This window comes from Aethalodelphis obliquidens, unplaced genomic scaffold, assembly GCF_003676395.1.
Source record: "Aethalodelphis obliquidens isolate GAN/ISIS:26980383/991018 unplaced genomic scaffold, ASM367639v1 scaffold2, whole genome shotgun sequence".
Classification (NCBI taxonomy): domain Eukaryota; kingdom Metazoa; phylum Chordata; class Mammalia; order Artiodactyla; family Delphinidae; genus Aethalodelphis; species Aethalodelphis obliquidens.
In genome coordinates this window covers 56,672,612-56,816,790 of record NW_020837946.1, presented here as the reverse complement: position 1 = coordinate 56,816,790, position 144,179 = coordinate 56,672,612, and the positions used below count along the sequence as shown (strand labels likewise).

The window sequence follows — 144,179 nt, the reverse complement described above, 5'->3', positions numbered from 1 at the left end:
AGTAGAATTCTTCCCAAAGAGGGATTGGGGGCCCATAGCCACCCCAACTGTTCAGCCTTCAGCCCTCATCTACCTCCCCCTGCAGAACCTCTCACCCTGAAAAACACATCCGGAATCACAGCTGCCTTGGAATCCCAGCTCTATCGCCCACAAGCCACGAGGACGTAACATATCCTCGTCTCTGCTTTCTGTTTGTCCACCTGCAACAGGACAGGGCGTTGTGATGACTGCCTGACCTGAGGTGGGCTCAGCAAATGGCAGCCATGTGACCTGCTCATGTTCACACAATGAGCAAGCAGTAAAGGCCAGATTGAGCCCCAGGCCCACGATGTCAGAGTCCACTGGCAGCTCCAGCTAGAACATAGAGAAAGGGCTCAGGGCCCAAAGGCAAGCCAGTTTAGGAACAAATCTGGAATGCTAACAAGAAAGAACAAACACTGGCAAAGCATAAATTTGGCAAAGGAGAGCACTGGCCCCAGCCAACACTTACACAGACTGTTGAAATTCCCCAGCATTGAACTCAACTGTCTACAGGGGAATCAGTTCAGTGTAGACAAGGCTGATGGGAAAACAAATGTGGCAAACACATCTGACTGGTGAAGCAATGTTTAACCTGCCTTGAAAGACTGTATAAAAAATATATGATGTCTGAAATTTCACTTGTTTTGGAATTTTTAAATCAGTTTACAGATGTAATATAAATTTAAATATTTTGTAATAAATGTTAAAACACTTATGAGACAAACGTATTAGAAGCTTCGAGTCAGTCTGTCAGTCATTTTTCTATCAATGCCTCATCATCAACTCTAAGTTTAATTTTAAAAATAAGAAAATTACACCTTTCCACCCACTACAGCAGCTAACCGTTCACGTTCAGCCACTAAGAGCAGACCGGGTGGCAGATCTGTGGTGTCCCTTTATCCACGTTCCACTCTATCGGAGCAAGCACTCACCATCCTTTCCACCCCGGCCTCTGCCACCGCAGAGAGATCGGTGGGACCCGAAATGCCCTGTTAGTTGCCACTGCCAAAGCGGGCAGAGCAGCTGGGTCAGACTGACACCGGCTGGGGGAGCCAGTGCTGATTCAGGGGTGGCATAAGGCTCCCCAGTTTGGGCTCAGTGACAGGGAAGGTGATAAAGAGGCACACCTGCAGGTTATTACTCTGAACTGCAAAACTTGAACAGCAAGATGAGAAGGAAACCAAGATAGGCCAGTTCTTAAGCAAGGAAACTGAGTCTAGCAACAGGCTTCCCTGTGAAGATTCCTCAAGACTTATTAACCATCTCTGAATCCACACTACTTCTTAAGGTACAATTTCATACGGTTTCATTATAAGAAATAACATTGTCCTAATTTCTCTTTTTCTTTACTAGGAAAAACTATCAAATGGTGGCTCGTTTCTTCATTTGAATGGGGCCATGAATGAGGTTTCAGAACAGGCATAACATGAGACTCAGATTAATGTATAAGAAGGTAACTGGTTTAGATAATGCTATCTTTCAAACTACGCACAGAACCTCTCAAGATATATTCAAATAACTGGGGTCCCTTTTCCTTCCCCCCAAAATGCACTTTGGTCATTGTGGTAGACAAAATAGTGGTCTATCACTACCAAAAGAGACCTTTGTCTTATTCCCTAGAACCTGTAAATATATCCTTTACATAGCAAAAAGGACTTTGCAGGGGTGACTGAGTTGAGAACTTTGAGATGGGGAAACTGTCCTGGACTATCCAGGAAGGAGGAAGGGTCCAGGAGGCTAGGAATGCAGGGGCCTCTGGGAGCTGAAATGGATTCTTCCCTAGAGCTTTCATAAGCAACACTGCCCTGCCAACACCTTGATTTCAGCCCAAGGAAACCTCTTTCAGACTTCAGACCTCTCGAATTTGTGAAATTGTAAGCCACTTAATTAGTGATAATTTGTTACAGCAGCAATAGAAAACTAATACATTCATGTATTACCTTCCTTCCCACCCTACACCCCATCTCTCCTCCATATATACACTGTAGCCTGCTCTGGCTGAAGCATCAATTCTTCCAGGAAGTCTTCCTTCCTGACCCACACTCCACCCCCTAAAAGAGGTGAGGTGCCTCTCTCAGTTCTGACCTCCCCTCAGAACATCTGTCACACTGTATTATAATTGACTGTTAATTTGTTCACCTCCCCCACCAGACACAGAACTTCTGTAGGGTATTCCCTGCTCTCGGCACAGGGTCTGGGACAGCACAGACCCTCAAAAAAATATTTCTTAAATGAATAACTTCTATTTCAAAGGTTTTGAGCTGTTCATCTTCTCCTGAAAACAAACTATACCCATTTTCACCTGAGATAGTGAACATCTATGGAACAAATGAACAAGGGGAAAAAAAGTGCTATTGAATCACAGTACTTTCATCCATGAACTGTATCAGAGAAAAGTAATATTGTGCTAACCAGCCCACTGGCCATTTTAGGCTCCCCTTTTTTCCCCAAAACCAGATTATCAGCTTTCCTCTAGGCAGTCCTCTCTACAACATTTCGACCACTGCTACTGGGTTTAATACAGATTTGCCAAATGTTAACTTTGCTCAAATAACTTTGTTTTAGGTTATTCTGTATACAGCAATAGTGCCAGGAAAGGCAATCTGTATCATTTAAGGAACTTGAAATTTTTATCTATATTCATAAAAGAAAAAAGTTACAAAAGCGATGCAGCTATTTTTCTGAAGGAAGTGGGGAAAATGCCTCATTGAGGGATATAAAATTCTGAAGGGAACAGAAGCAAGATTTTACAAGACTATTTGAGATAATGTCAAGTACAAGAACAAAAGAACATAAACTAAGGCTCAGAAAGGGTCAGACCCTCAAGGAATTTAAGCAGAATTTCTTTAGACATAGAGAAGGAAGTTTACAGAGGAAAAAGCAGAGGGTTGAAATGGGGGAAAGGCTGTTGTAAATATAGTTGAAGCTGTTAGACCAAAATTGTTCCCTGAGTTATACTCAAATCATAGATCATGGCTTCTAATTCCTCAGAACAGAGCAACTTGAGTTGAATAATGGGCTCTCTCTGGGTTGTGTCACTTTTATCTTCTTCTTAACTTCCTTTAAATCAGTCCTTTAATTTAGCCACTTGGCAGGGCCTTAGGATACGTAATCCAGGTAACCCTGCTCTCCAAGGTTACCAGACAGAGCCTTGGTCTCACAGACGAGAAAACCAAGACGTGGAGATTAAACTGTTTGCTATAGGATGGGTAGTGAGTCCCTGAGGGGGAAGACTAGAATTCAGAGCTATTAGACACAAAGGTGCTGCTTATTGAATTAAACCCTGGGTTTGTGATCTTCTTTTCCATCTCAGAAATGAGGCTGTCATGATGAAATTCCCATAGACTCCAGGGACCACTGTTATTATTTACCTACTGCATGCAAAACCCTTTATTACAAAAGATGCCAATTATTGTCTGTGCCATTTACTTGATAACACAGTCTTGTTAAATGAGTGGTATGGTCAATAGTATGATTTATTCAAAGGGGAAAGAAATCACTCCCGGAAGGAAGTGGACTTGAGCTAGCAGCAGGAGGATGGGAAGCAGTGGAAGTTGGCTAGGTACAGAGAACGAAAGGAGAGTGGAAGAGGGTCCTGAGATGCACAGTGGGGTTGGGACACCACGTGTCCTCAGCAGAGGTCTTATGTAAGAGAGATGTCAACAACCTCCTGGTACAGGGCAGGTCAGGACTGGAAGCTGGCTCAGGGGATAGTTAGTGCCAGACCAGACCAGGTCCAAGTGATCAGTTCTTTGAAGGGGCTGCTCAGATCAACAAACCCCACTTAGGGCAAGTGAGTGAGTGTCAGAGAAAGTCATGGTAACATGTCAGTAATATGGATGGAGGTCGTTGAAGTCAGAACAAGCAATCAGCTGGTTTTTCCCGTCCTTCTACTCTGTGAAATGAAGAGACTGGTACTAATATTTTTAATACACATTGAAAACAAAAATGAAATAATGTGTTGTTCTATTAAATTTGCACAAAATGTTTTTAAATGTTTAATGTTTACTGTAAGAGTGCTATAAAACAGACATTGTTATATTCACTGATGGGGACATAAATTGGACAAACTTTCTGCAAACAACTGTAATTAATTCACTTACTTAACAATTATTGATGAGGCATGTCCATGCTCACCAGGCACACGCCTTTAAAACATCTCGTCTTTTTTTCACCCTCCTTTTCCCCAGAGCTCTCTTGGTGCCCACTGGCTTCCCAGAGCATCTCATCACAATATACCCTCAAGAACAACAGTAAATATTTTCCCATATAACCTGAACCCTAACCACAAGTCAAATATTTCATCTGATACTCACCTAGAAAGAGTGATCTAGTCCAACTCTGAAGCAAAACTGTGTTGTCTAATTACATACTATACAAAATGTAGTGGAATTTGTGGGCACTTTGATGGTGATTTTGACCATGCTGAATATTCCCCTGAATCATTGATGTTAGACTCTGACCTTGTCCCTAAGATACTCCTCTGACTCAAGCTCAACCACCTGATGCAGAAAAGCTAAGGTTCGCAATCTATTCATGTGTTTCCTATGCAGAGATATTTGCATTGTAAAAGAGGACATTCAGAGAAGCAATAGTTTATCCATAAGGAATAACTGTTGTAGGTGTGATACTTATTGGGGAGAGGCCTTTTAGCCAGCCTCCTACTGGTACAATAGGCCTTGAATTCCATCTCCTTTGGTTTTATTAAAAGAACTGCACTGGTCCAAAAAAGTGGTTCAGTCTTGGATGCCCTTATATACATTGCAAATGCTTTGGGAACACTGTTATCAGTGCATTTCTCAATGAATCAAATCAACACTTACTGAGCATCTAATAGAAAACTAGCTATATAAGAACTTTCATATATATTATCTCGTTTAATCCTCACAATCACTTTTGTGAGGTAGGTTTTATAGTTATTTTTATAAATGAGGAAAGTGAGGCTCAAATAACATTGAGTTGTATGGTTAGTAAAGCAAAGATCTGAACTCAAGTCTGACTGACCACTGAGCTGATTGCAATGGGACAGTGCTTCTAAATGACCTGCCTATAGACATATGATACCACTTACATACAACCTTTTGATTGGGGCAGGAAAGTTTCCAAGTTCCTTGTATCATCCTTGTAGTATAGATTGCCTAAGAACTCCCTACATCTCTGAGTCACTTAGCAATCTGAAAAGCACTTTTAGCTATATTATCTCAATTGACTATCAAAACTTCATGAGGCTGCAGGGCAAATATTATCACTCTCAGTTTTATAAATAAACTGATGACCAGAGAGGGTTAGAACAGACTAAGGTCACAGGGTTGGGAAAAGGTAGACATTTTGTAGCTGGGAATGGTGGGAAATTGACTCTGGAACACCCTGCAACACCACATGGTCCAGGCTTAGACTTTCCATCAATGTCACAAAGCAGCTACCTGTAGAAGAGCCGTCAGCACGGGGTCTACCTACAGCAGCAAAAACAGGAGGCCAAGGTCTGACTTGAGGAGCCTATGTATTTCTCCTTAGGAAACTATTTCTGGCTCATGCTGAACAGATTAGAACATTCCAAACTCATACCAGGACTTAAGTCAGAATCCAAAATCTTTCTTTGCAATTTCCATAATATTTTTCTCCTTTCTAAAATTGCTCACTTAAAGATCTGCCCATTCCTACCCGTTTCTCGGTTAGTTTCCAAAGCACAAAAATTACATCAGGCAAAAATTTATGTGTTTGTTCTCCAAACTACAACAAGCTTGCCTCCCTACCCAGTTTCAGATTCCTCCAGTATATCTGTGCTTGTAAAGGCTTTATTCATGGTTAAGGAGAGATTAGATAGCATTTGGCTAGAGATCCAAGAACATACAAATTTCAACTTACCCAAGGGGACCCCAAGACAGAAAACACACAAGGTGAAATAGCAAGAGTGAAACAAGATACCCCTTTCTTATTAGCCAGATGTGAATATCTTAGATGAATCCTATTTCCCATACACTGGGGTGGACCACAGGGAAATCCCACTGACCCTTATTCTATATTTATGTTCCAGGAGTAATAGCGACAACCTTGGATTTCATCCCTGAAAATTTTCCCTCTGTCGACCTGCCAACACATACCAAACCGTATCTTCAGAGGCCACAAAAACTGACATTCAACATATAAGGGGAACAAAATGGGGTTAACACAGAGCTACCACGATGCTCGGTCCAGGCCTCTCTACCCTGCCTGCCGCTTCAGACAATGTACAACTTAACAAAGCTACCAACAGAGTCAGCAGAGAGCAGAGAAAACTTTTACCACAAGATAGGAATGAGCCTCTATAATGGCAGATCCCCCTAATGAAATGGAAGGTCTTAGGGGTTAAATGCGTGAGTGAGGCCCACAAACCCTCCAGCACCTCGGGGCTGGATATGCCAGTCCAAGATTTAAACAGATAGAAAGCACCTCTTCTGTCCTTGAGAGGACAGATAAACATAATAAAAAGGAATGTGATGCCCGCTTTTTAAATTTCTCTTTTCAGTCACTTGTCGGCCATCTATTTCCTAAATGTTACAGGGACTTAATGCTACAATAATTCAATATGCAGGAAGATGCAGTCAGCCCTGAATACCCAAGATCCAATCATTGAAGCATATGCCACTGAGATTTTTAGTTACTGGTTTGAATGTTCTTTTGTGGCCACTCTTCTAGGGAGAAGAGTTGAAACTTTTCCAACCCCTATCTCGTTAATTCCATGCATTAAAGATTGAAATGCACACAAATTTCTTTTCCAAAGAAACATGTTATACCAAGGATGATTAGTACATTAAAATCTGGAAGCACACACGCTGGAGCCTGAGATACTTAAATGATCCTTTTTAAAAAGTATGCACTAACGTTTTCCCTGTTGCCCTTATATCTCATGGAATCACAACGCTAGAAAGCAGACCCAGGGAACTGAGTGTATTTCTTAGCTTACTTTGAATAGGACTCATTTTGAATGACTCTTATTGGAATCTCAGACTTACAGAAGGCACCCTGAAGTCACAAACAGGTTGCTCACAAGTGTGTTTTCCTTGATTTGCACAAGGGTTTCACATTTTAAAAAATGTGTTGCCAACATTCAAAGATCAGGACATTTCTCAGAAGAAAAGTGGGATCCTTGGCTTTCCTTTTAAAACCAGAAGCTCTGGCCGTGCTGTGCAGTGTTCCCACGTGGCCAAAATCAGCCAGAGTGGGAGGAGGGCTGCTCCCCGCAGACAGGCAGGGGACTCCAGCCCCGCCCCAACGCCTGCCCCCACCACCCGGCCCTACCCCTCCCAGCCCTTGGAGGCATTTTAGTTTGTGACCCCTGCTCCCAAGCAATGGTTCTCAAACCTGAGGGTTTTATCAGAATCACCTGGAAAGGACCCTTCACCCTCCCCCGCTACCTTCATCCCAAATACATATGGAGAACTACTGCCTCAGATAGCACCCAGTCCATCAGTGAAACAGAAAAAATGTGTTACTTCTATTTACCTAAAGATATGTTTATGTTCTACTCTTACCACTGAGGCAAAAACAGATTCTACTACAAAGTGTGTCTGACAATCAAAACCTTCCATCAATCTGCCTAATACATTCAAACAACCAACCAATACAGACAAGGGGGGAAAAAAATCTTTCAAGATACTTCATTTTACCCTGATAAAACTGGTAAAATGTCTTAGTCAAAATAATCAAAGTGGTTAACTATCATCCGGGATCAAGTCTGACTCCTGGAGTTTTATCCCATGCTTTGCAACATGGTTGGGAAAACCTCTAAAAAGTGGGGTTGGGGGTGGGAAGCGGGTTCCTAGCCAAAGCAATCAGTTCTATGAATCCACTTACAAGAGCTGAGATCCTCATGTCTTAAAACAACCACCTTTGCAACAAATTCAGAAACAGTCCAAGTCCCCAAGCCCAGTGCAGACTAACGCTGCCCCGGGTGTGGACCACAGACCGGCAACACCAGCATCATCTGAGAGCTTGTTTGAAATGGAAACTCTCAAGTCCCATCCCTGACCTATTGAATCAGACACTCTTGGGGCAAGACCCAATGAGCTGTAGTTTAACAAGCCCTCCAGGTGATCCTGATGTGTGCTAACATTTGAGAATCATGGGTAAGAGTCTTCTAGAGAGCCAAAAACATCCAGATTCCTGGGCCCCACTCCCAAGTGCATTTCTAGCAAATTCCAACGCAAAACTGCTGCTATGAGTAGCACTGCTCTAGACTCGTGGGTCTCAGCCCTGACTGCACAGTGGAATCATCTGAAAAGAAGAAAAAGGGAGAAAGAGATTATTTCCCAGGCCCCACTCCAGACCGCCTGAAGCAGGAATCTCTAGGGATAAGGTCAAGACCCTGGTCTTTTTTAAAAGCCCACCAGGTAATTCTAATATGCAGTCAAGTTGAGAGCCCCTGCTCTCAACCCAGCTGATCTCCACAGCCAATTTTAGCTCCCCTATCACATCGATATACTCACGTGTCCTCTCTCTGGAAATGTTCTGAGTCTACTTCTGTCTCAAGAGATAGCCATGACCAATGATCTCAGCTGTAGGAGTAAGCCTTTCAAAGAGCAGCCTCTCATCAGTTTGGTAGAAACTGTCCCCAGCAGACATTTTCTGACCCATGCTTGGGTTCGTATTTGAAGATGGTGTTATTTGGGGTTAACTGCTAAGGGACAATGTCAGCAAATTGTTCCTGCCAGTAGGTGGAACCCAGAGCCGTGAAAGTCAGACATCCTCCAAATAACACATTCCATGGCTAAAACTAAATGTTTTGGCTGAGGACAAGACACACAGATGTTCTAATATTCTCAATACCAATGCAGTTTCCTTCCAAGCAGCTTCAACAACTCCAAAAGAGATTTGTTTAACCCATTAACTAAAGTCAGGGAAGGTATCAATATGGCGGCAGGGGTCAGAGGACAGTGTACGCAGCCTTAAAACCTCCTTGAGGCTCGGGTTAAGGCAGGAGCTGCTGGAGGAGATGATCCCGGACTGTACAAAACCACTTTAGGGACTTTACAAAAGCTATGATGAGTAGAAATGTAGGTAGATGCCAATGTCTGCCTAAAACGTTTCTTAAAAGATTTCTAAGGAAAATTCCATAGGCCCAGTGGATCAAAGTATCCTCAGACTTGAGTTTTTCCTGAAGAAGTGTGTACTAGTGACAGCTCATCAAACGAGGGGAAGGATTAAGATGGAAACAAAATGCATATTCATGTGTAATAACTGGGTAAAAAGACACTGTAGGAGAAAATATTGATAAACAAATATTTTCCTAGAGAAAGTGGTATGTATATTTTAGCTTCATAAAAATACACTTGAAGGGAGGGGGGCACTTTTTTTTTTTTTCCATTTTGGCTTTATTAGAACAAGAAGAGACTTTGTATCTCTCATCAAAAGACACCCAGGCCCTTTTGTCATGTCTGAGAAACTATTGATTCCTCTATTAAATTGTGCTACATGGAAAAATCTTGACAAGAGCAATATCATTTATTAGACTAACAAATATGTTAGTTGAACCAGCTTTGGAGACTTCGAAAATCCATTATACAACTGCAGCTCTTTTTCAGAGACCAGGATGTATTACAGAGACCAACTCTCAGGACACAGTATGACTAATTTACTTGCACGTTCCAAGAGACCATTGTTTCTTAGAAAGAGTAGAAGAATTATAACCTTCAACTTTGGGGGAAATCACCGACAGCTGATGTGTCTATACTGACTATGTCAAGAAGCTGGTTCTAAATTACCTAATATTTCCATTCTCAGCATTTTCTGACACTAAAAGTTTTATAATGGGAAAAAACAAGAGGAGAAACTACAAAGCATATAACTGACAGGTAATCTAAGCTACTTTTTGAGGAAAATAAGCGATTAATATGTGTAGTTTCATCAAACCTCCACCTGCCCGTTCATACCTCATCTAAACCACTCCTCACCCTGTTTCTGTTCCTTCTCTTCTGTGGAAGATGAGACTGTGGGGCCTTTATAAGACTTCAAATAATACACTCTACTCCTGGCCATATGCATTGTCCTCCATGGCAAGCAAGATATGCCAAACTCAGAGAATCATAGCTCTAGAAGATGCTTCAAAGTTCACCTTGTCCAACCACTTCCCTTTGCAGGAATGAGACCCAGAAGGAAAGAGACTCAGTAAGACACAATAAATCGACGGCATAGCCAGCCCCCAGGACATGTGCTTCCCATCTGTTTGCCACACAGCCTCCCTTCGTCTATTACAAATATAGTAAAAAAAAAAAAAAAATCAGGTTCTAACTCAACTTGCTTCACTGAGGCCAACCTGGAACACTCACCTGGAGACCTTCTTGATACTATCAAGAAACTAAACTGATCACTCCTTAGGATCAAGGTAAGTGGTCAGTGCCTAGATCCTGTGCAGAGAATCAAATGCACATCCTTCCGAATGCACCCCCAGCTCCGCTGAACCGTGTGCTGAGATTGGTGGGGTCTTTGAGGGTGCTGACTCCTGAAGGGAGAAGGGGAAGTTTCTGGGGCTGCCTGGTATCTCCCAAGCACAAGATGGCTGACTTGACTTTCTGCCAGTCCTTTCCAGGCTCTGGCAGAAGTGCTCAGGACAACAGGAGGATTCTGTGATAAGTCCCCAGTGAACCCAGAAGGAGGAGGCAAATTCCGTTGCCTTCATCTATATCCAGACAAGAAGCTCAGAGCCGAGCAGACCCGGCAGTCGTAGCAGCATCCTCGGTCAGCATCTGCTCTGCGTGGCGCAGGAGGACACAGGACAGCAGCTGGAGCGAGGCGGGCAAAGAGGGCAGAGGAGGCAGGGAGGGGGATGAGGAAATAAGAGAATGTAAGTGAAAAAGAAGGGGGAACAGATGAGGAAAAGGGTTGAGTTCTGAAAAGGAATTGGGGAAGAGCCTTCTCATGCTCACCCAGATCCTGTTCTCCTTGCCTTCCGGGACCTTCTGAGCCCATGGAGGGATGACCCTTCCCAGCCTGTGGGTGGGTCCAAGTGACCAGTCCACTCCAGAGTGGGTGGATGTGACATGGGGTGGGGTGTTTCATTCCAGCATGAGCCCCTTAGGGGCTCCATACCCAGCCTAGGGGAGAGCGGCCACCCTTGCTGCTGTGGGCAGCGCCCAGGACAGAAGAAGCCTGGAATGCTGAGCCAACACATGGAAGACATTTGTCCTGGAGTGACACCCAGATTTACAGAAATAAACTTGGCGGAATCAAGCCACTGAAAATTAGAGGTGGTTTATTTCTGCAGTATAACCTAGCCTATCCTCATTAAATTATAGATCAAGAGTAGGAAGTAGAAGAAAGAAGAGAGAAAGAAGAGAATCAAAGGTCAGAGGGGAAGAGAGTGGGAGAAAAAGGAAAGAGGGAATGTGGGGGCCAAATGCAATGGCCTCTCGTGTAAATTGCCTTCATCCCTGTTCGACGAGTTCTAGGAGCACAGGAAGGACACAGGCAAATGTGCCCAGGAACAACCCCCAAGGGAGAAGTCACTGCTCATGGATGCCACGTTTACCACCATGATGTGTTTGTGGTCATCTCCTTGCTGAGTCATGCTTCATGTAATGCACATGTGTTTGTTTATTAAATATCATATTACTAAATGCTGGACATTGTAGTAAGCAAGAGGGATATGGAAGAGACCGAGACAGACATGGTCCCTGGCCCCATGGAGCTTGTAAACTATTATTTCCTTCCCTTTAAACTCTTCAGGGAACTCCATGCCAATATTCCACCTGGAAGAGGACAAGAATGATTGCAAACTTCAGCCACCAGGCAGTGATGAGTTTGAGGAAAGAGCTCCAGAGGATGCACTGGCTGGTTCTTCCAGGAACCTGCTGTGGTGGGACCATGGTACGGAACCTGGAAGCTCTGAGGGTTTCTTCATCTCTGACATAATGAAGGTGGACCTAATGCCACTTTCAACTCTAATAATAGTGGTAATAATAACAGCACCGATAATAGCAGCTAACATTTATTGAATATGTACTACATGCCAGGCACAAAGCTTGGATTATTGCATTTAATCTTCACATCAACCCCGTAAAGTAGGCATTGCCATACCCATTTTGCAGATGACTAAACTGAGGCTCAAAAAGGTGAAAAAACTTGGCCAAGATCACAGAACTCGTAAGTGGTGGAGCTGTAATCTGGAGGGAATTCCTACTGAGTTCTGAGCACACACCCTTAACCACTCTGCCAAAAACTACTACCATAAAGTGTGTCTATTACTGTGGTTAAAGGAAAATTAAACACTGAGACAAAGCAGATGTGTTCTTTTACACTCTCTTGAGATGCTAATACTCCACCCACCCCTACCCCAGAAAACAGTCCTAGAGAGATAAAGTGCCTACTGGAAACGAAGTTTAACCATCGTTTTCCATCTCTTCTGAGAAATGAAGGGCTTTTGTTCTGGCTGTATATGGTTCTTGCTCTGTGTTGATCTGGTCTGTGTTGATTTAGTCCACAGAAAGGATAATATGATTCTTCCCTCTAGACATCACCCCATCTTTCTCGGCTCCTATGACTCTTGGGACAACCTCCTGTCCCTCCTTGCCCACACCTGACCAGCTAGGTCATTGGCCATCCCTGCACCACACCCATTTGCAGCCTGGGTCCCTGCACTCTTCAGGGCCAGACATATTTTCACCCGAAACACCTCTGCCCATCACTCTATTTCAGCCAGTGCTGGTTACTTGTGTAACCTGTCTGTCCTAAAAACGAATAAGAACGTAAACCAACAAACAATTTCAGACATTCTTCTCTAGGCTTGTAATGGAACTGCAGGCTAGCTATTCAGTGAATCTTGGGATCTGACTTTTTAATTAAAAAATGGTTTCAAAAAGCACTTGAGTAGAAATTCTAAGTAACTGCCTGCCAACTCCAACTACTGTGACTAAGAACCCAACAACAAGGAGAATTGTATGCAGAGGAAACAAGACTTTGACTGCAGCCTTAGAGGAGAAAGACACTTTAAAACATGTAGCCTGGAGGGTGGGCTGCATGTGGTACAGTACAGCTGGTCAACTTTATCCTAACCAAGAGAGCCCTTTCTGTTGGAGGGTGCATACACAGCCTCAGGCCCATTCTGTTTGTCTGCACATTGTATGTGGTGCAATGTCTAAAAAAAAAAAAGGGTTAATCTGCTATCAGTATTTTTTAAACAGAAGGTTTCACACAGAATCCAGATTTCAGACTAGTCTTGACATCAGAAGATCTGGCAAAACTCTGAGCCTACATCCCCTCAGGGCTAAAATGGGACAGGGCCTGAGCTCTCTGACTCACCACAGTCCCCACCATTCCCTGATGCCTCACACCCTGGCCTGTTTGTCTGTTTAAGTTATCTCCCTGGATCCTGCAAGGCCCTTGAGTCAGCACACTGATTCCTCATTGCTCGCTGACTGGGGAGCAAAGGAGATTATGGACAGGTTGTACCTGGGTGTACATGTACCCCATGTCCTTTTAAACCCCTGATCCGGTCACTCATGTCTCCTATAACTTGCTCTCCACTGAGCATTGCTACATTGGCCCTAACAGAATAAGGCTCACCCAAAACATGGGTCTGAGCCTAGCGTCCCATTCCCAAATGATATTGCTGGTTATCTACATGGGGCCCTCACTTCTGAGTTCTACATGCAAATCTATAGGGACGTAAAGCAAATTAGTGGTTAGCAAATTACTGGGGCTGGGATCAAGAATGGGGATTAACTGCAAGTGGACATGGGGGAGTCTTTCGGGAAGGATGAATATGTTCTAAAACTGGATATTGGTGATGGCTGTACTACCCTGTAAATGCACTAAAAATCATTGAATAGTATATTAAAAACAGGTGAATTTTATGGTATATTCATTATACCTCAATAAAGCTATTTCTTTAAAAAAGAATCATTATGGCTGCTTCATGGAGAATAAACTAGAGGAGGACAGGGGTGAAATCAGGGGTCCCACTTTAAAGGCTTATATAATTGTCCAGGAGAAAGTCGACAGGGACTTGGACCATGATGGTAGCAGTGGAGGTGGGTGGGGCATGGTCAGACACTGGATGTGTCTGCAAGCAGAGCAGAAAGAATTGGCCAGTGTGAGAGAAAGAAAAAGCAAGGTGACACCAAGGTGTTTCTTGGGAGAATGGAGCTGTCGTTTACCGAACTGGGGGAGACTGTGGGAGAAGAAGGTAAGGAAGGGTGTGGGAAACATAAGGAGTTCTGTTTTAGACACGTCAAGCTCGAGATACCTGCTAAGCAAGGAAGCTGAGAAACTGAGTAGGATGGAATATATAAGCTCAGGGGAGAAGCTGCTCGAGTGAAATTAGAATAACCAGTGGAATTCCTTTGAACCAAGCTACTGAACCAAGGTTTAACAAAATGCCTCAGCATTTTTACTATGCAAGCTGCTGGCGAGATGCAATGGGCAAAACTGCATGTCTGCCGTGTGCGTACACCCCCACCCACATATACAAACATATATATGTATATATAATATATGCACATATTTATTTTTGCTTATTTTCACATATATCAAAGTATATGTGTACTATTAGAAGTTAGGCAGTCACTTTTGGGGTAAAGAGTCCTGGATTAGGGGCCGAAGGAGAAGTGTAGGTAGCAGGCAAAAAAAGGATATAACCCATTTCATATGCACTACCTTCACAAAGAAATAACATCCAATGACAGTGTCATGGTAGGAGGGGAGAAAACATCGTATGGTTGTTAACCATTCCCAAATTAATACATAACTAAATCTCCAACTGAAACTCTGAAAAAATAAAATAAAATAAAAAGGCAGGCAGGCAACAGTAAGATATTTGGCTGCTGTTTTTTTTCCCCTGGCATCATAAAACTGTAAAATCTTAGACATGTAAGGGACGTTGGACTGAATTTAATCCAAGGCTGACTTACCCAGATGAGATACAAAGCCCCAAAAAGATGAATCAACTTGTCCACAAGCATGTACTTAATTTCTTTACAAGCACTGCATGAAAAGTAGCTGTCTACCTCTGTCTTTCAGAAGGAAATAATAAATCAGTTTTGTACATTCTGAAACTTTTCACAAGAAGATAGCTGTTGTGGCATCAAAAACTTTTCCCATGATTGGGGTTTATCAAAAAATAAAAGAATTCAGTGGAAAGCAGTTTAGCTATATAAGTCAAAATATTATATGCACATATCTTTGAACCCAAAGATTCTACTTCTAGAAATTTAGGTAACAGATATTTTGAAGTCTACAAATATTGTTCCTCGATTTTTCTTCTATTGCTTCTACTAATAAAAAAATAAGAGTACTATTATTACTATAAATTGAAAGTAAATGATATATCAGGTGTTTTTAATTAAACACTTGATAGCTCTATCATCAGGTATATCATACAATTAAGGTATATCATACAATGCAAATACCATACAATCACAAAAATACAATGTGGTGCTATATTTACCAATATGAAAAAAAATCTCAGACACGCTGAATTTAAAGGAAAACAGACTGAAGAACAAATGATTGAGGTTTTTAAATTTTAAAAGAAAATTTTTTTAAGAACCTAATATATAGTATATTCCCATTTGAGAATGTAGAAAAGAACGAGGGGGGAGGGCACTGGAGGAGGGCAGCAAGCAATAAAGATGTAGAAGAATGTTCACCAAAATGTTAACCATGGTTACCAATGAACGTTAGGAATTGAGATGAGGTATGGTTTTTGGTTTTTTTCTTAGGATTTTTCTGTATTCTTTGAATTTTTCTTACCGTGAGAATGCATAATTTTTCTAACCAGAAAAACTTTAAAGCTAATTTCATTTTGAAATGTAATAAGTAAGTCTCTTTTTCCCCATCCCTTTTCAATAAGGAGCAAATAAATGCAAGCGGGGTGTTGACTCACTCAGGAAGGCCTTCCGGGTGCTAGAGTAGGGAATCCGCGGGCGCCGGGCTGCCAAACGGACAGCAAGAGCCAAGAGCCGGGCACAGGGTTAAGGGTGGAGAGCCGGCAGGTGGAGCAAGGGCCAGGCAACTACAGTTTTTCCCCTGGTACCAGAGGAGTCTGTCCCAGAAGCTGGAAAACTTGGCTGCCAACTTGGTCGGCGCGGTGCTGGAGGGCGAGGAGAGCACCGTGCGCGTGCACGTAGGCGGCAGGGCGGGAATCGGCCTCAAGCTCCACCCACAGCACAGCCCCAGCGCATTAAAGAATCAACGAAGCCCCAATAGCACCTGCGCGTTAGCTGCGCTGGAGCAAGGCCTCAGCTCCAAAGCTCGAGGCCCACGGGAGTGCCTGCTCCCTCGTAAGGAAATAGAAGCACGTTTTTCACTGTTGGTTGGTTTCTAATCTGTTCATTTCCTCTCGTGATGGTAAAGGATTCATAAAGGACAACCAGTCCTTGATCCCTGCCTTCTGAATACCGATCCCCAAGCCAACTCAGAGAGCATCCAGCGTCTCCTCTGGTCAAGGACCAGGCGACGTTTCCTATTTTAAAGAAACATTGCCAAGTTGATCAGATGACCTACTTTGGATCACAGATGTCACAAAACCTGTCCCACCTGGGCAGCCAGGCCCTTGAATGGCCTCTGAAAAAGTCCTGTACTCCTTTCCTCCTGGAGCCCCCTCTTCTCCTCCCTCCCCACCAGCCTAGTGAGAAAAGTGAGCATTTTCTTTTTTATTGCACTGAGACCACTAATGCTTTGTGGTGTAAGTCCCTCCCTCTCTTTGACCACCTGCCCCCACCCAAGCAGAGAAATAGTAGGTTCTTCCTTTTGGGTTTTGTCATTGAAGGCCTTCTGGTGCCACCGATGTGCCTTTGAGGAAAAAAGTATAATGAACACCAAAAGGGTTGACAGGCCCAGCCTAGAGATGAAGCTTCACCAAATCATACCTTATGCACAATCAAAAATGGGTGTTATTTTCAGGCTCCACCTGCCCAGGAGGAAAGCAAAGCCCTGAGCCACTTTCTGTTGCTGCAAGTTTGAGAAGGGCCCCAGCTGTGATGAAGAGCTCAAGCCCACACTGGTCCCATGAGGCTTCCTCCATAAGTGAGCTTTTATGCCCAGGCTTACAGGAGCCCTGTGTCTGGGCCGCTGATTCCTGAGAATGGTGGCTACTAACAGGGAGGGCTGTAACCATCCCTGAAAAACATTTCAAACTGTGTTACAAGCTAACCCTGCCAGAGAGAGGGCTCCTACTTGGCTTTCTACATGGTTCTTAAGTCTCTTCAAAGCACTCAATTAAAAAATGCTGCTTCTATAAAACTCAGAGCAGACTCTTATTGAGCAAACAGCTACCATGTGATTAGAAACACAGGAACTATTCTGAGGAAGGGATGCTTGGTGCTATTAATTTCTTCCTTTGTGTTCCAAGTATGGTTCCCAGAAAATGGGTCAAGGGAATAGTTTGTGTTCTTGCTTTTATTTTCAAAAATACAACTATAAGATACATACACATTCACTGTAGAAAATGTTTTTATATGCAGAAAATTACAGAGAAAATAATCAGATTTATTTATAATCCCAGCATTCAGAAATAACAACCCTTTTGATGTTTTGTGATGTATTTTGGTACCACATTTTTTCTATTTTGTGAAAACATAATTGAGATCATATTCTAAATAAAACTTTGAAATCTGTTTTTTTTTTTTTTTTGGCTTACCATTGGTTAGCAATCATTTCACATGTTATTTCAAAAATCCTTATAATTTTAGTGGCTGTGTAGTATTCAATCATATAGGTATGACACCATTGGCTAACAAATTCCCAATAGGTAATTCTGAGAGAAACATCTTGAAACTCTCTTTTTGCATTTCAGATTATCCTTTGAAGATAGCATTCTAGCAGTGGTATTGCCTGTGAAGGGTAAATTCTGTAGTTAACTAAAGGACAACCTAACAGCCGTCTTAAAGTTATATCATGTCCTTCCATTATGTTTTACCTTTAAATATACATTACCAAATATTAATATATTAGCAAGGAAATTACTTTTTATAGCTTTTAACTCTTAGAAGCCCTTTCTGTGTTACAGAATTGATTTTTTTAAAGAATCCTAATCCTAAAAAAAGAAAATACTTCAAAATGTTAACTGTTTGTCTTTAGGAAATGGAACTTGAGTTTAATTTTTTCCTGCTTTTCCTTTTACAGCAATTTGCCAAATTTTCTATAATGTGCATAATGCCACTTTTACAGTGTTTCATAAAACAATATAAAAGTTTTTAAAAGAATATGTGCTCTTCTCTTTTACATTTCTAGAACAAGCCACTATATATTATAAGCATTTTTAACTCATCCTCCTGCTTATTAAAGCCCACAGTTGAGAAAAATGTTTGAGTTCCAGATTTTCACTTTTTCCAGAAAATGCTTTGTGAATAACTTAATTGGACTAAAGCAAAGGAAAATGTATTTATAAAAACTGTAAATTACATTTATAAAAAATGTGATTATATCTTTAGTTCCACCTATATGATTTGAGTGAATTTAAGGCTACTGTCTTTGTCAGTTCGGGCTGTTATAACAGAATACCATAGAATGGGTGGCTTATAAACAACAGAAATTTATTTCTCACCATTTTGGAGGCCAGAAGTCTGAGATCAGAGAGCTAGCATGGTCGAGTTCTGGTGAGAGCCCTCTTCCAGGCTGCAGACTGCTGACTTCTCACCATGTCATCACACAGTGGTGAGCAGAGAGAGGAAGCAAGCTCTCTTGTGAGGTTTACAAGGGCATTAATCCCATTCATAACGGCTCCACCCTCATGACCATATCTAATCCTAATCCTTCATACCATCCCATTGAAGGGGTAGGGTTTCAACATACAAATTTGTGGGGGGACAAATATTCAGTCCATAACAGCTACTAGACTACAAAGCTCACCTTTCCCCAAGATACAGCTAGGTGTGTGGGCGCACACGTGCACACACTCACACACACACACACACACACACACACACAGGCTCTTTTAACACTCAGTCTATTTGATACCACCTCCCCTGATATAGGAATATAGAAGCAATAACAGAATTATGTCAGATAAATGGGCAGGTTCTAATCCCCTGATCCAAAGCAAGGACTATGTATATACAATTTCTCTCTTCTTATCACAACCATAATTTTTAATTCTTCTTTTTCCACTTTTGTTTTTAAATGCTTAGACAGCAGAAAAGTTTGGTTCCTTTTTCACAGAAAAATATAGGTCTGACATAGGTTGTAAAGTGGGAAATGATGGGTTAATTTTAAAATAATCTTTGACTAGTTCGCATCATGTAAGTTTTACACCAGAATCATGCCACCCAAGGAGGAGGACATAACTTGGTTGCCAAGGGAACACTTCCTGATTTGAAAAGATGAAATTAAACAATGTATGAAGAATGTATTAAAATATTTATTGTTATTATTAATGATAGTAAATTACAAAAGATAGCATCATGGGATTTTATGAAGCCTCATACACATAAAGTTTGGAAATGGGTTGACTCAGGTAAGAGGCTTCTCTTGGCAGGAAAAAGGAAAACTAGAAAGTAAGAAAATTCTGTGGAAGAAATAGATGTTTGTATTAAAAGAGCCGGAGAAAAAGCAATTAGAACAGGACATATATAGAGGAAACTGCATGTATTATGTTATTATCATTAATATTTTTCCCTGAAAGGCTAAAATATTGCAAAAGGCTTTTGATGCCTGAAGTTGCAGGGAAAAAAATATACTTATTTCTAAAGCTTCAAAGAAAGAAGGATTTTGAGAACAAGTATAGCTATAAAAAATTTTGGCCCTACAAATGAAATCAGATATACTAGTTTTCCTATTTAGTCTCAGTAAGGAAAACCAGACTTAAATACAGTTTGTAACACTTGAGGCTTAGTACATAATGTTCTTAAATGTGTACCTGGGCATTTATATTTCTTTATATCTTGTTCTATATTTTATTCCATTTTTTCTACTTATAATTAGATGCATTATTTTTGTATGACATTATTTTTAATGACATGAGTTTCTAGAGAAAAAGTTTAATTGACCTGGGTTCTAACATGATTTTCTTTTATGCATGATTAGTAAAAGCCTAGGTTAAAAAAAAAATAGTCTATAATTAAAAGCATAGTTTCGCCTGGTGGAAACTACCCAAATCTCAGGCATGGGGCCAAGAGAAGATATTCACTAAAGGGTTATAATGACAAATGCAAATCTAGCAATTAAAAGCAAACTCACATTAGCTTAAATACTTCATGCCACAGTTAATGCTTACTTCTGCCTCTGTTGCCATGGAGATGAAGAGCAGCTAGCAGGCTATGTATCTGTGGTACCCAGCTAACTATGGCTGCATATCAGAATCACCTGGGGAACTTCTAAAAGTACAGATTCTTCTAGCTCCACATCCCCCTCCCTTGAAATTCTGATTCAGTATATAGATCAACTACTCTGTGCATATTCAACTCCTTTATTTCTTAAAGATTGGTTTTCTCCAAATTATTTTCCAGCTCATAGTGCCTTCAATTAAAAAAAAAAGTATGAAAGATTTAGTCTCTGGCATTTTATAAAACTCCTACAGGTATAGTTTCCCAGATGTTTGAACTGATTCAAATTTTTTCTAAAAAATTTGAGTTTTGATGAGGTTTGGTATAATAGATCCTGTGTCAGCATATTCCCAGAAAAATACTGCTGCTTCACCCGTTTCTGGTTCAACCTTTAAGCACTGAATATCAATGATTACAAGGATTCCCTGAGCAATTTATAATATTAAGGAAATTTGATTGCTTATTAATTGACTTGTTTTTCTGGCCATCTGACCAAAACAGAAGGGTCTATAAAGACATTTTTCATTCTTTCCAATTCTTGCCCTCATTTCAAACAAATAAAATGAAGTCCCAGGAGCATATGTATAAGTGTGCCAATCTAAGGGGAAAGTGGGGAAAGGGACAAAGGGGAGTAGACTGCCCTCTGGAAAGGCAGATCAGTAATCCTGATCTTGTACCAGACATCCCTGTTTTACCATACTGGGAAAATGGAATTTTCCCATGAATGCTTCAGACTGAACCTGCAAATACGAGAGAGGTAAATGCCAGCTGGAGTCTGAATATTTTATCCAGCAGAATAGAGCACATTGAGAGTTTATAACTTGTATTGCAGGCTTAAGAACTCATTGCTATTGTTGATTTGTCTACTGGGCTAAGTAAATAAGTAGCCAGCCCCTCAGAGACTAAAGGTGTTAGCATCACACAAAGACCCATCGAGCACAGTTAAATAAAATATTTTATGGAGTTAGAATGAATCTAACTCCATAAAATTTTGTACCCACAGAGGTGCCACAACCACCTATCTGAATGACTACAAATTAGATTTTTTAAGGCACATCTATCTCAAGTCTACTCAAGGCATCAAGCCTGGCAGAAAAGATGGTGCCCTGTTCTTTCGGTAGAAAATGCCTCAATTGCACTGAACAGCCCTAGAGGAAAAACAACAAGACAGGAAGTGAGTTCATCCAGGATAGTGTCCTAATGGGTGGTTTTCTCCTCTTCTTCCCCTAATCCATCCCCCCTTCAACTTGGTTGGCGCGTCAGGGGCACTTGGAGAGGTGCCACAGCCAGAAGAGTGGTATCTGGAGAGCTCTCTTCACACCTCACATTATCATCAATGCTCCTTTCACAAGATTCCCCTCTCATAAGGCTAAATGTCTCTTGACTCCTATTGAACCCTGGGTAAGCCGCCTTCCTGCAGCATGCCCATCTATGTAAAACTCTGCAAAGAGGATATAAGCAGTATAAAATCTTGATAGAACAAAATAAAATGTGCACCAATGTGCATCTGATAGATGTAGCAATTGATTTGTGGATTAGGTTTTTATTTTCAGCCCATTGAAAAGAAATAATGTATGGAGGCAATCTAGCACTAAGCATTTTAAAAAATCTATTTGAGATCATTTCAGCAGAAGCTCTGGCAGTTTGTCATAAGAGGGGAGGAGAGCAAAGGATAATTGTCTCCAGTCTAGTAAAACACAGAAGAACTGCCATCACACTTGAGTGAGCTTATAGCCAGCCGGTCCCAGGGCCTCCAGAAGATAGAGCAGTTAATGTTCCCTTTTATTTCAGAGGTTATGTCACTTGTATCACAGATTTATACCATGATACAGCAATTCCATCCAAACAGATGGATAATGATGTCAAAGGCAGAAACCCTGTTTTTATTGAGTTTTGCAAAGATTGCTCAGATAGCTGCTTCAATTGAAAAGCCCCAGCAGTACTTCAGCTCTTAATCTTTGTAATCTCAGTGGTATTAAATTTCATCATTTTTGTTTGAAGGAGGAAAATTCTGCAGTAATGGCTTCCTAATAGGAAACACAGAGGCTGCAAAGCTGGGGGCTCTCGATGCGGCTGCTCCATAAGCACTGCTGATTTATAGGGCTGTTTATGACAGAAAGGAAAATTATCTTCTGCAGGTATAAATCAGGTAAAGAGTAGGAAATTGAACTTAGATATCATCTTGTCAGATGCTTAATGTTCTTCCTCCTGTCACTTTGGATAGGCCCAATTTGTAGAATACTGCAGAGGTAAAAGAAGACAATTAACAGTGACAGGGTAGTAATAGATGAAGCTATAAAACCAACATGCTGGTGCTGGGCGCTATGTATGATTTTAAGATGAAGTGGTGCCAAAAGTATATATTAGCTCAAACCAACCATTTCCTGTGTTCAGCAATACCCAGTGTGGCACCTGTTTGTCACTTTCATTGAGATCTACATACTACAGTTTACATATTAATGAACCCATAACATCTCACCTTTCCTGAAAGTCAAAGGAGTTCCACTGCGGTTTGTTTATTGTTTACTTACCAAAAACACAGGTATTATTGCTTAAGGAGCAAATAAAGGAGGTTTTTCATTACAGTGATCACATTTCTGGCCAACACCCAGAGGAAAGATGGGGGCCTGAGCTATCCAGTCCTTAGGAGCCAAGGAAAGTGCAAAGAGGTCAGTCCCCAGTTTGGGGAAGGGCCACCAACATGGTCCCCAAGCCTTATCTAGGCAAGCACTCCAGAGTCATTTCCAGAAAGCAGAAGCAGAGTTTACATGACAGTCTCTGTACCATAAAGGTTGGGAAGGTTAGAGTCCAGTTAGGTGGAAGAAGCTAGCTGACCTTGGGGCTGGGGTCACTGGAGGCAATTATCTCAAGAGGCTATAAACAACATTACGCGGAAATGAACTCAAGGAGGATGGTTGTTTTAGGAGCTCTGTCAAAGCCAAGCTAAGGAAGGCTCTGGCTGTCAGGGATCGAGGGCTTCTTGTCACGGATGCCGTTTGGTTTTGTTTTCCATTTTTCGTTTTATCAAAGCCTCACAGAACATTTGGTGTGACAGGGAGATTCTATTTAGAGAGGGCGAGGCACAGCGCCCCAGGGATCCTCTGTCTCCAGATTAAGTTTCCACAGCTGGTAGAAGAGATTCAGTTACGTGTTGGAACCCAGTCAATGAACTGGCAGGTCCCAGGCAAAGAACATCAGCATTAGAAGAATCTACACCCGCTCTAGTACGTTGTAATTGGTGATAATAATATTCAAGAGAAAAATGAGTTGCCTGTGCAACAAGACAATAAGCGCCCCAAAGAGGTGGAAGTACAGGATTCCAGAGAAAACCACAGACAAGAGGAAGCTCTAAACCACAGTTGCCTAAAGGAGACATTTCTAGGGAACTGTTGGCAAGTGTTGCAACGTACAGGGAGGAACATTTCCAGAAAAGGACTGAAGCCTGGGTCTCAGCATAACCTCTTCCAAAACTCCAAGGCTCTGGGTCTCCTGCCCAAAGAGCCTGCCTGTTAGGTGCTCTACAGGAATCTGAAAGATGTCACGCAGCTTATAGTCAAAGGATTAAATTTGAACCAGTCAAATATTGGAACCTATGTTTTTCAGGAGATAATATTCTGCTGCTTGGATCTTCAATCATTCCTCCCTGGTAAACAAAGATTAAGAACAAATATCAATGTATTTGACATGTGGTTTTAAATCTATATATTTCTCATTTTGTAACTGCTTTCCTACCAAACTTGTCATTCATCTGGTATGTGAACATTTTGATTCAGTTCCTGATATCGGTGAACAGGGTAGGCAGCGTCACAGTGAAAACTGGGCCAGGCCAGGTTAGCACAGGCACAAATGAGGGGAACTGGACAGGTGAGGTGCCCCCACTCAGTGCTGGTGAGAACTGCAGACAGCTTTGGGACAAAGGCCAGGAGTTGGATGAAGGAGGTGAGAACAAGAAACACAAGAGGGACCAGGCAGTTCCCCAGGGCTGGTCTTTGTGGTTTGGCTCATGAAGGACAGGAGACAAGAGTGAGTGGTGACATGGAGAGCAGAAGAACCCTCTGATGGCCAGCAGGAAGGTATAGTGTCCCTTCTGGGCTGAGGACAGACATTTTAGGGACATATTCCATTGTGGTATTTAAGGAAAAATGAGAGAGTGCATCGTACCGCCTTCTCCCTCACTCCATCACTCCTGTTCTTTGCCATCTACCATTCCTAAGGCAAGAAGCATGAGCCGTTCCACCTAAACTAGGTAGGCAGCCTGGTTACATGTGTGCATTATTTAATGTATGAAGTTATCCTACCCATTGCAAATTTTAAAGTTAGCAAACGCAGTTCCTGATCCTCTTTGTACAATGTACTGAAACGGCCTCAATTTAGCCTACTTCAGGAAAATCCACTGGAGGTCCAGGAAGAAAAGCCCAAATTACAGTGCATCCAAATCGAATTCTGACTAGTTCACAAAAGTACCATTGCCTGAAATGATGCTCAAACTGAATAATCATATCACACTCCACCCTGCAAATGTCATTTTTAAAAGAAAGGCAAATATTCATCTATGATAAAGATGTAATTAAGGATATCAGTCAGTGTATTTTACCCAATATCCTCTTCATGAGACATCTTTTAGGTCCCAGCACAAAGAATAGCTGTGTGGGGAAATTGGTTTTGCTTTTTCTTATAGATATCATGAATTACATAGCTTATCAAATTTTTTCTCTTCTCACTAGCAGCAGGAAAGCTCAAAGTCAGATTGGAAATACTAAATATTGTCTCTAGGAAGTATTTAGGTATTTGTAATAAGCACTTTGGAATTAGCCTCATTCCTGGTTCCATTTTATTTCCAACAATTTCTCTTTCTCACAGAGAGTAACTTTTAAAATTTACTTCTAATGTATGTTACCTGGATATATTTAGGTACCAAAGAAGCTACCTTAAATCCTTTATGGAACAAGATGGCAGAACAGGGAGAGAGAGAGGCTAATAAAGAAAGAAATAGTATGGATAGAGGAAGTGACATCTCCTTCCTGGAGGGTTCTATAAACAAGACAATCTTCATGACCCCAGTGGCTTTGGCCAGACAAACTAGAGCCAGGCTAATAGGTCAATGCTGTTCAGGTCACGTACCAGCAACTCTTACTCTGTTCCTAGTGGTTCAGCAGTTTCTAGTTATTGATTTCCCAAATGACAAGATCAGTTGTGGGACCTGTTCTCATTCACAAAACTGTCCATGGAAACAGGCAAAGCCACATGACCAGAAATAACAAAGAGCTAACATTGGTGGACAAAAAGGTAGGGAGTTGATGCTAAGGGATGAAAATTGGAAAAGACTGAAAATTGTTTTCAAAAACTGTCATCATCAAATGAACAGTACTTGTAGATGCTTCATTGCTGATAACAATCACAAGAACACTGGGATTAGATAATTGGGAAAATATCAGGGTGATTATAACTTTGAGGGAAGTTATCTTATTATTTGTGCTCTTTGATATATGACATAATATAATTATAGGCAGGGGCTACACTTCACCAAAATCATCAACTGGTTTAGTCAAGTTAGTCACTCATCAATCAGAACACATTTATTGAGCATTTGTATATGCCAGACTGTGTTAGGAAATAAGGACATAAGATGGATAAATGAATGAGATATTATCCCTACCTTCAGGGCCCTTACATTCTAGCAGGAAACAGACACATTAATAAGGACAATATACTGTCTCTACAGAGTATAAATCAAGTGCGAGAAAAGCACGATAGAGGAGTGGGTTCATTCTATCCTAGGCTTCGGGGAAGGGAGAATCAGAGAAAGCTTCACAGAGGAGTTGAAATTAACTTGGACCTTAGAAATAAGGAGTCCTCAAGCATCAAACCAAGAAGGAGAAGATCAGGGAGAGGGATGAGCTGGAGCAGAGGCCTAGAGGCATCCAGGACCCAGAGGGTTCAAGGATAGCCTGGCGTTTGGGGTGACTGAAGCTTAAGTAGGGATTGGGAAGCACTTTACATGCCTGTGCCATGTGTGTGATTTGGCCTTTATCCTGTGCATGGTGAGGAGGCACTGGAGAATCTTAAGCAGAGAAATGACATAATTAGAATTAAAATTTTTAAAGATAACTGATAGTGATACAGGGAATGAATAGTTGGAAATAAAATGTTATGGGATCAGATGTCGTTTATGACCATCTCAGTTCCAGGAATACGAAATTTGGAGTTATTAGAATGTGGGTATACGCTATAGCTAAAACCATGGGGATGATTGAGTTCACCAGTAAAAAAAGTATAAAGGAGCAAGAAAAGGGCCAACAGCAATGTCGACCACTAATGGTGGGTGGGGCAGAGGAAGGCCGGCCATTGAAGGGGACTGAGAAAGGAGGCCAGAACTAGCAGTGATCTTGAATAAGGAAAGTGAATTTGCCGAAGGACCAGTTGGGGGTGGAGTGCCTAGTGTCAACAGTGCCTAGTGGAGTGGGGCAGTAGAGAAAGGCCATTGGGCTGGACATTAGCTGAACATCTGTGACTTTTGAAAGGGTAGTTGCAGTAAATGCTGGAGATAGAAGCCAGACTCTGGAGTTAAAGTGGAGGCATCAGGAATAGACTTTTCTTTTTCAGCTACTTGGCTGGGAAGAGGAAGGAATGAGGTAAGTGTAAGAGAGGTGGGATGCAGGAAAGATTCTTTGGGGATGTCAAAAGCCTGAGTCTCTGGGCTAATAGGAAACTGCTAGTGAAGAAGAGATGCTGGAGGGGAAGAGAGAGTGAGGAGAGAATTGGAAAGAGAAAAACAGGTGATAGGAAGTCTTCAGATGGAGGCTGGGAGATGTAATCAGATGAAAGGATCAGCTCTGGAAATCCATCAGGTCACCGGGGGAAAAAAGACCAGTCTAGCAAGTTACTTGACACAGCATGCCTGCATTTTAAAATGTTTCAGCCTGTTCTGTTGGACTTTTGAAGACAAAGCCATGGTGACCTATTTAGAAGCCAGCCAATAGAAATAGTGGCTTAAGATACTGTGGTTTTTTTGTATTTTTCTTGTGGGTTTTTTTTTGCGGTACGTGGGCCTCTCACAGTTGCGGCCTCTCCCGTTGCGGAGCACAGGCTCCGGACGCACAGGCTCAGCGACGATGGCTCACAGGCCCAGCTGCTCCGCGGCATGTGGGATCTTCCCGGACCGGGGCACGAACCCGTGTTCCCTGCATCAGCAGGCGGACTCTCAACCACTGCGCCACCAGGGAAGCTCAGCACATTGTTTTTTAATACTAATGAATACCTAAATAAAATATCCCATGAATGAATACTTGCTATTTGTGGGGTGGAAAAATAAAGGCTTGCCAACAATGAAACAGAAAGGATATTGGGGCTCCCAGACACACACTCCCAGATCTCATGCCTTTGGATCCTAACCAACACAGGTATTATGTCCTCTGTGTTTATGGACAAAGGACTCAAGCTGGAACTAGAAACAATTCCAAGTTGTTCCCATCTCCATCCAATATGGCACCTCCTCTTGGAACAAAATGACCACCTGAACCATAAAAAGTGCAGACAAGCACTTTTATACAACTTGATATTGTGAATACTTCTGTCCATAATTATTCACAATGCAGGGGACCTAGGACAACGGCTATCCTCAGTTGTAATTCACAGTTCCAAAACAGGCATCTGGTATGATACTAAATGAAGTAAGTCAGAGAAAGAAAAATATCATATGATATTGCTTATATGCGGAATCTAAAAAAATGATACAAATGAACTTATTTACAAAACAGACTCGCAAACTTAGAGAATGAATTTATGGTTACCGGGGGGAAGGAGGGATAGATTGGGAGTCTGGGATTGACAGGTATGCACTGCTATATTTAAAATAGATAACCAACAAGGACTTACTGTATAGCACAGGGAACTCTGCTCAATATTCTGTAATAACCTAAATGGGAAAAGAATTTGAAAAAGAATTAAAAAATAAAAAACAAAAACAAAAGAGGCAGCTGGTCTTTTTCCAAAAACTGTTTGCTACTTTTTAATCTTATCACTGACACCTACTATGAAATAGCATAAATCCCACATAGTTCTTCTTCTGGTTTGCAAATGTTCTTTTGGCTTCTTAAGATTATTTGGCTTCTCTATGGTTAACAGTTTGAGTTAAATTAAAAGCTAATGGAATCAGGAATCAATTCCCAATTTATCTTATGATGGAATAAATACTTTAATAGGCTCAGTTTTTACCAAGAATGTGATAACAACTTTTAAAATTAAGTATAAGAATTTAGGAAATAAAAGGACTCTTTCCTGGCTATAAGGCACAAAGCTATGTTTAAAAATATATTAAGCCGGGGCTTCCCTGGTGGCGCAGTGGTTGAGAGTCCGCCTGCTGATGCAGGGGAGATGGGTTCGTGACCCAGTCCGGGAAGATCCCACATGCTGCAGAGCAGCTAGGCCCGTGAGCCATGGCCAAAATATATTAAGCTGATTCTTGGAAAGCCAGGGTTGACTACATATAGTCTACCCATAAGCAAAGAGGTACATTTATTTGACTACACCGTTTCCTTATGCAACTATAAGAACAAAATCTCTATGTCTTGTGTATTTTTAGGTAAACCAACATGTACGATACACAACAGTGCTATGTGACTGGGGAAAGTGTGTTAAGAGATTGCAGAGACCTGGCTGCCTGACTCCAAATACAGCATTTGAACTGCGATTTGAAGGGTTGGTAGGATTTCAATAAGACAAGAATTGAAGGAAGAAATGCCAGGAAGAATGGCAGAGGCAACACCAACAACAGAAAATTGAAATGTGTATGTTTTTAGTAATCCCACCAAAAAGTGTTCTTCTCTCATCTGCTAAACTCTAAAATAATGGAAATGAAACAGTCCATACTCTCAAAGTTCTCACGGGACATGGAAAGAGCAGCATCAGCAACCCCACAATAGTGTGTCCGTGTTTTCTGCCTTTAGGACACTTTGAGCAACCAGAGGAGAGAAGCTGGAGTTTTAGCTCAGTTAGAGGTTTGCATGTTGAGAGAGTAGGAAAAGGGCCATCCCAGCAGAAGGAGCAGCACATGCAAAGACACACAGACCATTCTTCCTGTTGTTTCTTTTTCTAATTATGTAAGTATGAGAAGAAGAATAATAACATCTAACTCTTTACACTCAACTATTTGTCAGGTACAGGTATTGAAACCTCATTGAATCTTTAGATATCCTTCGGATGAAGGTACTATCTCCATTTAACAGATGAGGAAATTGAGATACAGGGGGTTAAGTAACTTGCCCAAGGTCACAGAGCCAGAAGGGAGGATTTCAACGCAGGGTGTCTGGCTCCAGAGCCCACATCCTCAACTGCAGTGTCACCACAGATAGCCCATGTGGTGAGGTCAAGGAAATGTGGGAGATTTACTCTTACCAATTCTATAGTCGGAACAGCTATATTTTTCAAGCCCTAAAAGTTATCCAGCAGGCAGCCAGTTTCAAACATGCATTGAGCCCTCAGAACATTCTACTTGAGACACTTCCACCTGTGTCCCTGGGGCTCTTATAGTTTAGGCTGGAAATTGTGATGGACTGCTATCATGTTTTCTGCTCCAAACCTCCCTTGTCTTGAGAACTTGTCTCCCCACCCCCTTTCTTTTCAACCATGTGATCCCAGTGGGGGCTGCCATGATCTTACATGAGACGTTTAGCTACCACTGATGGATCTAGAGGTGTGCCTATCTGGTCTTGACTGAACTAAAACTGAGAAGTGGGAGTTGGCCAATCTAGTGCCCAGAGCCGTGAGATACAAGACTTGGCATTATCGGCCATGTGTTCTCAGCCACGTGATCTACGGCGGTTGAGGGCAAAACCAACAGGCAGAAAGAAATACAGCTGAGAGTTTGAGAGAGCAGGAATTCTGAGGGCATTTGAATGTCCAGATCCTATTTTCCCTAAGGTCTAGCCACGTATCCCCCCGACCTGAATTTAGGTCATATAAGATAAAACTGTACCCGTCCAAAACACTCACCTCTTTCTTAAACCAGCTGGAATTCTGCCACTTGCAATCAAAAAGGTCCTGAATAACGCAAGCATAAAGAATTAATTTCCATAAAAATACTCAGAAACTCTTTATAAACAACCTGCAAGCAAGGGCTGCTGTATCACTATGTAAAATATCATTGACATATACATAGTGGAAAAAGTTTGACCAAGGGACACTTTCTTAAAGGTAGAGATTGGCAACAGATAACTTAGTTCATGCCGTCAAGTGATTCAGCTTCACCCACACTTATCGAGACCATCCCTCTTCTCTGACGCCAGAAATTTTAGGGCTAGGGGATCCTATGTGCTTTAAAACATGGCACCTCCCAACAGTTTCCCGAGTACACAAAGAATCTGGAAGAGATGCATTTCTAAGTCAAATGGTACACAAGTTATGACTCCACAGTAAAGCAACTGATTTTTAAATAAATATACCAGAGTCTAAAGCCCAAATGTGTGCTTTTTCATTTAAAGCCATCAACCTAGGACCACACACTTGGTCTCTGAGGCTGCCATGTCTCAAAGCAGCATTGGAACTCCATTTGGGGGATGGCCTTCACAGCTTACTACCTATGCTCTAAATATTCTTTTTTTTTTTTTTACTTACTTATTTATTTATTTTTGGCTGTGTTGGGTCTTCGTTGCTGCACGCAGGCTTTCTCTAGTTGCGGCGAGCAGGGGCTATTCTTTGTTGTGATGTGCAGGCTTCTCATTGCAGTGGCTTCTCTTGTTGCAGAGCACGGGCTCTAGGGCGCACGGGCTTCAGTAGTTGTGGCGCACGGCTTAGTTGCTCCACGGCATGTGGGATCTTCCCGGACCAGGGCTCGAACCTGTGTCTCCTACATTGGCAGGCGGATTCTTAACCACTGTGCCACCAGGGAAGTCCCTCTAAATATTCTTAATGGTACCAAATATTTATCATTGGAGGCAGGTCTAGTCCTTTGGAATGAGCCAAAATATTTGGAGCCAAGGTTATTGATTAAGGTGAGTAATCCAGCTTAGAAAACTACTTGGCATCAGAAATAACACTTGAATATAAATATGGAGATAGATTTTTTCATTCATTATTGACAAACTGCTTCTGACAAGTGATTTTGCTCAGTTATATACTGTTATAATTTTATAATATAGTTTAACTGCAAAATAAAATTTTTAAATCTTACTTTTATGGTTTATCTAATCAGATTCATAAATGAGAAGGAAAAATCTCCTCCCCCTAAGCCCAAGATCTGACAAGAGATGTGTCACCAAAAGTGTTTGGATGTATTCTGCAAACTTGTTTTAAAAAGAAGATTACTTTGGATTTTACAGAATCTTCCATTCCAACCTCAACAATACTGAATTATCTGGACTATCATCAAGCCCAAGGGGGACATTTATTACCTTGGGGCATGAGAAGGGACAATTCTTCACTCTAAATTCTTCCCTCTAAATGTGATCATTTTCTCTTTGAAAAATATAGCAGTTAAGATATATTTTTTTCATATTTTGCCTTTTAAAAAGTTTCCTTCCTCTATAAGTTATTCTTTTGCCTACCCTATGAGGCCACTGAGTCTACTGAGAACTCCCCTAATGGTCCGGGAGACAAAGATCCTGGAGGATTGTCTTCATACTTCCAAAATCTTCCTTTTTTTATATATTCTCTGTGTTATAGATCACAAGGGTTACAAAGCAATCTCTCACATTTCCCAGAAAATAAATACATCTGATTTGGAAATTCTTACATCAGCAAGATTCTATATTATTCGTACCAGTTATTTCTTAAACAAATAAATAAAACCCCGGAAAATCTTTTTAAAACATCATTTCAAACAATACAAATAGAAATGTGACATGCATGGCATGGCTGTCCATTTTACTTGCACTGTTTTACTGTTTCATATTCTGAGCAAACAGAGAGGCTATTTTCCCCCAAGGGTTCAGGAGGGCATACGATTTCATTTCTTCAGAAAATTGTTTCTCAAGATTTCAATCTTCTTCGCTGGAGATGACAAAACATAATATCAGAAACACTTAGGCTTTTTATCTACTATATTTTCAAAGAATAAATAAAAGCTCAGTATATGGTTAATTCAGGTAGATTCAAACTTAGGAATAAATCACATACATATTGCAAAATAGCTTTATAATGTAAGAACATTTTAATTTTAAAATGTTTAAGAGAAGCTCAATAGAAAAACTAAGCCCTTTAAAAATATTTTGCATTGTCACTCTTATTTTACTCAGGTAGCATTCTATTTTCTAAATCTTGGGGTTAATGAGATAAGAAATAAAAAATTAAATTGGATTTTTAGAAAAAGAGATTCAAATGGGCAGCATTCAGCTAAAGCTTCTTTTTCCTTTTTCTTTTTCTAATAGTGGTGAGCACTATTTTGGTTTTCAACCTCATTACACTTCTATTCATAGAGCATGGTATAAAAACTTTAAGCCTCAAATGTTTTAAATAAAACAAATCATGCATCAATGAAAAGAAGACCATAATGGCTTTTTTTTTGTAGCTTGCCTAGTGCAGTTCGCAACTGGTCTCACAGCATTAGCTAAAGAATTCCCATTAGTATTAATATGCTCTTAAGTTCTAACTGTCCTATCATTTAAGCAATAATTTGAGGATCAATTCAATTTCATGGGAATTTCACTACGCCAGGCCAGCCCTGTGGCTTTGTGCACAGAGAAATTTAGTTGTTGAGACACTGAAGTTTTCACAGTCTTTTGTGGAATAATTGAACACATACACACCCAACAGACACATGTCATTAAACTAACATCTTGGATGAAACCAGTTATCAAATAAAGGTAGCTTCTGTGGTATGGATGCCCATCAGCTCCACACCTTTCTTCCCCTGGATCCTAGCTTGTCTGCAGACACCATAGAGAATAGGTCATCCAGGAGAATATCAGGGTTGGTCCCTGAAGAGATTTAAGAGACACTTAAGGAATACTTGAGTCCCTATTCTGTCCTGTTGCTGTCTTGGCTTAAGGCATTGCCTCTAGAAGGTCTCTGATAAGACAACAATTTCTGATCTGGGAGAGTTAACAGGAACTCATTAGCAGGGTTCCCTACATGTAGCAAGAATATATGCTTGCTCATTGAATTGAAATAGCACCCATGAGATCACGTCCATGTAATCTGCCCAATCAGTAACGAGCAAAAGCATTGCAGGACAGAGCAAGTCCTGAGTGCTGTGTGGGGGGCAGAGAAGAGAGCAGAAAATAAAACACCCACCTGAAAATACAGAATTCTTATGTAACTGAAAAAGGTTTAGAAAGAGGCTTCATTGTATACTGAACAAACTATATTCTTGACACAAAAATTATTTTTACTGTTTGTGGGAAAGTTCAGAGAAGTCACCACTATAAGCTTAGGCAGCATTTTATATCTCATTCACTCTAAGTAGAAGAGGTTGAGGAATAAGAACATTGCACCAAGAATGATAGGTTGTGAGACTTCTGAACTTTGACACTAATAAACCCACAAAAACTTCAGCAAGTCTCCTAGCTGATCTTGGAACTTCCTCCTGTTACGTTCTTTATAGATAATCCTGCTCCAACCTTAGTTTAGTTTCCTAGGACAAACCCTGAATATGATCAGTTATAAGAGTCATGCAACATGCATTAAGAAAATGAAATACAAGCTCTTCTACTATAAGATATATATGTGTTTCAAATGATACTTGCATTCTGCAAAATCACAGGATTTATAGGGAAAAAAAAGTAGTAAACCACTCAAAACTTAAGCAACTTTATAATGAAAACGCCAACACAGAGAATAATAAACCTAATAAAAATATTTTCAGGTTTTTTAAAAAAGTCGTTAACTTACTAATTTAAAAGACTACTGCAAACACAGGAATTTTTACCTTTTTTGTTGTTGTTATTGTACGCGGGCCTCTCACTGTTGTGGCCTCTCCCGTTGCGGAGCACAGGCTCCGGACGCGCAGGCTCAGTGGCCATGGCTCACGGGCCCAGCCGCTCCGCGGCATGTGGGATCTTCCCAGATCAGGGAACGAACTCGTGTCCCCTGCATCGGCAGGCAGATTCTCAACCACTGCGCCACCAGGGAAGCCCTAATTTTTACTTTTAAAAAAAGATGTATATTTCACCACAATAAAAAGAGAGAGAGAGAGGGAGAGGGAGAGAAGACAGCTTGATGGAAGGGATGAAATGAAAGATAGAGGCTACTGATTTGAGAAGACAAGTTCCAAATACCCAAAGATCAGAGAGAACCACACACTCAGCACTTCTAAGACAAAGCACATGGCCACACTGTTCACAGGTTGGTCTTCTCTTTAACTTAGTTTGGCTGTAGCTTCTATATTCTGTGTTCTTCTAGCTTGCTGCATTCAGCTGCTGTTGTTTGCTGATGCAAAACATTAATGATCTGAGGAAAATCATGTAAGACCAACATGACTTCTGAGTTATACTGGCCTCATTCTCCTAATTACCAGTTGCATAAGAGCTAATTCCTGTTACAGAAACATGCTACAGACTCCCCTGGAAAAGCTGTCATCCAAGTGTTGACATGGTATTTTCTGAGAACATAGAAGACATCTGAGAATCCTATGCATTACTTCTTTATCCATCTAGAGGCAGAAGCCTGAACCAAATAACCTCCAAGCCCCATCTAGCTCTTCCATTTTAGGAATATTCAATTTTGGAGGCACAAGAGCAATTTAATTTTTTTTATGATACATAAACGACAATAACAGTAGATGAAATAGATGTGGATGACAATAAATGTAGATACTAATTGGTAGGAGACCATTGCCCAATACCTTACGTGGAAGAGGAATTTTTCATAGTGTAATGATTTTGAAATTCCAACGTAACAAGGGAGCTTAGTCAAATGAGAGGACAGTTAATCAAGTCAGCCATCAGGGGTACCCATGCTTTGGGGAAACAAGTGTCCAAGGTCTATCAGGGTTTTAGATCCAGGAAGGATCACTTTGTTTATAGCCCTTTGAAGACACACGTGGAAATCAAAATTTCCACTCTTTGAGATTATTCAACTAATGCATGACCAACAGTCTATACTCTAATCTGTTGCTTTTCACCAAAAGGATTTATCCAGGCCTCTTTTTCTTTTTTTTTTTTTAAGTCTTAATTTCAGAGTTTTATTGTATTGCACTAAAGGAATAGCAGGACGGTTATACAATGTTCTCTCTCATTCAGTTTTGAAAATCTAAAGTACTTGCAAACTCTTAAGAATATCTTTACCACCAGATTAGAACGCTAAGTATAATAACCAATTTCTTAATAAGTGATGTCTTACAAATCAAAACACATTTAAAATAGCTTTCAATGCATTCTTCACAAGTAAGTCAGCATATATTTTTGTATCATGTTCACTTATGCTCAAGAATTAAAGCAAGTATATTACTCTGGTGGAAATACGGGAAATCTCTCATTCATGCAATATACAGGGATAATATTTCAAGTCAAAGGGAAAAAAATCCCACTCATTTTTTTAATGCATCCATATATAATCACCTACATGATAGACGAGGAAACCCATGAAGTTTCTACAGGTCAGATATATATTTTCAATTCATCAGAAGCACCTGATATCTACAGCTAATTTTTAATTAAATGGCATTTCAATAAAACCAAAATGAGCCCTACAACTTCTATAAACAAAAGCTTCCAATGGACTAAGGACAGTCAGTAATTAATGCAGTCATTCAAGGGATTATGGCTGTTCCTTAAGGAGTGCAAGTTCAAACCTGTCAACACCAGAGGTATCATTTCATATTAATTTATACGTCATTCCATTTAAATTCTTTATCCGAGTATAACATATGAAAACAGTCTTTCCACAAGCAAAAAATGTGGAAACATTTAAAAAATAAGGAGACATTTTTTAAAGTAACTGATCAGATTCCATAGGCTACTTTTGGAAACAGGATCTTGCTGGATAGAATCCCTTCATTTGGTGGCTTTTTGTATGCACTTAACCAGACCAGTTCTTCTGAGTGTTGTTCTAAGAGCTCACCAAAACATAGATCATGCCATATAGGTAGTAAAAAAATGCTAGAAGATGAAAAGCTAATTTGCACCATCCTTCTTTCTGACAATATGCTAGAATATCTGCATTCATGATGGTTGTAGGGTCATAGAGTCCTGGTCCACTCATCACTGGTCTACTCATATACCTCCAAATATGATATGCCAAGAGGGGCATATTGAGACCCAGTGTAACCACTCTGCTGCACAAAGAAACATGACACAGAAGAAAGCGTGGATGAGGTACTCTGGAAGGACAAGAGGATTCAGGGTATTACACTGGTCTATAGGATTCCTGTAATCAGTCTTCAGCTCATCAAATGCTATAATATGCCAAATGGTGGAGAAGATGAGTGCAGCGGTGAGCAGCAGCGCCAGCATGTAGCAGAAGGTCGCGAACTTGAACGCCATGGCCGGGGCAGGCCTCTTTTCTTTAGGCTCTTCTCGAAGCTAAGCAGCTCACCCTTTTAATCTGCTTATTCAGCACAAAATATGAAACACAAAATAAAAGCAGTGCTTGACTTTCCATAACTGCCTTTTGTTTTAACTTGTTGGCCCCCTTTTGCCCTATTTGAATAGTAGTGTATCTCCTTCACATTCCAGTCTTAATGAGGTTATTTACCTTGCATACCCAATGAGATTATACCTTATATAATAAATTCTCTTTTCTGAGATATATCTGAGAGGGCAGCCTATTTAACTATTAAAAGGATTAACCTTTTAACTGAGAATGATCTTAAGGCTGGACACAATTTTCATGCTGAGCTTTCAATTACTTAAAGATGTCACCACTGCATACAGAGGTGTTTACATTTACATATACTAGTAGATCAGCCTTAAAAATAGCCCCTCGTTAACTTTGCACAATGGCTGGTAAAGAAAGCTCATTTGTTGCTATGTGTGTATTGCTCTTGCTCATGTGTGTTAATGAAATACATGTGAGCTAAAAATGCAAACTGGGAAGTAAATATCTTTTTTTTTTTTGCGGTACACGGGCCTCTCACCGTTGTGGCCTCTCCCGTTGCGGAGCACAGGCTCCAGATGTGCAGGCTCAGCGGCCATGGCTCACGGGCCCAGTCGCTCCACGGCATGTGGGATGTTCCCGGACCGGGGCACGAACCCATGTCCCCTGCATCGGCAGGTGGACTCTCAACCACTGCACCACTAGGGAAGCCCAAGAACATCATTTTTAATGCATTAGTATTGTTATCAATTATACATGCTAACAAAACACATGGAGGGACAATCCATATGGACCCTTCAAATTTCCTTTTAGCCAATAATTGTTCTTTTCTTCCTCACCCAACTTTTACCATAAGTGATAACATTAATTGCCTTAATTCTTTTCATATTGTCATTCCAGGTGGGGAACAATAGAATTGGCCAGAAGTCTATAAACAGAAAGGGCGTGAGGAAAAGCAAACGGCTTGGGTAATCCACCATTTGGACAATAAGTTTGGCTTTACTTCATCGATTGGGGGATGGGGATGGAGATGAGGGGGGAGGCAGTTGGTGGTTGGGGGTTAGGAAAAATAGGAAAAGAAACAGAGTTACTTACTTAGCTTATCTAGATCATTGCATTCAGGTAATAGTAAAAAGAATTTTCATAAATCTATTTTCCTCCAAAATCCACTTGACTTTTGCATTATGGCACATCTCACTCTCAGATCCTCATAAACATTATAACTTAATCTGATTGATTAAATGTTGTACTGACCTAAAAAGGAACTGTTTATAGTAATGTCCAAGGCACTGGGAGAGCAGCTCTCTTAAGTCAAAACAATTTGGTCTCTATTCTTAGGAAAGGAATAATTGAAAGGAGAATCTCCCCTTGAACATAAACCACCTTGTCCATCTCCCCTGCAAAAGTCCCAGAAAAATCTAGTCTATTTACTAATGTTCTGGGGCTCATGGATTATTTCCGGAGAATTCAAATATTTGTTGATAACCTACCAACTGCTGTGTACTGGGAGTACAGCAGGGAACAAAACTTTCAGAAATTTCTGGCAACATGGATTACTTTCTACAGGGGGAAAGGGTGCAATAAACAAAGATGCAAAATATATGCACGTTAGATGGTGATAATATTGCTATTGAATATTAGTGATAATAGAGAAGTTTTAGACAATTTTAACAGAGGAAAAAAGCAGGAAAGGGAATGGAGGGATATTTTAAGGAAGGTGTTGTCAGGTTAGGTAAGGCAAGTTGATATTTGAGTAAAGACCTGGGGATGGGGGATCCAGCTAAGCAAAAATGTTTAAGGCAGAGGGGCAATTAAGAGAAAAGGCTCTGAGGCAGGAGTATGGCTGGCATGTTAGAGGAAGGCCAAGGAGGCCAGTGAGGGCAAAGAGAGATGGGATAATAAGAACAGGAACATCAAGCAGGGGGTGAGGGTGGATAGTGTAGGACTTTATAAGACATTGCAATGTCTTGGGCTTTTACTCTAAATAATATGGAGAACTGTGAATCTAAACTATGGACTTAAATGTCTGTCAACAGATGAATGGAAAAAGAAGATGTGATATATACACAATGGAATGTTATCCAAGCATAAAAAAGAAGAAATCCTGCCCTTTACAACAACATGAATGGACTCTGAGGGCATTGTGCTAAGTGAAATAAGCCAGAGAAAGACAAATACTATATGATATCACTTGTATGTGGAGTCTTAAAAAGATGAACTCAGAGGAATAGAGAGTAGAGTGGTTGTTACCAGGGATTGGGGGGTGGTGGGAGAAATGGGGAGATATTGGTCAAAGGTTACAAACTTCCAGTTATAAGCTTAACAATTTGGGGGATCTAATACACAGCATGGTGGTTGTAGCTAATAATACTGTATCATATACTAGAACATTGCTAAGAGAGTAGATCTTAACTTTCTCACCACAAAGAGAAATGGTAACCATGTGATAGGATGGAGGGGTAGCCAATACTATGGTGGTAACCATTTTACAATTTATAATTATATAAAATCAACACGTTGTACATCTTAAACTTACACAATGTTATGTGTCAATTATATCTCAATTAACCTGGAAAAACCCCCAACAACAACAAGAAGAACAACAAAAATGAGAAACTATGGGAAGGTTTTTGAGTAGAGGAGTCATCAGACCCTGTGAACAGGCTTACTTTGGCTGCTCCTGGGAATGGATTGTGAAGCAAGTGGATGAGTGCCTGTTACAATAACCCAGAGGAGAGATGAGAGGGCCTGCGGTCTGAAAGAAGAACAGACACAGAGCTCAGGTCTGAACAGCAAGGAGTGAGATTAGAGACTGCTCACAGAGACAGCCAACATCTAGGTTACAAATGAATTTATTTTATAAATTCTAATTCATAAAATTTATGCACTGTGAAATCAATCCATCAGTGAGAACACAACTTAGTGGCCTCCAGGGTTAAAATTTGTTATAAAATACATTGTGTGTACATTCTTTACAGTCACTACACATCTGCATTAGAAGTTGAGTCAAATGTTCGAGGAACGACAGAAGGACCTGTGGAGTCTAGGGGATCTGTGGAGCACAGCATGAAAACTAGAACTCCCCAGTCTGCTAGGAAACATGCCATGTCCTGTGAAAACTGACAGAGGTGGCCTCAGAACACTCTTGGAAGGCATCAGGAGAGGCGGGGGCTGTTGAAGTGACTGGAAGCAATGGGACATCCCAGTTCCTCATCACTTTTCTGGGAGGGCCTGAGTCTCACAGCCCTGAACTACTTCCTTACTTGCCTTCCCAAACATCTGGCGATAATGTTTGACAGCAACATGTGTTAGTAGAAGTTTGTGTAGAACGCATGTTCTTTGTGAATAGAGCCATCACAATGCATGAATTACACATAAGAATCAAGAGTCATGAAAACTACATGCAAAAGCCATAAAGGACTAGGAGAAAGGTTGATACCAACCCCAAATTCAATAGAAGAACATGCAAAGTACTGGGGATGCAGGTGCTGGGTGAGCACAGGATGATCACAGAGGAAGGATAGGAGAGGAAGGAAGGGGAGAGGGGCCAGACAAGGCAGCTGACTAGTGTGAGGACCTTTGTGGGGCCAGTGCCTGTAACCAAAGGTTAAGTGGAGAAAGGCAGCTGGTCATCAATGCCTAGACCTCTAGGTAAAGCCCAAGGGCACGGGAGCTGTGGACAGCAGCAGTCCGTACCCTTCCCTCCCTGGCTTCAGATGAAGACTTAGATGCACAAAGAAATCCAAAATCAAGGTTTCTTCATTTCATTCAAAAATCTTAAATTTCAGAGAAGATAAGCACCTATATCAGGGGCACAGTGTCCTGCTAGAAACAATTCCAATTCAACAAACACGCATGGAGAATGTACTGTTTGCCAAGAACTGTTCTAAGTGGAGAGTTGAAGGTACATAAGAGACAATTAGTCCCTCAGTGAAAGTGCAATCCAGGAAGAAATCTGCATCCTTTGTATAAACCAAACCAGCATCTGACATGTACTCAGAAAAGCATTTTGATAGACAAGAAATATTAGATATTTTTCAGTACTTTCAGTAAAAATCTCATTGGAAAGACAAATTTTTTAATGGCACAGAATCAAAGAATTCAGATGTTGGTTTTAGAAATTCACTTAGTACCAAGAATAGAAAGGTAATTTATGTACTGAGCAACTTATAATCACCTTTTCTGCTGTTGTCACAAATCAAGTCAACTCTGTATGGTAGCACAGAAGAGACACAGCTAACAGTGAAAGCGGAAAGGATGCGCACTGCTCCTTACTAAGTAGAGGAGGAGCCAGCAAGCAGTACCATATTCTTTTTTAGCTTCTAAAATAATAGTAATATCTCCAATACTGTTTCACAAAATCTGGGCAACCCAAGGAGTGAGTGTCTTACCAAAGGGACTCTTCAAGATTTCCTTCAGAATATTACTATGGAACATTTTTACAGGATATTTTAATCACTTTAAAGTATATAAAGTAAAGAGAGTATTGCTGGTAAAAAGTCAACTTGAACAAATGGATAAGACTGGAGGTGGTGTGATACAGTGAAACATTTATGGATCAACCTAGGTTCAAATACTGCCCTTCCCACTTACCAGCTGTGTGACCTTACATGCGTGATTGAATTTCCTGGAACTTCAGTTTCCTTACCTAAAGAACAGAGATAAATAATTTTCTATTTCAAAGAATTCTTCTAATGACACTGTGTATATGTCTTACAGCAGGTTGGGTATAAAGTATTTAGTCAACTATGGTTTCCCCAGTAGGAAACCAGCATGTCAGGGGGGCCTCCAGGTACACTAGCCTACATAAATAGACATTTAAAATAACTACCCATAAAGTAAATATTTCTACAAAGTCCTAAATGTATTCTAAATTTACCTATCTAATTTTCTAAATCATGAAATTCATTCTCATCTCTATCACAAATTGCCACAAATTCTCAGTTTGGGAAGCTTGGGTCAGATTTTGCTATGATTGCTATCATATGACAATCCCAGAGCAATCTGCACTAAGATGCATTACTGCATACTGTACTGTGATTATTTCTAAATGTTTATGAGATGCAGATTTAGGAAATTATTTAACTCTCGTCTCGACAACTTGTGAGATTTCCAAAGAAATATATTAAGGGAAGATCAAAGATTATGGTGCTATATTGCATAAAACGAAGCAACTGCTTATTAGAAGACAAAAACCTTTGATTCATTCCTCTTAATTAAAGGAATTAATGAGCTATGTATGCCTATGTGCAAAGAAAGGAAGGTGGAGAAAGTATGTAAATGAACAGGGGCTTTCATAAAAATCTACAGGCTGAGAGTATTTTATTTAAGCTGCTGGAAGAAAAAAATTATCTGAGTTTCTCAGATTCCTTCCTAAGTTTTAAATCCATATTTTTCATAAAGCATTCATTTCTATTCTTTATTCCAAAGTAACAGAGGTCTCTATATTTTTATTTTTTCATTTATTCATTCATTCATTCATGCCTGCATTGGATCTTCGTTCCTGCGCACAGGCTTTTTCTAGTTGCGGCGAGCAGGGGCTACTCTTCTTTGTGGTGTGCGGGCTTCTCATTGCAGTGGCTTCTCTTGCTGTGGAGCACGGGCTCTAGGTGTGCGAGCTTCACTAGTTGTGGCTCGCAGGCTCTCAAGCGTAGGCTCAGTAGTTGTGGCGCACGGGCTTAGTTGTTCAACGGCATGTGGGATCTTCCTGGACCAGGGCTTGAACCTGTGTCCCCTGCATTGGCAGGCAGATTCTTAACCACTGCACCACCAGGGGAGTCCCTCTATATTTTTACTGCCCAGATAAAGTCGTTTTTTTCTCTGCCTTTTGAAGTTGAACTCTTTCCCAAGACTTTGCATATACGAAAATGTTCTGAATTTGGAAATAACTGAACTATTAATTTGAATTTAGAAATCTTTCTGTAACACAGTGATTTGTTGTAGCTCATTATTCTAGATTTTTAATTTTTTACTTTAAAAATTAGACTTGCTAAAAAGTAATGCACATTCTTGATATTCAAAGTACAGGGGGAAAAGGTGAAAAAACAAAGTAACACGTATACTACAACCCAATTATAATTAGTTAAAATTTCTTATATTTTTATAACATTTGTTATATTATTATATTTTTATAAACTCTTCTCTCTCATATATCCATATATTTGTAGATAGATCTATAGTTATATATAGATTTATCTCCACATCCTTGTATATGAGACCAGACTATATATACCATGTAACCTCATATCCACTTTTCTCTTAATATTAAATATTCAGCATTTTCTCACATTATTAAAAATACTTCAAAAATATTTAAATGCATTATTTAAATACCCACTTCTGAGCATTTTGATCATCTATGTTTTCATTATCATAAATAATTCTGTGATGAACTTCATTTTACAATGCAACAGGTTTAGACCTACAAGGCAAATGTACAAACTCAAACTTAAGGTATATTCTGAAGGAGAAATGGAAGAGGAGATACTAGGGGAAGGAGGGAGACCAGGCATTCAAGCGTTCAGTCTGCGTTTGCCTGAGTGTAAGGGAAAAAAACTCATTACCACTTGACAGCTGCTTCGTGGTTTATAAAAGTTAAGGGTTCAAACCTCTTCCCAGTGACCAGATGCCCATGGCTTCAGGTGCTACGGAATGGTCAGTAATTGACTCACGATTTCGATGACAGTTCATGTGAGAGAAGCTAAAGGAGGCAAGTGGGACCCCACACAGACCACCTTGCTCAGACACAGTTTGGTTTAAGAATACAACTGTGTACCTATCAATTTATAAAGCATGTAAGCTAAAAGGACTAAAGACTAAAAGGGAACCTAAGGAAGAGAAAGCAGTTAATGCATTACAATGATAGAATGCAGTGAAATAGCTTCTAAAATTTTTATCATTGTGCTTTAGATTTCTTATATTAAAAACCAAGAGAGAAATAGACAAGTATTGGTGAAAAAAACTAATTTTATGACATCATTGCATGAGCAGAAGTTCCTGGGTTATGGGGAGGGAACAAGTAGGGGGTTGGGGGGAGGGTGGTGAGACTTTTAACATTTATAACATCAAAATCCAGTAAGATACTTTGGGATTCCTTACAATACCCCTACCTTATTTTCAAAATGCAGTCTCACTAATCTCACTAACACTGTCGAGTTTTAAGCAATTCTCCTGTCTAAAAGTGATCACTGATAAAGCTATCAGCAATCTAAAAACACTCAAGACCCACACACTAAACTATAGTTCCTTTTTTATACTAATTTTGCCACTGCTGTAGCCATTGCTGCTTTGTACCTGGCATATAGCTTCTGGCCATGGGGATAATTTGATGGGTTCTTTAATGCCCAAAGAAAAGGTACTTGAGATTCAATTGTGGGTTTTGTTGTTGTTGTTGTTGTTGTTGTTTTGCGGTACGCGGGCCCCTCACTGCTGCGGCCTCTCCCTTTGCGGAGCACAGGCTCTGGACGCGCAGGCCCAGCGGCCATGGCTCACGGGCCCAGCCGCTCCGCGGCACGTGGGACCCTCCCGGACCGGGCACGAACCCGCGTCCCTGCATCGGCAGAGGGACTCTCAACCACTGCGCCACCAGGGAAGCCCGTCAATTGTGTTTTTTTAACATCATTAATTTAAATATTACAGTAATGTTAACTGGTATCTTTGATAGTTAGCTATTCTCCTAGAAGAGAGCTACGAGTTCCTGCTCTACTGACTCATGGTCCCCTTTGAAAATTAGATGAGAGCTATGTATTCTCTTCATGGAAAAATGTGCATGCACACATATAAAATTCTGCAGAAAATTTCCAGAGGTCCTTGGACTCCCTGAATTCCTGTTAGCCTCTATGCCAGAAAGAGAAGAATTTATAGAGAAATAGTAAACGGGCTGAGAGGTGTAAAGGGAGATAAAGGGAGGATGGAAAGTAGACAACGAAGTTTCCCATTCTAGTCCAGACTTGGCCTAGACTTTCTGTATTTACTTTTCACAGCAGCTCTGTGTACTACATATCATTTTCTATGGTCAAGGAAACCAAGGTTCAGAGAGGTTACCTAACTTCCCCACAAGGTCATACTGCTGGAAAGTGGCAGAGTCAAAATGCAAGCCTGGTCTCCTGACTTTTTAAGTCCCATGTACATTTCACTTAGGACTTACTAAGTCAACTTACTGCTTTTTCATCTTGGACTTCCTAAGATAGAACTGACCTATTAGAATAACCACCTAGTAGACTATGAACTCCCTGAGAGTAGGGTCCATGTCTCACTCCTTTTATATCTCCAGTGCCTGACACACAGAAGGCACTCATCAAAGGAGAAATGAATATGTAAACACCCTGGGGCAACAATCCCTTAGACAGTGGGAGAAGCTACATGCAGCTGTGTGTGATCACAAAGATCCTTATCATCACTAAATATTCCATTAGATGACCACTGGGCACAGACTTCAATACATTTTAAACTACAAATGGTAAAACTCTTGTACAGAACCAGCATTTAATCCTTTTGAAAAATAACCTATTTATAAAACACAAAGTAGCTTTACAACAAACCTGCCTATTGTTATCATGTCAACAACATCTTTTGATAGTGAACTATTGCATCTTATGAAAACCAAACTCATGTTGAAAATAAGTGCATAAATTAGGACTGTTTTCAAAAGACACTTAACTTTACAAATGTTATAATAAGAACTTAAATGTATTTTTGTTGTTTTTGCAATAATTGCTCTGAAGATGAAAACTAAAGCACCATTTCAATGTAGTAAAGGTAATTGCTGCATTTACTGCTCATGTCATGTTGATGTATGACCATGTATCAAAGGTCATCCTTCTGTACTCATACATTATCAAATCTGAAAGCACAATATTTGATTCTGACCAACCTTTAAACTGCCCACAATGTGTGTGAAAAATTGATGAAGTTCTACCTTGGGTTTAAAAAAAAAAAAAATGACCCATGCATGTTTCGGAAGCAGAAAGGTCAAGAAGCCAGTGGCGAGGTTAGATATCAGCACCATGAACCTCGCAGTGTCTTAGCTTATCAGTGAGGTCTAGTACAATGATCACAAGCTAAAATTGCTGTACTAATGAAGACAAAGGTCTAAAAACTTAGCACAGGCCCTCTGATAGAGGGCAGTATCTTGTGTACAATTATGCAGAGATAAGGACATAAATCACCCTTTAAAGACAATAAAACCTATAATGCACAAATTGAATTGTTTACATGTCTATTGGAGACACTGTTAAAAACAGAAGTGTTGGGGCTTTCCTGGTGGTGCAGTGGTTGAGGGTCCGCCTGCCGATGCAGGAGACACGGGTTCGTGACCCGGTTCAGGAGGATCCCACATGCTGCGGAGCGGCTGGGCCGGTGAGCCATGGCCGCTGGGCCAGCGAGTCCGGAGCCTGTGCTCCGCGGCGGAGGAGGTCACGACGGTGAGAGGCCCGCGTGCCGCAAAAAAAAAAAAAAGGAAAAAAAAAAAAAAAAAACAGAAGTGTTGGCTGCCATACCTCTTTTTACTCATCTGCAACACAGTAGCCCTGAATTCCACTTCTTCATTAGAAGGCAAGTCATCTGCTCCCCTTCTCCTCTTCCTGCTCCAAACACACAACACTACTGTCCAATTTAGTAGTCCTGTGCCATCCTGACCTAAAAGGAGTGCTGAACATTCATGCTTGCTTCAAACTATTGCTTACAATTGTTTGCTGACAGGAGAAATTGGTCTTATCAGAATCTCCTAAAACCTGAACAGCTGCTGCTCTTGCCTTTGCTGGTTGGGGGAGGGGAGGAGGTGTGGCAGGGTGGGGCATCAGGCAGCAGGGAAGGAAGAATCCCCACTCTTCAGTAAGGATTGTCTTTAAATAAATAAAATGCCATTTAATTCCATCAAGCCCAACTACAGGAGACTGCCTTATTGAAGAGAAGAAAGATCATACAAACATACAAAAAGAATCCAGGTCTTCAAAAACCAAAAGAAAAAAAAATCATTCTGAAAAGAATACACAACGTCCACCCAAAACATGTTTCAAGCATATCAATTTTATTTCAGCCAATTCTCAGGTTAGATTATTTTATAAAATTCACAACATCCTATACTGAAAACTCATGTATTCTTTGGCTGTATGAACACTCATAATTGAGAATACAAATTCACGCCAAAATTTGATTCCTTCTTGTTCCTAGGAAAAGATTTTTTTTTAAGCATACCACTATAATTTAATAAAATATGTCAACTCTTGGCAGGTAGGCCAAGCCTTTAGAACTCTTGCTATAGACAATAAGGCACAAATAGCCTTTCTCACTTTCAGAAAAAAATAACATAGCTGACTATAATTCATAAAATATACCACACTAATGTAAGTTTTAATTATACTTGCCATGTACTGCAAACTTTGCCTTTAATGATTTTTTGACGAAAGTACTCAATTTTAAGGTCTGAATTCCTATAGCTTATACATTGAAAGAGAAAATATTCTTAACTTATATATATATGTATATATAGAGTGCGTGTGTGCGTGTGTGTGTGCGTGTGTGTGTGTGTGTGTCCAGGCTCCACCAATGTCCAAAAAGCAGCAACTTAATCCAGAAAATTCCTAACTTAATGTCAGTTGCAACATTAAATGGTCAGAAATGAGATAATGAATAAAAATAAACATAAAAACAAGGTATTTTTATTTTTAAAAAAAAAAAATTTTGTTTTTTGCGGTACGCGGGCCTCTCACTATCGTGGCCTCTCCCGTTGCGGAGCACAGGCTCCGGACGCGCAGGCTCAGCAGCCATGGCTCACAGGCCCAGCCGCTCCGCGGCATGTGGGATCCTCCCGGACCGGGGCACGAACCCGTGTTCCCTGCATCGGTAGGCGGACTCTCAACCACTGAGCCACCAGGGAAGCCCAAAACAGGGTATTTTTAAAAACCCCATTCCACAGGTAAGTAAAATATGGGATCAGGGGTGGGGGGAGTATAGGGATCTTCAAGAATGGGAGTTTGCTAAAGAACACAAATTATACATACAATTTAGAAATCATACCCAAATAATGGACTCACTTGAGTCAAGGAAGAGCTCTGCCACTGTGGTCCCCCCCAGCACACCAGTTCTTAGGCCTTCTTCAGGTCTGTTCATTCACAGTTATTGAGCATCTGTATCAGGCATTAAGAATTCAAAACAAATGAATCCTCCCCACCCTCAGTGTGCTCACAGTTTCCATTTTCTTATATCTTGAGCCAGTCCTTCTCACTTTCTAGCCCCAATTATTATATTTGTAGGAGTTTCAGAAGGAAGTAGCACACCAACCACTAGTGCTGATCAACTCAGGTCTATCACTTATAGAAACCCACTCTCTAAACGTACATGTAGCAGAGACCATGCCAGGTTTTAGTTTTGTTTTAATTTGTGCTGTTTTGTTTGAAGAGAAAGTGAGAAAATAAAAACTGAGAAAACATGGCCTTTCTTCAGTGTTTACAATCAAGTGAGGGAGGCAAACATCAGGAGACTACAAGTTACACCTGGTATATAAAGTACAATGGGAACAAAAGGCAAGTGACTGCTTAGGAAGGCTGAGGAAATCACTCAGATTACAGACAGAGTTAGTTCTTAAAGAAATGAGAGTTGACAAGAGTAGCGTCATGCAAGATCAGTGCAGGGCATCTCTCAGAGGTATGAAAGACTCACCTGTGGTCAGAGCGCGAGGGAGAATAGTGAGAGACGAGGCCAGAAAAGTGATTTAGATTCTGAAGTCATGCTTACAAGCCACCTAAGGAGTTGGCCATACACAAAGGAGCCTTACAATAATATTTAAAGTCTGTGTTTTAGAAAACTCCAACAGCAATGTGGACAGTGTATTAAAAAAAAAAAAGGCAAAAGTGTCAATTGGAATTTTCCTAAATTGCGAGAAACAAGCTTTCTGGCCCTTTCCCTTCTCAATAATTCAAATAATTTGAGATTTGCAAAATTCTTCACACTATAAAATCTGCATTAAGACTGCAGTGGTATTTCCCATTGTGTGTGTGTGTACATGCACACATACTACCATTCAACAGATAATTTATTATCTCTTCTATACACCAGGCGCTAGGAATATAATAAGCAAAACCAGACATGTCCTTGCCTTCAAGGAGTTCATAGTCTGGTGCAAAAGATAATATTATGAAAGAATTTCAAGGGGAGGGTGTGTGTGAGTGGAAAGTCTGACAAGTGTTAGGCTAAGCGAAGATTGCCCTGAAGAAGTAACAACTGAGTTATCACAAAAATGAGAAACCCAGGAGCCTGGGTCTATTTCTTTCAGCTACCAAAGAAAAAGAAGTAGAGGGCTCGTAGGTAGTAACGAAAAGGACAAGACTTAAAGATCCTAGGTTCCAGTTCCATTTAAAATATCCATAAACTAAGTGATTTTGGGAAATTAATTTAATCCCTGCTTGACAGGATTCCATCCTCTCACATAGCTCATAGTCTCACACAGACTGTAAGGGAATGTATATGAAAGTACCCAGAGCACAGTGCCTGACCAAGAATAGGTATTCAAAAAAATGTTCATTTAATTCCCCACTTTCTTTATCCTTCAAAATCAGACTAAGATAGAAATATTTATTTCCACAAAAATAAATGATTTTTCCCACATTTCCTAAATCAAGTGCCAGGGATCTGGTAAAAGGCTTTGGCAGTTGAAGATTTGGCCTATTCTCATATAATCCTGGAATAAGAACTTAAAAAACTAATTTATGAGGGAGATTTTTGAGAACTCTTTTTAATCTTCTCAGAGTGCTTCCAGATTCTGTCAGTTGTGTTGCCAAAGAAAAAAGGAAGGCATAAATATCTTTTTAGAAAGAGAAAAATGCATAAAGCAGAAACTCTAGGTTTTAAAAAACATCAAATAATACAGAACTATATAAGTGGATAGTATTTTCCTCTCCTAAAACTACATGAGTAGTATAAATTAAACTACATATAACAGGACCTTTGAAGGAGAAAGAATGGGAAATTAAATGGAATCTAAGTTTCATACAAAGGCAAACTGATAAAGGTAACTGGAGGGATATCTACTATCCAATAAATGCAACAATTTTTTTAAAGGAATTTTTAAATAGTATTAAAGTAGAAAATGTAGATTAGTTTCTAAGGAGGAAAGAAATTAGACAAATAAATAGTTTATGGATTGATACAATTTAATAAGGTTTAATTCTGCTCATTTTAATTTTTATTATGATTATATTCTCATAAATGTACTTTTCTATATTTATGTTTATCTTTCCAAACTCAGAGCCTGAATCTGTGGACATTAATCCAAGGAGGTCACCAGCAAACTTGCTAACCAGTCTCATTGGCTTCCATCTTTTTTTATGCATAATAAAGTCAACTGACCAGTGACCATGAACAGAGACTGACTGGGGCTCCTGTTTTTTAGCAGCTGTTCCTCTTCAGCTCTGACCGTGTTGTTGTGTGATTATCTCAACTGGTTTTAATCAAGACAGAAACTGAAGCTCTATCACTGAATTGTTTAAAAATAAGACACTAGTTTCTTGTATTAAAATTGTTTGCAGTAACAGCAACAACACAAAATGTTTGTTTTATGTCCACATTTTACTTATTAACTTGGTAGAGTTAATATATTTAGGTCTTTAATAACTTTGAAACAAGTCAAATTACAAATTGTAAGATTTAGCAGATCATTGATTCACAACTATATCTCGGTCTATCTTTACATAAGTACTTTTATTATTTTTAATAGCTCTTTGGGAGTTCATAAACTATATCTAAATCCCTTCTATAATTTTTACAATGAATTGAAGTTATACTAGATGACTTACCACATTATTTTTCTTTCAATTTTCTAAAGCAGCTCTGTTCTCCATAATTGTTTCAAAATAGCTACCATAATTCCATAAATTATCCTCATTCTTCGACCCTTCCGCTAACTGATCTGCACACAAGCCAAGAGGTAATACTGTAGAGTAATACTGTAAAGTGGTATAGGAAAAAAAATAAGGAAAAAGTTTTAAGATAGTTAAGTAGTTACTGTCAGCTGGAAATAGAAGTAAACATGTTACATATTTTAAATAATCTTAATCTCTAACACCAATATTGATTGTATATAAATGGTGTGTAAAATGTATAAAAATGGTGGTTTAATATAAAGCATCCTACATTAAGAGCTGCGATCTGAGTTCTGACTTGGCTTAGGTGCTAGCTCTCCCTATGACTTTGTATAAGTCATTTAGTATTTCCAACACTCAGCATACAATATTTAATGAAAAAATCATTATATAATTAGAATCTTTCCCCCCCACCTCATGAAACGGTAGCTCTTCTGATTCAATTATGTTCACCAAACAGTAGTGACTGTGTCTAATGCATACAATGAGAAACACCAATTACAAGAATAAAGGGCAAAGCTTAATAACAATAATTAGCAAAATTTCTAAACTTGGGTTCTAACTGGAACTATTTCAATTGAATTCAACAACTACTTACTGAGTGTCCCCATATCTATGTGAGTGGGAAGATACCCCAGGCAGAGAAAGAGTACCAGGAGACTGGGGGATTAGAGAAAAAAACACTGCATATGCAAACCACAGAAAACGGTATAGCTACATTAAAAGCATGGGGGAACAAGGGGAGAGGAACAGTGGCAGTAGCTGTGGTGAGAAATGCCAGAGTTAACTAGGAGCAAAATTACACAGGCTTTGTGGGCCATATGGTAAGTTTGGACCCCATTCCAAGAACAATGAGGAATAATTAAAGGGTTTAAGCAATGGTATGACATGATTTGTTTTCCAATTGTGAAAACTCTTTCAGGCTACAGTGCACAGAATAGATAGCTGTGGGCAAGACTGGAGACGAGAAAACCAGTTAAGTGACAGTTTTGAGACGAAGGAGGCTTGAATTAGAAGGCAGTACAACAGCAATAAGAAGTAAGACTTCTGAAGTCATTTGCCTGCATTCAAACCCCAGATTTTCCACTTACCAAGCTGCTTACTCCCTACACCTGTTTTCTCATCTATAATCCAGAGGAAAAAATCCTCACAGGATTCTTGCCAAAGAACAAATAAAAATAATACTCATACAACAGTTGGCATGTTGACTGGCACATAGTTAGAATGCAAATGTTTACTATCATTAAGTAATGTTAATGGGATGGAGAAATGAGAATATAACTGAAAGATGTTTAGGATACAGAAACTAACAGTTAAGGTACAGGAAAAAGGGTAAAGGAATGAGTGAACAGATTCTAGTTTCTGGCTTGAATAGTGGCACTATTTGATGAGATAAGAAACACAGAAAGTTTGAAGTGTTTGTTTTTTAATAAATTGATTGAGAAAGACATTCCAACAGGCAGGTGAATATATCGCTCTAAAGTGAAGGAAACAGATCAAGGGTGAAGATCTGAGAATGAGAAAGACAGATGGTAATTAAAATCCATTGGGGTTGACCAGAACCTCTAGAGAGAGAATACATAGAGTGAAGAAATGCTGACAAGGTAAAAAGTATGAAACACCAACATTTAAAGGATGGGCAGGGGAAGAGAAGCCTGCAAAGGACACTGAGAGAATGGGGCCAGAGGAATAAGAACAATAGTGTGAGAAGTCAAAAGCCAAAAGAAAAAAAGTGTTTCAAACTAAAGGAAGTACTCAATAGCGTCAATACTGCCAAGCAGTGGAATAAGTTAAGGACTGAGAGTTTTCACTGGATTTAGCAACAAAGTTACTCATTCACATAATAAATGTGTCAAACATTGTGCTAGGCCCTGGAGAAACAGCGGTAAATAAGAGCCTTGCACACACAGACTCTAAGTCTTGAAGAGATACAGTGAACTAGTAAACAGATAAAATACTTACACATTATGATAATAAAGTAACATGACAGAGTAAAAGGCAGAGGCCAGCTTTAGATGTGGAGCTTAGGAGGGCACCTCTCCGAAGAAAGAACATTTAAGCTGAGACTTAAGATGGTAAAGGGTTTAGCTTGGTCAGAGAACTGAAAGAGGCCCTGAGACTGCAGCATAATGGTAGAAGAGCCAAGGAGAGAGAAGCCAGGTCATGACTGTAGATTATGCTGAGGGTATAGTGAGAAAAAGTTAGATGATGACCTGTTGAGCATTAGTAAGTAGGGAAGTTAAGATCACTCTAACTAACGGCACTTATTAGTTTGCTTTTCCTCATTTATACTAGTCTTAATAATCAGAAATAGGACATTTTACCACTCTTTCAACCATTAGCTGTTTATTAGAATGTCAGGATAAACTTTTCTATTTTAAAGGGTACTATATGATTACAGTATGTTACCTGTTGCATTAATTTACCTTTTAACCTTCTTCCATAGATACTTCTCATAATATCTGCTTAATTCTATCATTAAATTATATTTCTCTGAGGTATTCCTCATTTTCTAGTAATGTACATCAGAATTTGAATGTTTTCTAACAAGTAGACTCAGCAAGGTGTTACTAAAGTGTTATGGGCCAATAACGCACAAAAAATCTGATGGGCTTCATCAAAAAAAAAAAAAAGAGAGACTGTCTATATTCTGTAGTATTATATTCCACAGTTTCAGGTTCCTATTTCCTTAACCTATGCATTTATATACATGTATATGATAAAGAAAAGCTGATGCAGAAAACTTAGGCTTGATTTTGAACAGCTGAATTATATGTGCATATTGTTTTTTCATTTCCTTATCTGCAAGAGGAAGAATTTATAGCCCTTCCATATTTCACAAGGATATCAATAGTATAAAATGCTACCATTTACTTAATATCTATTAATTATCAGGCAGTGAGCTAGGCACACTACATGAATTATTTTTAATTGTCCCCATACCTGAAAAAGTAGGTATTATTCTTCCAATTTTACAGATGAAAAAACAGTCTCAGAGAGATCAGCTGACTTGCCCAAGACTGAAGAGCTGGAATTTAAGCCCAGTCCTGTAATCTTGAAAACTCTGGTCACTATACCATGATGCCTCAGACTATTAACAGATTTAGGTTCCTTAAAAATACCTATCAGATATAAGATATTAAATCATAAGGATGAATTTTTAAATGATAACAAATGGTATTTTATTAAATTTTTAATAAACTGTGTACAACTTAGAAATACTTGCCATATACACCATCCCTATATATTCCTCCCTTTGGCATAACTTGATTTCAATTTTTTTTAATAATAGAGAAGAGGGATAAAAGCAAGAGAGAAAAAATAACAACACTGTACTTAAAGTACAAGTATTACTATTCTGGGTCAAAACAATTTCCCAGTTAATCCTTAATACACATATTAAATCCAATGAACTACTATAATTAACTGCCTATTCTCACAAAACTATGTCTCTCAAAATTAAAAACTACAAATGGCCTAAGGATCTCATGAATCAGAAAAATCTAACCTCTGATTAGAACCTCTAAATGTCACTATTTCTCTGAATTTGAAAGGCAACAAGTCTGAATAAAAAGATCATAATTTGCTCTTAACAGAATCTATTGATTTATTGAATTGTGAGCTTTTCCTCCTAAGACTTTTCAGGTAGCCATGTCAGCCACGAAGATACTGTCTGAAGAAGTCTAGGTATTTAACAAAAAAATTGCTGACACATCATCTTTATTTTCCTTAACAAAATACATAATAGAGCACAAAATTCACTTATAATATCATCATTATTTTACAAATATAAATAATGCTCAAAATTCAAGTACAGTTAAGTGCAGAGATAGTTCCTATATGTTAATATGTAAACATAAGCTAATTATAAATATCAGGTACCTCTGGCCCAGGTGCAAAAAAAGAGACATCAAAAGTAACACTGCACTTGACTGTTCGACTGCATTCTTACTGGGAATTCATACCAATGCCTATATTGTTACTGTAATAACTTTCATAGCTCTTAATATAAATGCCTAAATAGACATTTTACCCCCTGGAAAATATCTCAAGAGTTAAGATTCTATCCATTTTAATGATGTAGTATTAAAAATCTTAATTGAGTTTCATTCCTTAAAACAAACGCTATTAGAACTTATTCCTAACCAAAGTTCTTCCTATGTCAAAATGGATAGTATTTACAGGTCACAAATAAAAAACAAAACTGCTATCATATTTGTTTACATTTAGAATGGAAAAAAATACCTAAAACCTGTCTAAACAGTGTGGGTTTTATACATTAAAAAGGATTTTACTTTACTGATATCACTTGCTTTTAATTTTAATAGCCAGTAGACATAACTTTGACATATTGAAATAGCTAGGCAATCTGAAATTCAGATGACATCAAGCATGTCTTTAGAGGGGGAAAATAAAAAGAAAGCACCACCTAAGAAAGCAATAACTGACATCAACAAGACTACAAATATCCAGTTGAAGGCACGTGGAAGCATTTACTACATTGTCGAAGATTCTCCACTTAGTTCAGGATTAGGAATAGCATCAGCTCTGGGAACTGTTGATTTGGCTTTATTCATTGAGGTTTCCTCATTCTCGGTCTCTTCTTGCTTCTCCTCTGGTTTCTCTGTGTCAGATGCTTGTTCAATCACTGGGTCTGTCTGCTCTGTATCCGATATTTTGTCATCTGTCTGCTCTGTACTGTTATCTAGAACGTCTTGTTCTTCTAAAGATTCTGAAAAGATAAAGAGTCAAGACTTTAGGTATACCCAAATGTTAAAACTACTAAATAAGATAAGCACATGCAAACATGGACTAAGAAACAGTAGAATGGTCTAACATTAACCTTAAAATCTTAAAAAATATGCACTTAACTCCCTACAGCATACCATATATGAATTGGTATGAATGAAGGAAAAAAAAAATTCGGGGGAAACAAACCCATAAACATACTTTTACCTAAAGACCCATAGTTCATGATATATATGAACTTTCATAATATTTAAGAACTTCAAGATGGATTTGAAAGTTGAATGTCCAAATATATCAAAGTCCCAACAGAATTATGTGCTATAAGACAACATCCCAGCAAAAAAAGCAAATGTATTAACTCCCAGATTATGTTTCCGGAAGGAACTGGTCTCCCTTGCGTCCAGGCAACGCTGTGACCAATGTGTAAATGTGTACCTTTGTGTGTGTGTATGTGGTGTGATTTCCCACACTGATTTACATCTCTATTATCCATGACTGGGGAGGTCTGGATCCACCTTTTCCAAAGGCATGACAAATCTTCCCTCATCCCTCTGCAAGACAAGTCCTCAGGATTTAAACCTCTGGGTCAGAATATGCTACACACCTTGAATGCTAGGGAGAGAAAGGGAAGGGTCTTTTGCCCCTGTCTCCACAGCGGAGGGCAAGTAAGGTCTTGGTTCCTACCTGAAAACTTACTCCCTTCAAACTCTCTTTTGAGTTTCATTAAATTCAAATCTCTTAATAATAATTTAATAATAACAATAATAACAACTTTAATTCTTCAAAGTTTATAGAAAGGGATAGGAAAGGGAATGACAGGAGCAGAAAGCTTCGAGCCACCCAATTTCCAAATCAAAGATAAAAACCTAACTTTGAGGTGTTTCTTTGTTGTGTTTGTGTAATAAACAGCAACTAATATTATTGTTAGGAGAAATATGGTTAAACTACATTGGCTAAGCAAATAAGCCGATTTTCACACCATCACAGAAGATCCCTTGCAATAAACTACAAATGTTACTGATTCAGAAAATCTGGAGGAAGGTCAGTCTACACTAGTAAAGAGTTCTAGTTTTGTTCCTTACACAGTACAGGCCAGAATTTTGCTAAATAAAATTAATAGTTTTGCAAAGAAATTATGTGCTATATGCACACATATTGACATGGAGGTCTTACAAATTCATGGTTTTATCATATCAGTTTTAATAAATACAAATTATCTATATATCACAAACTCTATGCCAAGAGTCGAAAAATATTTTTTAAATTATATTTAAAACAGATAATCTTAGACGCGTTTACAGAATTAATTACAATCTCTTTCTCTTTTTTTTTTTGCAGTACGCGGGCCTCTCACTGTTGTGGCCTCTCCCGTTGCGGAGCACAGGCTCCGGATGCGCAGGCTCAGCGGCCATGGCTCACGGGCCCAGCCGCTCCGCGGCATGTGGGATCCTCCCAGACCAGGGCACGAACCCGTGTCCCCTGCATCGGCAGGCGGACTCTCAACCACTGCGCCACCAGGGAAGCCCTCTCTCTTTTTATATATAGAACAAAAGGCCAAAATTGCATAGTTAGGGACATCCAAGTTAATGAGGTTTTACTGTATGAAAATTTCACATGCTCACAAAAAGTAGTGAGGAATGTTCACATGTCACAAAAATGCTAGTTTTATCTTAAAAGGAACTTAAAATGGCACTGCTGCACCACTTGGAATCTTACAAAAATCCAAAGCAGAAAAGCAGTAGGTCATTTGAGTTGTGTTACAATGTTCCAGTGCTCAAAGAAAAAGCAGAAAGTGAAATGAAACTCTATGGACATGTACAGATCATTTCTGCTATAAGGGCAAGCAAGCTCTTCAGTGGAAAATTTCAGGAGTCACTAACCATTTGTAATTCTAGTTTCACATATTTATCCAGAGTAGAATTTTAAGAGTCATGGTTTTCCACAACTCTCTGGCCATAGAGCAATACTTACTTGCCAAGAACTTTACAAGTGGTTATAATTTAGTAAGCCCTCCAATAAAGTCACATGAAATGAAAAAACAAAAAGCTCAAAGTTCAGGACTCATCAATAAACATGCTTAAGTGAACATAGGCCCACATAGTTTGTCATATTCTGTTTGACAGATTGCCTCAGTACTAAACTTAAAACAGGAGAGGATGGGCTTCCCTGGTGGCGCAGTGGTTGAGAGTCCGCCTGCCGAGGCAGGGGACACAGGTTCGTGCCCCAGTCCGGGAGGATCCCACATGCCGCAGAGAGGCTGGGCCCGTGAGCCATGGCCGCTGAGTCTGCGCGTCCGGAGCCTGTGCTCCGTAGCGGGAGAAGCCACAGCAGTGAGAGGCCCGCATACCACAAAAAACAAAACAAAACAAAAAACAGGAGAGGTATCAAAGTTCATGATTTATCGTATTAAAGCTCTGTGATGTAACTATTTTCAGAAACAGATACATCCCCAGTCAAATCCGATTTAATTTAAAAATTCTGGGATCTTAAAGAAGTAGTTAATACAAAGAGAAGAACTATAATACTTAACTTTTTAATGTCTATAGAGGTGAATTCTAAGAAATACCATGTGCTGTCATAATTAGAAAATAGCATTCTATACAAAACTTGCTCATCAATACTGCACTGTATTTCAAAAAATATATAGAGGACTAAAAACTGGTGAAATTATGAGTAGGGCTGGAGAACAATCAAAAAGCCTAGTAATGACTACTTTTCTTCCCCCAGGTTAATTTTTAGAAAAGTAATTTTAATAGCAGTTAACACTACAAAAATTTGGTATGTGTCATAGTATCTATAATGCAGCTATCAGCTAGTCTAAATGACATAGATATTCAGTGTCTGGATGCCAATGCCATTTTGTGAGAGGTCATCCCAATAAGCTTGAAGTAAACTAGGTGTGCAAGATTAACAGAGAATTAATTACATATCAGTTTAATAACTAAACCACAGAGCTTTATAACAAGTTTATTAAATATATTCCAAAAGTACTTACTTTATTTCTGTGTGGGGGGGTTATCATTTGCCTATTCTAATAAAAACAGTGAATTTTTTCTGTGAAGTTTAAAATAGCTTGGTGGTATAAAATACATTATAGTATATGTCAACATTTGGGCATAAAATACCAAAAGAGAAACCAGCTTTTATGTTCACACTAATAAAACAGGCCTACTCTCTCCCTGTGTAGCACCAGTTAAGACTAAAATTGATGCAAGTTATATGAATGACCTAATTCAATCTGTAAGAAAATTTTAAAAATCACCTTTGATATCTGTAATGCCAAGAAAACAACAGATCACAATGTGATAAAACAAAAATTACCCAAGGGATTTGCTCCTTACCTGACTCCTACCCCTGCCCAACTCCCACCCCAATATCCTTGAAAGAGAAGCTTTTTCCACAAAATTGTAACAACTGGCTTCCACTTGTCTGGGCAAAGCTTCAGTTCAGCTAGACAGAGCTCAAACTCGTAAAACTGAGTGTAACTGTACAGTGAATACCACTGCCTCACCTATAAACCACACAAATGCAAAAACATCTAAGAAGATCACCTTACCTTTAGGTTTTTATTCTAGCTCTTAAAAGAATAACTTTCTAAGAAAATTAAAGAATGGTCTAGCAAAACAATTTCATATGTCTCCAAAAGAAACACATAACTTCCACAGCAAAATACATGATTCTATTTAGATTATGCCTTCCAAAACCCCTCATATTTTAGTGATTTAGATTCTTACTTCTTATTCCTCCTTACAATAACTTAAATTTTTTTTTTTGCCTTGCTAACACATCAGTACCTACTATATGCATAGACTATAAAACTTACCCAAAGGAAATTCGTTAAATTAAGATGGCCAATTTGTCTTTGAACTCACAGATTTTAAACAAACAGTTTTTGCAAGATTTTTCTGCCTTAAGAAAAATGGCCAACTTATATTTAAGGATCAAAGACATGAATTTCATCCCAAAACTAAACTCGATGGTTCAACGAACAAAATTCAAATAAATGATAACCACCTATGAAAAAACAGTTTATCTTTAACACGCAGAATGTTGTGTAATTATTTACCATTGGTGAACAAATCCATTAGATGAGACTTTAGAATGTCATTATTAAGTAATAATGTAAAACTATTAGGTGAAGGTGTTTTAGAAAAAGGAATCAAAAGGCTAAAAGATCTATATGTCTAAAACAAACATGCAAAACCATACTACAGGCAAGTTTACATCTTGAGTAAGCTATACATAGCTAAATATAAATAACGGTTTAAGTTTTTTTGATCTGATAAATACACAGAATTCAATAAAATTTATATTATCAAATAGTTCAATTTCCTAGAGCATCATAATAAGCAATACTAAAAACAGAATTTTCCCTAGTTCAACATAACCTAATGGTAACAGTATATTGCTTAAAAGAAAGGAAGAGTAGAAATCAGATTATCAAGATAAATTTCACCTTATATAAATTTTAATCACTATTTTTGATAGTACTGATTAGATGCCATGAGTTTTATTATTAGCAAGTTATTTCAGGTTGAATAAAAGCTATGTTCTACTAAAATAATTACATAAGATCTAGCCAAATATAACTGAACAATGAAAATGATATTAACATTTTTCAAACATGCTAACTCCAAATCACTTTACTAAAATACTAACAGTGTAGAAACCTTGTACTCTAATTATTACCATATCTAACAAAAAGAATGCTATGTATCAGTTATTTTGGAAAATACACTTTTGAAAAAAACAAAACTGATAAACCCACTTTAACATGGCTTAGCAGAGACTCAAATATTACTGTACTATTCATTTCACAGTAAAAGAAACCGAGGAACCAAAAACCAGTTCATTAGTTTGGCATACCACATCTAGTATGCTTTTAGATAAAATGACAATCCTAATATCTTGCTTTCTCTAATAGTCTATTACCAAAGCATCTGTATACACAGTTCTAGAAAAAATACTAGGAATTCAAATGAGCAATTAATGGGAGGAATTTCTTCTAGGTCTCCTTCTTTGATGAAAACTTTCCAAGGTTTCATATGTTGTTCTAAAGAGTGGTCCAAAAATTTCAAAAGCCTTGTGCCTCATCCTAAACGCAAAATCTTCCAGTAGCAGGATCAAGATAAAACTTAATTTCAAAGTCTTGCATCATAAATTGAAAAAAAAAAAAAAAAGGTTTCTTCTATTAACTCTAGATTTATATAAATGGTTGTGGAATATTTTTTGAAAAAAAATTCAGATGGAAGAAAGTTACCTTTTGGTTCCATCTGTAAATTCAGTAATGCAATTTCAAGGAGCTATTTCAATACTTTAAAAATATATAAATATTAAAACAGGAAAGTTTTTCTTTCAGACCTCAAGTTTCTACGTCAAAAGTGTAGAAATCAGCAATCTAAGCCCTTAATCACATTGGCTGTCAGCAGAGAGAGTAGCTGATTGAGATGATATGCTCCTTACTTCATAGTTCAATTTAATCATAAAGGTATGCTACCAGCGTTCAAATGAATGCAGCTTCATCCGTTCATCAGAAATACTTCCTGTCGTTTACTAATAGAATCCAGCTTGGAATTGATAACTGTATATCAACAGTGTTGAGACAGGAGTCTTCGAAAAAATTTTCAGACTTCTGGAAAGCCAAAGAAGTAAAAAGGTGCTCATAATAGCCATTTTGATGAATCCAAACAGGAGAATGAAGAAGTTACTACTCTACAGACTATCTTAACCAAATGGAATCTCTTCAGTTTCTAGCACTGTGGAACTATCAGACCCTGCCTCAATGTCTTCACCTATTAACGTTACCTTATTAGGGTTGACTCTGAGCCAGTTAGACTTCATTCCGGAGATTTCTGACAGAAAATTAGACATCTGGGGTATTGCTCCTCCTAGATTAGATGAGAAGGAAAGGTATAGCTGGGTGTTGTTTTGCTAACTGTGCATCTTGACCTTAGCAGAAGATATAAAGTATGGGACTCATTATCAAGATATCTATTTTGTTGGCTGTTTTTTCTTTTCTTTTGTCCCAACTATTGGCTTTCAAATATTCACTTTAGCTTTCATAAGCAAGGTTACTCATGGAAAGTACTCCAATTTTTCCTCTAGGCATCTTCAGTACGGAATTCTTTAATTTTCAGTTCCAAGAGGCTTGCAATGGCAAACCAGATGATTTGCATGTGACAGCATGCAGCTCAGAGCATGACTTAAGCAAAAGAAAAAATCTGATATTGTGTTTGGAGTCGATGTTGCAGACTTGGAGAAGACGAATGCACTGATTCAGTGTTGGAAGTACACAGGCCTCTTGTCATGGCTATCTGTATTCAAATTCATTTTGATATTTGTTAGTAAGCCAAAAGCCAAGCCCAAGTCAACACACATATTTTAGGTCCATTCTTCGAAGTTAAAAAAAAAAAAAAAAAGATACTCAAAGTTTCATACTAAACTTTAGATATGCGAAAATTCACTGCCTCATATACTATTCTCAGTTCAAGCACTTTTTCTACTACTCAGTGATTTTTATAAAGAAATCAAATATATATAACTGATAATTTCAAGAAGTTAAAAAGATGCATACTGACTACTACTTAAACTATGTGAACTAAACTTCCCATATGCATTTTTTTTTTTCTGTACCAGGTAAAGCACCAAAATATCAGGGCCTTTGTCATAATTTTAGCAATCTTCATAATTCAGAGCTGCTTAACAAGCAGCTCCTCACTCAATATTAATAACAAGAAATAGCTGGCCATTAATAGTCAGATTTTCCATCTCATCTTTTCCATTTTTTCATGAAATTTCCTCAAGAATTCCTAAAACAGAATTAAAAGATAAGTTCTAAAACTCAATGAATCTTGATAACTTCAGTTTCTCTAAAATAAGGTTGTTTTGGGCTTCCCTGGTGGCGCAGTGTTGAGAGTCCACCTGCCGATGCAGGGAACACGGGTTCGTGCCCCAGTCTGGGAAGATCCCACATGCCGCGGAGCGGCTGCGCCCGTGAGCCGTGGCCGCTGAGCCTGCGCGTCCGGAGCCTGTTGCTCCGCAACGGGAGAGGCCACAACAGAGAGAGGCCCGCGTACCGCAAAAAAAAAAAAAACAAAACGGTAAAATAAGGTTGTTTCACAACAAAGGCATTCATCATCAGTGTTAAATCTTGTGGACCTCAATAAATTGTTTGTTTCAAAGAAACACCAGTCCTATCAACATAAGTCTTCCAAAGAATGTAAGGCTGACTTTCCAACTCCAAAGTTTCTGGCTTTCGAGTAACTTCTATTCATTGAAATAGTAGGCACAAACCTATTTTTATCAATGTTAATTACAAAGCTTGTAAGAAATTTACCCTTATGAGTAGTAGTTTCATAATTCTCATAATCTGCTTCATTTAAGTAAATTGAAAAATAATTCCATGAAAACATTACTAGTTAAATGTCCCAACAGTTATTAAAAGAGGTAACTCCATAAATAATATTTACCTAGCTATTTCTAGATGCTGCTTAACACAATATAACCTGTATTTTAAAACTGAAACACATCAGGGGCTTCCCTGGTGGCGCAGTGGTTGAGAGTCCGCCTGCCGATGCAGGGGACACGGGTTCATGCCCCGGTCCGGGAAGATGCGGCGGAGCGGCTGGGCCCGTGAGCCATGGCCGCTGAACCTGCACGTCTGGAGCCTGTGTTACACAACAGTGAGAGGCCCGCTCCGCCTGTGGAGCCTGTGTTCCCACAACAGTGAGAGGCCCGCATACCGCAAAAAAAAGCAAAAAAAACAAAAAAAACTGAAACACATCATACCAGTTGCACAGGAGGCCACAGTATCAGAACAACAGCTGATATACGCATGCTGCAAAATCTGATCCATTCTTGTCTAAAACATTATTAAGAGACAAAACTTTTTAATTAACATATTCATACCTTCACTGATCTGGTTCTCTGATGAAATCACACTTCCTGAGGGCAAGGAACCAACTGTGCTTGAGCCTTCCAAAGTCTGCCCCTTCTCAAAACTAAACTCTGGAAGTCTTGGAGCCTGGGGTCTGGTTTTTCTTGCAGGATTCAAGAAAAAACAGTAGGCACAACGAAAAGCTGCAGAGAATTTAAATAAACAAAACAAAAATCATAAAACCAAAGAAATTTTAAGGACTAATCAAGTAACTCTCAAGATTACTTTTACAAGCAGTCAAAGAAACCTTCAAAAGTTACTTAGCCCTTGTGAAATTACTCATGGTTTTAATAATATTATGGCAGGTGTTCTAACCAAAGTTTATTTTAAAGCATACTTTCTAATTATTAAAATTATAATATCAATTTAAAGCAGAAAAGATAATAAATTACATAGCAGTTTAACTAATAGCAAAACAATATTAATAATGATCTAAATGTGTTACAGAAGTTACATTTCTAGTCACTGGAATCATTAGGTATCTTAAAATCCAGAATTTTGCTCACTTGACCCAAAAAATGTAGTATGTCATATCTGAGAAGCATAATTAATTTAGTTCAATATTTTTAAGTACTAGTAGCTGCACATAAAAATATTCTGAGGAGCTTTAAAAAAAAATGCTGATTCCTGGACCCCACCCCAGATCAATTAAAGCAGATTATTTGTAGGTGGGACCTGGGCATCACAATTTTTAAAAGCTCTTCATGTGATTCTGATGCACAGTGAAGTTTAAGAACTGGCCTAGGGACTTCCCTGACGGTCCAGTAGTTAAGACTCCGTGCTTCCAATGCAGGGGAAGTGGGTTCGATCCCTGGTTGGGGAACTAAGATCTCACATGTCGTACCACATGGCAAAAAAAAAAAAAAAAAAAGAACAACTGTATACTGTACGAAGAAAAAAACCTGAGTTGTCTTTCCTACTTTGCTCTGTGTTCTACAATATGCCTGAACAACATATAAAGAGTAGTACCTAAAACAAAATGGCATTACATGGGAATTGGCATAGAATGAAATATTTAAAACATTTAAATCTAACTGCCAAATAATTCTTACCAATGTATTCAAATTCTTCTTTCAAAGCCATGCCATTGTGAGAAAAACACTGCTGACATATAAGGGCATACCTACACCAAAAGGAAAAATGAATAGAAAAGTTACAAATGCAGATAAAACCCATGGGAGAGGCTACTTTAGCCATCACAGCTGAAGTACACAGTACATAGCATTTAATATAGCTAAACATGTCATAGTAGATTAGATATTACTTATAAAACAATAAACAATACTCTTTAAACATGCTAACAGTCAAAATTTCAACTATTTTAAAATACAATTTATACATCAAATTAAAAATAAACTAAGAAACACTCAAATGAAAATATTCTTACTAAGTAAGCAGAAACATATTTGATAACAGAACACTTAAATTTTAATGTTTTCTAACATATATTCCTGGGGATGACCGACACCAAATCTGTGGTCAGATTAAGACTGGAAAAGATGAAACCTCTTAGAGATTCACAGTGAGTATTATTAAAACCTCTGAGATGTCTTGTAGTAAAGAAATTAATTTAATCTTGTTTAGTCCAGTCCAAAGGTTAATTTCTATACATCATGATTCCTCTATCTATCCCAGTTACACTTAAACATCTTCTGCATTTTCTACTTATGTAATCTCTCTGTTCTCTGCATATGTACTTAACAAATACTTGGCCCTATCAAACAACATTCTACCTGTTTTGAATAACATATAATTTTTTACATTAATATTAAATTCTAGTCCCTTTATTAAAACGATAATATTAACCAATAACCTTGTCAAATATCTACTCTAAGAATATCCTAAGAATTACTTAAAAGTCTATACTATGACAATTGCTCTGCTCACATCATACCTATAATCCTAGAGTTATTATAAGGATTAATTAAGATAATACCTGGAAAAGCATTTTGGAACTGTAAGTGCCAAATACATGAAATTATCCTCACTGTTATTAAAATTATCACCATCAAGTCCAGTACTCACAATTGTAAAACTCCATTTCTTACAACCTACCAACTTTTCACTATTTACATGCTCTTCAAGTTCAAAAGAGTCAATGAAATGATTCAATTTCTCTAAAAATTACCTTATAGTATGGTTATAACATAGCAGAGTTACAATATTTTTTCTGTTATATATAATACATTTTTAAATGTTTTATCTAGATACTTTAAGCTACTACTGAAAAATAATTGAATATGTACTCTTTCGCAGGGCTATAAAATACTCCATTACGTTCTAAAATCAGGAAACAAGAACCACAAAGTTGTAGAACATCTAGTGCATGTGCACACACACATACCCTAACCAATAAGCTTTTCTTCATTTTCATTTTTCTACCACCCTAGTAAACATTACCTGTTCTGTGGACCATCACCAACTAAATATTCAACAATTCTATCCAGAGCACCTCGTTCTCGGGGCAGAATAGGTCTTGCTAAAGGTGGACCAGGAGGATGAAGACCTAGTAAATAAATAAATATATATATAACTTATATGTATAAAATACATTTAAACTTTAATTCAGTTGCCAAAAACTACCTATGCTTGTCAGAACTTTTAAATGATTTTAACAAAACAAAAATAATATTGTTATTAACTTCTGTGTTCAAATTTTCATTGAAAATACTGCACTACAAAAAATATATTTATACATGTGCTATATTAGAACCAGGAACATAATCTATTAAGGAATAAAGCTATGTTGAGTTCTGTACAAATTAATTTTTAAAATGCTCAGACTCTTAAAAGTTTATGTAATAATAAACTAGGGGACTTCCACTTTGTACCACAATAGAATAACCAGGGTCAGATTTAATCTTCCCACCTAAAACTAAAATACTGTGTAAAATATATGATGCAATGGTCTTAAAGACACTGGATATCAGGCAATGTAAGATAAAGATCCCTGAAAGACAAAAAGCAAATAAGATGAGCCCACTGCCAACTCCCAACAGCCAACTGCCCCCAACCTGTTGCCTGGAGAGAGTTTCCAGGTAGCAACTCAGGCAGGGTAAATCCAGGTGAAGTTCATCAGTCTCCTTGAGTTGAGGAGATAAAGCTGGAACTCTGGGGAGGCCAAGACAGGTTGAGTTCACTGGAAAGAGTACCAGAGAGGAGAGAATGCACAGAGCAAGAACACCAAAGATCTGTCCAGGATGCCTATGAGGAAGACTACCTGAGGACAGAGAAATAACTGCCCCAAAATACTAAAGCTACCAGTGCTCACATGGGATCAAAAATATCCCATGTTCCCACCAGCCAGGGTGGAAAACTTCATAACTCACAGGTCATCGGGTAAGTATTCAGAGGAGCTTTGTATAGGAATATGAAAACATCCTGTACCCAATAAGGTTAGATCTACAATGTCTGACATCAGATAAAAAATTATTAGACATGCAAATTAGCAGGAAAATACAACCCATATGAGAAAAATCAATCAAAAGTGACCAAGAAATGACAAAGATGACACCATTAATAGACAAATATACTAAAACACTTATTATGACTATATTCCATATGCTTGAGAATCCAGAGGAAAGACTTAATATGTTAAGTAGAGACATGAAAAAAATTTAAAAGATCCAAATTGAATCTCTACAGGTGAAATCTATAATATCTTGATTTAAAAATCCACAGATGAAATGAATAGCAGTTTGGACATTACAAGAAAAAATTAGTAAACTTCAAGACAGAGCAACAGAAACCATACAAAATGAAACACAAAGTCTAAAAAGATTTTTAAGTGAACAAATCATCAGTGAGCCGTGGAACAACTTCAAGCACCTAGTATACATATAACTGAAGTTCAGAAGAGGAGAGAGAGGGAAAGAAAAATATATTAGAAGAAATAATGCACAAAACTTTTCCAAATTGGACGAAAACTGTAAACAAACACACAGACCCAAGAATATCAACAAGCCCTAAGCACAAGAAATATAAATAATATTGTGCCAAGGCACAGCATACTCAAACTGCTTAAAACCAGTGATAGAGGGAAAATCTTAAAAGCAGTCAGCTGTGGCGCAGTGGCTGAGAGTCCACCTGCCGATGCAGGGGACATGGGTTCGTGCCCTGGTCCGGGAAGATCCCACATGCCGCGGAGCGGCTGGGCCCGTGAGCCATGGCCGCTGGGCCTTTGTGTCTGGAGCCTGTGCTCCGCAATGGGAGAGGCCACAACAGTGAGAGGCCCGCGTACCGAAAAAAAAAAAAAGCAGTCAGAAAAAGATACATTATATACAGAGAAACAGAGATAAGAATGACAGATTTCTCATCAGAATATAAGCAAGCCAGAAGACAGTGAAACAGTATCTTTAAAGTTCTGAAAGAAAAACTATCAAATTAGAACTCTGTATTAATGAAAACATCTTTTAAAAATGAAGGCAAAATGAAGGCGTTTTTTGGACATACAAAACTGAAAGAATTCATCACTAGCAGAACTGCACTACAAGAAATGTTAAAAGAAATCCTTCAGGCAGAAGAAAAATGACATCAGACAGAAAGCTGGATCTACACAAAAGAAAGAGGAGTACCTGAAATGGTTACCATGTGGGTAAATACATAAAATCTATTATTTAAATCACTTTAAAAAATAATCAGTGGCTTAAAGAAAAAGTAATACATGATTTCCCTTCCTGTCCAAAATTTCCCATGAAAGCTTTTGTAAGCCAAAATGGCATAAAGTGAAGAAGCAATTACCTTAGGATACATCTTGCTAATGGATGCACAAAATAAATTGAGATAAAACACAGATGTTCACAGACAAAGTTCAAAGCTATGGCGGCTTGATGCTGAGATGCTGAGTGTAGTTCCCAGGGAAGTAGCTTGGCGGTGCCACTCTTGCTGCTCAGGATGTGCGCTGCCTCTATAACAGCTCACTGCAAAACAAACGCTAAACGCTATTTTTGCTTTCCACCTTTTTTTGTAAAAGCGAAAACCCTCTTCCGATTTCTTTCAGTTAGTGAAAACAGGTACTAATGTAGGTCTTTCATAAAAGCAAAGTGGTGTAAAGTGAACTTTCAAAATGTGGGGGATATCTGTAATTTCTTCTGGGGTTTATAATACATATATAAGCAAAATGTATGACAACAATAGCACAAAGGCCAGAAGGAGAGAAACATAAGTATACTGTAGCTTGATTCGTAAACTATGTGAGAACTGGTATCATATTACTTGAGATGAACTATGACAAATTAAAGATACATACTGCAAACTCTAAAATACCTGCTAAAATAACAAAAACAAAAAAGCACTATAGCTGATAAGGCAACAAAAAGAATTAAATGGAATCATAAAAGACACTCAACCCACAAGAAGGAAGAAAACAGGAGAAAGGTAGCAGAACAGATGGGACAAATAGGAAAAAAAATAGCACAATAAAAGATTTAAACTCAAACCTAAACATACTAATCATTACATTAAATTTATGTGGCCTGAACATCCTCATTATAAGGCAAATATTGTCAGAATGGATAAAAAAGCAAGACCCAATAGATGCCGCTTACAAAAACCCCATTTTAAATATAAGGACACAAACAGGTTAAAAGTAAATGACAGAAAAAATATATAAATACACTAACACTAATTAAAAGAAACCTGGAGCACTTGTATTAATAGCAATCAGAGTAGATTCGGGAGCAAAGAATATAATCAGGGATAAAAAGGGTAATTTCATAATGACAAGGAGTCAATTCATCAAGAAGACATAATAATCCTAAACATATATGTGCATCATAACAGAGTTTCAAAAACTAACAGAACTACAAAAAGATACAAAGACACAATTATAGTCAGAGATTTCAACAGCATTCTCTCAATAATTGACAGAACAAACAGACAGAAAATCATTGATGACATAGAATACTATCTACTACCAAATTGACCTAATTGACATTTATAGCCATTCTACCCAACAGGAACAGAATATATATTCCTTTCAAGTGAACATAAAACATACACCAAGACAAATGATAGGATGAGGTATAAAACAAGTCTCAATACATTTAAGAAGATTCAATAATACAAAGTACGTTTTCTGATAACAACAGAATTAAATTAGAAATCAGCAACAAAAAGACATCATGAAAATATCCAAATTTTTGGAGACTAAATAATAGACATATAAAAAATCCAGGCTTTAAAGAAAAATCAAAAAAGAAATTAGAAAGCATTTTTAACTGAATGAAAACAAACAAAAAAACATGTCAAATTTATGACATGCACCTAAAGCAATACTTAGAGGAAAATTTATAACACTAAACACTATACCACTAAACACCTACAAAACAGGATAGGCCTAAAATCCATGAATTCAGCTTCCACCTTAAGAACCACAAAGGAAACAGCAAATGAAACCTGAAGTAAACAGAATAAAGGAAATAATAAAGATCAGAGAAGGAATTAATAAAAGAGGAAATACAAAAATAATAGAGAAAAGCTAGCTCTTTCAGAAGACCAATTGCATTGATAAACCTCTAGCCAGACTAATCAGGGAAAAAAAAAAGGAAGATACAAAATACTAACGTTAAGAATGAGACAGACTTCCCTGGTGGCGCAGTGGTTAAGAATCCATCTGACAATGCAGGGGCCACAGGTTCGAGTCCTGAATCAGGAAGATCCCACATGCCAAGAAGCAACTAAGCTCGTGAGTCCCAACTACTGAACCTGCGGTCTAGAGCGCACGAGCCAAAACTACTGAGCCCATGCGCCACAGCTACCGAAGCCCAGGCACCTAAAAGCCCATGCTACACAACAAGAAAGCCACTGCAGTGAGGAGCCTGCACACTGCAACGAAGAGCAGCCCCCACTTGCTGCAACTAGAGAAAGCTTGTGCATAGCAATGAAGATGCAATGCAGCCAAAAATAAATAAATGAATAAATAAATAAATTTATAAAAAACAAAATGAGACAAATGACATAAATCGAGATAGTAAAGATATTAAAAGAATAAGAAGGGTATATTATGAATAACTTTATGCCAATAAATTCTATAAGTTAGATGAAATAAATTCCTCGAAAGACTACCAAACTACCACAACTCACTCAACAACAATTAGATAACTATTTAATTTGTTAAAATTTTGTTAAGAATTTTTGCATCCATGTTCATGAGGGATATTAGTCTGTAGTTTTCCCTTTAAAAAACTGAATTTTTAGTTGCAAAAAAAAACCTTCCACAAAGAAAACACCAAGCCCAGGTACTTTAACCTGTAAAATTTTAATTTATTATTAAGAAATAATACCAGACCACAGGACAGACAGAAGAAGCAAGAAGAACTACAGTCCTGCAGCCTGTGGAACAAAAACCAAATTCACAGAAAGACAAAATGAAAAGGCAGAGGACTATGTACCAGATGAAGGAACAAAATAAAACCCCAGAAAAACAATTAAATAAAGTGGAGATAGGCAACCATCCAGAAAAATAATTCAGAATAATGATAGCGAAGATGATCCAGGACCTCAGAAAAAGAATGGAGGCAAAGACTCAGAAGATGAAAGAAATGTTTAACAAAGACCTAGAATAATTAAAGAACAAACAAACAGAGATGAACAATACAATAACTGAAATGAAAAATACAATGGAAGGAATCAATAGCAGAATAACTGAGGCAGAAGAACAGATAAGTGACCTGGAAGAGAGAATGGTGGAATTCACTGCCACAGAACAGAATAAAGAAAAAAAAATGAAAAGAAATGAAGACAGCCTAAGGGACCCCCTGGGACAACATTAAACACACCAATACTCACATTATAGGGGCCCCAGAAAAAGAAGAGAGAGAGAAAGGATGCGAAAAAATAACTGAAGAGATTACAGTTGGAAACGTCACTAAAATGGGAAAGGAAATAGCCACCCATGTCCAGGAAGTGCAGAGAGTCCCATACAGGAAAAACCCAAGGAGAAACATGCCAATACACATAGTAATCAAATTGACAAAAACTAAAGACAAAGAAAAATTCTTAAAAGCAACAAGGCAAAAATGACAAATAACATACAAGGGAACTCCCATAAGGTTAACAGCTGATTTCTCAGCAGAAACCCTACAAGCCACAAGGCAGTGGCATGATGTATTTAAAGTGATTAAAGGGAAGAACCTACAACAAAGATTATTCTATCAGGCAAGGATCTCATTCAGATTCAACTGAGAAATCAAAAACTTTACAGACAAGCAAAAGCTAAGAGAGTTCAGCACCACCAAACCAGAGCTAAAACAAATGCCAGAGGAACTTGCCTAAGTGGGAAACACAAGAGAAGAAAAGGACCTACAAAAACAAACCCAAAACAATTAAGAAAATGGTAATAGGAACATACATATCAATAATTACCTTAAATGTGAATGGATTAAATGCTCCAACCAAAAGACACAGGCTTGCTGAAGGGACACAAAAACAAGACCCGTATATATACTGCCTACAAGAGACCCACTTCAGACCTAGGGACACAAACAGACTGAAAGCGAGGGGATGGAAAAAGATATTCAATGCAAATGGAATTCAAAAGAAAGCTGGAGTAGCGACAGTCATATCAGATAAAATAGACTTTAAATAAAGAATGTTACAAGAGACAAGGAAGGACACTACGAAAGGGATCAATCCAAGAAGAAGATATAACAATTATAAATGTATATGCACCCAACATAGGAGCACCTCAATATATAAGGCAAATGCTAACAGCTCTAAAAGAGGAAATCGACAATAACACAATAATAGTGGGGGACTTTAACACCTTATTTACACCAAAGGAAAGATCATCCAGACAGAAAATTAATAAGGAAACACAAGCTTTAAATGACATAATAGACCAGATAGATTTAATTGATATTTATAGGACATTCCATCCAAAAACAGTAGATTACACTTTCTTCTCAAATGCACATGGAACATTCTCCAGGATAGATCACATCTTGGGTCACAAATCAAGCCTTGGTAAATTTAAGAAAATTGGAATTATATCAAGCATCTTTTCTGACCACAACGCTATAAGATTAGAAATCAATTAAAGGGGAAAAAACATAAAAAACACAGACACATGGAGTAACAATACGTTACTAAATAACAAAGAGATCACTGAAGAAATCAAAGAGAAAATCAAAAATTACCTAGAGACAAATGACAATGAAAACACGATGATCCAAAACCTATGGCATGCAGCAAAAGCAGTTCTAAGAGGGAAGGTTATAGCAATACAATGCTCCCTCAAGAAACAAGAAAAATCTCAAATAAACAATCTAACCTTACAACTAAAGTAACTAGAGTAAGAAGAACAAACAAAACCCACAGTTACTACAAGGAAAGAAATCATAAAGATCAGAGCAGAAATAAATGATATAGAAACAAAGAAAACAACAGCAAAGATCAATAAAACTAAAAGCTCGTTCTTTGAGAAGATAAACAAAACTGATAAACCATTAGCCAGACTCATCAAGCAAAAGAGGGAGAGGACTCAAATAAATAATTTAGAAATGAAAAAGGAGAAGTTACAACAGACACTGCAGAAATACAAAGCATCCTAAGAGACAACTATAAGCAACTCTGTGCCAATAAAATGGACAACCGGGAAGAAACCGACAAATTCTTAAAAAGGTATAACCTTCCAAGACTGAACCAGGAAGAAATAGAAAATATGAACAGACCAATCACAAGTAATGAAATTGAAACTGTGATATAAAATCTTCCAACAAACAAAAGTCCAGGACCAGATGGCTTCACAGGTGAGTTCTATCAAACATTTAGAGAAGAGCTAACACCCATCCTTCTCAAACTCTTCCAAAAATTTTCAGAGGAAGGAACACTCCCAAACTCATTCTATGAGGCCACCATCACCCTGATACCAAAACCAGACAAAGATGTCACAAGGAAAGAAAACTACAGGCCAATATCAACGATAAGCATAGATGCAAAAATCCTCAAACAAAATACTAGCAAACAGAATCCAATAGCACATTAAAAGGATCATACACCATGATCAACTGGGGTTTACCCAAGGAATGCAAGGATTCTTCAATATACGCAAATCAATCAATGTGATACACCATATTAACAAACTGAAGAATAAAAACCATATGATCATTGCAATAGATGCAGAAAAAGCTTTTGACAAAATTCAACACCCATTTATGATAAAAACTCTCCAGAAAGTGGGCACAGAGGGAACTTACCTCAACATAATAAAGGCCGTATACGACAAACCCACAGCAAACATCATTCTCAATGGTGAAAAACTGAAAGCATTTCCTTTAAGATCAGGAACAAGACAAGGATGTCCACTCTTGCCACTATCATTCAACATAGTTTTGGAAGCCCTAGCTATGGAAACCAGAGAAGAAAAAGAAATAAAAGGAATACAAACTGGAAAAGAAGAAGTAAAAGTGTCACTGTTTGAAGATGACGTGATACTATACCTAGAGAATCCTAAAGATGCCACCAGAAAACTCCTAGAGCTAATCAATGAATTTGGTAAAGTTGCAGGATACAAAGTTAATGCACAGAAATCTCTTGCATTCCTATATACTAATGATGGAAAATCTGAAAGAGAAATTAAGGAAACACCCCCATTTACCACTACAACAAAAAGAATAAAATACCTAGGAATAAACCTACCTAGGGAGACAAAAGACCTGTATGCAGAAAACTATAAGACACTGATGAAAGAAATTAAAGATGATACCAACAGATGGAGAGATATACTATGTTTTTGGATTGGAAGAATCAATATTGTGAAAATGACTATACTCCTCAAAGCCATCTACATATTCAATGAAATCCCTATCAAATTACCAATGGCATTTTTTACAGAACAAGAACAAATCATCTTAAAATTTGTACGGAGACACAAAAGACCCCGAATAGCCAAAGCAGTCATGAGGGAATAAAACGGAGCTGGAGGAATCAGACTCCCTGACTTCAGACTATACTACAAAGCTACAGTAATCAAGACAATATGGTACTGGCACAAAAACAGAAACATAGATCAATGGAACAAGATAGAAAGCCCAGAGATAAACCCCACGCACATATGGTCACCTTATTTTTGATAAAGAAGGCAGGAATATACAATGGAGAAAAGACAGTCTCTTCAATAAGTGGTGCTGGGAAAACAGGACAGCTACATGTAAAAGAATGAAATTAGAACACTCCTTAACACCATACACAAAAATAAACTCAAAATGGATTAGAGACCTCAATATAAGACCAGAGACTATAAAACTCTTACAGGAAAACATAGGAAGAATACTCTATGACATAAATCACAGCAAGATCTTTTTTGATCCACCTCCTAGAGTAATGGAAGTAAAAACAAAAATAAACAAATGGGACTTAATGAAACTTAAAAGTTTTTGCAAAGCAAAGGAAACTACAAAACAAGATGAAAAGACAACCTTCAGAATGGGAGAAAATATTTGCAAATGAATCAACAAAGGATTAATCTCCAAAATATATAAACAGCTCATGCAGCTCAATATTACAAAAAACAAACAACCCAATAAAAAAATGGGCAAAAGACCAGATAGACATTTCTCCAAAGATGACATACAGATGGCCAAGTAGCACATGAAAAGCTGCTCAACATCACTAATTATTAGAGAAATGCAAATCAAAACTACAATGAGGTATCACCTCACACCAGTTAGAATGGGCATCATCAGAAAATCTACAAACAACAAATGCTGGAGAGGATGTGGAGAAAAGGGAACCCTCTTGCACTGTTGGTGGGAATGTAAATCGATACAGCCACTATGGAGAACAGTACGGAGGTTCCTTAAAAAACTAAAAATAGAATTACCATATGACCCAGCAATCCCACTATTGGGCATATACCCAGAGAAAACCGTAACTCAAAAAGATACATGCACCCCAATGTTCACTGCAGCACTATTTACAATAGCCAGGTCATGGAAGTACCTAAATGCCCACTGACAGACAAATGGATAAAGAAGATGTGGTACATATATAGAATGGAATATCAGCCATAAAAAGGAACGAAATTTGGTCATTTGTAGAGACGTGGATGGACCTAGAGACTGTTATACGGAGTGAAGTAAGTCAGAAAAAGAAAAACAAATATCGTATATTAATGTATGTATGTGGAATCTAGCAAAATGGTACAGTTGAACTGGTTTGCATGGCAGAAATAGAGACACAAATGTACAGAACAAATGTATGGACACCAAGGGGGGAAAGCCGGTGTGTGGGAGGGGGGTGTGATGAATTGGGAGATTGGGATTGACATATACACACTAATATGTGTAAAACAGGTAACTAATAGAACCCGCTCTATTAAAAAATAAAATTCGAAGAAAGAAATAATACCATTTCTACACAAACTTGTCCATAAAATTAAAGATGAGAAAATACCTTCTCATAGTGAGGCCAGCATTACTCTGATACCAAAACCAGAAAAAAAAAATTACAAGAAAAAACAAAAACAAAACTACAGACCAATATCATTAAGGAAAATTGATGTAAATATTTCTAACGAAATTTTAGCAAATTGAACCCAACAATATATATAAAATAATAAAACATCATGACCAAGTGAAATTTACCTCAGGAAAGCTAGTGGTTTAACATCTAAAAATCAATGTTAAAAAAACCAATAAGGGGGCTTCCCTGGTGGTGCAGTGGTTGGGAGTCTGCTTGCCGATGCAGGGGGCACGGGTTCGTGCTCCGGTCCGGGAGGATCCCGCATGCCGTGGAGCGGCTGGGCCCGTGGGCCATGGCCGCTGAGCCTGCGCGTCCGGAGCCTGTGCTCCGTGACGGGAGAGGCCACGGCAGTGAGAGGCCCGCGTACCGCAAAAAACAAAACAAACAAACAAACAAAAAACAATCAGGGACTTCCCTGGTGGAGCAGTGATTAAGAATCCACCTGCCAATGGAGGGGACATGGATTCGATCCCTGGTCTGGGAAGATCCCACATGCCGCAGAGCAACTAAGCCCATGTGCCACAACTACTGAGCCTGCACTCTAGAGCCTGCATGCCACAACTACTAAAGCCCCTGTGCCTAGAGCCTGTGCTCCGCAGCAAGAGAAACCACCACAATGAGAAGCCCATACACTGCAATGAAGAGTAGCCCTCGCTTGCCGCAACTAGAGAAAGCCCACGCACAGCAACAAAGACCCAACGCAGCCAAAAATAAATAAATAAATTTATTTTTAAAAAAATCAATCAGTGTATTTCACCATATGAAACAGTGATGTTAAAACAAAAAACAAACTAAAACCCTACATGAGCATCTCAATAGATGCAGAAAAAGTATTTGACAAAATCCATCATCTTTTACTGATAAAAACCTTTGTAACTAGGATTGGAAGAGTACTTCCTCAATCTGACAAAGAGTATCTATTAAAAAAAAAAACCCTATAGCTTACATCAGGCTGAATGAAGAAAAAGTAAATGCTCTCCTCCTAAGATCAGCAATAAGGCAAGGATGTCTGCTCTCACCACTTCTATTTAACACTGCACTAAAGGTTCTAGGTAGTATAATAAGGCAAGAAAAAGAAATGAAAGGAATCCAGATTTTAAAAGAAGAAGTAAAATTGTCCTTACTTACAATCTGACAGCCTATGTAGAAAATACTATGGAATCTATAAGAAAAAAAAGCTATCAGCACTAACAAGTGAGTTTAGCAATATTACAGGATACAAGATCAATATACAAAAATCAACTCTATTTCTATATATGTTAGCAATGAACAATGGAAATAGTTAATAAAATATCATTTAAAATATGATAAAAACATGAAAAAATTAGATGTACGTTTAACCCCAAAAGGTGCAAAACATATATACTGAACACTGCAAAACATTGTTGAGAGAAACTAGAGAAGATCTAAATAAATAGAGAGATACATTGTGTTCATGTAATAAATTAGCCAGTATCAGAGGAGATGAATGGAGAATGGGAAGTGGAGGAATAACCCAGAATTTAGTTAATGATTACATCATATAAAAACAGTAGCAACAAAAACAAAGATTGCACATTCAAACTTTATGAATTGTTCACAGTCTCTGAAAACTGAAACAGAACTGTGTGCAGGAGATACTCTGAACTGAGAGACTACACAGAAGGCACTGAGAAGAAAGTGAGAGAATAAAATAAATAAGATGTGATGTTTGCCTTTGTAAAACAAGGCCAGATAAGAGTAAGATAGGCAGCAGTGGAGGTTACGTGGAGACCTCGTAGAAGACTTTGAAACAAAATGCGGTCTTGTTGGAATAAACCCTGCAATACATGCATAAAAGGTTTTCAAAATGGCTGTGACAAATACTTTAAAGCATTAAAAAATGGCTTTAGGGCAGTAATATGATATTAATATGTTAAAAGATAAGAAAGAGATTTGCTTTGTAAATAATCACAAATCTAAAGGTTGTTACCATCTTTAAAAAGGCAAATGATGTAGAATTATAGCTAGTAAATGAAATTTAGGTTCTAGAATAAGTTTTTAGTATTACAAATCAAGTACATTTTTCAGATTTCATCAGTTATTGGTATAGTCATACTAACAACATTCAATCATTATCATCAAAACATTAACTTGAATGTAGACATTAAGTGTCATCCCTCATTACCAAATTTTCAACTTGAATAAACATGCCAAATTAGATTTTGAAAGCATTTAAGCCAACTTAACTTTTGCTGGAGTATTTTACTTCTACATGTTTAAAATGAAAATGTCCAGAAAGGAATCTGGATAAATAAAACAACAGATTTCATAAAACTATCTTAACTCCCTTGCATACTAATAACTTTTAAAATAACACATCTTTGTATTCATGCTGTTATGGGTAACAGTAATTAATAAAAACATCAAGAGCAATCATTGTAGGAATACTGGTCATTTTTACACAGCTTGGCAAATTATCAAGTACCTGCTGGTTATTAATTTCCAAACATATGGGAGCCCTGTGGTAATACACATTAAATTGATTCTCTTCCACAAATATGGCATAATGAAAATATGAATTATTAATCTTCGCTGTAAGAAATCACTTAACTCATTCATACTTTTGGCAATGTACAACTTAAATACAAAGTCTTTTACACAGAAACTAATTAAAAACTTCAGTAAAATATGTTATATTTACATGATCATGAAATGGTAGGCCATTGCTCCTGCTATAATCCTGTTCTTACATGTGCTAGTATATAATTTTTATTATTTTATATAAATGGCTAAACTTTAATTTCTTTAAAACTAGTTATACAAATGTATATAACTCATGCATTCTCACAAAAAATGTTCTTTCATTAAACAACTAAGAGCTTTACTTTACAAATATGGGTATCTTGGATCAACTAGATAACAACTGAAAGATGAATAATTTTCAATCACTTTAATTTACTCAACTTCACAAAATATATGGCTGCCTTGAGTGACATCATTATATGTCAAGTTTAAAAGTATTTTTTCAATAACCAATAATTAAAAGTTATGTTTTGTATTCATTTCATTTGTAGCTAGCTTTCTTAATGTATTTATAAATTAATAGTTTTCTCGTTTTCTAAAATCTTATGCTGCTTTTTTTGAAGAAAAAGCAGGAAAAAAAGTCTACTGCATTAGTAACATTTAGATTGCTTATTGATTTTATTACATAAGTGCCCTGAATACCTGATATCAACTACTAACTAGCCTCAAAATCATTATAAATTATATGTAATTAGTCATGAAATATGAAAGTAATCTAAATTAAAATTAAATATTCTAAAATAAAATAAATAATTTACTATCATATTCAATAATCAGACATGGAAATCTACATAAACTAATGTGATCTGCTGATATAGTGGACTTCCATGTCCCAATCACACTCCAAAAGAAAGCTGCAGGGTAATATAATCTATTACACTCCAAAAATGGGGTCTTCCCCCAGAGATCTACAGCACTGAAAAAGAGAGTCCAAAGAAATGAAATACTAGTAAAGGGTAATAGTAGTAATTCTATTGAATTATTGTTATTAATTCAATAGAACTTTATGTTAAAGTATCTGTCAGAAGATACTAAGGTTCTATGGCTTAAAAAAAGAAAAATCTACCAAGCCCACATTAACATTAGTAGTATTATACACCACAACGCATGAATATTCTTCCTGAAATATGTTAAGTAATTGTCATATTTAAAAATATATATGAAGGGGCTAGCAAAAAGCACGAATATATTCCAAAAATGTTCTCCTCTATCGTCATTTTATATAAATCTGGGACCATTCTAAAGCTGAATATAAAAAGATATGCTATACTGTTGACTACAGAATACTACAAAGTTTTATTGCCATTTAAACAAAGAAGCCATAACAGTTAAATGAGCTCAAGAAATAGGTTTCAGTATCACAAGGTGCCAGCTGTAAAGAGTTATGGCTAATTGAATATGGAACTCCTGCTTAATCAGATAACTGCTCTGCTATTTCCAAATGAAATGCCATTTCCATACTGTCTGAAAATGGTCCGTTTTATTAGTAACCAGAGAAAACAATATAAACTGTAAATAACATTAAGTGCTCTGTTTACCCATTCCAGGCACTGAAGTAGCAGGGGATCCAAAACGTCTTGGTAACACATTTGATGATAGGGCTGGAATAACAGTTCTTTCTGGGGGTCCACCAGGGGCCGAAGTGTCCTTTGGTGGTCCAGGAGATACTGGAACTTTGCAGGGAGAGCCCTGGCTAGAGCCTGCTGGTGCTGGAGAAAGGTTTCTTTGAGCTGCAGGTCGCTGACGAATCTCTGAGAATAAGAATAAAAAGTATGTATTAGGTTCAACATCCAACATAGCACCATCAGTCAATATCACAAATGACTTACATTTAATAATGTTTTGTGGCACTAGAAGGCATCTGTAGGGTCAAAACTACTTGTAATAAGCAATCTATAAAATGTGACACTGAAAGCTGGCTGTAGAGTACTCCACTTCTGAACCTACAATTCAACTACATGTATATATTTACACAACAAGCCTTGATCTAAGTCTACCTGCTGATATTATTTTTCAAAATAAATTCAAATAAAATAAAATCGTCACCCAGTTATGCATCATATCTTTTTACAATAATCCTTCCCAAGTTATGATAAAGAAAGTTTATCAGAATTAGTGAAAACGCCAGTGAAAACTGTAGAATTGTTTTTTCAAGATAAAAAAATGGTAATGCTAAGAAATGAGTAAATAAGTATATTCTGTAATTATCAAGTATTTATGAGGTAATTAAAGTAGTCATAGAAATGCTGAAAAAGTATTCTTTACTATTAGGTACCATTAGCTTCCCATTCTCCTTTATACTATTGCTATCTTTTTGGGTAAACTTTTTTTGCCAATACAGTTTACAAAGGAAAACTTCCACTCTGCATAAACAATATATTATCATAAACAAATCTTATCTTTTTCTTGCAAAAATTACAAGAAGTGGACAAATGTGCCAAATCCAGGCTGCTGCCTCTTTCTGAAACACAGTAACGCTGTTGTTTACATACTGTCTATGGCTACTTTAGAAGAGTTGCGTAGTTACAACAGAGACCATACAGCTCCCAAAGCCATTTACTATATTTACTATCCGGTGCTTTACAGAAAGTTTCATGATCCCCTGCCTACTCGATAACATAAAATTCAATTCTGTCATTCCCCATACCCACCAATATCTTACTTGAATGTCGATGGTAAGAGCTCAAATAAAGATGCACTTCTAGCTTTTTAATTCTACATATCACCTTAAATTATCACAAATCCTGAAACTGTAGGCTAAAATTAAAGAAGTTAAATTTTAATTGACATGACTGGTAAAAAATGCATACCTCCAGAAGCAAAATAGTTTAGATTTGGACTCTATTTGACAGTTAAAGATTTTCATGAAAAGTTCATTGCAATCAAAAGTACAGCTTGAGCATCAGATTTCAGTTTACTATAATCTAGTCTACTAGTTAAGAACCTGGGCCCTGCGGTCAAAAAGGTTTGGTTAGAATCCTGGCTGCAGCTACAAGACCACAGATGGGCTAACTTCACTAAGTCTCTGTCTCTTTATCTGTAAAATTAGGATAATAATATCCTAACTCAGAATTGTTATGAGAATTAAATAAGATAATATCTGTAAGTTGATAGTTCACATTTATTGAATACATATTTCAGATGACAGTGTTTTCATACAGCTAAGTATTTCAAATCACCATTTATCTGTAATTAGTGGGACCAACTAATTTTCCATTGGTTCTTAATTTAATCTCTAACCTAGCCACTGCAACAATAAATTACAAGCATGTCATCATTATATAAATGGAACTGCCCTTATATTTGGCTATTTTCCTTACAGTTTATAGAAAACTTCAGATTTTACGTAGACTAAGTGTATCTTAATAACTCCTGCAAATTAGCTGGTCACTTAATTATCTTTTATTCACAAGGAACACCTTAAAAGATGGTTACACATAAGAAAAGCCATTAAATGCTGCAAAAGGTACTGAGATCAATGAAATCATATAAAGATCTGGTCACTGGAATTAATTTAAAAAAACAAGGCATCAAATATTGTAAATCATTTCTTTAGCAGATTTTTAGGTAGGTAAAACATAACTCAAAAGTTATATTTTTCTTCCAGATAAATAAATGCTTAACATTTATTAGACTATCTTAAAAGTTACTATTATCCTTTCACTTCTTGAACAAAGACTTGAGACTGCATCCTCTGAGTGTTCATTTACCCAGTGAAAATTAACTAAGGCACTCTTTTTTTTAACATCACTCATATGCTACTGAAAGGTAAGGTCTATAACTAACTATTTAACAAAGAACACCATATCTAGCATTCCATAAAAGAGATGTGGCTTAATAATTTCTAAATCTAAAATTAGGCAGACAAAAGGGAAAACTGATACAGAAGAGTCAGGAAAGGGAGAAAAAGTTTCAATGTTTACAAAAGAAAAGCAGGTAACAAAGAGTTACCATGACAATGGTTGAAAATAGCTAGCAATACAATACCAAATCTATATTTGGTAAAGTGTTATGGAATATTCTGGTAGTCTCAATTTAAAATATGTAAGATTTATCTACTTTTAGCTACATGGCACTTACAAATGCTTTGTATTATAATTCTCTTAAAAAGTTTCTAGTACTCAACAAAGTAGTCATATCGGTTATATTGAACATTTCCCACATTTAAATGTAAAATACCATCCCCCAAAAAGATTTATCAAGCATTCTATGTCAGTCTGGTTAAGTATAAGGACTGTCCCATAAAGCCACCTCTTGGCCAGAGGATGTTTTAACATCCTTATCAATGATCAATCAACTATTCAATAAAAATCATACCAAGTATGAGGACATGTCTATAATTTTAAATTCAAAATGAAGCAGACTCAAAATGAGATTAAAAACTACTATTTTATGATAAACAAAAGGAAGGAAAAAAAAGTTTAAAATAATAAAATAAGACAGTTGTTAAAAGCATAGATTCTGAAATCAAACTGTCTTGATTTAAATTTTAGCTCCACCCTGTTTATTAGATGTGCATGCAGCCTTTTCCAAGTTGACATCTCTCAGTTCAGCTTCCTCACATAATGAGAATACTTACCTCCATGGTTGTTACAAAGAACAAGGGCCTCATCTGTCTTCTACTTACTTGACCCTTTGCAGAATATGACAATGGATATCATCCCTACTTACACTTCAGCTTTCTAGATGCCAGTTTAGTCCTGCTTTCAACTTTAATCATTTCTTCTTTTTCCTGGGCTCCTCTTTCTCCATCTACACTTAAATGTTAATGTTCTTATACAGGGGTCCCCAACCACAGGGTCGCAGACCAGTATCGGTCCACGGCCTGTTAGGAACCGGGCCGCATAGCAGGAGGTGAGTGGCGGGCGAGCGAGTGAAGCTTCATCTGCCGCTCCCCATCGCTTGCGTTACCGCCTGAACCATACCCCGACCCCCTATCCTACCCCGGTCTGTGGAAAAATTGTCTCCCTCGAAACCTGTCCCTGGTGCCAAAAAGGTTGGGGACAGCTGTTCTTATAGGTCCTCTTACTCTATTTTCTCTCCCTGGACAATTTCACTCGATCCCATGGTTTCAATAAATATCACCTATGCTTCCCAATGACTCCTAATCTGTATCTATAACCTCAACTTTTTTCTAAGCTCCATTTGAAATAATTAACTACCTATAAACCATATCACCTGGATTTAACTCTCACTCAACAGATCCAAAAGCAAAGTCATTATCTTCAACACAAACCTCCTACTCTGATTCTTATGTTCCTTATCTTGCTTATAACACTAACATCTAACCAGTTGCTCAAGCTAAAAATCTTTACTCCTCCTTCGACTCCACACTTTCCAAATCTAATAGCCATCAAGTCCTATCAATCTATTCTTAAATCTGAATTATCTCTTAAATCTCTTCCCTTTTCAACTTCTTTGCAATAAGCTATCTAGTGTAGGCCCTTGTCTCTTACCTATATTAGTTGGTATCCTAATTGATACCCATGTGTTCAGCCTTGCTCTCTCCAATCCATTCTCCATGTCACAAAAAAGAAAAAACCAAAACCAAACAAACAAAAGCTGTTCTTTCTAAAATGCAAAGCCTCCAGTGGTTCCCATGTTGCATATAAGATAAAGTCTCAAACTCTGTAATGCTGCATACAAAATCCTTCATAATTATCCCTCCCTCACATAAACCCTACCCCCCTTTTTCAGGCATATGGCACTATTTGCAGTCCCTCAAGGTACCAAGGTCTCTTCTTGGTACCTTAGAGTAGACCTGAAGAGTCCTTTCCCACCATGTTCTCAAAGCAAATTGTTATTAAAACATATGCATTGTGATTCGTGACGACCTTCACCATGGTCCTTGATATGTTAAGATTATTTACATATGCATAACTTTTTTAACCAAGAGCTAATAGACAGGAACTGCATCTTTATAGCCCCAGGATGTGGCAAGGTACTGGCACAGAGTATGAGCTTAATAAAGTCTATGAAACAAATTTATGTTCCTCCTGCACTTTAATAACGAACTTCCAACTGCCTATTACCCAACTTACGTGGTACAGTAGGCAGAATAAAGGCCTCCCAAACACATCCATGTCCTCATCCCCAGAAAATATAAATATGTTATGTTACATGCAAGAATAAGTAAGACTGTACATGGAATAAGACTGTTAATCAACTGAATTTTTGTTGCCTGCTACATTGAGAATTTCAGCCTAATTTCAGGAGACCATACAAAAAAGCTATCTTCAAGCAGAAAATTTTCTAATAACATACACCACTTGCCAGCCTTTAGTTGAGTTTACTTTTTTGTTGCTCTGCTTTTTAAAGAACTATTAAGCAAAATGTGCTCTTAATTTATCGAAACATTTTTCTTCATCACCTTGATGACTTATTCCTACTCTAGTTTGTCTCCTACCTCTCTCAATTTTAAACAACCTGCACCTTGCAGTTCACCAAGGTCTCATTTGGTTAATCACTTTTTTACAACATTTAAACAAAATTTATGAATTCTTAAAAAAAGTTTCCTTTTATTTCTTTTGACAACACACTTATTAAGCAACCACTATGAGTAAAGCACTACGGAGTGGAATTCAGAGTTGCAATATAAAGGTGGCAAGCAAAGATAATACAAAATTATAACATACACTAATACAAGGTAAATGCCACAAAAAAAGGAAACAGCAAAGTACCATGAAGGGTTCAGGAAGGGGGATATTAAAATCAGTGATGGGATGAAGAAAGGTTTCATGGTAATGTTGGCATTTAATATGAACACAGAAAAATGGATGGGGATAGAAATGCCTTTGTTACCTGTATTAAGGTATATGTGACAGTTTTAAAATGAGTCCACAATTATTTGAGTCACCTCCATTCAAATGGGAGAAGGAGAATGCCTATGTCCCCTCCCTTGAATCTGTAATACTGCTGTTTGACCAAGAGAATATAGGTGTGCCAGCCTTCAAAACTACTCTGTCTTTTGGGTGGCTTACTCTTAGAACCCAGCACCACATTAGAAGCAAGTCCAAGTGGCTCCATTAGAGAGGTCCATGTGGAAAGGAACCAGTGGCCAGCACCAATCTGTCAGTCATGTGAGTAAGCCATCCTGGTAGTAGATCCTCCATCCCCAATCAGGTAGCTCCAACCCATGTGGGGTAGAGATGAGATGTTTCTACCAAACTCTGCCGAAATTGTAAATTCATGAGCAAAACAAATGAATGCTGTTTTAAGCCACTAAGTTTTGGAGTGGTTTGTAATACAATAGATAACTACAACAGTATAGCTATAACACGTAAGAACACCCAAAAAAGTGCATTTGCTATTTTATGTTTTCGCAGATTTTCTTTATCAAATGTACATCCCCCAAAACAGCAAAGTATGAAGTATCATTCCATTTACTATCAAGAGCAAAAAAGATTCATGACTTCTACTTTAATCTTCCATATCTGCCATGGAACACAAGTGAGTAAACTCTAAAAACCTACTTAAATAAGAAGTTGTAATCCATCTGCTAGGACCATTAACTTTTTTTCAATACTTCTTGATTTCACACTTAGCTGTGGCAGGATATAACTGACTTTCCTTTTGTTAATTTCACTAGTACAAGATGCACTTGTACACTAAATCCCATCCTTTCTTGCCTCCTCGTGGATGGTTCTCCATCAATTGTCCCCACTTTCTCCATCATCAATTATTCCATGTCTTCTAGGCCATTCCCAGTAGCACATAAACATGCACATGCTATCATTTCTTTCATACATCCTGCTCACTCATACACACAAAATGCTTCCCCCTCCAGCTACCCATTTTCTCAATTCCCTTTACTCAAAAGAACTGCCTCTTCTCATTGTCTACCACTTCTCTACTCCCTTACTTTCTTAAATCTACTCTAAACAGGCTTTTACTCCATTCCTCTACCAAAACTATTCTTCTCAAGGTCACCAAGTTCTTCAACATTGCTAAAACCTATGGTCAATTTTCGACCCTCAACTTACTTGGCAGCAGTATGTGTCACAGATGACCATGACCCAGAAACTTCAATTAGTGTCCAGGACACCACACACTCTTGGGATTTCCTATCTCACTGACCACTTCTTCTCACTTTCTTTTTCTGGTTCTTCTTCATTACCCCAAGTATCTTAATGTTAGAGTACCCTAGGGTGGCCTTAGTCCTTTTCTCTTCTTTCTCCACATTTACATCCTTGATAATCTCATCCGGTTTCATGGTTTTAGTAGATACCATCCAAATACTGATGACACCCAAATTTATATCTCCAATCCACATAATTCCTGTTTGCCAGACTCATATTCAACTACGTCCTCAGAATCCCCACTTGGACACCTGTCTAATAGGCATCTCAAACATACATATCCAAAATCAAACCCTGTTCTTCACCACCTCACCTGAAACCCCATCCAAAAAGTGCTCCTCTTGTAATTTCTACCATCTCAATAACTGGAAACTCTATCTTCCCAGTTACTCAGGCCAAAATCCTGAAGGTCACCTCTGAGTCCTTGGTCTCTGACCCAATATCCAATCCATCAGGAAATCTTTTAGGTTCCAACTTTAAAATATATGCAGAATCTTAAACCACCTCTTATGTTACTAAACAAAGGTTCAAGCCACCATCAGTGCTTTCCTAGATAACTGCAAGAGCTTCCTAAGTACTTTCCCTGCTTCCACCTTTGCTTCCTTTGCAGCCTCAACACAGTCACCTTCCTTTTAAAACATAATTTAAATCATGTCAATCCTCTGCTCAAAACAAAAAACAAATTTTTTTTTAATTTTTTTATTTTTTATTTTTTTTTGCTGTACGCGGGCCTCTCACTGCTGTGGCCTCTCCCGCTGCGGAGCACAGGCTCCGGATATGCAGGCCCAGCAGCCATGGCTCACGGGCCCAGCCGCTCCGCGGCATGTGGGACCCTCCCGGACCGGGGCACGAACCCGCGTCCCCTGCATCGGCAGGCGGACTCTCAACCACTGCGCCACCAGGGAAGCCCCAAAAAACAAATTTTTTAAAAACTGAAAACTGAAGTTCTTACAGTGGTCTACATTCTACAAGACCCACATGATATGATCCTTTGCTACCTCTCTTACTGTCTCTCCTACTATTCTCCCCATTGTTCAATCCAGTCCAGCCATATTGGCCTCCACGCTATTTCTAGAGTAATCTGGGCATACTCTCTACTCAATCTCTGCACTTACTGATCCTTCTGTCTGGAATGTACTTCCCTCAGATATCTGCATGACTCATTCCCTCACCTCTTTCATGACTTTGATCAAAGGTCACCTTATCAATGTGGCCTTCCCTGACAACCCTATTTAACGCTTCAACCCACCCTCACTCAAGACAGTCCCTATACATCATCCTTTCTTCATTTTCCTCCATCTAACACTATACAGATAAACTGATAGATAAAATTGTCTACCCCCACAACATGCACAAAGGGAGATTTTTTTTTTTGTCTCTTTTGTTTTACTACTATAACCTCAGGGCCTAAAACAATGCCTGACAGTACATACTCAATAAACATTTACTGGAAAAAACAAAAACAAATGAATAAATCAGAAATTAGTATATAGAAGTCAAATTTATTCCCATATACCAATTAAAACCTTAAAAAGGAGGTCCTCCCCAAGGACTGAGGAGTCCAATCCCCACACTGGGCTCCCCAGCCCAGGGGTCCTGCACCAAAATGAGCCCCCAAAATGTCTGACTTTGAAAACCAGCAGGGTTCACATTTTGGAGAGCCAGAGGGCTGTAGGAAACTGAGACTGCTCTTAAAGAGTGCAGGCAAAAACTCACTCAATCTGAATTCAAGCAGAAAGGCAGCAGTGTGAAAGGTGCCAGGGTCAGACCTACTTGCCGATCTTAGAAAGCCTCCTGCTGGGACTCCCCTTGGGGACTCAGATGTTGGCAGCAGCCACTAATGTGATCTCATATTACCTAGATGACAGCAGAACTGGCAGGCATGCCTGGAATCCTCCCTCGAGCCTATTAGCACCAGGGGCCTGCCTCGCCCCGCCTACCAGTGTGCTCACATCAGTTGCCTGCCACCAGGCCTCATAGCCCAATGTGCTGGGGGGCCTGCACCGCCCACCAATGTATCCCCTGTAATAGCACAAAGCAGGTCCTCTCAGCCAGCTGGGCCCAGGGGCCAACCCGCATACCAGCAAACCCACGGCAGTTAGCCCCGCAACAAGAGAAAGGCGCACACAGCCCACACAGGTTATACCCCTGAAGCATCTGGCTCTGGTGCACAGAAGAGAGCATGTGCCTGGGCCCCACAGGACACCACCTACATAAGACCGCTTCTCCAAGATCAGGAAATGTAACGGGCCTACGTAATACAAAGAAATAAACACAGAGAATTAGGCAAAGTGAGAAGACAGAAAAGTATGTTCCAAATGAAAGAACAAGGCCAATGTCAGAAACTAAATGAAATGGAGATAAACAATCTATCTGATAAAGAGTTCAAGGTAATGATCATAAAGATGCTCATGAAACTCAGGAGAAGAATGGATGACCACAGTGCAAACTTCAGCAGAGTAACAAAATACTTAAAAAAATCAGAGCTGAAGAATACAATAACTGAGATGAAAAACACACTAGAGGGAATCAATGGAAGATTAGATGATACAGAAGAATAGACTAGTGATCTGAAAGACAGAGTAGTGGAAATCACCCAAACTGAACAGAAAAAAGAAAAAGAACTCAGAAAAAAGAGAATAGTTTAAGGGACCTCTGGGACAACATCAAGCATACTAACATTCGCATTACAGGAATTCCAGAAGGAAGAGAGAGAGAGAAAGGGGCAGAGAAGTTATCTCAAGAAATAATAGCTGAAAACTTCCCCAATGTGAGGAAGGAAACAGACATCCAGGTCCTGGAAGCACAGATAGTCCCAAACAAGACGAACCCAAAGAGGTCCACATCAAGACACATTATACTTAAAATGTCAAAAGAGAAAGATAAGGAGAGAATCTTAAAAGCAGCAGAGAAAAACAACTAGTTATACATGAGAGTCCCCATAAGACTATCAGCTGACTTTTCAGCAGAAACTTTGCAGGCCAAAAGGGAGCGGCACAATATATTTAAAGTACTGGAGAAAAAAAGAAACAACCAAGAATACTCTACCCATCAAGGTTATCATTCAGAATTGAAGGAGAGGTAGTTTTATACACAGCAAAAGCTAGAGGAGTTCATCACCACTAAACCGACCTTACGAGAAATGTTAAAGGGACTTCTCTAAGTGGAAAAGAAAAAGCCACAATTAGAAGTAAGAAAATTCTGAGGAAACAATCTCACCACTACAGACAAACATATAGTGAAAGTAGTGGATCAATCACTTGTAAAGCTAGTAGAAATGATGAGAGGCAAAAGTAGTAAAATCATCTATATCTATGTAGTTAAGGGATACGCAAAATAAAAGGATGCAAATTCAAAACATAAAACATGATGGGGGGCTAAACATGTAGGGCTTTTAGAAAGTGTTTGAACTTAAAACAAGATCATCAACTTAAAACAGCTATATACACAGGTCATTATATATGAACCTCATAGTACCTAAAACAAAAACACACACACAAAACAAAGGAATCCAAACATAACATTAAAGATATTCATCAAATCATAAGGGAAGAAAGCAAGAGAAGAAGAAAGAAACAAAGAAGAACTACAAAAACAACCAGAAAACAATAAACAGAATGGAAATGAGTACATACCTATTAATAATTATTTTAAATGTAAATGGACAAAGTGCTCTAATCAAAAGACAATGGATGGCTGAATGGATCAAAAAATCAAGACCAGGACTTCCCTGGTGGTGCAGTGGTTAAGAATCCGCCTGTCAATGCAGGGGACACAGGTTCAATCCCTGGTCCGGGAAGGTCCCACATGCCGCGGAGCAACTAAGCCCGTGCACAACAACTACTGAGCCTGCGCTCCAGAGCCTGCGAGCCACAACTACTGGCCCATGCGCCACAACTACTGAAGCCCACGCGCCTAGAGCCTGTGCTCTGCAAGAAGAGAAGCCACTGTAATGAGAAGCCCATGCACCACAACGAAGAGTAGCCCCCACTCAACACAACTAGAGAAAGCCTGCATGCAGCAACAAAGACCCAATGCAGTCAAAAAATAATTAATTAAAAAAAAGAATACTAGCAACCAAATTGAACAATACATTAGAAGGATCATAAACCATGACCAAGTGGGGTTTAAACCAAGGATGCAAGGATGGTTCAATATCCACAAATCAATTAATCTGACATACCATGTTAACAAGACGAAAGATAAAAATCCTGATTATCTCAATACATGTAGAAAAAGCATTTGACAAAACCCAACATCCATTTATGATAAAAACTCTCAACAAAGTGGGTATAGTGGGAACATACCTCAACATAATAAATTCCATATATGACAAACCCAGAGCTAAGACTCAACAGAGAAAGCTGAAAGCTTTGCCTCTAAGATCAGGAATAAGACAAAAATGCCCACTCTCATCACACTTATTCAACATGTATTGGAAGTCCTAGCCGCAGCAAGCAGACAAGAAAAAGAAATAAAAAGCATCCAGGCTGCTGCTAGTGAACTTGTCCTCAAGGTGAGACACAGCCACCTCCCGCCTCTGCAGGAGACCACCCAACACTAGCAGGGTGTTACAGACTAGAAAAATCCTGGTTTAAAAATAAAGAGATTAGGAGAGGAAAGACAGCAGAAGCAAGAAGAATTACAATCCTGCAGCCTGTGAAACAAAAACCACATTCACAGAAAGATAGACAAGATGAAAAGGCAGAGGGCTATGTACCAGATGAAGGAACAAGATAAAACTCCAGAAAAACAACTAAATGAAGTGGAGATAGGCAACCTTCCAGAAAAAGAATTCAGAATAATGATAGTGAAGATGATCAAGGACCTCAGAAAAAGAATAGAGGCAGACTCAAAAGATGCAAGAAATGTTTAACAAAGACCTAGAAGAATTAAAGAATAAACAAACAGAGATGAACAATACAATAACTGAAATGAAAAATACACTAGAAGGAATCAATAGCAGAATAACTGAGGCAGAAGAACGGATAAATGACCTGCAAGACAGAATGGTGGAATTCACTGCTGCAGAACAGAATAAAGAAAAAAGAATGAAAAGAAATGAAGACAGCCTAAGAGACTTCTGAGACAACAGTAAATGCAACAACATTCGCATTATAGGGGTCTCAGAATGAGAAGAGAGAGAGAAAGGACCCAAGAAAATATTTGAGAGATTATAGTCGAAAACTTCCCTAACATGGGAAAGGAAATAGCCACCCAAGTCCAGGAAGTGCAGAGAGTCCCATACAGGATAAACCCAAGGAAGACACACACCAAGACACATAGTAATCAAATTGGCAAAAATTAAAGACAAAGAAAAATTGTTGAAAGCAACAAGGGAAAAGCAACAAATAACATACAAGGGAACTCCCAAAAGGTTAACAGTTAATTTCTCAGCGGAAACTCTATAAGCCAGAAGGGAGTGGAATGACATATTTAAAGTGATGAAAGGGAAGAACCTAGAACCAGATTACTCTACCCTGCAAGGATCTCATTCAGATTCGATGGAGAAATCAAAAGCTTTACAGACAAGCAAAAGCTAAGAGAATTCAGCACCACCAAACCAGCTCTACAATAAATGCTAAAGGAACTTCTCTAAGTGGGAAATACAAGAGAAGAAAAGGACCTACAAAAACAAACCCAAAACAATTAAGAAAATGGTCATAGGAACATACATGTCAATAATTACCTTAAACGTGAATGGATCAAATGCTCCAACCAAAAGACACAGGCTCACTGAATGGATACAAAAACAAGATGCATATATATGCTGTCTACAAGAGACCCACTTCAGACCTAGAGACACATACAGATTGAAAGTGAGGGGATGGAAAAAAGATATTCCATGCAAATGGAAATCAAAAGAAAGCTGGAGTAGCGATACTCATATCAGATAAAATAGACTTTAAATTAAAAATGTTACAAGAGACAAGAAAGGACACTACATAATGATCAAGGGATAAATCCAAGAAGAAGATATAACAATTATAAATATATATGCACCCAACATAGGAGCACCTCAATACATAAGGCAAATGCTAACAGCTCTAAAAGAGGAAATCAACAGTAACACAATAATAATGGGGGACTTTAACACCTCACTTACATCAATGGACAGATCATCCAAACAGAAAATTATTAAGGAAACACAAGCTTTAAATAACACAATAGACCAGATAGATTTAATTGATATTTATAGGACATTCCATCCAAAAACAGCAGATTACACTTTCTTCTCAAGTACGCTTGGAACATTCTCCAGGACAGATCACATCTTGGGTCACAAACCAAGCCTCGGTAAATTTAAGAAAACTGAAATCATATTAAGCATCTTTTCTGACCACAATGCTATGAGATTAGAAATCAGTTACAGGGAAAAAAACGTAAATAACACAAACACATGGAGGCTACACAATACGTTACTAAATAACCAAGAGATCACTGAAGAAATCAGAGAGGAAATCAAAAAATACCTAGAGACAAATGACAATGGAAACACGATGATCCAAAACCTATGGCATGCAGCAAAAACAGCTCTAAGAGGGAAGTTTATAGCAATACAATCCTACCTCAAAAAACAACAAATATTTCTAATAAACAATCTAACCTTACACCTAAAAGAACTAGAGAAAGAAGAACAAACAAAACCCAAACTTAGTAGAAGGAAAGAAATCATAACGATCAAAGCAGAAATTAGTAAAATAGAAACAAAGAAAACAATAGCAAATATCAATAAAGCTGGTTCTTTGAGAAGATAAACAAAATTGATAAACCATTAGCCAGACTCATCATGAAAAAGAGAGGACTCAAATCAAAAAAATTAGAAATGAAAATGAAGTTACAACAGACACCACAGAAGTACAAAGCATCCTAAGAGACTACTACAAGCTACTCTATGCCAATAAAATGGACAACCGGCAAGAAATGGACAAATTCTTGGAAAGGCATAACCTTCCAAGACTGAACCAGGAAGAAATAGAAAATATGAACAGACCAATCACAAGTAATGAAATTGAAACTGTGATATAAAATCTTCCAACAAACAAAAGTCCAGGACCAGATGGCTTCACAGGTGAATTCTATCAAACATTTAGAGAAGAGCTAACACCCATCCTTCTCAAACTCTTCCAAAAATTTTCAGAGGAAGGAACACTCCCAAACTCATTCTACGAGGCCACCATCATCAACCTGATACTAAAACCAGAAAAAGATACTACAAAAGAAGAAAATTACAGACCAATATCACTGATGAACACAAATGCAAAAATCCTTAACAAAATACTAGCAAACAGAATCCAACAACACATTAAAAGGATCATACACCATGATCAAGTGTGATTTATCCCAGGGATGCAAGGATTCTTCAATATACACAAATCAATCAATGTGATACACCATATTAACAAACTGAAGAAGAAAAACCATATGATCATCTCAATAGATGCAGAAAAAACTTTTGACAAAATTCAACACCCATTTATGATAAAAACTCTCCAGAAAGTGGGCACAGAGGGAACTTACCTCAACATAATAAAGCCACATATGACAAACCCACAGCAAACATCATTCTTTTTTTTTTTTTTCGGTACGTGGGCCTCTCACTCTTGTGGCATCTCCCGTTGCGGAGCACAGGCTCCGGACGCGCAGGCTCAGCGGCCATGGCTCACGGGCCCAGCTGCTCCGCAGCACGTGGGATCTTCCTGGACCAGGGCACGAACCCGTGTCCCCTGCAACGGCAGGCGGACTCCCAACCACTGCGCCACCAGGGAAGCCCTCTGCCCATTTTTTGATGGGGTTGTTTGTCTTTTTAATATTGAGCTGCATGAGCTGTTTATATATTTTGGAGATTAATCCTTTGATTAATCCTTTGATTAAACAAATCCATTGATTTGTTTAATCCTTTGATTAAACAAATCCATTGATTTGTTTAAACAAATCCATTGATTGTTTTTGTTTAAACAAATCCATTGATTTGTTTAATCCTTTGATTAAACAAATCCATTGATTTGTTTAATGTGACTGTGGAAGTCACTATGGAGAACAGTATGGAGGTTCCTTAAAAAACTAAAAATAGAATTACCATATGACCCAGCAATCCCGCTACTGGGCATATACCCAGAGAAAACCATAATTCAAAAAGACACACACACCCCAATGTTCACTGCAGCACTATTTATAATAGCCAGGACATGGAAGCAACCTAAATGCCCATCGACAGATGAATGGATAAAGAAAATGTGGTACATGTATACAATGGAATATTACTCAGCCATAAAAAGGAACAAAATTGAGTCATCTGTAGAGATGTGGATGGAACTAGAGACTGTCATACAGAGTGAAGTAAGTCAGAAAGAGAAAAACAAATATCGTATATTAACGCATATATGTGGAACCTAGAAAAATGGTACAGATGAACTGGTTTGCAGGGCAGAAATTGAGACACAGATGCATAGAACAAACGTATGGACACCATGGGGGGAACGTGGCCGGGGGGTGGGGGGGTGGTGTGATGAACTGGGAGGTTGGGATTGACATGTATACACTGATGAGTATAAAATTGATGACTAATAGGAACCTGCTGTATAAAGAAATAAATAAAATAAAGTTCAAAAAAAATAATAATAAATAAAAATAAAGAGATTAGGAGCAGTTGCTCTACTGACTTGCTCTATTAAAAAAAAAAGAAAAAAGCATCCAAATTGGAAAGGAAGAAGTCACTGTCACTATTTGCAGATAACATGATATTGTATATACAAAACCCTAAAGACATCACCAGAAAACTTTTAGAACTCATTAATGAATTCAGGAAAGTTGAAGGATACAAAATTAATATACAGAAATCTGTTTCATTTCTATTCACTAATAACTAGCATAAAGGGAAAAAAAAGAGAAAACAATCCCATTTATAATTGCATGAAAAAGAATAAAATAGCTAGGAATAAATTTAACCAAGAAGGTGAAAGACCTATACTCTGAAAACTATAAGACACTGATGAAAGAAATTGATAATGACAAAAATAAATGGAAAGATATACCATGATCATGGGTTGAAAGAATTAATACTGTTAAAATGTCCATACTATCCAAAGCAATCTACAAATTCAGTGCAATCCTTATCAAAATACCAACGGCATTTTTAACAGAACTAGAACAAATAATCCTAAAACTGGTAGGAACCACAAAAGACTCCAAATATTCAAAGAAGAACAAAGCCAGAGTTACTGTGCTCCCAGAGTTCAAACTATACTACAAAGCTATAGTAATCAGAATAGTATTGTACTAGCACAAAAACAGTCACATTGATCAATGGAACAGAACACAGCCCAGAAATAAGCCCATGCTTATAGTCAATTAATCTATGACAAAGGAGGCAAAAATATAAAGTGGAGAAAGACTTTTGGGAAAGTCTTTCTGTTGGGAAAATTGGACAGCTACGTGCAAAAGTATTAAATACCATATACAAAAATAAACTCAAAATGGGTTAAAGTCTTAAGTGCAAAACCTGAAACTATAAAACCCCTAGAAGAAAACATAGGCAACAAACGCTTGACATTAGTCTTAGCAATGTCTTTTCGGATCTATCTCCTCAGGCAAAAGAAACAAAAGCAAGAATAAACAAATGGGACTAATCAAACTAAAAAGCTTTTGCACAGAGAAGGAAACCAACAACAAAACACAAAGGCAACCTACTGAGTGGGAAAAGATATTTGCGGATGATATATCGAATAAGGGGTTAATATCCAAAATATGCAAAGAACATACACAACTCAAAATCAAAAAAACCAAGCAATCTGATTAAACCATAGGCAGAGGACTTGAATAGACATTTTTCCAAAAAAGACATACAGATGACCAACAGACACATGAAAAGATGCTCAATATCACTAACTATCAGGGAAATGCAAAACAAAATCACAGTGAGATATCACCTCACACCTGTCAGAATGGCCATTACCAAAAAGACAACAAGTAACAAGTATTGGCAAGGAGAAAAAAGGAACCCTCATACATTGTTGGTGGGAATGTAAATTGGTACGGCCACGTTGGAAAACAGTATGGAGCTGGGTCAAATAATAAAAATAGAACTACCAGAAGATCCAGCAATTCCACTCCTGGGTTTCTATCTGAAGAAAACAAAAATACTAATTTGAAAAGATATATGCACCCCTGTGTTCATTTCAGCATTATTTACAATAGCAAGTGTCCACCCATAGATAGGTAAAGAAGATGTGGTATGTATTCATGTATACAATGGAGTATTACTCAGCCATAAAACAGAATGAAATCTTGCCATATGCAACAACATGGATGGACCTAGGGGGTATTTTGCTAAGTGAAATAAGTCAGGCAAAGAAAGACAAAAACCAAATGATTTCACTTATATATGGAATCCAAAAACCAAAACAAAGGAACAAACAAAACAAAACGGAAACAGACTCACAGATACAGAGAACAAACTGGTAGCTGCCAGAGGGGAGGGGAGTTGGGGAATGGATGAAATAGATGAAGGGGATTAAAAGGTACAAACTTCCAGTGACACAAAAAATAAGTTAAGGGGATATAATATAGTGTACACTATGGGGAATATAGTCAATAATATTATAATAACTTTGTATGGTGACAAATGGTTACTATACTTATTGTGGAGATCATTTTGTAATGCATGTAAATGTTGAATCACTATGTTGTACACCTGAAACCAATATTGTATGTCAACTATATTTCAATAATTTTTTTTAAAAATAAAGAAAAACACAAGAGATAAAAAAATTGGTGGGGGTGGGGTGGCCGTGAGAGGCTGGCAGTCAGGTTAGTATTATGTTCAGTAAATATTATACTCCTTTTAGAGCTAAACCTAAGCAAATCAAAGAATACTATTCTCAAATTTTATAATCATTCTTAGTGTAATATATATTATTAACACGTAAATAATAAAAAATAAAAGAAAGCTATCTACTACACATGAATCCAAGTTCTGGTTCAGAAAACATGCAAGAGAGCTAGTAAAATAAGGACACCACAATTAGATTCAGTTTGGAGAGCCACATATGTACATACATACATCCTTTAGTATTTTTTTCCCTTTTCTTTTATTTAAGTTCAGAAATAGGTGAAAGAAACAAAAAGGAAAGAAAGGGGGAGGGAGAGAAGAAGGTGTTGGGGAGAAAGGGAGTGAGTGAGGAACGAAGGAAGGAAGGGAGGGAGGGAGGGACTGACGGACTAACAATGGTTCAAAGCAAAGAAATAAAGACAATTTTAAACTCACAGAAACACAGAACTTAAACATAAATAAAATGTATGACGAATTTACCTATAATAACAAGATCAAATTAAACAAGGAACTAAATTATAATTCTCAAAAAGTAGAATAAAGTTGAGATACAGTTTAGAGTTTTTTTAAATAGGGAAAAAAATTCCAAATAGCAATTAATATTTACAGACCCAGAAAAGTGAGGAATACTAGAAAAGTGTACCTCAGAAGAAATATTTTAAAAAAATAGGTTATAAGCTTCTTAAGGTCAAAAACCATATTACATTCATCTCTTTATTCCCCATGATGTCTACACATAAGAGTTATTTAATACATTCTTTGAAGTGGATGATTCATTTATATTATAGCTAAATGTTAATTCTCCCTAAAAGAATATCCAAAAACAGTGCTGCAGGAATCCAAAGTAGAGAGACCAGAAGTGGTTTTTCTATAGTTACAATATGACAGCAGAAGAAAAAAATTGGGGCTTCAAAAGTTTCTAAGGAAAGATAAGTTTAGATTCTTAAAGGAATTAATGTTGCCTAATGTTAATAAATGCTTAAGAATGTCAATAAAGGGCATCATACATCTGTTCTTTTTTAATAAGAGAGAACAGATTTTTGTTAAAGTAACAGCAACAGCTTTCTGCAAAATATCACATTTTAAAAATATATTCACTAAGGTTATTCAAGAAGCACTTTTGAAAAGTTACTACCAGTCATACAAGTAGAAAGTATAGTAACCTGGCCTTCAGGCCAAAAAAAAATTTTATAATTACTAGTAAGAAGTATAAATTATAGAAAAATTTAAACTGATTATGAAAGTAGGTGTTACATTGCAAGTATCTATGACTAATTTTCTTTTTTTCGGAAGCACAGTGTGGCTTGTGGGATCTTAGTTCTCTGACCAGGGGTTGAACTCACACCCCGTGCAGTTGGAAGGGCAGAGTCCTAATCACTGGACCTCCAGGGAATTCTCTACGACTAATTTATTTTAATCATATTTAAACTTTTACATAACTTTTGATAGACTTTTACATTTATCAAAAGAGCAGGCTAATATTTCTATAAACCAGAATCCTACTTATAAAAGATGGGAAACAGTGGGATTCTTCCCACATACCTCCGCCAATTAGAATACCTAAAACTACTATGGCTTATTTAGTACCCATGGTCTTTGTGGATATTTATAAAAGAACTGACTTCTCGAAGTTCTAAATGTCACCCTAACTTTATAAACCAGGCTCCAATTCCGATGATTTATAAGAGTAAAAGTTAAATTTTTGTAAGTATATTCCATATAGCAACAAAAGCCTTACAAACTACAGGCATACCTTGTTTTATTTGCTTCATTTTATTGTACTTTGGGAATACTGAGTTTTTTCACAAAATGAATTTTACAAATTGAAGGTATATGGCAACCCTGCATTGTCAGATGATGGTTAGCATTTTTTAGCAATAAAGTTTTTTTTTTTTTTTTTTTTTTTGCGTTATGTGGGCCTCTCACTGTCGTGGCCTCTCTCGTTGCGGAGCACAGGCTCCGGACATGCTGGCTCAGCGGCCATGGCTTATGGGCCTAGCCGCTCTGCGGCATGTGGGATCTTCCTGGACCAGGGCACGAACCCGTGTCCCCTGCATCGGCAGGTGGACTCTCAACCACTGCGCCACCAGGGAAGCCCGCAATAAAGTATTTTTTAATTAAGGTATGTACATTTTTTTAGACATAATGCTATTACACACTTAATAGACTACAGTATAGTGTAAACATAACTTTAATACACACTGGGAAAACCAAAAAGTGTGTGTGACTCACTTTATTGCGATATTCACTTTATTGGGGTGGTCTGGAACCAAACCTGCAATATCTGAGGTATGCCTGTTATTTTATTATACTCTAGAGAAGAGAACAAAAAAGGAAGCCAATGCAAACTCAAAAATATCTTTTCACATGCCAGTCTTGGGCATACTTTATGTAACCACTTAAAATAATAACATAATAGTAATGGTTTCACTAGTAATCTGGCAATATAACCTCAAAAAGAAAGAGTTAATGTTATTATATAGCAGTAATTCAATTTTTTTTCTCGTTTCTAAATTACATTTTTTTTCTTTCTAACAGTGTTACTTTAGAAGGAACTCAAGTTTGACAAAAATCTTCATTAAATTCCTCAAAAAATAAATCATAAAAATGTAAGAATTTTCATAATAGCAGATATTCCAGGAGACTTATTTAAAGGGGGGAAAAAACCTTACAAAATATTGGTGAAATCACTTAAATTTCAAAAGATTAAAACTAATTATATATTTAATCTCAAAAGATAATAACATCTTTACTCATCAACATATTTCTATAAAATCAAAATGAAATTAACTTATTGCCATCTATTTTAAGTCATATCCCAAATTACCAAATACGAATTAACATAAAAGCATCCTACATAAGTTTTTCACACCTCTATCACACTTTTGAACTCACTTGGATAAATATGGATCTTTCCAACAGCAGCAGGAGTTTCTACAAAGTTATTTACCTTGTCCAGGTCTTGCAGTTATAGTTGCTCCAGCAGATGGCGGCTCCAACTCCTGTCAAATTCAATAATGTTATTACAGTGACCTACTACAATGTGCGATTTAAAATAAAATAGTAGTGATATTACAGCCTTACCTTTGCTTTCTTTGAGTCTGGATCAAACCTTTCAAGAATTAATTTAGCTGTTTTATAAGTTTCTTTTTCCATGACTTCTTCAAGCTGCAAACAAAAATTTCCACAAGTTGTCACATTTAAAAACACACATGCACTACTTACTTTTATAAGTCCTATTCAAAAAGTATTCAACTGCAAGGCTTAAACTAAACAGCACATAATATACCCAGATAGCATGAAAGACTTCCACATTCAAATAATTAAAATCCAGATTTTAAAATGGCTTCTAACCTCTAATATGTTACTTGTATTTAACAGCTTTACTGCAAGGAAATACCAAATATTGCTAATTGTTTACATATAATGAGGAGAATAATTACATGCACCAACTTCAATAATGGAATGTGCAAAAATCTATCAGCCATCATTATTGGAAGTTATTAGACATGACAAGCAAATGACAGGCAATTCCTCAGATTTATTTCCTCCTAGTACTTAATGCTATTAATTTAAAGAAGGTCGTTAGCCAAGAGCTTTACAAAATAAAATCTCTGTGCCAATTAACTGCTGTCAGCATCGATTTTAGATTATTTATTAGCAGAAGCAATTAGCTTGCTGCAAAATGCAGTGAAAACTCACTTAACTGGGAGAACAGCCATGCTCTCTCATGGAATTTGCTCAAATGACTTTAAAAGCTGAAGCTCCCCATTTTTTACTTAGATTCAAACAACTTTAGGGGGAAAAACTGAACATAATAAGAATTTAAGTAAAGATTTTACTGAGTTCTATGCTCACACTAGGGACTGTAATTAAAGCACTTCATTATTATAGAATTTTATTTACAATGCACTCAAGTCACTTTATGGCTTAATATGTGGGTTTAATTTAAAAAGTAATCACTAGTAAAGTATCATTTTAGCAGTTACAGCCCAATATCAGAAAAAGTTTAACTTTAGTACAAGACAGTCATAGTTATGACAAATAGTTAATATATAGAATAAAAATGCTTTTGCAAAACTTGGAAGAGGACCTTTTCCTTCTCAGTGACCACTTAGATTCATTAAATGTCATGTTTATTCCAAAGGACATTTATTTTAAAATGCAAAGCAGAGAACATTTACCAAATTAAAATACAATTTAAAATATGCTGTCACAATAGTTAACAGATTCCTCATTAAAATCTCAATATAACACTTAAGAAGTGCTTAGATGAATGATTTACTAACCTTGGTTTAGTGAAACTAAAATATTTTTCTAACTATTTCAAAATTATGATAAATTCTCAAACAAGCAAGTTTAAATTTCTGATGTAAAGAAAATGTTTGTAACATTACTACTTTAGGGTTGGGGAAAAACTTAGGATGGGGACAGAGAGAGGGCATGATAGAATCTATCCCCAAATCAACATAATCTACATGAAACAGCAAAGAACTGAATCCCTGATCTCTACAAATTAATTTTTGATGGTCCAGACCAGTGCTGTAACAATAGAACTACCTGTAATGATGGAAGTGGTTTATATCTGCACAATAGAGTAGCTACAATGCCATATGTGATAGATGATCACTTAAAATATTGCTTGTGCAACTGAGGAACCCAACTGTAGCTACTTTTATTCCACTTTAAATAATGTAAACTTTAAAAGCTACATGGGTCTAGTGGCTACTGACTTGTACAGCACAATTCTAGAGTAAGACTATTGATAGGTTTAAAAAGAAGATTAGATACAACTGTGATCTTTAAAACAATACACAAAAGTCAAAACTGAAATGCCATTTTATTAAACGACTGCCATTCCTAGTACATCATTCAGCAAGTATTCATGTTTATGTCTATGTACATGTAAAGTATCTTAAATAAAAACATTTTAAAAAGCAAAAGATACAAATCCATTCTCTTTTTCTTTTGCATTTACTTTGAAAAATTCTTTTTTCACATAATAGCTTAATTAACACATATATTCCTACTACATTTTAAGTGAATAATTTGTTTTATAAATAGGGAGACATCTGATCAGTGGGAAGAATACAAACTTGAAACCATGACATCAGAAAAGATCTGGGTTCAAAGTACATCTCCATTGTTAATTAGCTGTAGAAAGACTGAGCAAGTCTGTTAGCCTCAGTTTCTCCTTTTGTAGAGCAGAAACATTAACACTTTCTCGTAGCACTGTTATGCAATTTAAATAATGTAGGAGAGTCTATACCAGTACCTAACACAAAAACGCATAATCTTCAATGATACCTCAGTTTTTCAGAGTGGATCTGAAACAAGCAGTGTTTTCAAATACCCACCGTATTAATATCAGGATTCAGGAATGAGAAATTGAATTCTCAGAATTCCCTAAATTACAAATTACTCTGTATTCTTCCTAATATTTTACATATTTCAAATAATAATGAATGATGTAACAAAGAGTGAATTGTTTTTCTGTGATATGAGTATACTAAAAGTTTAAAAGTTTTTTATTTAAAAAAGAGAATAATAGGGACTTCCCTAGTGGTGCAGTGGTTAAGAACCCACCTGCCAATGCAGGGGACACGGGTTCGAGCCCTGGTCCGGGAAGATCCCACATGCCACAGAGCAACTAATCCCGTGCGCCATAACTACTGAGCCCGCGTGCTGCAACAACTGAAGCCCACGTGCCTAGAGCCCGTGCTCTGCAACAAGAGAAGCCACCGCAATGAGAAGCCCGCGCACCACAAGAGTAGCCCCTGCTTGCCGCAACTAGAGAAAGCTAGCATGCAGCAACGAACACCCAACACAGCCAAAATTTTAAAAATAAAATAAATAAATTAAAATTAAAGAAATAAAAATTAAAAAGAATAATAAACATATGGTTGCTTATTTATTATGAATCAACATTATTTTGGCAAGATTATATATTTTGAGAACATATAAAAATTATTTCTACCTGATATAGAATTTCATCATAGAAGATACTAAAAGAAGGGAACACTAACACAAAATAAACATCAATTTTTTTAATTTTGAAAGATAATTATACAATATTTAAATTATCTCTTGAAATAAAATTTTAAAACACACAAAGCATTAACTGCCTTATCCAATACTCTTTATCCTGTTTCATAACAAATATTCCAATGTAGAAAAATGTCTTGTGTTTTGTACTGACTTTGGTCAAATTATTAAAAGAATCTTCAATTCACAGCTTTAGGGTACATGTTGCATTATTTAAACTCCTATTTTTAAAATGATGAAAATACTGTCTGCTTATCCTGATTTTGTTTTGCTGTTGAAATCAATATTGTTTTTACTAATTCAGATTTTAAATCATTTTCTGACTTTATACAGGAGTATTCTACAATAACAGTAACATCTCTCTCAGCATTTCTTCTGTTAAAGTATTCACAAAGATCTGTAGCCTACAGTGAATATTCAAACACTGGAAAACACCAGCAGATATTACTGGGTAATATAAAAATGTAACACGAAACTTCTAGTGAGGTTAACAGCCCCACACAGAATCACATGCTAAAATTGCCAATTTAAGGACTTATTTTGCTTCCAAAATTTATTTCATGGAATATCACTCACAGCATTTTGTATACAGTATTCTATATATATAAACTTATTAACATTTATTTGTAAGAATAAGTAACCATTAATAAGAGACAGGGCCCATAAAACAGACTTATGGCCACAAAAGCAAGACTGACTAATTAGATTGTGCCACTTCTCCTCTATGTGCTCCTGTCCTGTTGCCTAAAATGTCCACATTAACCTACAGTTCAGCATGCCAGCATTTCTTGCTCTTGCTTTCAACTGACACTAGTGGATTCTTTTGAACCAGTAACATTTGTAGTGATTGTTAAGTTTTAATTATCAGAGAATTATAATTCTTCGTTCCCAGGTTCCCAATTTCTCAACCGATTTTCCTCAGGACTTGGAAAAATATAAATTGCCTGAGAAATGCCAGAAAGGAATTACCACATAGAAACACCTGTACTATTCTGAAAAAAGCACAGCATTTTCATGAAGCCACTTAAAGAGGTCATTTTGACTCGAGTTTTGATGGATTTTGATTTTGAACTGTTTTGATGGGATGCTCATGGATACAAAGCGATTATCTATTGAGTAGTGACATGTTTTAAACTAAAAGTTAAAAAAAAAAATGTGAGTGGCAAAACATACTCAACCAGACTTGGGAGGTTTTTTAGGTAACTAAAGATTAATTCCTAGCTTTATTTTAGTAAGTAAATACTTACATTAAGTTCTTAGATTTAAAACATTGTTTTAAAACATTTAAAACCGTGTCACTCATTTTCCTTTCTAAGTAATTTAACTTTTTAATTAATTGATAATTCATGTTTATTGTTACAAATTACACTTTGACAAATTACAAATTACATTACAAATCTATCCAGATTAAAGAGAGGCATACCTGAGGAAACCACCTTTAATAACACCTCAAGTAGTAAATACAGTTTACATTCATTTTTTTAGTGAAAGAGAAGGGTTAGGAGTTGGGTACTTTTAAACTAATGGCTATTCTTCCTGCCGGCATTTTAAAGCTATAAATGTAGCGTTAAACATCAAGGAACAAAATCAGTTTTGATTACATTTTGCTTTTGCTCAAAAGTAATGTCCCTTCTTTTTCCTCTCATTACCAGTACAATCATTAGCTAGCATTGTACTCCTTACAAATTCACCCTTAACACCTATTGTTCTAAACAAAGTATAACTCAAACAAAGCAGCTCTGTTAAGGGCTTGAGCAATAAAGGCAAGGGACTAGTTAGCAACAGCAACAGTACTGAAACCAGAAGCAATCAAGTCAATGCAAATTGTGTTCCCTAATTAACAAAATGAGTTAAAGCAGCCAACTTATTTTTCTTTAATTATACATTGCAAGAGAAATGCCACACTGAAGTATTCTGTAATACTGATGTCTCATGAACCATTTAGATATACAAAACTATTGAACCTTGAACTGAGTTTCCCAACTGTCAGACCTAGATAGAGCAGCGTTTATGTTGTGATTCCATCAAGGGCTATTAAAGAAGTAAATAGCTTGGTTTGTCCTGTCAAAGAATTTTCTAAGTCTGTTCTGTTACTCTACTGAGAGTTCTTCACCAATCATATGTTCTCTAAGATTCTGTTTTCTGTTCATGTGATGCCACTGACATTGAATCAGCTTCTCATCACTTATAATTTTTTTATTTTCTTCTTTTTTTCTCTCTCTTTTTTCTTTTGTCTTCCTCCTTGTCTTTTCTACTTTAATCAATATTTCTCCATTTTGGTACAACAAGTAAGGCTTGGCTACCAGCTCTTCTTTTTTTTATCACATCAGCAAACCAAACCAATCATATCACAACTTCTATATTATTGAGAACCATCAGTATTTCCTCACTTTGAATTTCTGGCTGTTCCATAATGTGTAGAATGCCAGAAATATAATAAGATACAATGGAAACATTTCTACGTTTCAATTTAGGACCATCAAAAGTATCAATGCAATTTTTTTTTTTTTTTTTTTTTCCCAGTACGCAGGCCTCTCACTGTTGTGGCCTCTCCCATTGCAGAGCACAGGCTCCGGACGCGCAGGCCCAGCTGCCATGGCTCCCAGGCCTAGCTGCTCCACAGCATGTGGGATCTTCCTGGACCGGGGCACGAACCCGTGTCCCCTGCATCGGCAGGCAGACTCTCAACCACTGCGCCACCAGGGAAGCCCTCAATGCAATTTTGATAAATACCTCACAGAATACTGAAGAGGCATCAAATAAAAAAGATAAGGAATCCTTTCAGAATTAAGGTTTCTTTATTTTTCAGGTACTTAAATCCCTCAGGACCAGTGTCTTTTCTTACCAATTCACAGAACAATTTTTAACATTAATCTTAACCTTCATAATTTTTATTAGTTTCATCCATAATTGTTACTCATTATGTTAGACTAAAATACATTAAATTGATTTTGCATCTGATCAAATTTCATTAAGTTTCCATATAACATGATACTCCTATCAATTATCATTCTTATACTTCAAAAATAATTACATGAAAAAAGTATATGTAAATTCAAGCCAAACACCAAGTTCAACCCACTTATTAAAAACTATTACAGGGCTTCCCTGCTGGCGCAGTGGTTGAGAGTCCGTCTGCCGATGCTGGGGACACGGGTTCGTGCCCTGGTCCGGGAAGATCCCACATGCCATGGAGCGGCTGGGCTTGTGAGCCATGGCCGCTGAGCCTGCCCGTCCGGAGCCTGTGCTCCGCAACGGGAGAGGCCACAACAGTGAGAGGCCCACGTACCGCAAAAAAAAAAAACAAAAAAACTATTACATATCAACCTCTAAACATCTAGAGTCCTTCCTCTCTCTTGATCCTCCTCTTTCCAACCCATCTGAAGGATGCATTTAACTGGCCCCACAACAGACACCCATGTGATCAGAACTGCTGATAGAAAATGAAAGAAACCAAAGAAAAAATACTCTCTTTCTCTCTCCCCAGTTTTCTTTGGCCTTTTTTTTTTTTGCATGTTAAATTTGTTTTTTACAACCAATCTTCTTGATTCCCTCTCCTCGTTTTATTATGTCAAGAAAATCTGAGAACTGACATATGATGTTTGGTCTTTTTTTGGCCCTAATAATAAATCTGGATACCCACTTTTTACCACTCTGCTTCATTTAGTCCTCCAAAATGATTCATTTACTTACTTCTCAGCTTCCAACTGACATAGACACTCAGACTCTCAAAAGTTCATCTAACTACTTTTTCCTGTCGATCATTATTAACTAGCAAAAATATTCATAACTTAGCTTCACCATTAAACTGTTATCTAAAAACATACTTGTACCTTGGAGAGTCATTACTTACAACATATAAACATTAATTATTCAGTTCTGAATTTATTAGTTTTATATAAATTAACTTAAATAAAAGTTAACTTACTATTTTTTTCTTCTGGGATTTTAAATCATCCAATGCTTCATCTAGAAAACAAGATTTAAACCAAAACTAAATCAGATATTAAGATACTTAAGATACAAGAAAAAAAATCATGTCAAATGATATACATTAAGCAACTGCAAGAAAACAGTCTCATTTTAGAATTTCTCACAGATGTGTACAGACAGAAGTCATCTCAATTTTTACCCATATATATTTTATATGTTTGCTTATATTAGATATTACAAGCTCAGGAGTGGAAAAATGGACTTTACATAGAATAAAACACGTTTCCAAATTTTAAAAGATACATATTTTTTAAATGTTTTCAGAAATATTACTTTTTATTATTTCTCCTTCAACATCCCACCCACATTAATTTACAAAATTAAAACCAATTTTTTTTATACATTGGTAATAAAAATGTTCTCTTTATTTATGAATAAAGAAGTACATATTTTATTAAGTTATTTGATCTTCAAGATATTGAGCACTAATAAAGAAACCTTTGAAAATCTATAGTATTATATACCTGAAGAGGGACTTGGAAAGGAAGAGGATACTAATTACTTTTCAAAATTAAACTTTTCCAAGATTTGCCTGTTTACTTAGGTTGCATTGGTGGAACATAAAGAATCATTTCAAAGGATATAATTTATGAATGTCAATATCTGCTTTACAAATTTATTTTAGATTTCTAGTTTTTCTCTAGAAATACTGAACTAGTATAAATAAGAATACTATTCCAGATGGAAAGAAGACTTATAACTTGATTTAAACATTTTACCAAATAGAATTCAAATAATTGTTCTTAATGTTTAATTAAATTTACAAATAAAATTATCTTTTCATTGAAGTTCTAGAGTAGCAAACATCTGAATACCCAATTCAAATAATACTATTTACGTAAAAATCCAAAGAAATACAAACTTATGAAAAGATGATTTTACTATGTATTTTTTTCAAAGTGTTCTAGCAGACTTATTACTGAAAGGGGAAAAAAACTGCTGACCTCTTTAAAGAGAATAGTCATCTTTAGTTAGATAAGACCAAGCCAAATATCTAACCTTTAATGCAGAGATCAGCAAACTTTTTCTATAAAGGGCCAGACAGTAAATATTTTAGGCTTTATGGGCCAAAAGGCAAAATTAGGTGAGCACTTTTAAAGGAGTAAACAAATTTCCACAAAACTTTCATTGACATAATTCAAATATAATAATAATTGAGTTCAATTTTTTGTAACATAGGTCTACCAATGAAAAGAATGGAATCTGGAGGGGTAGGTGGGGGTAACATTTCACTTAATTGAGATTCAAAATTAGTGTCCCCCATCCTCAAAATTGATCACAAATGTCAATCTGTTAGTCTATCTGTAATGAGATTTCACACATTTTATTTTTGAAAAATTTTTTTCACAGATAGCTGCTGCTAAATATTGAAATCAATCCACAATCACATGATTTTAATTGAGCATATTCATTGTGTGAAAGGCATTTATAAAATTCTTTAGATTCTTCTCTTGACATTTGCCTTTTATCATGTCATTGCAAATTAATCACTTCCAGTTAAATGGATTTTAAAATACGGAAATTTCCTTTGTACTTGCATGGGGTCTGAAAAACACTGCTGGAATCGCAGTTTGAGCTCAGATAATGTATCTGCTGCAAATCGGGGTGGGAATGGAGATCTTGTTTCTTAACTTCTCATAGCACTTTTTAAAAAATTACCTTTCGTCATCAAAAGCAAATTGTTATTTGCTTTTCTAAATCACTTTATAGCAGTATAGGTTTCACATATAAGGACTGTTTTGTCTCGTACTCTTAGGTTGAATTCATTAAGAACCATTATCAAGTCTGCAGCAAAATCTAATTTCCAAAGCCAGTTCATTCATAATGGTTGAAGGTGGTTCTTCTCTTTCAGAAACATTTTAGTCTTGGCTCTGAGCTCAAAACATCACAATAAAAGTTTACTACTACTACTAATCCATCCAACTGCTTGTATTTCTGATAAAAGTTCACATAATTGATGATGATTAAGTCCACTGCTGTTGAATAACACAGTGGATAATCACAGAATTTAAACACCTTACAGTTTCATGAGCTTTGTAAATTAATCCACTAAGCCTCTTTCTGCTTCACACGTATTTTTACCACCAATAGTTGTAAATACATCTCAGTAGATTCCACTTCAGGTTGTACTAAATTAGTGTTTTTTCAACTTCTTTAAAAATATTCTCTCCCAGAGTGTTCTACACAGACTGTTCACAGAGGCTAATTCTTCAGTCATTTCAAGTTCAGTACTGACTTCTGAAATAAATTACAATTGAGCTGTATCAGTAACATCTGTCAACTCATCAAGAGTCAATGACAGGGAATTCCCTGGCACTCCAGTGGTTAGGACTCGGCACTTTCACTGTGGCGGCCCGTGTTCAAGCCCTGGTCAGGGAACTAAGATCCTGCAAGCCTCGCAGCATGGCCAAAAAACAAAAAAAAAGAGCCAATGACAATCACTTGAAATAATTTTTTTTAAATGATCTTGTTTTTAAGTTAATTATGTTGCTTCCAGTGTTCTTAATTCTTCAAGCAATTGTTCTTGCTAAAAAGCCTACTAGCCAAGCAAGTATTTTCTCTAAACACATTTTTTCAGCTGCTGCAATTACACAATTTAATTAACTCACCATTGGTAAATAGCTTTCTTTGCTTCACAAATAAGCCACTCAGAAACTTACTTTGAAGTTCCATTTTCACTTTTTATTTTTATGAAGAAATTCTGCTATGATGAGATATTCCATTTAAAATTTTCTAGGGGCTTCCCTGGTGGCGCAGTGGTTGGGAGTCCGCCTGACGATGCAGGGGACACGGGTTCGTGCCCCGATCCGGGAGGATCCCACATGCCGCGGAGCGGCTGGGCCCGTGAGCCATGGCCACTGAGCCTGCGTGTCCGCAGCCTGTGCTCCACAGCAGGAGAGGCCACAACAGTGAGAGGCCCGCACACCGCAAAAAAAAAAAAAAAAAAAGTTCTAATTTTTCTAACATTGCTTTTCTGTGCATTGGGAGTATCATGATGAGTACTTAGCATGATTGTCAATGTATATTTGTATTCTTTTAGTACATTTATAATGTCATTGCATAATAAGCACAATGCTTTGTGTTTTGATAATAAAATAGTCCACAATCCATTGCGCCTTAAAAGTGCAACATTCAGGGCTTCCCTGGTGGCACAGTGGTTGAGAGTCCGCCTGCTGATGCAGGGGACACGGGTTCGTGCCCCGGTCCGGGAAGATCCCACATGCCGCGGAGCGGCTGGGCCCGTGAGCCATGGCCGCTGAGCCTGCGCATCCGGAGCCTATGCTCCGCAACGGGAGAGGCCCGCGTACCGTTAAAAAAAAAAAAAAAAGTGCAACATTCAAAGTCCAATTTTCTCTTCTTGTTTTTACATAATGAGTGTACACTGGTAATAATAAATAAAATAGTCACAATACAGCAATTATTACAAGTTATAACAGTGTCGCTGTGATTTGTTGTGCATCCTACAATAGGCTGAAATGTTGAGAGCACCATACAGTCTGTCACAACTACTCAATTCTGCCATTACTGAATGAAAGCAGCTACAGATAACATATAAATGAATGGATGTGGCTGTGTTCCAATAAAACAGAAATGTGAACTTCATTCAAATTTAACATGTCACAAAATATTACTCTTTGAATTTTTTCAATAATTTAAAAATGTAAAAACCATTGTTAGTTAGCTCATGAGATGTACAAGGTGGTGGGCAGGACTTAGCTCACAGGCTGTAGTTTGCCAATCCTTACTTGAATCTATACTAGGTCCAACTTGTAAAACAAAGGAAATACAACTAACAGAGAACAAAAAGCAAGACATGATCAGTAGCTTCAGACTTAAAAAAAAATATATATATATATACACACACACACACATAAATATATATACATATGGTACCTAACTTTATGCTAAAAAGAAGTGTAAAACTGCAAGACAATCTCTTATGAAGTCTATTTTATCTACATGCAATACCTATGCAAATGAATTCGTACAATTTTTTTAAATGAAAGGATCTGTAAAATAAAAATTTAAAGCAAAAAAACTCCTTTATATAATAAGCATGTCCTAATGTGCCTACTTGCAAGTCAAAATATTCACACATTTTCCTTAGAGAAGTGTTTCCAAGGGCTCTTTTAAAATAAATTTTCTTATATTTTTCACTATTTTGTTCGTTCCATGAGGTCCAAGATCATATTTGTTTTAAACTTCTTCCTGTCTTCCCGGCATCTACTATATTACTAAATATCACCGGAAACAATGCCATAAGCTTAATTTCTCTAATCTGATTAAAAGTATCAATATTTTTTAAAACCACAGCAAACATCACACTTAATGGTAAAAATTAAAAGCTTTTGCACCAAAATCAGGTGCTAGACAAAGATACCTGCTATTCCCACTTCAACTCAATATTATACTGGGTCCTAACCCATTAAACAAGGCAAGTAAAATTTTAAAGGCAAGAAAAATAAAAAATAACAGGAATTGGAAAAGAAAAATCAGTACCATCAGCCCACATGTATGTAACACTTTACAATTTTTATACGCTTTCACACATAATATTATCAGTTAAAACTCATAACAGTCTTGCCAAAACAAATATTTGTTTCTAGTTTATAAACTAGCAAACTGAGGTTCAGAGGACTTAACCTTATTTGTAGGACAAAAAGATGGCTAGTGTGGCTGGAGCAAAGGTGAAAAAAGGAGAGTGGAAAGAGATGAAGTTAGAGAAATAGACATAAGCCAGAAAGTTGGGGTTAAGGTCAGATTTTACTCTGGTTGCAATGGGAAGCCACTAGAAGAATTTAAGTAGGAGAGATACAAGATCTGATTTATACCTTAAAAATAGACTAGTTAGGAAACCACTGCAATAGTGCCAGCAACAGATGATGATGAGTTAGATGACCTGAATTAGAATTGTAGTAGTAGTAAAGAAAGTTATAAGTGGTCATATTCAAGATAATTTTGGAGGTAAAAATGAGAGAACTTTGAAGGGGAGGGAGAAATGCATTGTAAATTAAAGGGAATACGGAGTCAGGATGGGATTTTTCCCCCAGATGATTGTATTGAGACAGGATTATATGCCAAATAGGGACAAGCCAATACAAATAGATAATGCAAAAGAGATGCAGGTAGGGATAACTATAAGAGCAAAGTTCATGAGATGGTCAGAGTATCTAGAATCCAGAGCATAAATGAAAGGCTTAGCCAGAGATGGGATCAAGGTCCGTCTTCCAAATTACCATGATGGATGACAGCATACTGAGTAACAGATGGGGCAAACTCTATGTTTTTGGTGGTGGAGATAGCGCTCACCTGTTTACATCTATTTTCTTCATGAAGTGAGACTATCAGGTCAGAGTGGCCTGGTAGATTTTGTGAAGTTTTGTTTATTTGTGGCTTCTGAATTTTTATTTGGTTGGTTGGCTTTATTTTGGTTTGGTTTGGTTTTGGTTTTGGGGTTTTGGTATGGTGGTGGGTATTAGTGATTTGAGGAGAAATACAGTGTCAAATAATACTCTCAAAGAGAAAAAAGTAAATTTACTAGGGAACTATAATAGGGTTGTGTAGCAGTGTTGAGTGTACATTTGGTATTTGCAATCATAGATTTAAAGTGAGTCTAGTCAGCATGTTGTATGATTTTCCTCTAACAAATTTAGTTTTCCTGATGCAGATATAGACTAAGCACATAAATGTTTTTAACCAGGATATGGTTTCTCCAGTCACAGATTAAGCATATAACTGTATTTAAACAAGGTATGGTTTGCCAGACAAGCAGAATGGGAAAGAGAGGCAAAGGAGTCAAGGGTGTCTAAAAGGGATGGTCATTGGTCTAGATCACAGAATCTTAACTAGGTCAAAGATAAGTTATACATGAGGAGGGCAGTTTGAAAGTCATGTATCTGTGTGAACCTTATTTGGATCCTGAGTCAAACAAACAAAATATTTTTTAAAGCAAATGACATTTGTAAGATAACTGGAAATTTATTATTTTTATATTTAATATTTTATAATTTTAAGAATTATTTTTTAAGTATAATAATGTACATTGTTTACACATTTTTTAAGTACATTATGGATAGATATATCTGGGATATACTTCAAAATAACAGAGATGGAGAAGTGGGTAGGGATAAAAATGAAATAAGATTGACCAGGAGTTGATGATTGTTTAGGTTGTGTGATAGGTAATATGAGTGTTCATTATACTATTCAGTCTACTTTTGTATATGCTTGAAATATTCTATAATGAAAAGTTAAAACAAGAAAAAAAAATCACATGTAAAGTTCATTTAAAATGAAATTTGCATATCTTGGGTTAATTATAACTCATAGTTTTAAGACCTGAATGTCTTTAAAATCTGCACATACACAGAATACAGGAAAATTGTCATAATTTACATACATATTGTATTTACATACAATAAAAACAAAAGCCTAGGGGCTGTGAGCCTGAAGAGAATGATGCAATTAATAGAATAAATCAAAAGATGTTTAACTATATTTTACTCCATAATAACATGTTTTCTATAAAGATAATTTAATAAATATAATTTCTCTTCATTTAAAGAAATGAATTGTTTTATGTATTGTGTAAAAAATAATTCTAAATGGACAAGACAGAAATAACACAACTGAAAAACAGAACCAGTTTGATCATTCATAACCTTTCTTATACTTTAAACAGCTCTTCAATATTTACCACGTTGTCATTTCAATATACCATTTCACAACCTGTTATTCAATTACAAACTAATGCACCATAAGATGGGTTTTTTAATGTATTTATAAAAACTTCAAAATTAAACTTACTATTTCTTTCTGTTCTCTTGGAAAAGAAGAAAATAAGCACCGTTCTTATGCTCCAGATGCTATAGAACAAGCAAAATTCAAAAACAAAAACCATCATTAGGATACATGAATTAGAAGCCACATAAAATGAAAACAAACACACATTTCCAATTAGAGTTAGGAACATTGTATCCCTTTGTATTTTGAAAAGCAAAAAGCACTCCTTTCTTTCAGAATCCACCAGAAGTTTACCTGTGCTTTCAAAGGAGGAGTTCTCAATCTAAAATCCATGGACCTCCTGAGGGTCCCTCCAAATTGTGAAATTGCCTTTGTGTGCATAAGTGCATTTCTCTGGAGACACCATTACCCTCATCATTCTCAAAGGAGTCTATGAATCCTCCAAAAGATTAAGAACAAATTAAAAAATTCCTTCTTACTAGGTAAGCATCAACTCTAAAACTTTATTCCCATACGTTAGGGAAAAACATGTTTTACAAATCCAAACCATTATACAAATGTAAGTTGCTACTCCTTCCCTGTTATTTATTTATTTTTTTTGCGGTACGTGGGCCTCTCACTGTTGTGGCCTCTCCCGTTGCGGAGCACAGGCTCCGGACACGCAGGCTCAGCCGCCATGGCTCACAGGCCCAGCCGCTCCGCAGCATGTGGGATCTTCCCGGACCGGGGCACGAACCTGTGTCCCCTGCATCGGCAGGCGGACTCTCAACCACTGCACCACCAGGGAAGCCCTTTCCCTGTTATTTAATATTAGAGGGATCTTCTCTACTAAATAGGATAAGCTATCTGGAGAAAAAATAAAATCTTACCATCAAGTAAATAACTGATAAGTAAATTTAGCTAAACATCGCCTTTCAAAGATTTTATGAAGGTAATTCTTTAGGCCTTGCATTAGTAAGTCGTCAAATGATACTAAAAGAATTAAAAGAAAATCAAAGAATGATCCTAATCACAAACTTGTCCAGGTCATCTCTTAAATTCAATGTAAATAAAACAAAAATCCCTTCTCCATAGAGCATGGCCGAATAAGTATACAAACATTATCCATCATTTTATAAAAGAAATACATTGTATCTAAATGCAAATTCAGATAATAGGTATGAAAATTAGTTCTTCACTCTGAAATACATCACCATTCTTAGGAATTAGCCTGCAAGGTCATCACCAGTGAACCCTGTCTCCTGGTATTCATAACTTTATGTAGTTCTCTCTCGCCAGTGTTGGTCTGTGTGACCAATAGCATGTCACTTCAAGATTAGGTTATAAAAATATGCAGTTTCCATCTCAGGCCTCTTCTTCCACTTGCTTTCTTTCTCTCTCTTGGATTACTCGCTCTGAGAGAAGCTGCTATGACATGAGGACATTCAGGGAACTCCATAGAAAAGCCCATTTGGTGAGGAACCGAGGTCTCTGGCAAACAGCCAGTGAGGAACTGATGCCTGCCAACAACTGCATGTGTGAGCTTAGAAGTAAATTCTCCAGCCTTAGGTAAGCCTTGAGATGACTATAGGCGCAGCCAATAGCTTAACTGCAATTTACATAAGAAAAAAGACCCTGGGCCAGAAACATCAGCTAAGCTGCTCCCATATTCTGTCCCTGAAGAACTGTGAGAGAGAATAAACATTTGTTGTTTTCAGCTACTAAGCTCTGGGGCAACTTGTTATATAGTAATAGATAACTTGTACATGTTTTGGGGGTTGTTTGTTTGTTTATTTATTTATTTTTGGCTGCATTGGGTCTTCGTTGCTGCATACAGGCTTTCTCTAGTTGCGGTGAGTGGGGGTTACTCTTTGTTGTGGTGCGCGGGCTTCCCATTGCAGTGGCTCCTCTTGCTGTGGAGCACAGGCTCTAGGCACACGGGCTTCAGTAGTTGTGGTGCATGGACTCAGTAGTTGTGGCTCATGGGTTCTAGAGTGCAGGCTCAGTAGTTGTGGCGCACAGGCTTAGTTGCTCCTTGGCATGTGGGATCTTCCTGGACCAGGGCTCCAACCCATGTCCCCGGCATTGGCAGGTGGGTTCTTAACCATTGCGCCACCAGTGAAGCCCCTACATGTTTTTACATGGTGATGATTTATTTTTATGATATGAAAATACCAAAATAACCAGTACCAGATTCCTACATGGTACTTGGACAACTATCTAAGCACTAAAAAAAAGACACTGGGTATTGTCCTTATCAAGGGAAGGGAGATGAGAAAAGAGGTTAAACATACAGCTCACAACCCTAAATGATCCTTCAACAGTAGAAAAGTCCCATAATATTTCCCTATTGCAAGCCCCCTGAAACAGTGGCAAGCTGAGAGAGATGATTTAGGAAAAAAAGTATAGGGAAAGAAAACTGAAAACATAAGAGAAGGAGTTGCAGAGATAATGACTAAAATTCTGAAGAAAATCAGTAAATTTTCTTAAATGGTATTTTTTTTTTAAAGCATATATAATTTTCAAAGTGTAAAAAGTACGAGAATGGAAATATACTCCCTTACTTCACAATAAAACTCACTAACTTCCCTTTGTGGACAACAAATTCTTCTTTTGGTTTTTATCAGAACTACTGGTGGAGAAAATGAGCTATCAAATAATACACATTTCTAAGTGTCAAGCCTTGAAAAGGTAGAATATAATAGAGTTAGTTATTCCTTAAGGCTAAATTAAATGAAATTCTTTTACATAATTCTTCAAAATAAAATTTAGGAAAAGAATTAAAGTACTTCAGGAATATGTGTTCTACTTATCCGAACAAAGATGTTGCTCTCCCAATAATTAAATATAATTTATGAAAATACAGCAACATGTTTTGTGAAGATATTAAAGATATTACTATTGACTCCTACATTGAGAATACTGGCATAATCTCCATTTCCCCCTTCTCTTCGTAGAAATCATCCAAACAGCAAGGAGACAAAAACAAAAACACAAATCCCTTTTCTGATAAAATTAAGATAAGCTAAAACTCAACCCTCAAAATATGTGGAAGTGTTCTCCAAAACAATGGAGATCATGCAGGGGCTCAAAAGAGTAAAAGCAGAGAAGGAAAACTGCTTATCTCACTAAAAGGTAGGAAGATAAACTTCTCAAAGTGTAAAGCCTAAAACTCATGTTTATTACAGTGAGAATAAGATACACATGCTACAGGCAGAAACTCCTAAGTTTGGTTCCAACAATGAAACAGAAAAGGCAGGGCTTAAAGAGAAATCACTCAGAAATGCCCTATTTACAAAGAATATTCTGTTTCTATGGCAGCAGGGGAGAAAAGTTTTGTACTATGAAAAATTTTATACACAGTTGCCTAACCCTGTTGGCTGGAGAAGGATAAAAGCTGAACAAACTAACATACTAAATCCTGGATCGTAAGGAAAATTCTAGATAGCCTAAATGTAGGAAGACTTGCCTCTATACTCTCACATAAACCTCTTACAAATAACTGGGCCAAAGCAAAGTAAACATACCACATAGCTAGAGATTTTCTATTTAAGGTATAAAAACCAAAAGCAAAATAGAAAATTAGTTTCAAAACAGACCAACATCTTTCACCTCAATGAATGTAAATGAGCTAAATTCACTAGAGCAAAAGAAAAAGACTTTCAGACTGGATCATAAAATAAAAACCAACCCTATAATGTAAACTGACACCTAAAACTGTTTTTGAAGGTTGAAAATAAAACAATGGGCAAAAAATATAGTACGCAAATACACACAAAATAAAGGTTGTGACCTTAATATGCCACAAGACTGAATTCAAGACTACACCCGCACCAAAAAAAGCTTTAAACTAGAAAAGAAGGTCATTTTATAGTATTAGAAAGGATGCAGTTTCTTTCCAACAAATAGAGCTGGAGCAACTGCACATCCACAGGCAGAAGAAAGAAAGAAAGAGAGAGAGGGAGGGAGGGAGGGAGGGGGAGAGAGAGAGAGAGAGAGAGAGGGAGAGAGGGAGGGAGGGAGGGAGGAAGAAAGGAAGGAAGAAAGGAAGGAAGGAAGGAAGGAAGGATGGATCTCAATGTGAACCTCACATCTTATATAAAAAATTGGCTCAAAATGGCTTATGAACTTAAATGTAAAATGTTAGAAGGAAAAAAGCATAGCAAAAAAACAAAGAAGAAAGTCTTCAGGACCTATAGATACAGAGAGGTTCTTAACAACAAAAGCACAATCCATAAAAGGAAAAATTTAAATAATAAATTTGGCTCTGTGAAAAACCCTTTATAAGGATGAAAACCCAAATTACAGACTGAAAAAAAATATCTGCAAACCATATATCCAGCAAAGAACTTGTATCTACAATATATAAAGAACTCTCAAAACTCAACAGTAAAAAGACTAATTATCCAATTAGAAAATTAGACAGCAGACCTGAACAGACATTTCAATGAAGAAAAGATACAGATGGAAAATAGCACATGAAAAGATGTTCAGCATCACAGCCATCAGGGAAATGTAAATTAAAACCACAATGAGCTATCAATACACACCTATCAGAATGATCAAATCACAAAATAGTGATAATACCAAATGTTGCCAAGGATGCAGAGAAACAAGATCACTCAAACATCACTAGTGGAAATATAAAATGGTACCTCTACTCTGAAAAAAGGTTTAGCAGTTTCTTATAAAAGTAAACGTGTACTTACAAGCGCCTCAGAAATTACACTCTTGGGCATATACCCCAGAGAAATAAAAACTTACATTCAGATAAAAACCTGTACACAAATATTCATGGCAGTCTCATTTGTTAGAGCCAGAAACTGGAAACCATCCTAATGTCCTTTAACAGGTGTACGGCTAAACAAACTGTGCTACATTAATGCCATGAAATACTACTCAGCAATAAAAAGTAATTACTGTTACACTTAACATCTTGGATGTATCTCAAGAATATGCTGAGTTTAAAAAGCCAACTTCAAAAGGTTACATACTATGTGATTCCATTTTATAACATTCTTGAAATAAAATTATAGAGATGGAAAACAGATGGGGTGGAAGGGGTTAGGAATGGGGCATGTGGAAGAGGGTTGGTATGACTGCAAAGGGGTAGCAAAAAGGAACTCTGTGAACAATTCTGGATCTAAATTGTGGGGTACTTACATGAAGCTACACATATGATAAAACTGCATAGAAATATAAAACACATACACACAAATGAGTGTATGTAAAACTAGTGAAATCTGAATATGCTCTATGAATTGAACCAGTGTCTATTTCCTGTTGTGATATTTAACTGTAGTCATGCAAGATGTTACCACTGGGGAAGGCTAGGTGAAAGGTACACAGGACCTGCTTGTACATCTGTTTTTTCCAATTTCCTGTGAATCTATAATTATTTCAAGATAAAAAGTATTTTTTAAAGGATGTGCCTACAATGAAGATATTACAAGAATATTTACTCATCAAATAGAAAAGCATAACATTCATAAAGCAAAACTAAAGGATATATAGGGAGAAGTAGAAATACACTGTTATTAGGATACAGAAGACCTATATAACACAGTAAGGTAGTTTACAATGATAATATTAAACTCTGAAAAAAATATATATATATATCTTCAAGTGTTCATGAAACACAGCAACTGATCAAATAGCATGCCACCAAAACAGGTCTCAATAAAACCAAAGAAGGAGAAATATTATTAAACAACATTTTCTGAAAGCAATATAATAAAACTAGAAATAGTAACTAAGCCAAAAAAACAAACATACAAACACACATTGCCACCTGGAAATAACTCTTGGATTATAAAAACTTTAAAAAAAACTTTTAAAAAATGTAATAAAGTTTTAAAAATAACCAAAGTAAATACATATCACTACCTATCAAGACCTGTGGGATAAAACTAAAGCAGTCAGAAAAATACCATGGCCTCAAACACATGTGTGGTGTATTGTGTTAAGAAATAAGAATGAAAATAAATACATTAAAGCATCCATTTTGAGTTACAAGAATAAAGTAAGCCTATGGAAAAAAAAAAGAAGTAATTTTTTAAGCTGGTTCTTTGGAAGAAACAGCTAATAAAAACAATCAGAAAAGAATTACAAATATACAAAATAAGAAATAATAAGGAAGCCATAATCATAGCTACAAAGAAAATTTTAAAAATCAATGAGACAATGATTACTGCTATTACAACACTATGCAAATACACTTTAAAACTGTAGAATGGTTAACAAAACTAACCTTGGAAGAGAGAGAAAGCCTAAAAAATGAACTGCTATTGAATTTTAGAAGTTGTTAAGAGCTACCCTCTATAAAAAACACCAAGCCCAAAAGATTTCAAATAGAATACTACTAAACCTGTAAAGGACAGATAATGCTAGTACTATTTAAACTGTTCCAGAGCATTAAAAAAGAAAGGAAAGCTTCCTGATGTTCTTATAAAATGACTACAACTAAGAAAGTAGAAATTTTCCTAGAATTCAAGATTTCAACATTTGATTTCAATATTTAATATAATCTATCATTATCAAGAGATGTAAGATGAAAAATCACATGGCTATCTCCATAGATGATGAAACAGCATTTAACAAAATTCAACAATCTTTCTTGATTTAAAAAAAAAAACTAAATAAAATATAAATAGCTAGAAGATTCCTCAACATAAAATATATCTGTCTCAATCCAAAAGTCAGGATAATGCCCAATGGGGAAACATTAGAAGCATTCCCAAGGAACAAGTTAAGGATGTTGACTATTTTCTCTGTAACTTAACATTGTCCTGAAAGTATTAGCCAATACAATTACCAAAGAGGGAAAAAAAATCTGAAAGGAGTCAAAATATCTGAAAAGAGGTGGTAAAATTATTGCTATTTACAAATAATATGATTGCATACTTAGAAACTCTCAAAGAATCAACTAAAAAACTTATTAGAAACAATAGAACAATTATTATAGTTGAATACAAAATTAGTATAGAAAATCGATAAGTTCATATATACTATCAGTTCTAAGACATACTAAATACCCTAACTCACATTCATGTAATCATTCCTGTTGTTCTTTTCTGAATGAAACTGATGCTATGTGAAATGTAAGTATAGCATGAATTTCTGTTAAATATTATCCAGTGACTTGCACTATAAAATTATAGAGGTGTTCTAACAGGAATAACTGGAGCCTCAATAAAACAGAATCATACTTTAGATTCAGTAAACATTTTAAATCCTTAATACTAAGTGTTTTTACTGTACTAAAGTTAAAAATGCTAAAAGTTAAAATGTAGCAGAATACCTAAAACTCAATCAATATAATAAAACCTTCCTCACTTTTACTAAAGGATTAACATTCCATAAACCTCTGATGATTTTTCACCAACCTTCATATAAAAAGGAATTTTTACTTATTTCGTCCTTTCTGCCAAATTTAAGTGCTTTCTTTCCAACAACTATACAAGCCCAATCCAATTTATTGAAATGTTTTTAAGATGAGACTTAACAATATATAAAGCTAAAAATGAAAAGATTACAGGTCTCAATATTTATAACTATGTTGACAATTTTGTCAGTTTATTTAACCATCAAAGGCTTTAGGGAGAATTACCTTCACATTTAGACAAGTAACAATGATTTATTTTGGTATAAGGAAGAAGCTTTATGTATTTATTTTTATTATTTGGTTGGAGGAGAGATATAACTCAATACTGTTTTCCCCCAATGATTTGAAATGCTATCTTTATCATACATAAAAACCATATATAATAAAAATTCCTTTTGGGATTTATTTCTGGATTCTTGTTTCTCTTCCTTTGGTCTGTGTCTCTATTTAGACACTATCAAACTTTTAATTAATGAAGTTTTACAATGCATTTGATGCCTGGTAGACCTCTGCTTCTCATTCCGCTCCTTTTTTAGACTTTTCAAGACTATTCTTATGTGCTTATTTTTCCACTAAAAATTATGGAATAAGTGTGCCAAGATTTTTAAAGTATTGTTAGTATTTTTATTGTGATCACACATTTTTAGATTAATTTAGGGAGAACTCATCTCAGAATAGGATTTGTCTTCCCATCCAAGAATAGGATTTGTCTCTTAATTATGTCTCAGTACATAATTTTTTAAGTACAGAATTATATCAAGTGAATATCTATATTTTAATATGAATATTATAAAAGGGATGCTTGCAAAATGATTTTCTTACCTACAAAGACTAAGAGTAAATATTCCCCTTGAGTAAATATCAAGAGATGTTCAGATATCTTCTCCTTTAAGAGCCAACTATAGTTGATGGGAGATACTTTGTATTTATTAGAGTGCCATGAAACAAACTTTTATCTTTCCTGAAAAGGCTACAAATTATGTCTGTTAGCTGCCTAGCTGGATTGAGGAAATATATACCACAAACTGGTTGGGAGGAAGGGAAGTGGGAAGGAGGCATTCCCTGACAGTCCAGTGGTTAAGACTCTGCCTTCCAATGAAGGGGGCCCAGGTTCAATCCCTGGTTGGGAACTAAGATCCCACACGCTGCGTAGTGCAGGAAAAAAAAAAAAAAAAATTGTATAAAGTCAAAGCTCTAACCTCAAACGGCTTTCAATTCAAGTAGAAAAGCAAGAAAACAAAAAACAGGAGGAAGGAAACAGGAGACAAAACCACTTTCCTCAGTTCCTTTGCTTAAATTTTTTCCCCTCAAATCTCATTTTAAGAGGAAAACACACATACACACGGAAAGAAAATATGGCCAAACCCTCTGGGAAGGTTAACATTTTATGCTAATTGGTCTCTGAAATGACCTTATAGAGAATGGAATTTCTAGAAAGTTATTATTTGTAAGAATAAGGTATCCAGGAATAAAAGTTTGTAAGATTGCTTGCAGAGTCAGTTAAGGGTAGAGACAAAGTCTATGGTTGTTCCTTCTTAGAAAATGAGCCAACTCCCAAGATAATGCCTATCTGCCAGCATAATGCAGAAATACAAAAATTTAATGTAAACCAAACCTTCCCTCACTATGGAGCACAATCTTAATAATTCCTATGAAATCAGTTCACCATAATTTCAGTTTCAGTAACAGCTGAAAAGATCAGAGAGATATAAATATATTATCAAATCTGAAAAGCAGAAAACCAATAGACTGGAATCTCACCAAGTTCCTCCCTATTACATCCTAAAAAGAAGACAAAATAAAATCTCAAATCTTCTCAGGTATTGATATTCTACCAAAAAAGATAATTTGGGAATAGTTATGATTAGGCAATATATGCTCAGTCCTGAATCCATGACCTCTCTGCCAGTAAAAGCATTTGGGAAACTGGGAATGCAGAGACAACAGTCGCTTTTTGTCATTGTCAGGTAGATTTCTAAACTTTATAATTAATGTAGACAGTGATGAGTAAAGCAATACCTTTTCTTGCTCCTTCTGCCTCCATTTCTTTAAGCAAACCCTGGTCTAGACATCAAAACTTCGTTTCCAGAGAAAAAAAGTCCAGGGGTAAGCTTGAGCGAGAGCTCACATTACACACAAAAGGCAATGTCCTGTGGTAAGTCTTCTTTCTGTTCACCACAACATCCACTCTCATGTTGTTGTATTCTATTTCATGCTTTTTTGATTGTCATCAATCAGAAGGACAATTCTATTCTTTGTTGGATAACTGGTCTATGCTTCCAAAAGTGAACAACAGCTCACTGAAATAGAAACTGCAGCAGTTGAGAACCAGGTCACAGATGTGAATGAGACAAAGTGAGAAATGGCTCTGAAGCTTAACAAGCCAAGAAATACTAGATGCAGATGATGCAGAACAGGCAGAAGGACACAGTAAGGATAACAAAGCTTCACACTCAAAAGAGTGGAAAGATCAAACTGAAGAAATAAAAAACATTTTTAAAGAAACTAAGTTTTTTTACTTTTTTTTTTTTTTTGCGGTACACGGGCCTCTCACTGCTGTGGCCTCTCCCGTTGCGGAGCACAGGCTCCGGACTCGCAGGCTCAGCGGCCATGGCTCACGGGCCCAGCCGCTCCGCGGCATGTGGGATCTTCCCGGACCAGGGCACGAACCCGTGTACCCTGAGTCGGCAGGCGGACTCTCAACCACTGCGCCACCAGGGAAGCCCCAGTTTTTTATACTTTTAAAAACAATTAGTATATGATTTATGTGCAAAAAAACAAACGAAAAAAATCTTCTGAGTCACAATAGCCAATCACAATCTGTGCTTAGGCATTAGAATTAGCACAGAGAGTTCCCTGTCAGGTATTCTTTTACAACTAGATTAAAATCTTCTATAATCAGAAAATCAATTTTTATATGGAAATGGATGTCAAATGGAGTTTTTTTAAGTATTTAAAGACATTTAAATCAACTAAACATCTCACACTTATTCCCTTTCTAAATTTTTCTCCCTTCTTTTCATAAAAAAAAAATCGAAGGTTAACAAGGGAAAGGGGCTCTGCATTATGAAATCTGAGACTACACCTGGGATAAGAAGCATTCCAAAAGATTTCAAAAGAGAAGAAACATTTTTTAAATGGCAGAGACAATTATTTTGTAATATGCATGTACTTGATTTTTGGCTCTTTACCTACCTACAAAGTTAAAATTGTATCAGCACCAGGAGTTCCTAAAGACTAAACCAAAAATGTTTACTATAGTAGTCCCAATGAAAAAGATCCTACCCCACCCACCAATGTCAAACCAAAAAACCTAAGCATCACCCTGATTCCTCCTTTTCCCTTACCTTCCATTTCCTCCCATCAAGTTGTCTCAGTTTTACTTCCAAAATATTTCCAAATCATCTGTTCATCTCTTCTGCCACTGGGCAGTCCAATCCGTCTTCATTTTTTATTAAACTTCTACAACAGCCTCCTAGCTGATCTCCCGGTTTCTATTCTTGTCCTCCTCTTACTCCATCTCCATAAAACATCACACATGATCTTCTTAGATCTCATCATGCCATTCTTCTACTAAAACCTTTACACTCTTTCCATTTCACCCAAAATAAAATTCAGACTCCTCTCTGTGACCCTCCATGACCTAGATTGTGCAAGCTCACCTTGTATCACTCTTCCTCTCCATCACACACTCCAGATATACCTATGTTTTTGACCCTCGCATAAGTCACTCTCTCTCCTACTTCACAGACTTTGCATTTTCCGTTCTTTCTTCTTGGAATTTTTTTTTTTTAATTTGAAGAACACACTGATGGAAAAAATTCTAACAATACCAAAAAAAAGCATGTGGAAAGAAACGACTACTTAAAATTCCAACACCTGAGAAAATTACCATTATTATTTTGAGGATAATCCTTTCCTATATCTCTCTATGGATATATGTGCTATTACACACTGTATATATAAATACTCTTCCATATATTCCAACTCTTTCCATACTGGTTCTTTCTCATACTTTAGTTCTCAATTCAAATACGTCCTCAAAAGAGGCCTTCCAAGACCATCCTAAAGCATCCTATTCTTCTCTATCACATCACCTGTTTATTTTCTTCATTGCACGTATCTCTCTCTAAATTAACTATGTTTGTTTACTTGTCTCGTTTTTTGTCTGTCCAATCCCAACTGAATGTAAGCTCCCTACTTTCTCAATCACAACAGGCTAGCCCAAAACCTAACACATTGCAGGTGCCAAATATTTACTGAATGAACAGATGATGGCTTTGACTAATATTTATAAGCTGCCAAATCCTAAATTTATATTTCCCATTCAAATTTCTCTCCTGAGCTTCATAGTCATACTTAACCATCCCACTTGGCAGCTCTATCTGGATAGACCATAGGTATTTTGGTCTCAGTGGGTCAACTACCTGCTCCTCCTCATGTTGTTCCCTATTTAGATGAATGATGCTACCATCAACCAAATTTCCCAAGCCATGAACTTGAATTTTATCCTTGACGCAATTCTTCCTCTTCACCCCACATTTAACCAATCACCAAGAGCCTCTCCATATTACCTCAATTCTACCTCTTAAATCTCTTCAACCCATCCACTTCATTCAGCCCATCTGTTTCTCTTCAATGCTGCTACCACCACTCAAGTGCAAATCACCATCAATCGTTTCTCCCCTAGACAACTACAATAACCTTCTAACTTGCTGCTCCGGATCCATTCTTACTCCCCTCTAATTTACTCTCCATGCTGTAGCCTCAGTGGTATCTTCAAGATAATGATATGATCATGTCATACTCCTTAAAAATCTTCAGTGGCTTCCCACTATTCTTAGATTAAAACCTAAAATCCTTATCATGGACTATAAGGCCCACAAGAAATATCCTTCGTCTAACTATCCAGACTTTTCTCCATAATCCAGTCTTTGGCCTTCTTTCAATTCTTTAAACCTACCATGCTCTATCCTCCTTCAGAGTCTTCAAATATGCTCTTCCTTCTGCCTAAAACACTACCTACCATGTCACACCAGCCTTGCTACATATAACTCATCCTTCAGATCTCACACTCAAAAACCACTTCCTCAGGAAGACTGTGGTAGGCAGAATTCTAAAGATATCCCCCTCTCTCTCCCCAAGATTTCCATTCTCTGGTTATATTATCAAACAGTAATCTAGGTACTACTATGGAGGGACTTTGCAGATATAATTACTACTCAGTTGATTTTAAGATAGGCAGATTAACCTAGATTATCCTGGTGGGTCTAATACCATCAGTTAAGCCCTTAAAAACAGAGGTTTCTCTCAGCCAAGGGCAAAATAGGAAATCAGAGAGATACAGCAGAAGTCAGCCAACACCCTGTGTGAGCCTGGAAGCAGATTCTCCGCCCCCAGAGACTCCAGGCCAGCTAATAACTATGATTTAAGCCTGCAAGACCCTAAGCAAAAAACCCAGTCAAACTACCTGGACTTCTAACCTACACACCTGTGAAATAATAAATGGGTGTTAAGTCACTAAATTTGTGGTAACAGTAGTAAAGAATACAAAGGCCCTTCCCTGACTCCCATGTCCACTCCAGACTGTGTTAAGGACCCATTATAATATTCATTATACTTATTACTTAATTTAATGTATGCAGTCTAAGATCTACAGTCAAAGGTTCTGTATTTTTGTGTACCATACACCATTATAATCCAACATGCACACAATTGGTACCTATAAATGTTTGTTGATTGAATGAACAAATTTTTCATTCAACTTTCTCTCAAAATTCGCAATCATTCTAATCGCAATTCACACCTCCCGTAAAGTGCTGTATTACAAAATATTTCTGTAGTAAGGGTCAATTGCTTTATAGCAGTTACTAAAAAGAGGGGAAGGGTGGGATGAATGGAATACATTCAACATGGGGCAGATGTTCTTTTTGTTTTACAAGTCCTTCCTCACTTGCCACTACCCACAATCTGAAATGCCTACTCCATGCCCAATACTCCTAGGGAGCATGAACATGTGTTAGAGAATCACAAAAGATTACCGTACAGAGCCATTATTACTAATGTCACTGGGTCATATTCTTCAGGTATGTTGGATTATAAATAAAGGTTTAAAACAATTGTTCTACTTTTTAAAGAAACAGTTTTCAAACTGCAAAAAATGCAAATTTATTCACTCTGCAACATTATTATTTCATAATAAAAAGAAACTGACTATATTAAAACTATCTAATCAGGAAGAGGAAAAGTCAACAAAAAGAACATTTTACTTACATTAATGGGAAAGCAAAAAATGGGAGTGTCATGGCAAGTCTTGCTGTCAATTCATCGGGAAGGTACCATAAGTATACAATTAAACATGTAAACAGATAGAGAATTGAAGAGTAGAGAATTAATCTTCCAACCCATAATTTTTGTAATCTCTGATTTTTTTCCCTAAATTCTTCCAATGCTTGAATTTCCTGTGAAGAGAAAGTTATTATGTATTATTATATCAAATTCATAAAGAAATTAAAATGGTAAAAAAATTTTTACATGAGAGGTTATAAAGAACTCTTAAAAATTCAATGAAACATAATACCTTAATATTTTAAACAGAACATAATATGAAAAAGAAAAATGAAGTTAAAACATGAAAAATGTCTATTATGATTTGACAAATCTTTTTTAAATTAAAAATTAAGATATTTAAAAATAATGTTTGATAACCTATCAAATTAGCAAAGATCAGAGGTATAAAATTGGCATCAATAGTCTTTGTTAAGTCAAACAAGTAATAATTCTCCCTGTATAAGGCCTAAAAAAAAAACTCTGACTATAAAAAGAATAAAAATTGAAACAGTGACCCATACTAGATTCTTTCAATCCATTCATCACTCTCAATATTCTCAAAGAATAACCATTTTTTTATGATAGAAAGTATAAAAAGCTGTGAAGTTTGCAAACTGATACAAATAGTTGCAGACTATTTTATAATCTACTTTGTCCTATCTGTAACATTGATTTACACCATGCTGTAGATCAAATTTCATTCTAACATTCACTATTACCTGATACAGACTTCTTAGGTCACTGATAGACTTTGGATTTTAACATTGAAGTTCTCAGGCTTACTCTATATCACCTCTAAATTCCCATACCAGATCTAGTCTCCAAAGTAATATGTACTAAAATAATATTTATGTAACACCTAAAATGAATTAAAACACTCCAGAGCCAAAGAACATACCTTATCTATATTTTCCAGAACCTCTACAGTTGAAGGTTTTGTCTGTTATAGAAACAGAAATAAGAGACAGCATTAAAACCTGTTATTGCTAACTTAGAAACACTCTGACTTATATAATCATACAAGAACATTTTAATCCAAAATTAAGTTTTTTCAATGTTATTAAGCAATATGTATTCCTGTCTTTTTACAAATGAGATTTAAACTTAAATAAAAATTATAACTATAAACAAAATTACACAAGACTAAAGAAATAAGATGTACCTACTTAACTTAAATTTTTAGTCCTAGAAGTACTTTCAACTCTGATAGCTCAATTTTTACCATCCTTAACCAACCCCAATAAAACATACTTTTACTAAGAGAAAATTTGTTTAAATTTTCCTCCAAGAAAAATTTTCTTAGATATGATTATTCAAAAGAATTCTATTAAGTTATTATAAATTATTAATTCTATAATAATTCTATTAAATTATTATAATTATAAATTCTATTTAAAAATTCATGACTAAATATGGTCTGATTTACTATTGCTAAAAGTTCACTTAGGACTCTGGAGGTCGAAAATCAATAGGCTACCTTCATTCTGAATTCCTAAAGTACTTTTCTGAATATCAGATTTTTAAAGGGCGTCTAAGAATACTTCACTATTGCAGAGCTTGTTTGTCAAAGATATTTTTTATATCACCTAGAATAAAAACCAGCCAAAATGCCTCATACAACATTTGAAAAAAGTAATTACCAATTATATACTCAACCATCTAAGAGGGTAATGATTATCAATTCATTGTAGGGCCAACAGGAGTTGTTAATATTAGGTTGAACCATATGCAATTGCTGTTTATGTAGTCAAAACTGGCAGTTTCATATGGTTCAACCTAACAAGAAAGACAAAGGAAGAATAGATAAATTTGATTCTCAGGCAGAACTTTAATAAGGTTTTAAAGAGGGGTGGAGGGTGTCAATGTAATGCCAATCCAAAACAAAGCATCTCCAGCAATAGGTCAAAAACTAAATTGTGTACCAAGTATTGCTAGACTCCATTGTTATGGTAAAAAGGAGTCAAAAAATAAGCAAAGTAGTTGTCCTAGACTACATTACCTCCTCTTATATTAGAGAAGAGCATTGACCAGAATATTTTATATTTTACAGCTCTAAATTTGAGATACTTCCTCTAAAGACTTAGCCAATAAAATCAAACTATATTTTTAATTTTGTTTAACCTATTAATTCCTAAAAGTATACCTAGTGTGACTTTAGTAAATATTTGTGACAAGCTTTAAGCAAAAAGATATAGCCTATAAAAACATAAATATTGTATAGAATACTTAATTTCAACTATCTTTCAAGTAAGATTGAAATTTAGGCAGTATGAAAACAAGAAAAGATAACCATTTGTACACAAATGTATAAACAGAGAAATAAAAATAATTCATAGGTCAACGTGAAATAATTCTGTTAAACAGAGACATCAGACACCTATATAGCAAGTAGAACCATTAAAGTCCAAATAAAAAAATAACTCATAAGAGAAGAAAGAAAAAAATTAAATAGAGTTAGGGATAATATTAAACCACTACTCAAGTCTACACCACAAAGGAGACCGTTACAAATAGCTTTATGTGACACTTTTATATTAGACTAAGAACTGGCTGTAAAGAAAAGTAACTTACCCTCCATCGAGAAAATAATCCACCCATTTTTTTATTTGTAGAAACTGGGCACAATGATAAATATCATCAGTTGTCCAAAGGAATTCACAGCTAGAAATAAAGCAATTATTTTTAAAATTTAAGTTAAATATACAGCATATTCACTATAAAATTTAGATGTTGCAATACTACCCCAAAATACTATAAAATATTAATTTATTTGGACTCCACTTATGTGGAATTTTAATTCAAACAGTCTTGCAGACAGCCCACCATTTAAAAATTCCTTTCTTCCAAGCCAAAACATATTTAAAAGTGAAAATAAAGCTGGAAAGACTTTTTAAGTAGCAAGGCATTTTAAAAGTGTATATTCATACCACTTTGCAATTTTCTGTTCCTTAAAGTAGGTCCCCTATATTGTTCTTCTAAGAAAAATTCTGCTGTACTACATTTCTATCATTCAGCTGTCTCCCAACTAAACTAGTTATTTGGAATTAGGGGTGCTCTACAATGTTTAGAATAATATCACCTTACAATAATAGAAAGCCAACAGGATTTTGAGTAAGAAAATAAGGGTTATAAGGTTACCTGTGACAGTGAGCATATCATTTAATGTTTCTGAGCCATAATTTTCTTTTCTGTATATTAAAGTTAATAATACTACCACTTTTCACAGGATAGCCTTTATTATTACCATTTTACAGACAAGAAAATTAAGTGGAAAGAAGTTTAGTGATTCACCCAATAGCTCAGAAGAAACATTACCCAAAGCCACTCTATCTTCAGACTTCCGGTCTGTTCACTACCGTTCAACACCCAAATAAACATTTCTTTCTGAAATTATGTCTACGTCCCTCAAGTTAAACTGTCATGTCAGCTAGCTGTATCTCATATCACCTTTTTTCAGTTGTTTTTCTATGACTCTCAAATGTATTAAATATTACCATACATATAAAAATGTATCAGCAATATTATATCCTAAATCAATTTACCAGTCAATAGTTATATAATTTTTAATTCTTTTAAACTGAAATAGTGAAAGTATATTTTCAAACTTACATAGTTTTACCAGGTTACAGTTATATACTACCAATGTATAAAACTGCTTCATTTCCACCTAAAAAAAGTTAGGCCATAATTCTTACATTTTTTTAAACTCATAAATGTAATCACAAAATAATGCCAGTACAAAGTAAGTACATTCACTCTGCAATACTATTTTTAGGTTGGAATTAGCATCAGGCATGCCTATCTTGACTTTCTTGGTTAGAGAAGTAACAAAAAGTCTAATTATGAAACACACAAAGTGATTTTTACCAACAGAAATACCTATAATCTGTACTGAAAACTTCTGAAGTTTATAAATGTAATCAATGTTATAAGCCACATTTAAGTTGCAATCTAAATATTATTAATCCTTCAATAGTAAATCGGTATTCAAATTTCTAAAGTGTGGTTGTAGGAAATCCAGGAACTTTAATGAATAAAAGTATAAATTTCTGAGTTAAGACATTAAATAGATCTTAAAACCTTAAGATGCTAAAAATCACCAAGAAAGGTGGCTGGGAAGGGAAGATGAACCACTTAACTTGTATATTTTCTTTTTTTTTTTTTTTCCTGTATGCGGGCCTCTCACTGTTGTGGCCTCTCCCATTGCGGAGCACAGGCTCCAGACGCGCAGGCTCAGCGGCCATGGTTCACGGGCCCAGCCGCTCCGCGGCATGTGGGATCTTCCCGGACCGGGGCACGAACCCGTGTCCCCTGCATCGGCAGGCGGACTCTCAACCACTGCGCCACCAGGGAAGCCCTGTATATTCTCAAAGTATACATTATCCCATGTATACGATGAATGCATGTGCTATACACCACTATGTATGGTGTATAGCACAGTGTTTTGTACACAACTGACCTACACATTTTGGTTTGAAACAGTTTATAGCTATCACAAATCAGAATTTTTAATATTTGAAAGTAATGACAACAATAATATCATTTAAACACTTGGTAAGGACTTAATCTTCTAGCAGGCCCTAAAACAAATGCTTTTCATGAATTTTATCATTTAGATACTACCATCACTCTATTTTACAAATGGCAAAACTGAGTCTACAGAAGTGAAGTAATTTGCTAAGTTCCCAAAGACAGTAAGTAACAGAGCCAGACCCAGTATTTTAGTTTTGATTTTTTAAAAAGCAACAAGTTAGCGGTAGTGGCTTAAGAGATACAAACTACTATGTATAAAACAAATAAGTTACAAGGATATATTGTACAGCACAGGGAATATAGCCAACATTTATAACTATAAATGGAGTATAATCTTTAAAAATTGTAAATCACTATGTTATACACCTGAAACTTATATGATATTGTAAATCAATTACAGCTCAATAAAAAAGGCAAAAAAAAGCAACAAGTTACTTCTAATAACTCAAAATCAGAAATTAAGTCTTTCTGTAGATTAGATTGGAATATTTATATATAAAACATATAAAAGCACCTCAGACATTCTCAAATAGCTGGTAAACAGAGCTACTGAAGTGGAAAGTCATAAACATAGGACACAGGGTTAGTACAGTTTATCATATAGCCCAATTCCTTCATTTGCTTAAATCTGAATGCTTAAATCTGCATGGAAGAGAAGCTAAATGACATGCCAAAATCATGCAGGTCCAGCTAGGGGCAGAACTGGTGCTAGAAGTCTGCAAGTACTGCCTCTACTTGTTTACTGCACGTCACTTTTAAAATTCATGTAATATGAAATGTATGTATAATATTACAATTAATACCAACTTTGACATCAATTATTTGCTTGGAGAATTGTTTTGATGTTAATGAAACAAATTACATAAGATCCCTGCAGCAGAGAACTGTGCTTCTAAATTTGTCCTCTAGAACAACACACTATGGTAATAGTCATTAAATGCCATATTCATCCTTTCAGGTTCATAATCAAAAACCCAATCAACCCTCATTGTCCCAACTTTTTTTCTATCAAATTCTGGTATTTGTTAGGGACGCCTGATTTACTATAATACACATGTATAAGTAGTACTTTCCAACAGATACGAAAGCATAACAAAATTAAATAAATCAACTATTTCTCTACAACTTTAATTTCATACCTCTTCTATTTCCAAACACTTTTTCCCTCCTTGCCACCTGAACATCTTAACTCCAATTCCTGTGGCCCATTACTATGAAACCTTGGGCAAATAAATAAATTAACCTCTCAGTTACTCATTATCTTCATCTGCAAAAGAGCGATAGTTAAGAACCCTCTCAAATGTTGAAAAGCTTAAACAACATAATGTATTCTAAAGTACTTACAACAGTGCCTGAAACATACTAATTTCTCGATACAAATGGTTGTTTTTACTGCTGTGGTTACTGCCCTTTTCTAGTCCATCTCTGCTTCCTTTCAACACATGGAAAATACATGGGAATCAAATAACTAGCATTTCTTTCTGAAGCATAAATCAATTTGCTTGCTCTTGAGTGGACAGATTGTTCAATCTCAAGTGGCCTGTTCCAAGAAATCTTCCGTGAACGTGTATAAAGAGTCTCTTTCCACTCTGCTATCACTATGGGACCTGACATGACCTTAAGAGCTGGGTGCATCTAATGTGTTTTTCACTAAATAATAACACCCACCATATTACTTGAATGTTTTCTATTAACTGCTATTCACACTCAGGTTTAGGTGTCAGAATTTGAAATCTTGGGATGTGTTATTCTTAAATTTTGAGCTTACTTCAAGTCATATTGAAATAATGGAATAAAAAAGGTCTTGATTCAAAATATGACTCAACCACATACTAGCTACGTGATCTTGTATAAACTAAACTCTCTAAGCCTCAGTTCAGCATTTGTAAAGCGGTGAAAATATCTACATCTACACTTCACAGAATTGCTGCATGAATTAAATGAAATTATATATCACTTGGTAATGAAATAAGTGTATAATAAATTATAGACATTATTACTACTATTACCAGAAAGCACATGTAGTACGGCAATACTTCTCATATGGAACACATTTCTTTCTAACTTCTTATAAAGAAACTGTTTCATAATTTTAAAATTGGAAAATAAAGTTAGTTTGTATTTTAACTAAAATTGTATTGCTCTCATTTTCTCCAGTATAAAAAATAAAACAAAATACTCTGAAGACTCTTACATTAAAATAAACTTTAACAGCAAAGGAAGTTTAGTTTTATGTTTATCAAGTTCCAAACTTAAGTAGAAACTATTGTCACCATCAACAGTACCTCTATAACACACTGGACAATTCAATTTGAGATTAAAAGTGTTTGTTCTATAACTCTAACTTTCAAATATCCTAACAGAAAAGACAATTCTGAAATATCCCAAACTACCACATTTATTGCTCAAAAATAAAATTACTGAAAAGAAGTACATCTCTAAAAGCACTTTTATTATACAATGATTAAGTTCTGGTCTTCATGGTAAGTCAATGCTCATTCTGAACTAAATACTACCAAAAAATGACTATTTGATTGTAAAGATTTCTCCTATAAATCATACCTGTTGTAAGCCATATAATTTCTTCCTTTTTTTATTCTTTCAAGTTAATAATATGTAAACACTAAGGTTTTTAACAGCAATGGGTTGATGCCAGTAGATGACGGAGAAACTTGAAATTCTAATTTTAAATGTTTAAAAAAATGTGTTGAAAATCAACTTAGTCCTCCTAAAATGAAACTACGGGGGCTGTTGAAGACAAGAGATTAGCATTCCCTGCCAGTTTGAACATATGCCTAAAACCAAGTTTACTCACATCCACACAAACTGCTGTTGAATTTTGTGTGGTGACAATTTTGTCAATGGTGACACCCAGGCCACTGAGAAAGGAGATGAAAGTCGACACTAGGCACCACAAACCAGAAGCCTACTGGGAAAAGCGGAACATGGAAAATTCAGTGAGTCACAAATTTTACTTAGTAGAGTGAGGGCACCATCAGCAAAACTGCGTGCACCAATCCCAACTCTCTCTCAATCCCCTTACACTGTATTCAAGAATTAAAACTATGATGTAGTTTAGATTTGCTCTTCTCCTTCTGCCATGCCTATGACACCCACGCAATCTGGCCCTTCCCTCCACCCCACCATTGCTCAAAAAAGGACTACAGTCCAAGAGAGGCTTCTCTAAGCAGCATACAATCCACGCCCACACGCCTGGGCCGAGCAGCGTGACACTGACAGTTTTCGGTCCCTCCCGATCTCACCAACTCGTGGCGCCTCCGCACAACTCAGCAAAAGACGACAAGGGTAGAACCCACTCAAAGCGATGGCTTAGTGCAGGACTTTCTGACCCTTCGACCGAACAGGGAGGTGGGCCAAAGAGACGATGCTCAGCTCAACCCAGTCACTGCCCGCCTTCCCCGCCCCGAATCTCCGAGAAAAGGCTGGGGAACCAACTCCCCTCGGGAAACAGAAAGGGGTTTCCAGCACTCCAGAGCCATCCCTGCCACTGTGCTGGGAAACCAAGGGGATCAGGGGGCGAGACAGGATCAGCACGCAGCCGGGCAGGAGCTCAACTAGCCGCCGCCGCCGAGCTCGTAGGCCACTCGGCATGGGGCGGAGGCGCCCGGGAGAGGCAAACGGGGGAACCCGAAGCGTATTTCCCAGGGAAAAAGCTCAGCGCATCTCCCCTCTGCCGAACCCTTCCAACGGCCCTCATTTTGACCCCTCTACCTTCAAGTAGAAGCGGGCAAAGCCCGGCGCTGGCGCCCAGCTCTGCCAGCTACGGCCGCCACAGCGCAGCCCGCCTCCGGAGCAGGCAGCAGCCGCCACTGACAGAGCGATGGACTCAGCCAACTTCCCATCAAACCCCGCGCTCCCGCCGCCGGCCAATCGGCGCCGCAGCCGGCGCGCGGCGCTCCCCCGTCACGTAACCGTGACCGGGGCGGGCAGCTGAGGGGCGAGGCCGGCGGTTGGCCCGAGGACTTCTGTCCCTGTGGCTTCTGCGGCAAAATAGGGTGCTCGTCTTCGCGTCTCACAGGTGGACTGTCATTTATTATGACTCTTAACAGTACAGTTACTTCTTACTCCTCCTCTGCCTCCTTCTTTTCTTTTAGAGCCCGTTCTGCCAAGTCTTACAGGCGAAAGAAAACCCCGAAATTGGTCCTGATGGTCCTAGACCGCCGCGGGAGAGAAGAGTGCGCTTGGGTGGAGATGGATGCACCTGGAAAGGAGTCCGCCCTGAAGAGTGCCCGACCAGCTGCCATCCAACCGGCAGCAGAGCAAGTTAATGCTACACCGCTTAGAAGAGACGGGTTCCCAAACAAGCCAGTGGAGAAATTCAGCCTAGACTCCAGGAGTGCTTGAGGCTTTTATGACTCTTGGACGCCAAAAAGGGTCATTTGATATCTGGGCGCTTACCATTGTGTGGTAAACGTCGAATGTACAAGGATGTTGATTTCAAACTTGTGGATAACAACATAAGCTGAATTTTCTATCTCTTACCTTAAGAACACTCCCTTCACAGGTCCTGGTACTAGGCCCACGAATAAACCACCTAGGTTTTATTTGCCTCAGATGTGAAACATTGGCTAAAGAGTGTTAAATCTCCTAGTCAACTGGGAATGACAAGTCTAAATAACCACACAAGGTAATGTTGGAGAAGGGTAGAGAAACCTCAGTAAAAGCTTTTGTCCCATTTTACCCCTGTGTGCAAACATTTTTCTATTTTATTTAGTTACATACACATTTTAAAATAATGAAAAGTGTCCATAGTTTTTAAAGAGTATAATCGTTTTAATATGCTACGTTTAAACTTTGACAACCAAACAGGTAAAGTAAGAAAAGAAAGTGCGCATAGTATCTAGTTGGTAAGAATAATTTATTATACTGGAAGCTACCAGATAATTCACTGTAGAGTTGCTTAACTGCTAAAATCTTTAGTTATAGCTTTGTAAAAGAAGGGAAGGGAACCAAAGTTTTTTCTGGTACTCTGGGTCAGACACTTTATAAATCTAAAAGAAAATGAAAAGAAACATTTCACCTATTCTGGTATGGAAATTTAATCATTTTGTTTTTTCAGCCTTTGCTTTTTCAAAGTTGTTTTTTTTTTTTTTAAAAAAAAAAAAAAAAGGCCTGTGGAAGAGGTAGAGGCCAAACTAAGTATTGGAAGGGGGAGGGGGGGGGGGGAGGGATAGGGATAGCTAGGGAGTTTGGGATTGACATGTACACACTGCTATATTTAAAATGGATAACCAACAAGGACCTACTGTATGGCACAGGGAACTCTGCTCAATATTATATAACAACCTAAATGTGAAAAGAATTTGAAAGAGAATAGATAACATGTATATGTTAAAAAAAAAAAAAAAAGGCCTGTGCAGTTTTGCAGATGAATCTCCTCGCCTCAGGACAATCTCTTTCCTAAGAGAACAAGGAAGAAATGTTTTCTACTTGCTAATGATTTGTTCTCTAGTTTTTTGGGGTTTTTTAATATTTATTTGGTTGCACCAGATCTTAGTTGCGGCTCACATCCTCCTTAGTTACAGCACGCAGGCTCCTTATTTGCGGCATGCATGAGAGATCTAGTTCCCTGACCAGGGATCGAACCCAGGCCCCCTGCATTGGGAGTGCAGTCTTATCCACTGTGCCACCAGGGAAGTCCCTGTTCTCTAGTTTTAATTGAGCCATCAAGATCTACTGTAAAGGGGACAAAAACAGGAGAGGGAAACAGGAAAGAGCTAACTGGGTGCAAGAGATTCCAAAAACCTAATCCTGAGACAAAATTCCCTAGGTAATTGATCTACAAGAGAAGAGATTTGGCCTGGCAAGGGGAGAGAGAAGAGTATTAAATAATTAACTTTTTTAATCCTCCCAGCAACGTTTTAAGGTATCAGTATTCAAATGAAGAAACTGAAAAGTAGAAAAATTATACATATATCGTTGAAGGTAATGCTAACACTGCCTCTGCCAAGTGGTAAGAGTTTGTAGGCACAGTGAGGGAAGACATTAGAAGCAGAGAAATCAGCATATGCACTATATGGCTGTACTACAAGCTACAACGTTCATTCCAAATATTTACTGAGGACAAGACCCTGTGTTAAGTGCTAGGGATACAGAGATAAGTAAAACAGCTGTCCTAAAGCAACTGATGCTAGTGAGAGAAACCTTCAAGAAAACAACAAAAAAAATACAATATAAGGTAAATAAGTGTTGTGGTAGAGGCAAATTTCAAAAGATTGGAAAATCATTAGGCAACAAGAGCCAGAGGGGATGTGGGAAAGCCAACGAAGGTGGTTCTTCAGTTGAGTCCAAATATTCATCCTAAAAATTGTTCTGGAATAGGTTCTAAGGAAGTGAAATCAAACAAGAGAGAAGATGAGCAAGGAAACAAACTATTCTAGGCAAAGGAATTCAAAAATGTCTAATTCAACAAATAAGTGAGCCACATTTATTTAGATAAATAAATGAAAGTTGCAAGAGATAGGTGCTCTGAGAGCTTACATTAGGGTTACTCACTGATCTGGTCAGAAAAGTTAGGTAAGGCATGCTTGAGGAGGTCTCCTGGAAGAGAGATCTGAAGGCTGAGAGACTGAAGAAAGGAGAAAAGGAAACAGGGAACATCGTGTATTTTGTCAGGAGTGAACAGTGCAAACCTGAGGGACTGAAAGGAGGCCATTGTGGCTAGAGCATAGTTTGCAGGGAGACCAAATTAAGCAGAACTTGGTTGGCCATACTGAGAACCTTCATCTTTTTCTTCAGAGCAAAGTGGGGAAGGGATATGACCTGATCAGATCTGTGTTTTGAAAAGATCATTCCAGATGCAGTGTGGGAACATGAACAGGATCAGCCTTGGACCAGTTAGGACCTATGGGTCATGGTTAGCATTGGTAGTAAGTAGTTCAAGTGGACTGGGATGGGCACAAGGAGATGGAGACGAGTGCAGAAAATGGAACGATTTAGGAAGTGAAATAGGAGGTCTTGGGAATGGAGTTAGATAAGGCAGAGTGGAATGAATGGGGATTGAGGGAGAGGAAGGAGTCAGAAATGATGGGATTTCTGGCAGGCCCAGTGGGTGGATAACAATGCTCACTGAGGTGTGGGGAACACTGAAGGAGAGTCGGATTTGGGGGAAGATGATGATTTCAGTTGAAACATGTTGAGTCTCAGATGTTTTCGGGACTTCAAGGAGAGATGTCATGTAAACATCTATGGGTCTGCAGCACTGAGGAGAAGTCTGGGCCGGAGAAAAAGTATTTTACGGTTTGTAATATGTTCTTTTCCACAAGCTACTTATTTTTTCAAAATGCAAATATTATAAATATTGTGGAAAAACGAAAGAAAAAGAAGTCTCTAGAGCTGTTTCCCAAACTTCCTTTCAAATTACCTGGGGACTTCATTTTGAAGAAAACAAGTTCTCAGGCTTCTACCCTTTAGATTCTGATTATACATGTCTAGTATGAAGCCTCAAAATTTGGATTTTTAACAAGTGCCACCGGTGATTCTTCCTCTCAGTGATTTTCTCTGGGCAATGGTACTCCAGTGCCAGAGGCCCCCTGCATGAGAGTTATCCTAAGTGCTTATTAAAATATAGACTCTTGGGCCCTGCAGACTAAAATCTCTAGGGATGGGAGGACTGGAGAAAGGAAGATGGTACAGTACCAGGTTGTCCAAGATTTCACCATCTATGGCAGAGGTGTCCTAGGCCCTCCACCAGGCAGTTCAGAGAAGAGTTGGTGTCCTTTGTTGTATGATGCAAATGTAGGCAGCAGGCAGCCCTGGCAGGCTGGTATGATAACAGCTTTCCTGGCTTCTAGCCCAGGCTTCCCGCCCTGTCCATTGAAATGGTGCTCAGACTATTCCAATGCTCTCTTTTTCTGCCACTCCTATCAAACCTCATCCTTCCCTTCCAGGGGAAGGTGTTATGCGTGTCATGCTCCATATACCCCTCCCAGTTCAGAGGTTTCTTTTAGCTAATCTGGCCAGGGTTGGGAGAGAAATACGTTCAAATGCTATGTTTCACTCTCAGCAAAGTTTTTTTTATTCTCAAGAACCTACTTTGTAAGCGTTTTGTTTTTAAAGACTGAATTGTTAGTGTCACTGTAACATCTCTATTTCTCTATGAGGTACTGTAGATGTAGAGGAAGAATCAGAAAGTATGGGGGGAAAAGAGAAGATTAGAATTTTTTTTGGCTGTGCCGCGTGGCATGCGGGATATTAGTTCCCTTACCAGGGATCGAACCCACACTCCACACTCTCTGCAGTGGAAGTGTGGAGCCTCAACCACTGGACTGCCAGGGAAGCCTCTAACATTATTTTTTGTGATGGGAAACACAGCAAACACACAGAATAGTTCATTAAACAGAATATAACCTAAACACTCATGTAACCCCCACTGGGTCAGAAAGTAGAACATTATCAACATCCCAAAAGGCCCCAAAGTGCCCCTTCCCTTATAACCCCCAAGTACCTAGGGTTAATAACCACTGTCATGATTATTAACGTATTCACTTTCTTGTTTTTCTTTATAGTTTTATTGACTAATTACTCAAACAATATAGCTTATGCCTGTCTTTCAACTCTATGTAAATAGAATCATAGAGTAAGGTTTTTTCACGTCTTGAATGTTTTTAATCAAAGTTAAGATTCATCCATATGGATGTCGCTATAGATTTTTATTAAAATTTCTTAAACTGTATGTATTAATTTCAGGGAGAATAATATCCTTCCACATGAGCCTTCCCTTTCTGGAATGTTGTATAACTGTACATTTGTTCAAGTGTCCTCATGTATTTTCCAAAAACATTTTTCATTTTCATCATATGAGTCTCATACGTTATAATAGGTAGAATTCTAAAGATGGCCCTCCAAGATTCCCATCCCCTGGTTAGCCAGTAAAACAATAGTCCTGCTGTGAAGGCCTTTTACGGATGTAAAAGAGGCAACCCCGAGCTCCAGAGACTGGGCCTTGAAGGGCATGTTCAGGTTGGAGGGCGCACGTGTGGACCAGGAGGGGACCAGGTTCCATCCAGAACCAGCCTCTAGAGTGACCTTTCTAGCCCCAGGCTGTGCTTGTGCATCCTTGGGGGACGTAGGAGGCAGATACTGCCGTGCCTGGGCCCCGCACCAGGCTAACCACATGCCGTTACTCGAGATGAGCCACAACATGCCTGGATTTCTGATCTACAGAACTGCAAGATAATAAATGAGTGTTGTTTTAAGATGCGAGTGTTTCAGTAATGTGTTATGGCAGCAAAAGAAAATTAATACACACCTTTTTATTAAGCAAAAATCTTTTTGGCTCATCAAGTAAGCCTTTACTCGAAGTAGGATGATACTAGGGAGGTCACACTACTCAAGTCCTATAGCTGAGATCACTTCACCTTTTAGAATCCAGACTAAAAATGCACGTATATCTACTGAAGGTGGCACTTGAAGCTACTCTCAGCTGCCTCTGAAGCTGGGTTTCGTAGATTGATACTACTTGGGAGGAGAGGGACGACAAGGCGGGGAAAGCACAGCAACAAAAGCCAAGAGCTTGCGGTGCAGCAGAAGGAACACTGCAGCTCCTCAACCTGTTTGCTCACTTCATATTTAGATTCGTCCAGCCCATGCTCTGGAAGCAAATGCATGCTAAATAAAAAAGTGAAAGAAGAAATAAAGGCTAGATTGCTGTGAAATAACTGAAAATAAAGATTGACATTTATCAAGTCTAACATTAAAGATTCATCCATTATCATAAATAATGCATAATTCCAGAGACCATTTGTGTCTGAAAGGCATAATTTAAAATTAGAACACAAAGTATCCTGGCATGTAGATAGTTCCATGTGAGCTCAATCTAGTTACTGAAAAAGAAAGGAACATTTCCTTCTTAAAATGAAAAAAAAAACAAAAAAAACTTTGCTTGTTCTGGAAAAATATATATATAAACTAAGCTAAAATAAATTATTGGCTTGCTGCCCAGTAATTCTAAAAGATGGCATTCTAATGCTACCTGAAAAATAATGACACACATGACAAATCAGGGAGCTAATGAAACTTGAGTCTTCACTTGTATGCATGTAAAGCTTACACATAAAACAAGGAAGATGTAGCTTTAGCTAATTCATACTGAGATTTATTGTTAATAGGAGTCGTAAGAGTACATGGGATTTTACAAAGCATAAAATATGGAAGACAAATTTTCTGACCTGAGGAGCTTAGTAAAACATGTGTAGGCAGTAGCTAACAGGAAAAATATTAAGTCATGATGATTTACAAGTGATCACCAATGGGAGACTGGGTATAAAAAAAAAAAGATGTCATAAAAACAGAGAATTGAGAAATGCCAGGGATTTGAAAAAAGATTGCAAAAGCTTGAAGGAAGAATGAAAAAGAGATGTGAGAAATGAAAGACAAAGGTCTAAGAAATGAGGAAGGAGAAAAAACTGAAGATAAAGATAGAAGAAAAGACTTGCCACTGTGAGGCATGAACCAATACATGAGAAAAAACGTAGGATTGATTTGCTTGACAAACCTCTGAAATTAGACAACTGGAAATCCTAACTATACAATTCATTTCTTATAAAGTTTAAGAGCTAATTTTCCCAAACAGTAGACACTAAACCAAACTTCTTGTTCAAGCCAAATTATTCCATCTATAACATATGTATATATAAATAAGATTCCGTGCAACTCTGTATGCAGCTGAATTGTGAACAACTTAAAAGCTTAAGAATATTTTTTAGCTATAATGTAAAAGGAACTTCACTTTAGACTATATATTCAAAAGCAGTAGTTTTCTTTATATATACATATGTTCTAGGAAAGTCCCAATGCTATGGCAATACTGAAATCAGACCCAATATTTCTCTCCAAGATAAAGGCCAACTTCCTGTGCAGTGTATTCAGGGCCCACACCATCTCCATGTGCTACCTTTGTGGACACAGCAGGTACAGTTTTCTCTTCATTCACCAAATAGGTCATACTCAGGAAATTATCTGTTCAAAAAATTTGCGCATCTTTAAATGACATGGTCTTTTTACTAATGAGTTTTGGGCATTCTTTATAAATTCTGGGTATTCCTTTTCAGATATGTGGCTTTCAAATATTTCTCCCAGTCTGTGGCCTGTCTATTCATTCTCTTAAGTGTCTTGCAAAAGGCATGAGTTCTTAATTTTAATGAAGGGAATTTATCATTTTTTTTCTTTTATGGGTTGTGCCTTTAGTATCATATCTAAGAAATCTTTATCTAACCCAAGATCACAAAAATTTTCTCCTAAGTTTTCATCAACAAGTTTTATGCTTTAAGGTTTTGCTTTTAGGTCTATGATCCATAGTGAGTTAATTTTATATATAATGTGTGAGATACGAGTTGAAGTTTATTTTAAAAATTTTCTTTGCATATAGATGTCAAACAGTTTCAGCACCAACTGTTAAAAAGATTATCTTTTTTCATTGAATTGCCTTTGCACTTCTGTCAAGAATCAGTTCACTATATATTTGTGTGTCTATTTCCCTCTTCTTTCTATATTTTTGCTGTTTACCACACCATCTTGACTACTCTACCTTTACAGTAAGTAAATGAGGTGGTGTGAGTCCTCCAACTTTGCTCTTTTTAAAAATTGTTTTGGCTATCCTAGTTCTATATGAAGTTTTAAGTAAATGTATCAATTTCTAGAAAAAAATTTACTGTAATTTTTATTGGGATTGCATTGAATATATATATTATTTTGAGGAAAACTGGCATATTAACAATATTGAGTCTTCCAATCCAAGGACAGAGTATTTCTCCATTTAGATCTTCTTTGATTTCTTTCATCATTACTTTATAAGTTTTCAGCATATAGATCCTGCATATTTTTGTTAGATTTATATCTAAGTATTTCATGGTTTTGGTACTATTTTGTTAAATAAATTTATTTATTTATTTATTTTTGGCTGTGTTGGTCTTCGTTGCTGCACACAGGCTTTCTCTAGTTGCGGCGAGTGGGGGCTACTCTTTGTTGCGGTA

At 37.2% G+C, this 144,179-nt stretch overlaps 1 protein-coding gene and 1 pseudogene across 3 annotated transcripts; both read right to left on the bottom strand.

Annotated features, from left to right (window-relative positions):
* Positions 1–35,351: 35,351 nt before the first annotated feature.
* On the bottom strand, positions 35,352–36,685 carry LOC113624863 (protein cornichon homolog 1 pseudogene; annotated as a pseudogene).
* A 17,046-nt stretch (positions 36,686–53,731) lies between these two features.
* On the bottom strand, positions 53,732–136,032 carry LNPK (lunapark, ER junction formation factor). 3 transcript variants are annotated; one of them, XM_027127643.1, is made up of 14 exons: positions 135,919–136,031; positions 130,225–130,314; positions 128,552–128,593; positions 127,597–127,784; positions 114,024–114,082; positions 107,152–107,192; positions 100,263–100,346; positions 100,129–100,180; positions 79,808–80,020; positions 65,664–65,769; positions 64,316–64,386; positions 63,236–63,406; positions 61,133–61,215; positions 55,192–55,310 (listed from the first exon to the last, which is right to left on the bottom strand). In XM_027127643.1, exons 2-14 carry the CDS (start codon positions 130,249–130,251, stop codon positions 55,302–55,304), a joined length of 1,146 nt encoding a protein of 381 aa, XP_026983444.1. In that variant the 5' UTR covers positions 130,252–130,314; positions 135,919–136,031; the 3' UTR covers positions 55,192–55,301. The 3 variants fall into 3 exon arrangements, with proteins under 3 accessions (XP_026983425.1, XP_026983435.1, XP_026983444.1); XM_027127624.1 differs by lacking the exon at positions 61,133–61,215 and having other exon boundaries at positions 53,732–55,310; positions 135,919–136,032; XM_027127634.1 differs by lacking the exons at positions 61,133–61,215; positions 135,919–136,031 and adding an exon at positions 135,002–135,130 and having other exon boundaries at positions 53,732–55,310.
* Between the last annotated feature and the right edge of the window lie 8,147 nt (positions 136,033–144,179).

Bases quoted from the DNA above. Each gene is read 5' to 3' on its own strand.
- LNPK (XM_027127624.1), bottom strand. From the start codon at position 130,251: ATGGGTGGATTATTTTCTCGATGGAGG. The intron at 100,181-100,262 runs GTAAGGCTGTAA...TGAATTTGACAG, and splicing joins CAGACTCAAAGAAAGCAAAG to GAGTTGGAGCCGCCATCTGC. The intron at 63,407-64,315 runs GTAAGAATTATT...AATTCTCTGCAG, and splicing joins AGAAGAATTTGAATACATTG to CTTTTCGTTGTGCCTACTGT.